A 121,896-nucleotide genomic window follows, 5' to 3' on the forward strand; every position below is an offset into this window, starting at 1 on the left:
AAATAAATTTAAATTAAAAAAAGAAAAGAATTTTCCACAGTTGTGATCCACACAGTCAAATGATTCAACATAGTCAATGAAGCAGAAGTAGTTGTTTTTCTGTAATTCTCTTGTTTTTTCTATAATCCAGCATATGTTGGCAACTTAAATCTCTTTTTCCTCTGCCTTTTCAAAACCTGCTTGTATATCTGGAAGTCCCTGGGTCACATACTGTTGAAGCCTAGCTTGAAGGATTTCGAGCATTACTTTGCTAGCATGTGAAATGCGTGCTGTGTGCCATTTTTAGAAAATGGCATGGAACAAATAGAGAACAATTAGCAACATGGTAGATTTAACTTAACTGTATCAGTACTTTACAAGTAAATACTCTAAACACAGTAGAGGACGGAGAGTGTAGATCAGACAAAACAAGAAACTTATTTTAAATATAAAAACATCCTAAAGGTACACCATTCAAATAGTAGTCAAAATATTTTTATTTTTAAACAAAGTTCAGCACCCTTTGGTGGTAAAATTATTTAATGTTTTGGGAATGTAGCCTGATTTATATATATTAAATTAAGAAGTAAAAAATATCCCTTAAACATGTAGCTTTCTTTCCAAAGTTATTGTTTAGAGATGCCCTTCACCTTTGTCTTCCTGATACAAGCTAGCACTTCAAAAGAGAGCCAAAGCTAATAATAACTTGGTAGTTTCCTAATGAAAATTGCTCCACATATAGCCCTGGACTCAATCAGTCGAGTTGTCACTTTTCCTTCATCAAAATAGGAATAAGTGACTATTCTTATATTAATGTTAATGCAAATGCTTATTTACAAGACTCCATGAAACTGAGTGTATTAGACACTTGATGTTAAGTTTCTCTGTGTTTCTTCTACTGGTACAGTTTTGCTCCTTGATTATACTGCTGTATGTTCTTATCATCAGCTACCTCTCACCTTTCTTGTAGAATTGAAACTTGCTAATGGGTAATCTGTTTGTTACTCTACAAGCGTTCTTTTTTTTTTTTTTAACTTGTATATATTTCGTATGCAGGGCTCAATAACATAAAGTCAATTTTTAAAACACTTTGATTCTGTCGTATCAAGAATTTCCTATAAAATAAAATTCATCTGAGGATCCTTTCTAAAACATGAAAAGCAAACTGCCTCTCCTTTTAGGAATCTCCAACCACACAAAAAAATGCCAATTTATTTTTGGCATTTTGGCAGTTATCTTCAGAGCTAAAAACTGTGAGTTAGAATGTTTAAAATTTAGATTTGAAGCCTGATAACATCTCAGGATAGGTAATTTAAGCAACAGAGAATAGATGGTGCCTCCAATTTATGTTTAATAACTTAAATTGTAACAAATTGAAATCTTTGTCTTTAGTAAAGTCCTTGACAATGGAAATCCTGGGTTTAGGGGGAAATATTACAAATCTAGTTAATCTCCTTATTTAATTGCTTTTTCTTAAAGTCATTACTGTTTTTTTATAAAGGCACACAAATATAAAGCAAACAGATTTGTCCTTTTTCATAATCTTAAAGCATAACAAATAACAATCAAAAAAGTGAAAGAAGATGAGATGAGTTAAGGACTGCTTACATAGTATAAAAATTATGTGAAGAGTGAACTTTAAAAAGCTACTCAGAAAACTAATTGATATCCTGAATTCATTAGTTGAAGTCTTTATGAGCATTTTCAACTGGAGTGGATTCTTTTGCTTATGGAAGGAAGCCTTGTCAGATGAAGAGCAGCTCAATGGAGAGGAAACCTGTAACAAGACATGGGACATTTTATTTTTGAGATTGATTTGTCTCATGAAGGCTAATAGTGACCGGACAGCTGCCATCTTATTATTGTGCAGTTGCTTATGGGAAATGGATCAGCATTGTTTAGTTTCTAATAGAAGTATTTTCCATACATCATAAATTGCTAACCCAGTTAATGCCCTTGTTACAATAACGTGTTGGTAAATTGAATGCATCTGAGACTTGTGTAGGAGGATGATCCCTTTAGGGCTGATCCATTTTAATGTTGCTGTTTTTTGTTATTTTTACAGAGATGGAATTTCATTCCCATTAATAAATAAGTTCATAGCAAGGCTTTTGTGTGCTACTGTTCTTTATCCTGCAGTATCATCAGTCAAATTCCTTTCTGAGGAAAAATTAGCCCTGATTATGCCTTAGTAAATGTTTTTTAGGGATGCTGTATAATCTGTACTATAAATTTGAAAGAGTGGCATAGATATTTATTTGTAAAAGTTATTAATTTAAATACCATGTTGTCTAAAAATTGATGGATAGATTGAATGATTAGTCTTTCAAAAATAAAAACTTCATAGCTTAATTAAACACTTACATACATTTGGTCCCAGTCTATCAGTGCAGATAAAGATGAAAAAGTGTCAACAATGGATAACTGAATCAATCAGTGGTATTTTCAGTCTTATTCATATCTGTCCTATCTATAGTCTTCTATACGAGAAAGGAATGATTTTAAAGAGACACTTTACCTTAAAAGCATCTATTTTATGTTTGGGAACTAATCTCACACAAAGGGGTAGACCTGTTGTTTCCAAATTACTTTGAGACATTAGATTTCACCCTAGTATCTTTATATTGGGTTCTTTTGGAAGCTTAAATCACCTAGAATTAACTAGAAGTTATTAATCATAATGTTTTATCTTGTGAGTGAAAGTCACTCAGTCATGTCTGACTCTTTGCAGCCCCATGGACTATACAGTCCATGGACTTCTCCAGGCCAGAATACTGGAGTGAGTAGCTGTCCCCTTCTCCAGGGGATCTTCCTGACCTTGGAATCGAACCAAGGTCTCCTGCATTGCATTCTCCTTAAAGTTGCTAATTAGTGTACGTCTTAGGCTATGTGACTTCCCTGGTGGCTCAGACATTAAGGAGTCTGCCTGCAATGCAGACCTGGGTTTGATCCCTGGGTTGGGACAATTCCTTGGAGAAGGAAATGGCAACCCACACCAGTATTCTTTCCTGGAAAATCCCATGGACTGAGGAGCTTGGCAGGCTATAGTCCATGGAGTTACAAAGAGTCAGACACAATTGAGTGGCTTCACTTTCACCTAAGCATCTTATGCAGTTAAAGTTAGCAAAATACCTTACAATTATGATAAACAGGTCCAAGTCAATAACGTGGCAAATAGTGTGGCTTCCCTGATAGCTCAGCTGGTAAAGAACCTCCCGGTTTGAATCCTGGGTCAGGAAGATCTGCTGGAGAAGGGATAGGCTACCCATTCCAGTATTCTTGGGCTTCCCTGGTGGCTCAGCTGGAAAAGAATCCACCGGCAATGCAAGAGACCTGGGTTTGATCCCTGGGTTGGGAAGATCCTCTGGAGAAGGGAAAGGCTACCCACTCCAGTATTCTGACCTGGAGAATTCTATGGACTGTATAGTCCATGAGGTCACAAAGAGTTGGTCACAACTGAGCAACTTTCACTTTTATATTATAGTATTAAATTAATCTTGAAATCTCAGGTTTAGACTTGATATTCACATGGCAGTCTCATCAACTTATTAGCTTCTTATCTTTTTGAAATCCAGTAGTTTTAGATACCAACTTATCACTGTAACCATTTTTCTGAGTTTTTCTGTTAACCTTTGATTTGTAGTTTTATGCAATTTTTTTCAATAAACTATATATTTTTTAGATTTTTGTGTATTCTTCTGCAGCTTGCTTTTTTGATTGAACATTTTCTTTTTAGGTTCATTCATAACAATTCATGTCACTGTAGTTCAGTTCTTTTCACTGCCATTTAGTAACATTTCATTGTATGAATATTCTCAATTTATCCATTCTGTTATTAAAGAATATTTGAGATGTTTCTAATTTTTGGTCCCTGGAAACAATTGCTACTGTGAATATTTCTATCTGTGTAAGAGTTTAAGGTTTAGAAGGGGAATTACTGGGAGGGTAATTGCTAGGAGGGGAATTGCTGATAATGTATATTGTTTTCTAAAGTGATTCATACCTCTCAACAGCAGTGGATGAAAATTGCTATTACCACCCACTTGCAGTGTTCCATGTGGATAGGTTTTTAAGTTTAATCAGTCTGATTTGTATAAAACTTTATCTTAGAGGTTTCTTGGCCATTTTCCTGATTTCTTATAAAATTGAACATATTTTCCTAAAAAAGATGTATTTAAAATGCTATGATCAAGTTATGTAATTAGTTATGGGGGGAGTATCTAACTGAAATATGGTGGAAGTCGGGGCATCTCGGGGCAGGCTGTTTGAATGAGATGTCAGTTTTTACCTGTATCTTGTATAAAGGAGTCAGCCAAGTAAAAGCAGATTTGGGAGAAAAGCAGAGGATGCTGGAGGGAGTAGTGTACGCAAAAGCAATGATGGCATAGAATATCAAGAATCACAGATGTCAGAAGTTCATTATGTTCGTGTTGAGGAAGTGACAGAGAAGTAGAGCAAGGCCAGATCATGGTGAAACCTCCATGTGGTGTCACGGACTTGGATTTTTCCTGAAAACAGTATGAAGCTTTTGAAGGACTTTGAGTAGAGATAAGACATAATAATCTTTGCGTTTTAAAACACATTGCCCTGTATTCAAAACTGAACATAAATTGGAGAAGAATAAGAAGGCAAACCCCAAATTGAAAGGACTGCAGTAAAGCAGGAAATTACACAATCCTAGAAAAGCAGTATCAGTAAGATGGAGAGAAAAGGTCAGGTTCAATATACTTAGAGGATAAACTGACAAATCTGGCAGATGATTGTAAGTGAAGTATGAAGGAAAAGGAAGAATTTCTAAGTAATTCTCAATTTCCTGAATAGTTGCCAGAAACAAATTGGCTGAGCATGTTTAGGACATTGAAATTTTTGGTGCAGTTATGAGATTCATTCACATATCAGCATCCAAAAGGAGATGTACAGAAAGATACACTCCTAATCAAGGGAGAGATTGAAATAGATATTTGGAAATTATGACCCCTGAAACTATAGGTCAGATTTTTATCTAGAACAGAGGTTTTTAAAGTGTAATCATGATACGTATACTTGACTCACATGATTTGCAACTTGTCTGTCCATATGAAAAGAAAAACGGAAGAAAACTCTATTCACATGCATCTCACAAAATGAAGTATAAGGTTAATTATATAAAATATTTGTTTATGATATTATCAGTATATATAGGAAACCCTAAAGACTCCTCCACAGAAAAACTATTAGAACTGGTAAATGAATTCAGCAAGAGAGGAGGATACAAGATTAACATATAGAAATCAGTTGTATTTCTTTACACTGACAATGAAAAATCAGGATGGGAATGTCAAAAACAATGCCTTTTAAAATTGAACCCCCCAAAATAGAATATTTAGGGATAAACCTGACCAAGGGGTGAAAGACTTATATGCTGAGAACTATAAAACATTAATCAAACTGAAGGTAATTCAAAGAAATGAAAAGATATCCTGTGCCCTTGGGTTAGAAGAAATAATACTGTCAAAATGGCCATACTACTCAAAGCAATCTACTGATTTAATGTGAACCCTATCCAATTATCTAGGATATTTTTCACAGAACTAGAACAAATAATCATAAAATTTATATGGAAACATAAAAGCCCAGAATTGCCAAATCAATCCTGAAGAAAAAGAATAAATATAACCCTTCCAGACCTCAGACAATACTGCGAATCTACAGTAATCAAAATGGCATGGTACTGGCATAAAGACAGACATACGGTCGATGAAACAGAATAAAGAGCCAAGAGATAAACCCACACATCTACAGTCAGTTAATCTTTGGCAAAATCGACAAGAATGTACTGTGGGAAAAAGACAATCTCTTCAGCAAGTGGTGTTGGGAAAGTTGAATAGCTGCATGAAGTCAGAACATACCTTCCCAACATACACAAAAACAAACTTAAAAACTTAAGCATAAAATATGACTCCTAAACATAAAACTCCTAAAAGAGATCATAGGCAAAACATTCTGTGATGTAAACTGTACCAATAGTTTCTTAAGTTAGTCTCCCAAGGTAATAGAAACAAAAATAAGACCCAGTCAAACTTACAGGCTTCTGCACAGCAAAGGAAACCACTGACAAAATGGAATGACAGTCTGTGAAATAACAGTAAATATTGGCAAATGATATGACCAATAAGGGTTTAACATATAACATATATAAAGAGCTGATAGAACTCAGCATCAAAAATAAATAAACAATGCAATGGGCAAAAAAAAAAAAAAAAAAGGCAAAAGTCCTGAATAGACAGTTTTTCAAATAATACATACAGATGGCCAAAAGACACATGTAAAGATGCTCAACATAGTTAATAATCAGAGAAACAGAAATCAAAACCACAGTGAGATATCTCCTCACATCTGTCATCAAAGAGGCTACAAATAATAAACATTGGTGAGGATGTGGAGAAAGGGGAACTTTTTAACCCTGTTCCGGGAATGGAAATTAGTGCAGCCACTATGGAAAACAGTATTGAGTTTCCTCAAAAAGCTAAAATACAAAAATTTGATCCAGCAATTCCATTCCTGGTTATTTCTTCAGATGAAAATGAAAACACAAATTTGAAAAGATACACATACCCTAATGTTCATAGCATCATTATTTGTATTTGCCAAGATATGGAAGTGACCTAAGTATGCTTCAACAGATGAATTTACAAAGAAGTGGTGTATATACATACACGCACACACAAATGGAATACTACTCAGCAATAAAAAATAGTTAAAATTTGACATTTGCAACAATACAGATGGACTTGGAGGTTATTAAGCTTACTGAAGTAATTCAGACAGAGAAAGGCAAATACTGTATGTTATCACTTATATATGGGATCTATTAAAAATAAACAAATGAATATAACAAAATAGTAACAGACTAACAGCATAAACTAGAGGTTACTGGTGAGGAGAGGGAAGGAGGAACAGGAAAGGGTAAGATGATGGTAGGGGATTAAGAGGTACAAACTATGTATATAAAATGATAAGCTACAAAGGTATGTTATATAACACAGAGCATATAGCCAATATTTTATAATAATGCTGAATGTAATAAAGTGTATGAAAGCTTAAATCACTATGTTGTAAAGCTGGAACTAATATAATATTATAAATTAACCAAACCTCCTTAAACAATTATGCTGTTAATGTTGGACAATATCCATAGTGTCATTTGGCACAGATTTTTGCCAAAATTTGTTTGTTGCTGAGCAAAATGTATATTATTAATTTTTATGACTAGTTTTACCAGCCTGTTAGCAACAGTATGACTTGTGCCTGTTTTTGCTGTGAAGTTTTCAATGTTGAAGAACATCTTGTTAGTTTTGGTTTAAGTAATATAAATTATCAACTTTATGTTGGAAAATATTATTCAGTTCTGGAAAAACAATTTAGTTTTAATTTAGGCTTAATTTTCAGCTTTTGAGGAAAACTGTACTTTTTTAGAAAATGAAGCAAAAGTATGGAGAAATTCATGTTATTTTTTGACAAAGCTTCATTAGAGAGGATGAGGTAAACGGACTGCCTGTACAGTAAAATGCAGCCTTCAGTTATCCATAATGGCATTTCCCATGTGCCCTTTTCCTTTTCAGTTCCTTATGTGAAACCAGTCCACTCTGTATTCATTTCCTCTGCCCAGAAAGACTCACATTTAGATTTCACTGAAAGGTTATGTCACTTACTTTTCTTTATTACTTTCTTCTGTGTTGTTGGGATTGTTGTTATTGCCATCTTACTTTCATGCTTCAGTGAGGCACTGCTGGATCATTTTTGAGACTTGGGGATAAAGCACCATAGCACAAAATAAAATGCAAAACGTGTGCTGTGCTATGCTAAGTCACTTCAGTCATGTCTGACTCTGTGATCCTATGGACTGAGGCCCGCCAGGCTCCGCTGTCCATGGGATTCTCTAGGCAGGAGTACTAGAGTGGGTTGCCACGCCTTCCTCCAAGGGATCTTCCCAATGCAGGGATCAAACCGTGATCTCCTGCATTGCAGGCAGGTTCTTGACCATCTGAGCCAGCAGAGAAACCCAAAAAATGCAAAATAATAGATATTAAAAAATAACATGAAAATATTTTCAGAGATATACTTACTAATACAGTTTTTATAAAATATGCAAAAGCAGCAATTATTAAACAGGTCATGGAATTTCTGTGAGAATAATGCTCAATCTTTAAAGAAATATTTTCTTTTTATTGAAGTATACTTAATTTACAATGTCGTGCTAATTTCTGCTGTATAGCAAAGTGATTCAGTTATACATATATACATATTTTTAAATTTTATTTTCCATTATTTATCATAGGGTACTGAATATATATATAGTAGGTCCTTGTTGTTTACCTGTTCTATACATAATAGCTTACATCTACTATCCCCAACCTCCCTCTCCATTCCTCCCCCAACCCCTCTCCTCCTTGACAACCATAAGCCTGTTCTCTATATCTGTGAGTCTGTTTCTCTTTCATAGATAGATTTATCTGTGTCATATGTTAGATTCCACATTTAGGTGATATCATATGGTATTTGTCTTTCTCTTTCTTACTTGCATCACTTAGTATGATAATCTCTAGTTGCACCCGTGTTTTTGTTCTTTATTATGACTGAGTAGTATTTCGTTGTATATGTTTAACACATCTTCTTTATCCATTCACCTGTCTGTGGACATTTAGGTAGCTTCTGTGTCTTGACTATTGTGAGTAGTGCTGCTATGAACATAGGACTACATATATCTTCTTTCTTTCTTTTTCTCTGAACTGACTCTCCGTTGCATTGGGCAGGCTTTCTCTAGTTGGGGCAAGTGGGAGCTACTCTTCCTTTGGCTTGCGGCCTTCTCATTGCAGCGGCTTCTCTTGTGGTGGAGCAGCAGCTCTAGACATACAGGTTGCAATAATTGCAGCCCACAGGCTTGTTAGTTGCGGCTCATGGGTCCTAGAGTGAACTCCGGGAGTTGGTGATGGACAGGGAGGCCTGGCGTGCTGCAATTCATGGGGTCGCAAAGAGTCGACATGACTGCGCGACTGAACTGAACTGAACTGCTGGGTCCTAGAGCTTGCAGACTTCAGTAGTTGTGGCATGTGGGCTTAGTAGTTGCAGCTCGTGGGCTCTAAGAGTGTCGGCTCAGTAGTTGCGCCACACCTGCTTAGCTGCTTCACAGCATGGGGAATCTTCCCAGCCCAGGGATCCAACCCTTGTCCCCTGCGTTGGCAGATGGATTCATATCCACTGTGCTGCCAGGAAAATCCCATGTATCTTTTTTAATTAGAGTTTTTGTTTGGATGTATGCCCAGGAGTGGGATTGCTGGATCATAAAATAATTCTAATTTTAGTTTTCAGAGGAACCTCCATACTGTTTTCCATAATGGCTGCACCATCTTATATTCCTACCAGTGGTATAGGAGGGTTCCTTTTCTCCACACCCTTTGCAGCGTTTGTTATTTGTAGACTTTCTAATGATGGCCATTCTAACAGGTGAGAGGTGATAGCTCATTATTTTAATTTGCATTTCTCTAATAATTAGTAATGTTGAGCATCTTTTCATGTGTCTGTTGGCTATCTGTATGTCTTCTTTGAAGAAATGTCTGTTTAAGTCTTCTGCCTGTTTTTCAATTGGGTTGTTCATTTTTTCCTTGTTGAGTTGTATGAGCTGTTTTTATTTTGGAAATTAAGCTCTTGTTTGTTGTATCATTTGCAAACATTTTCTCCCATTCTGTAGGCTGCCAGATCCCCTAGCTCACAATGCTAATAGAAAAGAGAGCTTTGTTTTGTTTTAATTATTTATTTGAAAACCATGATATGAATTGGAAAGTGTCATATGTACCCATGACATGTGGAACAAGAAAGGATGTCAGTACATAAATAAAAGGAAGTTCACCCCAAGTGCCAATAGTCCTCAGGCTGCTTTCTCAGTAAAGAAGAGCAGGAAGATAAAAATATGTCTCTAGATATTAATTCATAATTTAGAGAAGCTGGGAAAATTGTGAATGGGATCAAAGTATGCTGATCCTATTTTCAGCATGCTGAGCAAAGAGATGGATAGCAATTCAAGGTTCTGATTTTTCACATTTAAGTATACTGGCTTTTGAGAGGACATGAGAAATAAGATAATAACCTTTCCTCATCACTTGACAAAACAAGTATTAGGCTGGTGCAAACATAATTGTGGTTTTTGTGAATTTTAAATCATTATAACTAAGCTCGAACACATCTTCGTTAATCAAAATAGGAACCATTACAATCAACACATTTTTGCTAATGTGAAATAAGTTTTTATCCCTGTAGTGTAAAAATCCATGCTTCAGGATTTGACAAACTCTTACATATTATTTGCTGAATCCTGCTAGTTGTGGAAGCATTTTCCCTGCAACAAGTTGTCGAGATGCTTGAAGAAGTGGTAGTTGATTGGCAAGGGGTCAGGTGAATCTGGCATATGAGGCAAAACTTTGTAGCCAAGTTTGTTCAACTTTTGAAGCATTAATTGTGTGACCTATGGTTGGGCATTGTCACGAAGAAGAGAATTGCGCCCTTTCTGTTGACCAACGTTGGCTGCAGGCATTGTAGTTTTCAGTGTATCTCATCCATTTGCTGAACATACTTCTCAGATGTAATGGTCTCACCAGGATTCAGAAAGCTGTAGTTGATCAGCTGAACAGCAGACCACCAAACAGTGACCATGACCTTTGTTGAGTGCAAGTTTGGCTTAGGGAAGAGCTTTGGATCTTCTGCTTAGTCCAGCCACTGAGCTGGTTATTACCAGTTGTTGTATAAAATCTGCTTTCCACTGCCCGTCACCATCTAATAGCAAGCTGTTTCTTTTTGTTGCCTAGAATAAAAGAAGACACCACTTAAAAATGACTTTTTAAAAAAAATTTACAGTCAGCCAATGAGGCACACACTTACCGAACTTTTTCACCTTCGTAGAAGGGTCGATGTTGAGTTCTTCAGAAACTTCTCGTTTATTTGTAAGAGGATCATCTTCAAGGGTGGCTTTAAATTCATAGTTGTCAACTTCGATGGCCATCCACTGAGCTTCTTATCTTCAAGGCTGTCACTCACTTCCTTTGCAAAACTTTTGGGGCCACTGCTGCGCTGTATGTTCATTAGCAGTTTCTAACGTTGCGAGTTGTCTCCCTGCTTTACTACCCATTTTAAACTTAAATAAGAAAATTGCTCAAATTTGCTTTTGGTCTAATATCATTTCCATAATCTAAAATAAATATAAAATAAACATCAAGTAATAAGTCGTTAGCAAAAAAGCATAAAGCAAGAAACTCACATTAAAATGATGTTTAATATAACCATGGAGAAGGAAATGGCAACCCACTCCAGTATTTTTGCCTGGAGAATCCCATGGACAGAGGAGCCTAGCAGGCTACAGTCCATAGGGTCGCATGAGTTGGACACAACTTAGCGACTGAACAACCATAACATAATCACAGTTATTTAAGAATGTATTCCAATATCAAGAGTTATGGGCTTCCCTGGTAGCTCAGATGATAAAGAATCTACGTGCAATATGGGAGACCTGGGTTCAACCCCTGGCTTGGGAAGGTCCCCTGGAGAAGGGAATGCCAACCCCCTCCAGTATTCTTACCTGGAGAATTCCATGGACAGAGGAACCTGGTAGGGCTACAGTCTACAAGGCCACAAAGAATCAGACGCAACTAAGCAGCTAACACTTTCACCTTTCCAACATTAAAATGACAAATTTCAACAATGTGAAACCAAAATTACTTTTGCTCTAATCTAATAAAGCTAATTTCTGTGATGTTAAGTTTTTGTTCAAGTGATGGTTGTTCAGTCGCTCAGTCATTTTCAACTCTATGTGACTCAACGGACTGCAGCATGTCAGGCTTCCCTGCCCTTCACTATCTCCCAGAGTTTGCTCAAACTTCCATCCATTGAGTCAGTGATCCCATACAGTCATCTCATCCTCTGTCACCCCCTTCTCCTCCTGCCCTCAATCTTTTCCAGCATCAGGGTCTTTTCCAAGAGTTGGCTTCTTGCATCAGGTAGCCAAAGTGTTGGAGCTTCAGCTTCAGCATTAGTCCTTCCAACGAATATTCAGGACTGATTTCCTTCAAGATTGACTGGTTTTAGTGTCCAAGGGACTCTCTTAAGAGTCTTCTCCAACACCACAGTTCACAAACATCAATTCTTTGGCACTCAGCCTTCTTTAAGGTCCAGCTCTCACATTCATACATGACTATAGGAAAAACAATAGCTTTGACTAGACAGACTTTTGTTGACAAAGTGGTATCTCTGCTTTTTAATACACTGTCTAGGTTTGTCATAACTTTTCTTTGAAAGAGCAAGCATATTTTAATTTCATGGCTGCAGTTACTGTCTACAGTGATTTTGGAATCCAAGAAAATAAGGTCTGTAATTGTTTCCATTTTTTTCCCCATTTATTTGCCATGAAGTGATTGGACCAGATGCCATGATCTTAGTTTATTGAATGTTGAGTTTTAAGCCAGCTTTTTACTCTCTGTTTCCACCTTCCTCAAGAGGCTCTTTAGTTCCTCTTAACTTTCTGCCATTAGGGTAGTATCATCTGCACAACGGAGGTTTTTTCTATTTCTACCAGCAGTCTTGATTCCAGCTTGTGACTCATTCAGCCCTGCATTTCACATGATGTACTCTGCATATAAGTTAAATAAGCAGGGTGACAGTATACAGCTTTGATGTACTCCTTTCCCAATTTGGAACCAGTCTGTTGTTCCATGTCTGGTTCTAACTATTGCTTCTCAACCTATGTACAGGTTTCTCAGGAGGCAGGTAAGGTGGTCTGGTATTCCCATCTCTTTAAGAGTTTTCCACAGTTTGTTGTGATCCACACAGTCAAAGGCCTTTGCATAGTCAATGAAGCAGAAGTAGATGTTTTTCTGGAATTCTCTTGCTTTTTCTATGATCCAACCGATGTTGGCAATTTGATCTCTGGTTTCTCTGCCTTTTCTAAATCTAGCTTGAACATTTGGTAGTTCTCAGTTCACATACTGTTGAAGCCTAGCTTGCAGAATTTTAAGCATTACTTTGCTATCATGTAAAATGAGCACAATTTGAACATTCTTTGGCATTGCTCTTCTTTGGGATTAGAATGAAAACTGACCCTTTCCAGTCCTGGGGACAGTGCTGAGTTTTCCATGTTTGCTGGCATATTGAGTGCAGCACTTTAACAGCATCATCTTTTAGCATTTGAAATAGCTCAGTTAGAATTCTATCACCTCTACTATCAGCTGTGTTCATAGTAATGCTTCTTAAGGCCCTCTTGACTTCACATTCCAGGATGTCTGGTTTTAGATGAGTGATCACACCATCGTGATTATCTGAGTCATGAAGACCTTTTTTGTACAATTCTTCTTTGTATTCTTGCCATCTCTACTTATACTCTTCTGCTTCTGCCCTTACTATTTCTCTCCTTTATTATTCACCTCTTTGCATGAAATGTTCCCTTAGTGTCTGCAATGTTCTTGAAGAGATGTCTAGTGGTTCAAGTAGTATAACTCTGCAACTTGTTTTCCATTTTTTTCAACAATACTATTAATATAATTAATTTGAGAAAGCCATCATAGTAAAATATTAACAATTGGTTAATCTAGGTGAAGTAAAATGGTTATTGTCCTGTACTTGTGACTTTCACGTATCTTTTAAGTTTTTAATTTAAAAAGTTAAAAAATAACTCATGAGACCAAAACAATTAGTGTCTGTTAAACATCCCTAATTAAGGTTCTACAGTGCTTTATTCTTTGACTTAATTGTGTTTCCATTGAGGGAACTTTGTATATTAGAAATTGCTAATTTGGTGCACTTTGTGATTGGGATATACTATAGGATGGGGCAGGAACCACTTACTGTGTAACCTGATTACTTTTTAAGAATGGATCCTGGTTTTAATAGAAAATTATAATTGTACTTTTGTTAGTATAAAAACTATAGATTATTTTTGCCCTTTTTTTCAGAAAACACATAGTTTCAAGCACAGTGTACATAATTAGGTCAAATAAAGGATAGGCAGTTTTTATGAGGCTTGAGGCTTATCTAATTTGTGGAGAGGGGAGGGGCACTTTAAGAAAAGGTATGCAAATTTATATATGAATGTAAATATTTAGCATGAAAAACTAAACATTGCATTATAAATTACATTACAAATTTTATTATGCCAAGGAATAACACAAATATTTCTAAATCTTAAAATATTATAATGTTTTGGTCAAGTGCTGATCTTAGTTTGGCTGATCTTTATTAAAATACCACAGACTGGGTAGTTTATAAAAAGCAGAAATTATTTCTCACAGTTTCAGAGAAGTGGAAAGTCCATAATCAGGTGGGAAGTCCATGATCAAAATATCAGCATGGGGGACTCCTGGTGAGAGCCCTCTTACTGGTTCATAGCCAGCACTTCCTGCTTGTATCCTGCATACTAGACGGGGCTAGAGAACTTTGTAGGGTTTCTCTTTTTTTAAGGAATTTTAATCCACACATAGGGGCTCCACCCTCATGACATAATCACCACCCAAAGGTCTCACCTCTTAATACCATGACAGTGGACATTAGGATTTAAATATATGAATTTGGAGGAGATGCAAATATTCAGACTGTACCCAGTGTCTCACACATTTCTAACTTACATAGATACATACAGAAGTAATTGTCAACCTTATAAAAATATAAACAATGATACACACCAAATGTGTCCTCAACTTTTTCCCCAAAAATGCTCACAACCATTTGAAAAATACATGCTAAAGCAGGAAGTGTGAAGGAGGGGAGTACAGGTGGAAAGAGCCATATTTACCAATTATAATTAAAATAATTTCTAGATAGTTATGCAAATGGTTGTTGGGAGCAATTGAATGCCAATAGTTACATCAGTGATAATTCATCCCGTAAGGGAATTTTATAGTGAAAGTAGAATAGAAATAGGAGTTCATAGAAAATAAGAAACAATGTAAAATTTCTGGCTACTAAAGAAAATCTGTCCATGTATTTTAAATGGATAATGATGCTATCAAATCTGTGTGGCGTTTAAATGATCCATAAGTGTGCTTTTAAATATGGTGTTAAAGCTTTAATTTTAAAACGCCATAGATAAGTATGCTAAAATTATATCCTTTAAAAATTTTTTAAACTTGTCATAGAAATTCTTAGATACTAGTTTTTAAACGTTTAAAGGGCATATGATTTTTCCAAATTATTTTAGGAGAATAAAAATGTCTAAGGACCAGTACCCTAGTTTCTCTAAGGTTTTTACCTGTACAAAACAATTCACTGGTAATCTGTCAACCTGGATAAAACTAGTTCCCCCCCAAAATTTCACAGAGCCACAAGTCAACATTTTATGCAATTCATTAGTGGGATTAAGATTTTAGTGGAATAAAATTGTCCTCTCCTTAAGAAACACTTTTGAATGGCTTTTATTATGCCAGTCAAGATCTGATGGAATATATACCTCCCAAAGTACAAGGTAGAGAATGTTGTTCATCTTAATACAGAGGTATGACCCCATAGCACATCACAATTTTATTTTCCATTGGTTCTTCCCAAAGTACAGAGTCAAATTTAGCACTGAATTTATATAGTTTTCATTATACCGTATTTCCTAGCACCTAACTGTCTTGTTGGCCACCTCAGTTGTTACTTAAATTGCACCTGCTTTATTTATCTTAATGATTTTATGGTTTTATTGTACCTATGAGTGAATGGATTGTTTTCTTTCTTTGACCTTGAACTCACCCACTTGTTAAACACAAAGTACCTTGGATAAATTCAGTTTGAACTAAGCAAATCAGCAGAGAATCAAAATATTCAGTTTAGGTGGTGGTATTATGACAGCTAGAAATAGTCATAAGAGTACCAAATTAGCACTGTATTTATTAAATAGAAACTTAAATGACTAAAATCATTGCATTTTTCTTTTCCGATTGATAATTCAATTAATTATTCTTGTTTTGTGGCCCAAAATTAAGGGTTTAGGATTAAGGCAAATGGGAAAATTACCAATGTTATCAAAGGCAAACAGTAGCCACTAGACATATATTATGATTTTTAAATTAATAACAATAAGCCAAAATTATAGTTTGCAGCCCAGTCTTAGTAAATGCAAGAAAAAAAAATTACCCAGGAAGTAGCTATATCATAAAATAGCAGATGGTAATGGCAACCCACTCTAGTACTCTTGCCTGGCAAATTCCATGGATGGAGGAGCCTGGCAGGCTGCAGTCCATGGGGTCGCTAGAAGTCAGACATGACTGAGCGACTTCACTTTCGCTTTTCACTTTCATGCATTGGAGAAGGAAATGGCAACCCACTCCAGTGTTCTTGCCTGGAGAATCCCAGAGACGGGGGAGCCTGGTGAGCTGCCGTCTCTGGGGTCGCACAGAGTTGGACACGACTGAAGCGACTTAGCAGTAGCAGCCTAGCAGCTATATAATAAAATAGCAGATGGTATTAAGTTCTAAAATATTTTGCAGAGCTACTTAAAATAATTAAATATAATCAGTGTTATATTTACAAAACATTACAGAGGCTCCTTCGGTTTAGGAAGTGAATATAGTTTGTGATAAACTCTTCGAAGGTAATACTGCATATAATGAATTGATTCCTTTATTTAAATTATTCATTTAAATATGTATATGTGAGAGCAAAAGAATTCACACACTAAACTCTATTGAAAAATTTAATAAAGGAAGAAATTAAGTTGAGGGAATACCAGTGATGATTTCACATAGAAATTATCATCCCCATCTATAGTTTACTTGAGAATTTCAGTAAGGTCTTACTGATTCTTTACAATCACAATATAAATAACAATCAGACGCCACTTTAGTTACTCTTCTGTACCCTCACTGTGGCAACGTGTAAGTAAAAAATATTAAATTTTCTTCTAGAAGATCCAGTTTTATCAATGTCTTAAGTAACTCTCAGTCTAATATATAAGCTGTTTTGGGCTGATCAAGGCATTTCCTGACCTGCTGTAGGGAGTGTTTCTCCTCAGGAATCACACAGTATTTACAGAGAAGTTCCTATTCAGGAGTATAAATATTCCATTTGATCTTTTGTTTTTAATGAAGCATTCACCATGAAAATTTTTATGCCCTTATTTGCTCGCAAAAATAAAATGTTACTTGAAAGGAGAGCTCCTTGTAACTTATTTTAGCTCCCTGTGCTGTGCCGTGCTGTGCTCGGTCGCTCAGTTGTGTCCAACTCTCTGTGACCCCATGGACTGTAGCCCACCAGGCTCCTCTGTCCATGGGGATTCTCCAGGCAAGAATACTGGAGTGGGTTGCCATGCCCTCCTCCAAGGGATCTTCCCAACCCAGGGATCAAAACCAGGTATCCTGCATTGCAGGCAGATTCTTTACCATCTGAGCCACCAAGAAGCCCATATACTCAGCCATAATATAAGAAAAATTTTGCCATTTGTGACAACATGAATGAATCTGGAGGGTATTATGCTAAGTGAAATAAGTCAGACATAGGAAGACAAATAGTGTATGCTATCACCTACATGTGGAATCTTATTTAAAAATAAAATAAAGTAGTGAATATAACAAAAGAAACAGTCTTACAGATACAGGAATCAAACTGGTGGTTACCAGTCCAGGGAGGGGTAAGATAGGGATAGGGGATTAAAAGTACAAAATTATTATATATGACAGAAATAAGCTACAAAGATATACTCTACAGCACAGGGGAAATAGCTAATATTTGCTAATAACTACATGGAATATAAGCTTTAAAAATTCGTGAATCACTGTATTATACCCCTATACTTATATATATTATATATCGGCTCTATTTCAATTATTTAAAAAAAAGAATTCTGGAATGCTGAACATATGGAAGGTACTGGACAGGTGGTTTACTTGGATAGACCATAGGAGTTCCATGTCTTGCTAAAAAGAGAATCAGAGCTGGACAGTAAGTTAAAGCAGTAAAATAGATTTTATTCAAAAAACTATTGCATATGTATGTCTTTGTCAATCCCAGTCTCCCAATTTATCACACTACTATATATATATAAAATAGGTAACTAATAAGAACCTACAGGGCTTCCCTGGTGACTGAGATGGTAAAGAATCTGCCTGAAGTTCAGGAGACCCAGGTTTGATCCCTGGTTTGTGAAGATATCCTGGAGAAGGAAATGACAACCCACTCCAGTATTCTTGCCTAGAGGATTCCATGGACAGAGGAGCCTGGCAGGGTGTCCACAGGGTGTCAAAGAGTCAGACACCACTGAGTGACTAACACTACTACTGCTACTAAGAACCTACAGTATAGGACGGGGAACTCTACTCAATGCTCTTTTCCTATATGGGAAAATAATCTGAAAAAGAGTGGATATATGTATAGCTGATTCACTTGCTGTTCAGTAGAAACTAACACAATATTGTAAGTCAACTATACTCCAATAAAATTAATTTTAAATAAATAATAATACATTTAAAAAAATATTACAGTAGGGACAGAGAGATTACAGAATAGAGCTAGAATCAATTCCAAATACAACCAGAACAAGTATAGATTTATAACCAAGCAGTAAGTTTGGGTGGGACATCGGTAGATGGAAAATTACTACAAGGAGACAAGTCTGGGGAAGTCTGGCTGAAATGACTTAACAGGATTCTTGCTGAGGGCAGCCAGGCTGATCAGGGGGAGGTGGCAGAAATGAGAAGTTTGATGGGATACTAAAAGTGGGAATTCTTGCTAAACTGATTTAGCAGGATTCTTACTGAAACTGGATTCTGCAAGGAAATACAGGGATGGGCCTTGATGGAGAGTGTAGGGGAGCCTGACTGAAATTTGGCCCGGTAAAGCACCTTTTAAACCCTTCCCCTATACTCTGCCCTGTGCATCTCTTGCATCAGGATGTTCATCTGTAGCCTTTGAAGTATCTTTTGTTAAAATAAGCAATGGTAAGTAAACTGTTTCTCTGAGTTCTGTGGGCCATTCTAGGAAATAATTGAGCCTAAAGAGTAGGTCATGGAAACCTCAGAGTTATAGCCGGTCAGAAGGTCAGATGCCCAGATGACAACCTGGCTTTGTGTTTGATATCTAAAGTGGGGTTAGAAACGGTATTGTGGGACTAAAGCCATAATCTGTGGGATTTTATGGTAACTCCAGGTAGACAGTGTCAGTTTAATTGTGAGATGGTGTCTGGAGAACCAGAGAATTGCTTAGTATGGGAGAGAAATCCACACACATTTGGTGAATGGAAGAGTCAAAAGTAAACTATTCCATGATTAGAGCATTGAATTGAGAGTAGAGGAGATATACAGGAATTTTTTTCCTATAGAGTTGTTAACTTCAGGAGTAATGTAATTGGGACTTTTTAGTAATGATAGGAACCCAAATTAAACTAGCTAACTTAAAATAGAAATTTGTCAGCTCAAATAATTGAGAAAGACTAGGATATTTCTGGTTTTGGACATGACTTAATCCTTAAACATGTTATCAGGTTCTCTTCTCTTGGTTCTATTTCTCTTTGTATGTATCTCTTTGTATGTTCTCCATGTTCCAGAGATAATACTTTGATTTATACTTTTCCACACTGTGCATCCATATGCAAGATAAACTTTCCCCACAGATTTTTGCTTGAGGTGGTTCTAACAGCAACCCCAAAGCATAACCAAGGGAACTGCCCAAGTCTCACACACACACCTACCTCTGCTGGCAGACTAAAATAAAACCAACTATTGAACGAGGGCGAAAGAAGGACAACTTGCTAGTCACTCAGAATGTTAGTACAATAGGGAACAGAGGGCAAATTATAATCATCATCAAACTCACTGAAATGACTGTGAATTTAGGAGTGTGCATAGTAGACCTGTAACATGAAGAAGGCTTAATTGGGCAGGGGTGGGACACTAAAATTATTACATGGTCTGTTCTATTAGAGGAGAATAAGTCAAAGAAAACCAAGCACATAATTAGTTAGACTCCAGGAAAATCCTATGGTCTAGACTCAAGAGTCAGCAGGTCCTCCAAGGGCCTGAAGCTTTCCTAGACATTAAAAAGTGTTATCCCCACCCCAAATCATTGCTACCCTCAACCCCCCCACAGTTTTTCAAATGTTTACATCTTTATGTAGAAGTCCAAAAGATTTTTGAAATGTCTGTAGCTTCATGGGATCTCTAGGGAGCTCCAGTAAAGTTGATGGAATTTGGAAGACCCATGAAATTCCCTGGATTCTGACCAACTTAGAAATGTAGACCCTATATCCTTGATGCATATTAATTATGTACTGAAACAATATTTCTCAAAGCATGGACTCAACCAGCAGCATCAGCAACCTTTAGGCACTTTATAGAACTGGAGCTTCTTAGATCCCACCCCTTGATGACTGAAGCAGAAACTCTGGGGAGAGCCCCAGCATCTGTGTTTTAACAAACTATCCAAGTAATTCTCACACAACTGAAGTTTGAAAACTGCTAATCCAGAGATGACTAGAAATGAAGTTCACTAGCCAGACTCTTGAAATATCCTGTGTGATGGTTCATATTATTGATCTGTCAGAAGAAAATGTAATTGTTTCTCAGAGTAATTCCCAAAAGAACTCTCAACCAAGTTCATGAAGAATTACCATAGCTTTAGTGTAGATTACACTGTGGCTGGTCATTTATTCTGTGAATAGATTGTATAATTACATGGAAGCAAAGTGTTTTGGTGGATTTTTCCTTTTTCATCTATTCTGTATAAATAGTCTGTTGTTATTATCCATATTAATAGTTGTAATACATTGTGATTTATATAATGCAATGTAAAATTGCCATAATTACATTTTGTGAAAAACACAGCTTGTATGGTAATGCTAAAATGATCAATATAATATGACATCCTGCATAACACAAATATAGGAATGCACCCAAAAGCTAGATCTTAGAAAGTGTGAATCACAATTTTAGATAATGGAATGTACATTAAACAGTACAATTGTGATTATATAGTATTAGAAATAAATAAAGTGAAAGTCAATTATACCCTTGCTCTAATATAGAAGTGAAGGTAAAAACACAGAAATGTTTGAAGATGCAGGTGAGTAAACACTGAGAATCTCCGATCAGTGGTATCTAACATTTATAGAGCACTTATAGGTGCCAGACATTATGTTAGGAGCTTGGACAAACACTAATTGATTGGAGCCTAAAAATTTTCTTATGGCATAGATTGCTTTTACTAACTCATTCCGCTTTAGAGAAGAGGAAACAAGGCTTGAAAAAGTTGAATACAGTTTACCTAAGGTTAGACAACTGGTAAATGGGAACTCATGGCTCAAATCCAGTGCTTCAGTACTTTAAAGTAGGTGTTCCTAAGTACCAAAATATGATAGTAAAACAACTCATAAGAGAAGACAAGAGTAATCTTCATGACCTTGGATTAGATAGTGATTTTAAAAATATGACATGAAAAGCACAAGCAACCAAAAAAAAAATAGATAAATTGGACTTTATAGAAATTGAAAATTGTGCTTCAAAGAACATCATCAAGAAAGTGAAAAAACAAAGAAATAAATGGGAGAAAATATTTTAAAATCATATATCTGATAAAAGGGACATGTATCTTCCAAAGATGTACAGATGGCAAACAAATACATGAAAGATGTTCAATATCATTAATCATCTTAGAAATAAAAATCCCAATGAGGTGCCTCTTCATGTATACTTTTGTTGTTACTTAGTGGCTAAGTCATATCTGACTCTTTTGTGACCCCATGGACTGTAGCCGCCAGGCTCCTCTGTCCATGGGATTTTCCAGGCAAGAATACTGGAGTGGGTTCCATTTCATTCTCGAGGGGATCTTTCCGACGCAACGGTCAAACTCGCATCTCCTGCATTGGCAGGCAGATTCTTTACAACTGAACCACCTCATCTGCCAGGCTCCTCTGTCCCTGGGATTCTCCAGGCAAGAATACTGGAGAGGGTTGCCATGCCCTCCTCTGGGGGAATCTTCCTGACGCAGAGACTGAACCCTCGTCTCCCCCATTAGCAGGTGGCTTCTTTAGAACTAGTGCCACCTGGGAAGCCCACTCATATATACTAAGATGTCTAAAATCAAAAAGACAGGAAACAGGAGTTGGCAAAGATATAGAGAACTGGAACCCTCATATCCTATACTGTTGGTGAGAATTTAAGATGAGGCAATCACTTAGACAAATAGTCAGGCAGTTCCTCAAATGATTAAACATAGAGTTAACAAATAACCTTGAAATTCCACTTAGGTATATGCCCAAGAGAAATAAAACATATGTCCACACAAAAATTTATACACAAATGTTCATGGCAGCATTATTGACAATAGCCAAAAGTTAAAAACACCCAAATGTCTATCAGCTGATACATGGATTTAAAACTGTAGTATGTTCACACAGTGGAGCATTTTTCAGATATATATCTTCATAAAAAGGAATCAAGTTCTGATTCCTACTATGAAGTGGATGAATTTTGAAAACATTACACAAAGTGAGAGCCTGTCACAAAACCCACATATTATCTAGTTCCATTTATGTGTAATGTTCTGAACAGGCAAGTTTATAGAGATAGATCATTGGTTTTTTAGGACTGGAGTGCTAGTGAATAGGGTTTGTGTGGTGATGGTTCAAGGGTACAGTATTTCTTCTGGGAGTGAGAAAATGTTCTAAAATGGATTCTGGTGACAGTTGTACAACTTTGTGAATACATGTTTTTAATATTGAATTATATACTTTAAATGGGTGAATTGAATGGTTGTATCTCAATAAAGCTGTTGCTGAAAAAAAAGAGTGAGGGTGGAGAATGATTAGAGTCCTTGGGAAGGTGATGGTTTAGGATGGCTGTTGGAGTGAATATGGTAGGAACTGGCCAAAGATAACAAACCATTTCTGTCAAGTGGTGAAAAGCTGATTAAAATTGGATTGTGAGCATATACAGAAGTATCAAGCCTGCAGGAGCAGAAATCTTCGGCTCAAAGTCTGGAGTGGACAGGCTGGAGGACTGGCATGCAGGGGCTGAAGGCCAGGGTGTCGACCTTGGCCACCAGAGGTTCTTCCTGGGCTTCTTTGCTCTCTGACCATTCCCGCACTGTCTTCTTTCTTTCGCCACCCTTCTTCCACTGTCCGCCCATCCAGTGTCTAGGTCCTCAGGTGCTCCACGTGCCAGCCCTCTGCTCTTCTTGTGCTACATGCTGTCTCTTGGAGAGTGCACACTCTCTCATGTGTCAGCTGCCATGTATGTATATTCTGCTGAAACCGAAATACATGTTCACGGCTCAGTCCTTGCCTGAGCACCAACCCATTCTTCAGCTGCCCACTGGACATCTCTACATAACTGTCCCACACATGTCCCAAACTCAGCTGTCCAACACCACTCCTTCTCCATCCAGCTTATCATCCTCTACTCCCTATCTTGGAAAATGAAAAAAAAAAATCCTTTGATAGTTTAATTTTGCATACAGTAGAACAGTGATTTCCTGGAGCCCAATGAAATGAGAAGGTTTATGAATGCAAAAAGAACTGGGAAGTGGAAGAGACTCTTACAAATTACCCTCCTGACCAAGTCATACCTTTGGTTGACAACTTTCAATTATCTTTAGAGTGCAAAGATGAAAACCCAGATTCTACATGCCATTACTCATAATTCAGCTTTCTCTGTAAATTTAATTTAAAAGAATATATACTGAGAAATTGTGATATACACATAGACCTTGACCTCAAGTGGTTATGATCTAGCAAAGGGGGCTCATGAGTGAACCAGAAACTTCCAAACACGTGGTAAATGTAAATGAAGATTAAGCACAAGATACTCTGCTGGCACGTAGGGCAACTTCTTCAGTAATTTAGGGATAGGAGGTTGGAATGTGTTAGAAATGGCTTTCCTGAGGCCAGAAAAGTTTCTGAAACAAATAGGATGAGTACAAGTGTAGTGGAGAAAAGAGTATCCCACGTATGAGTTTGGCCTATCTGTGCCTCTGTAAGGTTGGCTACAGAGAGATGAGGATTAGAAAGGGAATCTGGTGAATGCAGAAAGAGATTTGAGGAAGGTGGGGCCACATTAAATGATGAGTGAAGAAGTGGACACGGAAAGAGATAGAACACTTTCCCCATAAACTTGGTTGTCAAGAGGGAGAGAAAGATAAGGCAAGACGCTGAAAGGGGATGTGTACTGGGGGAAGTGTGTAGGGTTGTTACATGTGTGTGTTTCCAAAATGAGAGAGATGTGAGCAAATTTAAACAGTGAAGGGAAGAAGCCAGAGCCAGGATTGGTTGGAAAGATGAGCTATGGAATTAGATGTCTAATATGGGAAAGACTGAGAAGGTGAACAAGGTGAAGGTTTTAGCTTCATTCTGTGGGATTAGAAGGAAGAAGCGAAGATGGGTGTGAAGGAGAGGTTGGCAGGAATTTGATGGTTTTCATTTTCAAAGTCAATGACAGGGCAAATAGGAGGATAGATGGTTTGCAGAGTATAAACAGTGTTAGAAATAGCCATAACGACTGTAGAAGGACTGAACAGCAAACAGACTGGTATTTTCCATGAATTTGAGACCAGCTCAACTAGGTATAAATAACAAAATTGTAAAGATAGGAAACTGAGATTTGAGCATAGAATGTGCTATTTTGTGATTTCAGAAGCAAATCAAGCCCAGGTGATGATAAGATTGAGACCTAGCCATGGGACTGAGCGACTAATTAGGAAAATGAAGTTATTTTTACCTTTGAATCAAGGGAATCAGTGAACTGAGAAGCCAGTGAATGAATGGAGCATCCACATGTACACTAAATTCCCCTAGTTGATGGTAAGTCTTATAGAGAAGACCATTCAGAAGAATGGAAGATTGCTCTGGAACCTATCTCCCTGATTCTGTTGTCTATTCTTCATATAATGGCTGGGTTAATTTTTTTTAATGTATTTTTTATTTTTGTTATTCTGTTCAAAACCCTCCCATGTCTTCCCACCTCCCTCTGATTAATTCCAGTATTTATACCCTGGTCTTCACTATCTGGCCTGCCTACCTTTCCTCTTTGAGTCCATTCCTTACCACTGAACTATTTGTTCCCAGCCACACCAGCTTCTTGACTGTCCTCAACATGACCTACTTGTCCCTACCTCTGGGGCTTTGCACTTGCCATTTGCTATGCCTGGAAAGGTCTTCCCCCCGTGGCCTCCCTCATCTTCTTCCAATCTCTGCTTAACCTTCCTCATCTTCTTCTGTGCCTTTTCCTATAGGAGTCCCTGTTCTCCACCTCTGCTTCATTTCTTAAATGGTATTCATCACCATCTAACTATACATATGTTTCCTTTTTTTCCCCTTAGAAATCCCCTCCCAAGAATAAAAGCTACCTGAAGGTACAATTTTTGGTGATTGCTCACTGCTAAATTCTATAGGAGGCATAGTTTAAAATAAATAAATAAATAAAAGTTTTGGGTTTTTTTTTTTTTTTTTTTTTTTGCATGAACACACTAGCAGTAGCATAGCAGTGGGTTTTGAGAAAGACCTTGACCATAACCATGTGGAGTTTGTGAGCAACTGCAGGGAAAGGGAGAGAGAGGGAAGAGTGTGTACATGTTGAGGAGCTGTTGGCAGGCAATGACATTCCAGTGGGCACTCAGAGGTATTGCGGGGACACTAGGCATAGGTCATTGGTAAGAAGCCCAAAATAGTCTGGAGACGTGATGACAGCAAGGGGATGACTGGAAGAAGTTACTTTTCAGGAAGTCTCCAAAGACAATGGCAGGGATGGGAGGTGCAGTAACATTTGCTGGCTTTAAAGTTTCCAAAAACTTAGAGCGGACATCCCTTGGATTGTACTTTTGGACTGATTATACTTCTCTTTCTTGCCTCCATACCTACACTCACACTGTTCCCTCTGTCTGGAATCTGGAATACCATTCCCTCCCCTAGAACTCTTCCTAGTTTGGGCATTCTTTAAGATCCAGCTGTATCCTCCACAAAGTTTTCCTCTACAGCCCCAGCCTGGAGGGGTTTTTCCTTGCTTTGAACTCCTATTGCAGTAATTGACTATAGATTCACACCCTGTTCAGTGACTGCACTGAACTCGTATACCTTCTGGGTTATATATAACATGTGTGTGATGGTGCCTTGCTATCTCTCTAGCTTCCCTGTAGGCTTCATGAAGGCAGGGACAGGCTTGGTTGTCTTTGGAGCTGCCACATTGCCTGACACAGACCCTTACCCAGAGAAGGTATTCACATAAATTGATACAGTTTAATTTGTTAATCATTAATATTCTATGCCGACATCCAGAGGATAGTTCTGTTTACCTTCTAATGATTATTTAATATAATGAAAGTGCTATAATATTGTGTACTTTCCCTTTTCTATTCACAGATTCTTCTAAGCACTGATATGTTGCGTTCTCTGTTGAATAATTCAATTTTACTTTTTCAGCAGAGGCCAGAGAGGTTGGTGGATGAAGGAACAGCTTCTGAAATCAGATGTCTGGGTTTGGATACAAGCTCTGCCACTTCCTAGAAGGGTGAGTCTGAGTAAGATCTGTAAAAATCTTCCACACTCGGTTTCTTTATCTGCAAAATGGGGATTGTAGTAACCTGCTTCTCACTGATTTGTTGTGGGGACTAAATAGATTATACCATGTGACATTCTTAGGTCAGCTTTGGGTGTATGATAAAGCCCTCAGCGTTCGCTCACTGCTATTTCTGAGTGACCAGAAGTTTCGAGACTTACAGTATGAGGTTCTCAGAATGCTTTTCACTCTACTCCAGTCACTGAGGAACAGAGAGCAAGCAGTGAGGTTATGGTGCTCTGCTATCTATGTCAGGAGACCAGGCTGCAGGCTAAACTCCACCACTTAGTTAATGTGTCATTTTAGGCAAGACGCTCGACTCTTTGAGGTGCTGTAAAGATCTGGGAGTAAACATCTGTGAAAGTACTTTGTAAACAGCATGCTTGTTTCACCCAAAGCAAGGAACTGTGGTTGAGAACAGGAAACAAATTTATTGACTTGGTTTTGAAAATCTTACCCTTAGAAAATTCACTTCAGGAAAAACTAACTCTTTGTCTTGCTTTGATTGGATTATCTATTTATCTTATGTGGCCTTCTTTTTTAAATTTTTAATTCCTAGTGCTATGGAAAGTCTTCTTGAGCCCAGGATATGCTTCCTTTTCTCACTTGTAAATCTGGTTGGTCTACTAAACAAGCAACCGCAGCCAGACATGATTTTGTGGTTTAAAGTCTGTTGCTGGGCTTTGACAAAGGAGCTCTGTAGGGAGTGGTAATGCGATTAGAAGGGTAACTGGCTGGGGGAGTGGGGACACCCAAGCCAGACACAAACCCCTCCCTACAGAGTTCTTGAAGAAATGTGTCAGAGGCAGGTTAAGAGCAAGGCCTCTGATGGGAGTGGCCTGGATACGAACCCCAGGTACTATTAGTATAATATACCTGCTATATATACCTGCTATAATACCTACTTTATAAGGCTACCTGGGGATTGAATGAGTTGATACATGTGAAATGCTTATACCAAGCGTTGTTGTTGTTGTTCAGTCTCCCAGTCATGTCCGGCTTTTTGTGACCCCATGGACTGCAGCACACCAGACCTCTCTGTCCCTCACCATCTCCCGAAGTTTGCCCAAGTTCATGTCCATTGCATCGGTGATGACATCCAGCCATCTCATCCTCTGACACCCTCTTTTCCTTCTGCCCTCAGTCTTTCCCAGCATCAGGGACTTTTCCAATGAGTCACCTGTTTGCATCAAATGACCAAAGTACTGGAGTTTCAGCTTCAGCATCAGTCCTTCCAATGAGTATTCAGGGTTGATTTCCCTTAAGGTTGACTGGGTTGATCTCCTTGCTTTCCAGGGGACTCTCAGGAGTCTTCTCCAGCACCACAGTTCAAATACATTAATTCTTTGATGCTCCGCCTTCTTTACAGTCCAGCTGTCACAACCATACATGACCACTGGCAAGACCATTGCCTTGACCATATGGACCTTTGTCAGCAGACTAATGTCTGCTTTTTAACACATTGTCTAGGTTTGTCATAGCTCTCCTGCCAAGAAGCAAATGTCTTCTGATTTCATGGCTGCAGTCACCATCCACAGTGATTTTAGACCCCAAGAGGAAATCTGTCACTACTTCCACCTTTCCCACCCCTCTATTTGCCATGAAGCAGTGGGGCCGGATGCCATGATCTTAGTTGTTAAAATATTTAGTCTTAAGCCGGCTCTTTGACTCTCCTCCTTCACCCTCATCAAGAGGCTCTTTAGTTCTTCACTTTCTGCCATTCACATATCTGAGGTCATTGATGTTTCTCCTGCCTATCTTGATTCCAGCTTGTTACTCATCCAGTCTGGCATTTCTCATGATGTGCTCAGCATATAGATAACGCAAACAAGGTAACAGCAGACAGCCCTGTCATACTCCTTTCTTAATCTTGAGCTAGTCAGTTGTTCCATACTGGGTTCTGACTGTTGCTTCTTGACCCGCATACAGGTTTCTCAGGAGACAGGTAAGATAGTCTGGTATCCTCATCTCTTCAAGAGCTTTTCACAGTTTGTTATAATCCACACAGTCAAAGGCTTTGGCCTAGTCGATGAAACAGAGGTAGATGTCTCTCTGGAATTCCCTAGCTTTCTCTGTGATCCAGCAAATGTTGGCAATTTGATCTCTGGTTCCTCTTTCTTGTCTAAATCCATCTTGGACATCTGGAGGTTCTTGGTTTGCATAATGCAGAAGCCTAGCATGCAAGATTTTAAGCATGACCTTACTAGCATGGGAGATGAGAGCAACTGTCTGATGGTTAGCACATTCTTTAGTACTACCCTTCTTGGGAATCAAGATGAGGATTGACCTTTTCCAGTCCTGTGGCCACTGCTGGGTCTTTCAGATTTGCTGATACAATGAATGCAACACCTTGATGGTATCATCCTTTAAACAGTGCTACTGGAATTCCGTTACATCCACGAGCTTTTTTTAACAGCAGTGTTTCCTAAGGCCCACTTGACTTCGCTCTCCAGAATGTCTGGCTCTGGGTGGCTGATGACACCATCATAACAATCTGGTCCATTTAGATCTTTGTTATACAGTTTTTCCCATGTATTCTTTCCATTTCTTCTTGATTTCTTCAGTGTCCACTAGGTCTCTACCATTTATATCCTTTATTTTGCCCATCTTTGGGAAAAGTGTTTCCTTGATATCTCAAATTTTCCTGATGAGATCTCCAGTCTTTGAGAGTACTAAATAATTACTTTCTATTAATATATGCATAGAGCCGTTGCCAGCAAAGCCATGTCATTAGGTACTAGATAAACCTTCCCGAAAGCCAGTGCACCTCTGGGATGGATGGAGGACTCATTTTGCCTAGGCTAGAGATTTAAAAGTAATATAAGCCTAATAGGTTTCTCCTCTACCCTTTTCTGTAAGGGCTTCCCTAGTGGCTCACATGGTAGAGAATCTGCCTGCCAATGCAGAAGATGTGGGTTTGATCCCTGGGTCAGGAAGATAAATGCCCTCGAGAAGGGAATTGCAACCTACCTTGGTAATCTTGCCTGGAGAATTCCACAGACAGTGGAGGTTGGTGGGCTGCAGTCCGTGGGGTCCCAAAGAGTCGGAAAGAGTCAGAAAGAGCTGGACATGACTGAGCAACTAAAACTTTCATTTTTTGAATCTTTCATTTTTTCCACTTCAATAGATTTCTCCTCCTCTTTACCCTTTTCTGTAAGGCCACAGTCAAGGCTAGGAAAGGTGGATTCCGAACACACCAATCAGATAGAAAAATTGCAAAGAGTGAGTCCCAGTGCTGGTTGGGCCTGGATCTTCCTAGTGCTAGAGGAGACATTCCTGTAGAATTTGCCCCTTGGTGTATTTGTACATCAAATAGAGAAGAGTGATGGGAAGACAAGGGCAGACAGGAGGAGAAGGGAAGGAGGAAGGAGAGAAGTTGTTTAGAGAGAACTCGGCCTCTCTCTGGAGTGCAGTACAACCCCTGGTCTCATCTTTTGTCTTCTACATCTTAGAAAGAGATGGGGCAGTTGGAGAAAGATGGCCAGACCTTTGGCCAGGTTTAACTTGCCTCAAATTTGAAGTATCCTCATGAGTTACATGACAAGAAAAAAAGCCAGAGAATGAAAGCTCAATGAGAATTAGGTGGACTGAGCCCTCTCTCAAGGAGTAGCAGACAGATCCCTCATTCTTTACCTTTCTCATAAAAGAAAATGCACCCCAAGAGCCCAGAGGAAGGAACCTCAACTGCAGGGCACCATGTGGGAAAGTGAGTTATGCTGTAATCTGATCAGCATTTCTCAAGCTTTGCTGTGCATCAAATGACCCAGTAATCTTGTTAAAATACAAGGGTAGGTCTGGGATTCTGCATTTCTAACAAGCTGTCTGGCTATCCCATTGCTGCTGGCTAGAACCTTACTTAGAGAAGCAAGAACCTTCTAGATGATTGGTGACTGTGAGCTGTGTGACGCACAGGAATTCTGCTAAGTTACTCCCCTCTTGACCATGTAGTCCATCTCCATACACTTAAACTTGGCCAGCCTGCTTCTTAGAAGTGGGGTGACAAGAAATGTCCTAGTCCTTGATTCTGACCGCAAACTCTGTGTAAGTGAAAAGGGGGCTAGGAGAATAAAGGTGTTTATCTTGGTCAGTTAGTTCTGTGAGAGACTTTTCCCATCTGTTCATAAGCAAGAATTGTTTGAAATAAACCTAATGTGAATATTGCAAACATTTCATGAACCTTGTTGCCTTATGCCTTACATTAGGGGTTGTGAAACAATGTCATTTATTATCTTCAGATAATGACAGATAATGCCATATGACATTTTAAAAACCTTTTCCTTTTGATTACTCAAATTTTATTAGTCCTTCAAATTAGCTGTCATTAAGTGTACAATTTCTGTATTCCAGTGCTTTATATACATTTTCATTTAGATCTTCCCTAACAATATAGAGATCATCACCTCCATTTTACAGATGAAGGAATTAGGACTCAAAGAAGTTAAGTAATTTGCCCAAGGTTACCCAGCTATGAAAACAGAGGCTAGCTAGGAACCCATGTGAATCTCATTTCACTTCTCTCTTTCTACTCCCTCCATGTTGTGCCATACATAACAGAATGACTATTTTTAAAATTTAAAAAATTATTCATTATTTAAAAACAAATTCATAAAAGTGTGGAAAAAAATAAAAAAATAAAACAAATTCAAATCTCACATTTATTTGATATCAACTGACTCCCTTGCCATGTATTTATGACACAGCTAATGAAGCCTAAGTTTTAGAGGATTTCTTATTTATAAACGTGCCTTCCAAAGGCGCTCCGATTTTTATTCATAATTTTGTATTCTTTGTTCTTAAAAGGAGCTCCCCAAATTTTAAAACTTTGGGCTTTGCAAAATCTCGATCTGCTTCTGTTGCTGTCAGGTGTGTAAACCCTTTTTTCCAATATTCCCAATGAGGAGTAGTTCAGCCTGCGCTTGAAAATCTCCACTTAAGAAGAGCTCACCACCCCACAGGGAGTTTGTTTCATGTCAGACAGTTCTAATTCTTCAGAAGTTCTTTTTAGACTGTGCCAAAATCTACCTCCTAACAACATGCACTTGTTGATTATAGTTCAGCCCTCTGAAACCACATAAAGTAAACCTAATCCCTCTTCCTCTAACAGGTCTGAAAGTATTTGAAGGCTGTTACAGGACCTTTTCCCAAATCATCACAATGCTTATATCCATCCCTCAGCTCTTCCATCCTGGATCACCTTCTCCACTAGTTGTGGATGTCCTTCTTAAATAGTATTCCGTGTTTGACTTGACTGACAGAGAGCAAAGCAAGTCATTTGCTCTATTTATTTGTCGAGGATTTTGCATTTATTTATTACTGTGGGAAATGATTGTTGCTATTATATTTAACTCACTGTTGCAGCTTGCCCAATCATGTTATGCTCATATTTTTCCTGCCCCAGACTTCAGTGTCCTGAGAGATGCTCTCTACTCTTCATGTGATGATGTCATGCACATCAAATGATCTGTTAGGAGGTGGATTTGTCGAGACTTAGCAAGAAGGCTTCCTACACATTGCAGACAAGTTCAGTAAGAAGACAGCTCATCTGCAGCTATCCTTATATACAACACACCACCATGTCTACATCCCTTGGCGGGCATTACTCCCTCCATGATCACGCTCTTAATCTAAGTTTTCTCAAGACACTTCACATTTGGAAAAAAAATCTTCATGGGAAGAGCTCATTGAACAGGATAATTATTATGTTTTTTCTTTGTTTCATCGCATTTGCTATTTATATTCTTTTCTACATGAATTTCCTCTCAATCCTTTTGCTTTGTCTTTGTTTTCCCTAGTATTCCCTTTGTCCTGTCTAAAAGCTCATCGCGTTCTCCAGCAACGTAGAGATAGAGAAGCATCCCAAAGCTCATGCCTCTGTTATGCTAAAGGAGCGTATCCCCTTTGGAAAGAAGCCAGACAGTGTTTTCCCTGCAGGTTTCAGCCTTGTTACTGTCTCTGCCCTGCCTCTCCCCATACTCATCTTCCACATTGCCTTGTATCTACCGAAGAGACCCTTACATCTCCATTATGTCCTTTCCCTGTTTTGGGCAAACCCCTCATTCAGTCTTGTAGGTAGTGTGGCGGGGTGGGTGGTGGGCGGGGGGAGGTGCATGCATGCTCATACACTCAGTCACTTCAGTTCAGTCGTTCAGTCGTGTCCAACTCTTTGTGACTCCATGGACTATAGCCCGCCAGGCTCCTCTGCTCATGGGGATACTCCAGGCAAGAATATTGAAGTGGATTATCATGCTCTCCTCCAGGGGAATCTTCTAATCCAGGGATCGAACCCAGGTCTCCTGCATTGCAAGCAGATTCCTCACCATGTGAGCCAACAGAGAAGCCCAAGAATACTGGAGTGGGTGGCCTATCCCTTCTCTAGGGGAACTTCCCAACCCAAGAATCAAACCAGGGTCTCCTGCATTGCAGGTGGATTCTTTACCAGCTGAGCTACCAGGGTTGCTATAGTTTCATACCAGAGAATGTTCGAGTTTCATTATATTACATGTAGCTGTCCATTTTTCCCAGCACCACTTACTGAAGAAAATGTCTTTTCTCCATTGTATATTCTTGTCTCCATTGTTGTAGATTAATTGACCATAAGTGCATGGGTTTATTTCTGGGCTCCCTATCCTGTTCCATTGACCTATGTGTCTGTTTTTGTGCCAGTTCCATAGTGTTTTGATGATGGTAACTTTGGATTATAGTATAGAACAGTCTGAAATCAGGGAATGTAATTCCTCCAGCTCAGTTCCTCTTTCTCAAGATTGTTTTGGCTATTGATGTCTTCTTTGTTTCCATACAAATTTTAAAGTTTTTGTTTCAGTTCTATAAAAAATGCCCTTGGTATTTTGATAGGGATTACATTGAATCTGTAGATTGCCTTGGACAGTATGGCCATTTTAACAATATTTATTCTCCCAATCCAAGAACTTGGTTTATACTGTATCTTTAAACTTTGAATTCACTCTTAGATAAACTGGCCACTTGTTCCTCTGAGTCCTGTTTGGCTGATAGACTCAGGATTTGGTGTTTCCACAAAAGAGAGTAGCACTAGCAGGTAATTGCTTCAATATTAGAAAGAAGGAAACTAAAATCTAAAAACTAAAACTTTGGCATTGACAGAAATTCTTAGATATCTGGTTTTGAGTTGATCATTTAGTTATCTTAAGGTTGTTAGCATGATTGTTTTAAATGTCCAAAGGACCCTTATTGACATTTTGGAACAATGAATTTTTGGAACAAACAGATTTTTGGAATTTCAGTTAACATTCAGTTAATTAAACTCACAACAATTTTTTTTTCCTCAAGCCTTCAAATCCACTTTTCAGATCTCCATGGTCAGTTTTTAATTCTCAAATTATTTGAATAAAATAAGAAAATTAATTTTCCTTGATCTTTTTTAATGCTCTATTAATCTCAAAATAAACATATTAACATTTTCTAAAAATCTCAGAGTAAATTAAATTCATTAAATATTTCAAACCATATTGTTAAACATAATATAACTATTTTTCCAAACACTGAAAATGCCTAAAATGGTGAATTATAGACCTAATATGCAAGTGGCATTTACAAAATAGCTTAAAAAAAAAAAAAAACCCAGAAAACAAAATAGCTGTTAGTTTTTGGAGCTAGCTAGAGTTTTGCTTTTCTGGAGAAACAGTCCTTTTTCAACTTTCTGAAAATGAGAACTATAGAACCAATCATGTTTATTCATTTACTCTTGCTCTAGGAACTTTGGAATCAAAATTAAACTTTAGATGAAACATAATCTGTTGACACTGTTGGTGGTCATATTTGTATTCACCATTTCATTTTTAAATTTAAATTTCACATTTTATTATATATGATTCAGGTCCTTGTGAAAATTGTTATCAATTAAAGTAAATAAGGAAATAGACCTGAATATTATTATTAGCTGCCTTCAGGTTCTTTGAGAGAATCTATAACAATTGTTGCTTCCCTGGTGACTCAGATAGTAAAGAGTCTGCCTGCCTACAGGAGACTTGAATAGAGTCCCTGGGTTGGGAAGATCCCCTGGAGAAGGAAATGACAACCCACTCCCAATATTCTGCCTGGAGAATTCCATGGGCAGAGGAGCCTCGTGGGCTATGTAGCCAAAATGGTTGCAAAGAGCTGGACAAGACTGAGCAACAAACACTTTCACTTTTCATAATCATCATTACAAATCAATTCCTGCATGTGCTAGGGAGAATAACTGCTTATAATATATGGGGTGCTCTCTTAGGTATACATGCCTCGACCCCCACTTCTGGTGAATTTGATAGTTTTTTTATTTCAAACTATTTGAAATATCTTCCAAATTTGATTTAAAAAATTATTCCAGAAATTTTGCTGTGATTTTTTTGTATTTTTGTATTTTTTTGTATTTGTATATTTGTATTTGTATTTTGTATTTGTATATTTGTATTTTGTATTTTTGTAATTTTATTTGTATAGATTATGTACTAAAACTTTCAATATATATTTTTTGACTCAATAAATATGTATTAAATGCTTCCAATGGTCCAAGCACACTTCCAGGCATTTAGGATTATGTATGTAAGGGACAGGGGAAGGGTGGGTTGTGGAGGAGTAGGGTTGGGTAAGGAGACAATAATTCTGTCCTAGTCTAGTGAAGAGAACAATTATACCTATATAATGCGAAAGGTACCTTATTCCTGTATGTAACCATATTTTAATGAACTATGAAAAGCAGTCATTTAGGTTGATATTATCCTTGACGAAATAGAGTTCAGAGTATATTATACAGAATACATGGAAAAATGCCAAAGAGAATAGGTTGAAAAAATATTGGCAATACAAGTGACAAAGAATTAACATTATCATGTACATTGAGCTCCTTCATTGATAAGTGAAAGACAGTACTATAGGAAATTAAAGGCAGGGGTAGTAGTAAGCAATTTGCTGCAGTAGAAATCACTTGCCACTAAGCAAATGCAAAAAGGCTCAAGCTAGCAGTCAGCTAAATACACTGCTCACCCATCAGATCTGCAATAATTTACAAGGTCAGGAACAATCACTGCTGGTGAAATTATAGGGAAATGAGCACTCATACTACCAGGAAAATATGTAAAATAAAATTACTTTTCTGTATAGTAATCTTACTGTATGTATTAAAATTTTTAAATATGCACACACTTAGTGTCAGCAATCCCACTGTTGGAAATCATTCTACTAAAATAAAAATACTAACATAAAAGAATATATTTGCAAGTACCAGTACAAATAAGTTTATTGCAAATTATTTATGGTAGGGTAAAAACAATGTGAGAGTTGGACTGTGAAGAAAGCTGAGCACTGAAGAATTGATGCTTTTGAACTGTGGTGTTGGAGAAGACTCTTGAGAATCCCTTGGACTGCAAGGAGATCCAACCAGTCCATTCTAAAGGAGATCAGCCCCTGGGTGTTCCTTGGAAGGAATGATGCTAAAGCTGAAACTCCAGTACTTTGGCCACCTCATGCGGAGAGTTGACTCATTGGAAAAGACTCCGATGCTGGGAGGGATTGGGGGCAGGAGGAAAAGGGGACGACAGAGGATGAGATGGCTGGATGGCATCACCGACTTGATGGACGTGAGTCTGAGTGAACTCCAGGAGATGGTGATGGACAGGGAAGCCTGGCGTGCTACGGATTCATGGGGTCGCAAAGAGTCGGACACGACTAAGCGACTGAACTGAACTGAACTGAAAAACAATACAAACTTGAGTGACTATAACAGGGGTATCTTTATTGAATAAAATATATTCATACCAAGTAGTAAATTCTATGAAAATAATGACTTTGATTTATATTTTTTGACCTGGAGACATGGTTATTATATGTTATGGTTTAAAAAAAGGCAAGTTTGCATATATATACATCTGTATGTTCGCGTATGTGTGTGTCCAAGTGTCTACAAAATTTTACCTTAACAAATTATACACACATATATAAATCTGTGTGAGTCAGATAAAAGTGAGAAAGGATTTGCCCATCGGTTATTATTAATAACTTTAATCTTTGGAATAGAGGTCAGTTAAAACAGTTTTTAGTCACTTATATATCTCTAGTTTGGCTTGTTGTAACTAGTGTATCTTAACAATAATATTAATAATAATAATAAAAACTATAGGTTGACAGATGAGAGTTTACCACATGCCAGAGACTGAAATGGTGATATTATCACCTTTGCTGTTTTATAGATGAAAGAATGAGGTTCACAGGGGATAAAGTCACTTGTAGAAGAATGCACTTTTAGTAACAGACAGAGGTTGCCTGCGTGGTTGCTTCAGTTGTGTCCAATTCTTTGCGACTACATGGACTGTAGCCTGCCAGGCTCCTCTGTCTGTGGAATTCTCCAAGCAAGAAATCTGCAGTGGTTGCCATACCCTCCTCCAGGGGATTTTCCCGACTGAGGGATAGAACCCATATCTCTTATGTCTCCTGAATTAGCAGGTGGGTTCTTTACCAGTAATGCCACCTGGGAAGCCCTACCTTGGTAATATCAACTTCTTAAATTATGTTAGAAATAATCGTGTTAGCAATTAATTGTTAGAAATCAATTGGTTTAAAGGAAAAACATTAAGTTAACCACAATATAGATTGTGTATAGCTTAACTTAGAAAGGTGGGGGTACGAATGAGTGTAATTTGGGAACTATGTTATCTAGCTAAACTATTATGTAGATAAAATGATGGTGCCTGAGAAGTGATTAATGTAGGTCACCTGCCCCTAGTTTCATCAACCAAGGAAGACTGACTTTTTAAAGAATTCTGACTGGGCTGGGTCTTGGTTGTGGTGCACAGGTGTTTTGCACAGTCTCTAGAGCATGAGGCCTCAGTAGTTAAGGCACATGTGCTTAGTTTTCGTATGTGAGATCTTGGTTCCCCAACAAGGAATCCAGTGGGGCCCCCTGATATGGGGGTGTGGAGTCTTCACCACCAGACCACCAGGAAAGTCCCCAAGACTGACTCTTAACGCAGGGACTAGAACCAAACCCAGACAACTTTGTCATAGACTATTTTGATATGAGCCCATTCATCTTTCCTAAACATTACTTATTCTCCCCTAAGAGGTCTACATTCCTTCTCCCTTTTCCCTGCTAAGATGACATTTAAGTTTGAATTCTTAAACACTGAGTAAGTATTCATTTTGCTGTTGGGTATCTCACATGTGTACTTGAGGCATACATGTTAATAATACTGTTTTTCTCTTGTTAATCTTTTACTTGGGGCGGGAGTTGTGTCTCAGCTAAGAAAACAAGGGTGGGGGGAAAATGATTTTTCTTCCCCTACACGATGTTTCATGAATTACCATTACCACTTATCTATTAGGCACAGAATATTTAGGACACTTTTTAGACCTATACTGAATGGATAAACAATTATTTAACTCATATTTAAAGCTAGTGACATTGCCCCTCTGAGGCAGGTTTTGCAAAGTAAGAAAAACTACAAGGAATGCCCTAATTCATAAGATTACAAAATGTCTTCCTTCATTCATCACGGTGAATTGGGGGAAAAAAGACTGAAGGATAGACGGTGTATCTGTAAATGCGAGAAGCACTTTTGAGCTTTCTAGATTGTATATGGTGGGGGAAAGGCAGGTGATTTAAGGATCTTAGGCTCATTTTTAGGAAGGGGTAGACAATACTATTTAATTTTTTACTCGAATTCTTTGTCTTGTTGCACTGCTTGGCTTTGTCATCAGCCAGTGTTGCAATAACTTTAACAAGCAAAGGAAATGCCAGTCAAGTGAAGCACCTGGGACCTCCTCATTCTTGTGACACGTCAGGCCTCAGGCAAGAGACAAAAATGCTCTAGGCTGTGTGTGAAGCCCAGGTAAAGAGGGAGTGGGTGACTGTGAGTCTAGGTATGTAAGGGCGCCTAGTCCCAAGGCCAGTGTTTATATTAGCGATTCACTTCCACCTTTGGTACATTTAATCAGGCATTATTACAATGCATGGCATCATCCTGACTTCAGGACTTTGGAGGAAAGCTGGGTCAGGAGGCTGTTCAAGTTAATTTAACAAGATGCTTTGTGCAGCCAGATACGAATTTCACCTGCCCAGAAGCTTATGCAGAACCGTGACCAGGGCTGACCCAAAGAACTGCGCTTTTCTTCCACTCGAGAATCTTTTGAGACTCACAGAGAAGTCCGACAACCACGCGGACTATTCGGCAAGACGCAACGCAACCTGAAAGGGCGGGTCATTGCTTTGCTCCAGCAACCAGCCAGAGACAACAAAATGGAAGATCTTTCTCCGAGGGAATGCAGGCCTCGGATCTGACTCGCGGGGCCTGAGTTAGGGAGGTGAGCAAAGAAAGGAAAGGCGAAGGCGCAGCTCCAAGAAGCCGGGTTCATTCAAACCCGGAGGACAGCAAACCCCGCCTCCCCACGCCGCCGCCCGCTCAATCGCCGAGCGCTCCGGGTGTGAGCTCGCCCCGCGGGGAGCGGCTTGGAGCTGAGGAGGCGGCGGCAGCGGTGGTTTGGGCAGCCCTGAGCGGCGGATAGGCCCAGGCAAACAACACCCCTTCCCCCTCCCCCTCGCTCAGTTCAACTCCCACTCGGCCCCGGCCACGCCCTGCTGCCACCGCCCCCTCGGGCAGCTTTCCGCTCCGCGGCCGGGCCTCAGTCGGGGGCGGGAAGGAAGGCGGTGTCTTGGAGGGGCCGTCGCGGCCACCGGAAACTACAAGGGCCGACAGCCTTTGCGGTAGTGCCCCGCCCCACTTCTCCCACCACTCAGCGCGCGTCACCCAGGCGCTCAACCAATGGGGACCGAGCCAGGGAAAAAGGGCGCCCGGGTCCGGATGCGCCTCAGGAAAGCCATGCTCCCTGCGCCGGGGCAGCGGGCAGTTCACCGGTTGTGCCTAGACTTCGGTGGCTCGCGCGCCCCACTGTCCGCTCTTCTCGCTTTTGTTGAATGAGAGCCTTACTTTTTTTCTTTAGTGACAATTCCGAAGGATGCTGGAGCCGGTTTTTGAGGGGAGGGCGCTGGGAAATGAGTAGGGGGCGGGATATCCTGAGACAACAAGTTTGGCTGTATGAAAGGCCTACCGGCAGTGCGCCTGAGCTAGAACGCCGACAGAACAAGCACCAGAAGAGCCGCGGGAGGAAAAGAAAAGCTGCTGAAAGAATAACCCCCAGAAAGGGGGTGGAGAGAAGGCGGCCCCAACGCCCCGGCCCCCGGCAGGTCGGCGGCCAATCCGCTGGGGGAAGGGGTGGAGAGTCGGCGGCTCTGGCAGAGAGAGGCCGAGGGGGGTGGGGAGTCGGCCCTGCTTGCGCCGCCCTGGCCCCGCCCCCGGCCCGCACCGCCGCCCGCGCCGCGCGCCGCCGCTGTCAATCAAGGGCGAGTCAGCAGGGCTCGGGCGGAGAGAGGAGCTGCTACGCCACAGCCCAGCGGCGGCCATTCGCGGAAAAAGAGGCAGAGCCTGTGCCAGCTACAGCCTCCTCCGAGCCACCGCGGGCGGGCGGGACCGGCCTCTCCTCCCGCCTCGCCCCCACCCCCACCCACCTCTATCCCAGTGTCTCCATCTGAGGGTTTGTCCTGTTAATGCGGGATGAGCGGTACGTATTCTCCACCCCCCTCGGTCTCCTTCACCACCTCCCTCCCTCCCTCCCTCCCTCCCCAGACCCTGCTCGGTTCTCCCCCCTCCCCCGGGGCCGCTGAGATGCTTTAAGGGGAGGAGGAGAGGGAGGGAGGGAATCAAGGGGAGGGAAGGAGGGTTGTGTTTTGTCTTAATGTCTGAGAGAGAACAACCTTCTGGGTGTTGCTCTGGAGCCGATGGGTCGGGTTTCAAACCACGTTTTGTGATATCCCCCTCCTCCCTTCCCTCCTTCTCCCCCACCCCCTGCCGGTGTGCGTGGATCGCGGGTTTATGGAGATTAATGTTCGGGGGGAGGGGGGGAGAGGGGAAGGGGAAGACGAATAATAATAATCCTAATAACCTGTTGTCGTGTACGGCGGGGTGGGGGGGGGTTTGTTGCAGATCAGAAGAAGGAGGAGGAGGAGGAGGCGGCACAGGCAGCGGCGATGGCTACAGAAGGAGGGAAAACCTCTGAGCCAGAGAATAACAATAAAAAACCCAAAACCTCAGGCTCCCAGGTAAAGGCAAACATTAAAAAAAAAAAAAAAAAGGCATCACGAAACGTAAGGGGAAAGAGGGAGTTATGCCCTTTAAATGCCCAGAAGTGAAGAACAGAACAAAAATGTTTATCCACTCAAAGCATCTTTCTGAGAGTGAGGAAGTTAAATCGTAAATTCATACGGATTTCACATGTTTGGGATATCGTGGTTAAAATTCCACCAGGAACTCAGACTCTAAGAGAAAGGTGTGTGTTTTCCCAAGGGCGTTTTGAGTTTAGTAAAATAACACTTCAAGAAAGTTTGTTAGAAATTTCTTATTATATATAGTTTATATTGTGGGACCTGCTTCCTTATTCCTGTATCTTATTGCTTTTGTTAATATTTATATTTCTTCCTTTTCCTGAGTAAGTTCTGAAATGTAGAGCTGTCAAAATAAATAAATAAACCCCTCCCAACTACTGGCCTTCACTAAATCCTCCCACTTTTTTTTCCCCTCTCCCTTTTACTATCCCATTTTGGGTAGGACTCTCAGCCCTCTCCTCTGGCTTTACTGGCAGCTACTTGCAGCAAAATAGGGACTCCTGGTGAAAATCAAGCAACTGGACAACAACAAATTATTATAGATCCAAGCCAAGGATTGGTGCAACTTCAAAATCAACCACAACAGCTAGAACTGGTAACAACACAACTTGCTGGGAATGCTTGGCAACTTGTTGCCTCCACTCCTCCTGCTTCAAAAGAAAATAACATTTCTCAACCAGCTTCTAGTTCATCTAGTTCTTCCACCAGTAATAATGGGAGTGCATCTCCCACAAAAACTAAATCAGGTAATTCTTCTTCCCCTGGTCAGTTTCAAGTCATACAAGTACAAAATCCAAGTGGTAGTGTACAGTACCAAGTGATTCCACAACTTCAAACAGTAGAAGGTCAACAAATTCAAATCAATCCAACTAGTAGTTCATCTCTACAGGATTTGCAGGGTCAAATTCAGCTTATTTCTGCAGGTAATAATCAAGCTATACTCACAGCTGCTAACAGGACAGCTTCTGGGAATATTCTTGCTCAAAACCTGGCAAATCAGACAGTTCCAGTCCAAATTAGACCTGGTGTTTCAATACCACTGCAGTTACAGACCCTTCCTGGTACTCAGGCTCAAGTTGTAACAACCCTACCAATCAACATTGGAGGAGTGACTTTAGCTTTGCCAGTGATAAACAATGTGGCTGCTGGAGGAGGAACTGCACAGGTTGGCCAGCCTGCTACTACTACTGATAGTGGGACTTCCAATGGGAGTCAGTTAGCTTCCACACCTACCACCACCACTGCTTCTGCCAGTATGCCGGAATCTCCCTCCTCCTCCACTACCTGTACAACCACTGCATCAACATCTCTGACCAGCAGTGACACGTTAGTGAGCTCAGCAGATACGGGCCAGTATGCAAGCACATCAGCCAGTAGTTCTGAACGCACCATTGAAGATTCTCAGACACCTGCTGCTACAGAGTCTGAAGCCCAGAGCTCCAGCCAGCTTCAGTCTAATGGAATACAGAATACACAGGATCAATCAAATTCTCTTCAGCAGGTGCAAATTGTAGGCCAGCCTATCTTGCAACAGATCCAGATCCAACAGCCTCAGCAACAGATAATTCAAGCTATTCCACCCCAGTCTTTTCAACTCCAGTCAGGGCAGACGATTCAGACCATCCAGCAGCAGCCTTTGCAGAATGTTCAGCTTCAAGCAGTAAATCCGACTCAGGTGCTTATCAGGGCTCCAACTTTAACACCTTCAGGGCAAATCAGCTGGCAAACTGTCCAGGTTCAGAATATTCAGAGTCTTTCAAATTTGCAAGTTCAGAATGCTGGGTTATCCCAGCAATTAACCATCACCCCAGTGTCTTCAAGTGGTGGCACAACCCTTGCTCAGATTGCTCCTGTGGCTGTTGCTGGTGCCCCAATAACTTTGAATACTGCCCAGCTTGCATCAGTGCCTAACCTTCAGACAGTGAGTGTTGCCAACCTGGGTGCTGCGGGCGTTCAAGTGCAAGGAGTTCCAGTTACAATCACCAGTGTGGCAGGTAAGTTACTTTACAGTCTTTCTCTTTAAAGATCCTCTTATACTGTTTTTAGTAACAAGTTACTGCTTTCGTTTGCTGACTCTTAGATTTGATGTAAACCTGTAAGTGAGCAGATGATCATAAAGAAGCTAAAGTACACAGGAATATTAGACTCGCTACCATAACTCCATATTCATCAATATGACCCATTTCTCTTTACAGTATTTAGCGTTAGGTTTTTATGTGTTAAGTTTTCTAAACTTTCTTTTCTGCAGAGCAGACTTTTGGATAAGAATTTTTTTTTTTTTTTTTGTAATTTAGAGATCAAATTTGTGTATACTTGAGCTTTTCTGAAAGAACCCTAGTCAAAGTGATGTTTATGTCTTATTTAAGGGAAAGTCGATTTAAAGCTGAAATAAGACAGTTACAGATCTGCTGCAGTTTGAATTCTGTTAACTCCTCACGCTTCTGCATCTTGTTGCCTGTGCTTGTGCATTTTATTATACAAAACTAGATGTTCATGCAGTTGAGAGATATGATTTTGAGTTGCAAATTGTTTCATTAACTTTTATGTCCACTTTTCTACTAAAACCAAGATTTGCTCAGGACTTTCAGTGAATAGTCCCCTATAAAATTACATTTAAAATCTATGGTGGTTAAATTATTTATAGGAGTTTTTAGTGTGAAATTAGTGGAAGGCAATTAAACTATAGACAGTAAAATGTCACTAATTTGAATTTGTTGTAAGGTCGTTTTAGAACCAGTTATATAGTTATTTGTTACATATGTGAACGTGAACGTGAAGTTGCTCAGTCGTGTCGGACTCTTTGTGACCCCATGGACTGTAGCCTACCAGGCTCCTCTGTCCATGGGATTTTCCAGGCAGTAGTACTGGAGTGGATTGCCATTTCCTTCGCCAAGGGATCTTCCCAACCCAGGGATCGAACCCGGGTCTCCCACATCGTAGACAGACGCTTTACCATCTGAGCCATGTGAACAGAAACTTTTGAAGTAGTTGGAAAACAAGTCTTATTAAGTGTTTTAATCTTTTGGGATCAGTCTTTTTGCATCTGATGCCTTTTGTTTTCTAGTAATTAAACACTTTTCATTTGATTATGAAAACCTAGTTGTGGTTTTGATGCCTGATACTTAAGACCTCTTTAGTTAAATTATTTCTGTTTTGAGAATCAGAAATGAATAAACATACCACTTTTGAATAACTTTTCTTGAATCAAGTTGCAGATAAATTATGCTAGGGTTCTTGTTTTACAGTCACTACCTAAAGTAGAGTTATATATTTAAAATTTAGAAGTTGTCAAATAGAGCTCTCTGATTCAGGAGAATGGAGGTTACATGTTTTATTTAGATACCCATTGACTCTAAGCCAGAGCTATCCCAAGAGAATTTTTTGTGACAAGGGAAATGTTCTATGTCTCTCCTATCCAGTATTTAGCCACTAGCCACATGTGGCTATTGAGTATTTACATTATGACTGATGAGGTAGAAGTATTTTTAATTTTACTTGATTTTATTTAATTTTAATTTAAATAGTAACACATGACTAGTGGCTTTTATATTGACAGAACAGTAACTAATCACAGAGTGTTTTGAGTGTGGTACGTTTTCCCCTAAAACTATTACAGCACAATTTCATGCCTGTTTCTATGAAGTACAGTCCTCAGCTTCCTTTGTTTCTACTCTTTTTCTGAACATTGACAATATGTTATTTCAGAAAAATGTTTTGGGTAGGTCAAAGCAAAGGTTGTTTCAGTTATATTTTATTCTTGCCTATTAAGCATATAGTTAATGAATTATGATTAAGAGAATTGAATAATTTTTAGTTTTGGCTAGAGATGTTCAGTTTTTCTGTTCCCTCATTGATACCAATTATGACCCAGAGTTTTTTCTTCGCCTCTTGTGAAGGTAAACCAGCATGACTGAGAGTAGGATCTTCTGACCGCCTCAGATTCGCTTGCTGTGCTGTGCTTAGTCACTCAGTCGTGTCGACTCTTTGCAACCCCATGGTCTGTAGCCTGCCAGGTTCCTCTATCCATGGGGATTCTCCAGGCAAGAATACTGAAGTGGGTTGCCATGCTCTCTTCCAGGGGATCGTTCCCAACCCAGGGATCGAATCCAGGTTTCCTGCATTGCAGGCAGATTCTTTACCATCTGAGCCACCAGGGAAGCCCACTTGAATGATACATTATTGTAAATGCAGAATCTGTTTTCTGAAACTGTAATTTTTAGGGAGTATGATCAAGGATTTGGTCAAGGATTTCAAACTTTCCAAGTGGTTGTAAATCTCATTAAAGTTTGAGAACCAGGGATCAAGTTGTCAGCCTTGAACTGATAAGGCAAAATATGGAGGAGATGGATTCTGAGCCTAGTTCATAAGTGGCTCAGAGAACAGATTTCTGTGGCAAGTACAATTCATAATTTTTATTCCACAAACATTGACTAGCTATGTGTTGAGCACTCTCAGTAGGTGTGTTAAATCTTGCATTTTCTGGGATAATTTTTTAATTTAAAGAGTTTATATGATTTGAGGGATACATGTGTATTAGAAAATTTGATCTTTATGTGGTTGGATTTTTCCTCCTAAAATCAAATATCTTAAATTTCGTTAATTTTTAATAGATATGCTGTGTTGTTCTAAGAAGATAGCCATGCTGTGAAGACCAGAAATGTATGCTGATTTCAACAAGTCCGTGCAGTTAATCTGAGTCTCGTTTGCAGATTTTGCTTTACTTCCTAGCATAATAGGTGTTTGACAGACGTTTGCTGAATTAAGTTATAAATGGTGATAGAGAAGATGGCAATTTAGAATTGGGAGTGGCACCCTGGAGTGGTTTCACTTTTTTTTTTTTCTATAATTTTATTTCTTTAGTTTTGACTGCTGGGTCTTCATCGCTGCACGCAGGCCTCTCTGGTTGGGAGTGGGGGGCTGCTCTCCAGTTAGAGTGCTCTGGCTTCTCGTTGCGGTAGCTTCTCTCATTGTGGAGCAGGGGCTCTGGGCTCGCAGACTTCGGTACTGGAGGCCCCTGGGCTCTAGACTGCGGGTGCAGTAGTTGTGCACCGGCTTAGCTGCTCTGTAGCATGTGGGATTCTCCCGGGCCAGGGATTGAACCCGTGTCTCCTACATCGCAGGTGGATTCTTTACTGCTGAACCACCAGGGAAGCCCTGGAGTGGTCTTAATGAAGCTAAGGAATTGGCTGTTTTCATTCATTTTGACTTTGAGCATTTAAGACATTAAGAGTGGTACAGCAGGTACTTTCCTGGCTCTGGAAGCGGGGAATGAGCAGCAAGGACCTGATCTTTCCCTTTTGTAAATGAGTCCTGAAAGTTCAGATTTTTACTTTGTGTTCTCATTTGCTTTTTAGTACTTTTTGATTGTTTCATGCCCCTCCCCGCCTCCAGTGGTGTTGTTTAATTTATGGGAAATTTTTGTTCTTAATATTCATAACAGCTATTACCAGGACTTGAAAAAATGATTTAGCTTTGACAGAATGTATTGGCTGGCTCAAGACAAAGGGCTAAGAGTTCTCCACCATCCATCCTGATGTTCTTCAGAAAGTATAGGAAAGGTTCTGGATGATATGTACAGAAAAATTAAAAAAAAAATTATTCAAGATAAATCAAATGAAACTAGTATTTGAAGCTGAGGAGCTTCATACTTGATTTTATGAAATAGCAATGTTAATGATATGCTACAGGAAGCCTCTTTCCTTGATAATTATTCAGATTGTGTTTCTGTGATTTGGTCTCAACTTGAATCCTGAGTTCCAGGTTGAGCATCTAGCTAGTTAGAATTGTAGTGGGAACTAAATACTTGCGCTCTTACTATGAACCGTATTGTTTGTTTCCTTGTTAGAGTTTGGAGTTTCAAGAAGATGAGAAATCCTCTTAAAAAGGTTAATAGCAAATATAATAACTAATCATGGGCTTCTCAGGCTCAGTGGTAAAGAATCTGCCTGCCAACGCAGGAGACGTGGGTTCAGTCCTTGGGTTGGGAATATCACCTGGAGAAGGAAATGGCAACCCACTCTAGTTTTTTTGCTTGGGGAATCCCATGCACATAGGAGTCTGGTGGGCTGCAGTCCATGGGATTGCAGAGTGGAACACAGCTTAGCAACTAAAACAACAGTAAGAACTAGTTATGCTGCTGGCTTAAGAATATCCTTTGTTTTAACTGAGGATAATGGATGATGTTTTCCTCGAAAAAGAACTACCTGCTTTTGCAGTGTGTTCTGGTAGCCAAAGTGTCCTAGATAAAATGAACTTTAGGAGTTATTTCTCTTTAAAGAATTTAGAACATGTAGGGACCATTGATTAATTAGTAATTAACTTGCACTGGCCAGCAATTTGATTTATTTTTGGCCCTGATCATATATGGTAATAGATCATGCTTTTGCTTGATAGATGGATATTTCTTTGTCAGTTTTAGTGGAAATTAACATTTCTGTGCAAATTCTTGCATAAAGGTAGTTCAGACATGAAATGTTGCTTGCACTTCAAGAACTCTATCTTCCTTAACTTCTTTGGAGATTTAAAATATAAAACCTTGGGATTAACAGAACCAGGAATGGAAGAGTCAGTTTTGGTGAAAATAGAGTCATTGTTGGTGAAAACAGAGGCCAAACAAAACCAATAGAATCAACTTCTTACACCAAACTTTTTTCCAGAGCTAGTAAAAGTAGAAAATTGACTGGATATTTAATACAAATATGGTTTTCCTCTGCCATATGTTGTATTAGTTTGGATTTCCATAGTAGGCATCTTAAATAATGTATACACATATGTTATATACATATACACATGTATGTATATGTACATATATAAACATACATGTATCTATTTGTATGCATATGTCTCCTATGTTATTTCCTTTTTCAGAGAAGTCATGTTTATTCCTGTAATTTTCTTTTTGTAAGATCTTCTAATACTCTTTGTTATAGATTGGCATTCATTAAGAAACTTACATCTTGTGTCCTGTACAAGTGATTTGGATTCTGAACTACCAAGTTAGTTTTACCCATTATAAGATGTATAGCATGACCTTTAAGATCTGTTGATGATGATGTAACAATATCGTTGCCTATTTTTAAGTTTTTCATGGAAGATAAAAAAGTACTCCTGTAGAGCCACATTAATTTTTTAAAAGGGCATCTTTGGGAGGGATTTCAAGATAATAGAGTGAGGGAAAATAGAGTGTTAATCATCTGCTTTTCAAATCTAAATCAGGGAATATATAATAAGTAATACTTAAATATTGGAGCTGGCATAAAAGCAAGTTGAAGAGAAAGAAAAGAAGCTTGATTAAGCAAGAAGATGGGGAAAAGTTGTACAAATAACACAGATTTGCAAATGATAAACTTTTAGCCTGAAATGGTCTTTGAGATTATTGCTTACCAGTTGGCCTTTTGTTATTGCTGTTAAAGTCTATTTATAAAGGAATTTTGTGATTTTACTGTTATAAGTGAAAGCAGAAACATGGGTCAGAGATTTTGCAGTGCTACGTTGCATACTTTTAGGGATGACGTAGTAAGGATTGATAGTAAAAGGGGCAACCTGGCCTGAAATCGGACCATATCCAGATGTCCATGTGGGCTCTCCTGTACTCTTCTAATCTAGGTATGAGTAAGATTGGATACTCCTTGTGTTTGTCATTTTGTTACCTAGTGAATGAGCAAGTTGTGGCAAAGGAAACCTGTTGCTAGTGTATGTGTGGTGAGATAAAGCCTTACTAAAGCTGTAGTTAAGGCAGGCAACCCAAAGTTAACTGAGCATTCTTCCTCTTCCCGCATCCCCTAGTGGTATTTTAGAACAAAAGAGCCTGAAGTTTAGAAAGCTTAAGTGACTTTCTTGTATTTTGTGGCAAAGTGAGGACTAGAATCTTGGCTTCTGCTTGAGTTGTCTTTCTCCGTATTTCTGCCTTTGTTAACTTTTGCTTGGTAATGAGTAAATGTAGCTGAGGTGTAGGGACCATAAAGGGAGAGAATCCAGCTTGCCTTGTCTTCTTCCCAGATAGAATGTGCTTATTATCCCTGATACTCAGTGTTAATATATTGAATACAGCATTGGTGAAAAACGCAATTTGCTGTCTCTTTGTCGTTGTTTTTAATGGTGAAACCTCAGTAGTAATTTTTTGTCCCTTGAAAGAGCAATTTCAGAACTAAAGAGATTAGTAAATGCTATATGTAGATAAGCAAGTTCTAACTTGAATTTTTTTTTTTTTTGAAATGAGATTTGAGGAGGGAAACAAACACTGTTTTCCTAGTATGTGATAGATGCTAGGTATTTATGTTATCTCAGTGTATCCCATAGTATCCTTGAGATTATTGTGCTTATTTTACAGATAATCTCACTGAGGTTTACTTATGTATGGAATCTAAAAGATGGTACAAATGATGTAGAAAAGAAACTTATGGTGACTAGAGGGTAAAGTGGGGGAAGGATAAATTGGGAGCTTGGAATTGACATATACATACTACTATATATGAAATAGTATATATAAAATAGATAACTGACGAGAACCTGCGGTGTAGCACACAGTCATTGCTTGACCAAACTGGTGTAATAAGGAGAGGCAGAGCTTCTGCATCCACCTGGCTTCTGTTAACCAGTGAGGAAAATGCACTTCCAGTGGAAATGACTAGAGCTATTAAGTCACTCTGAGATATTTATCCAACGTAAGTGAGGAGATAGGGGACGTTTAGTTTCTGTTTGGAAGTCAGTATGGTCCAGATGAATGCTATCCTAAGGTCAGAAAGAACTTTCAGGCTTCATCTCAGGCCATATCAACAACTTAAAAGTTACACCGCATGGAAAAATTGAGCATAAATAAGCGCCTCACTTTTTGAAAACACCCCACACAATAGACAGATGAGCTTGATAACTGCCCATAACAGAGTCCTTTAATGAATTATGGAATAGTTGCCTTCTGAATATTGAAAAGAATTCAGAAATCATTGGGAGCCAGTAGGAGTTTGCCAAAGAACTAGCTTCACAGATTCGTGCTTTAGAATTTCTGGATGAGTATTCAAAGGAAATAACATCAACACAATTCCTCAGTAAAGGTCTCTGGTATTGTGGCATAGGGTTCTATACTTGATACAGTCCTGTTGAACTTTTTTTTTTTTTTTTTCAAATTTCATACCTAAGGATTACATATTTACTGAATTCAGAGATGAGACAAACCTAGGGGGTATTGCTAATAGTTATGAAAGGACGTAGAATTGAGATGCCAAGTGGTCTTCAGTTCAGTTCAGTTGCTCAGTTGTGTCTGACTTTTTGCAACCCCATGGACTGCAGCACGCCAGGCTTCTCTGTCCATCACCAACTCCTGGCGTTTACTCAAACTCATGTCCATTGAGTCAGTGATGCTATACACTCATCTCATCCTCTGTTGTCCCCTTCTCCTCCTGCCCTCAATCTTTCCCAGCATCGGGGTCTTTCCAAATGAGTCAGTTCTTCACATCAGGTGGCCAAAGTATTGGAGTTTCAGCCTCAGTCCTTCCAGTGACTATTCAGGGCTGATTTCCTTTAATATGGTGATCTTACTAGACTAGAATGCTGAACCAGAACTAGCAATGTAAATGTAACAGTTAAGTTCAGTTCAGTTGCTCAGTCGTGTCCAGCTCTTTGTGACCCCATGAATCGCAGCACGGCAGGCCTCCCCGTCCATCACCAACTCCCAGAGTTTACCCAAACTCATGTCCATTGAGTCGGTGATGCCATCCAGCCATCTCATCCTCTGTCGTCCCCTTCTCCTCCTGCCCCCATTCCCTCCCAGCATCAGGGTCTTTTCCAATGAGAACTCTTGCCATGAGATGGCCAAAGTATTGGAGTTTCAGCTTCAGCATCAATCCTTCCAGTGAACACCCAGGACTGGTCTCCTTTAGAATGGACTGGTTGGATCTCCTTGCAGTCCAAGGGACTCTCAAGAGTCTTCTCCAACACCACAGTTCAAAAGCATCAATTCTCCGGCGCTCAGCTTTCTTCACAGTCCAATTCTCACATCCATACATGACCACTGGAAAAACCATAGCCTTGACTAGACAGACCTTTGTTGACAAAGTAATGTCTCTGCTTTTTAATATGCTATCTAGGTTGGTCATGACTTTCTTTCCAAGGAGTAAGCGTCTTTTAATTTCATGGCTGCAGTCACCATCTGCAGTGATTTTGGAGACCAAAAAAATAAAAGTCTGACACTGTTTCCCCATCTATTTCCCATGAAGTGATGGGACCAGATGCCATGATCTTCGTTTTCTCAATGTTGATTTTTAAGCTAACTTTTTCACTCTCCTCTTTCACTTTCATCAAGAGGCTTTGTAGTTCCTCTTCACTTTCTGCCATAAGGGTGGTGTCATCTGTATATCTGAGATTATTGATATTTCTCCCAGCAATCTTGATTCCAGCTTGTGCTTCTTCCAGCCCAGTGTTTCTCACGATGTACTCTGCATATGAGTTAAATAAGCAGGGTGACAGTATATAGCCTTGATGTACTCCTTTTCCTATTTGGAACCAGTCTGTTGTTCCATGTCCAGTTCTAACTGTTGCTTCCTGACCTGCATATATGTTTCTCAAGAAGCAGGTCAGGTGGTCTGGTATTCCCATCTCTTTCAGAATTTTCCACAGTTTATTGTGATCCACATAGTCAAAGGCTTTGGCATAGTCAAGAAAGCAGAAATAGGTGTTTATCTGGAACTCTTACTTTTTCGATGATCCAGCAGATGTTGTCAATTTGATCTCTGGTTCCTCTGCCTTTTCTAAAACCAGCTTGAACATCAGGAAGTTCCCAGTTCACGTATTGCTGAAGCCTGGCTTGGAGAATTTTGAGCATTGCTTTACTAGCGTGTGAGATGAGTGCAATTGTGCGGTAGTTAGAGCATTCTTTGGCATTGCCTTTTTATTGGGATTGGAATGAAAACTGACCTTTTCCAGTCCTGTGGCCACTGCTGAGTTTTCCTAATTTGCTGGCATATTGAGTGCAGCATCATCTTTCAAAGAATAGCAAGGAGAGATAAGAAAGCCTTCTTCAGCGATCAGTGCAAAGAAATAGAGAAAAACAACAGAATGGGAAAAATTAGATATCTCCTCAAGAAAATTAGAGATACCAAGGGAACATTTCATGCAAAGATGGGCTTGATAAAGGACAGAAATTGTATGGACCTAACAGAAGCACAAGATATTAAGAAGAGGTAATAAGAATACACAGAAGAACTGTACAAAAAAGATCTTCACGACCCAGATAATCACGATGGTGTGATCACTCACCTAGAGCCAGACATCCTGGAATGTGAAGTCAAGTGGGCCTTAGAAAGCATCCCTGTGAACAAAGCTAGTGGAGGTGATGGAATTCCAGTTGAGCTGTTTCAAATCCTGGAAGATGATCCTGTGAAAGTGCTGCAGTCAATATGCCAGCAAATTTGGAAATGTAACAGTTAGGATCCTCTGTTTAAAGTTGACCGTTCGGGGGGCATGATTTTATACCTACAAGGTGGAAAACATGGTGTGGCAGCAGGACGTGTGAAGATGATTGACTGGCTTAACACAAACTAAGCGTGAGTGAAGCTCGTGTATTCTGTACTTATCAGGCCATATGCGGTATTGTGTGCAGGACTGGGTGTGGCACATTGAATGGGACAGTGACGAAATGGCAAGCATATCAAGGAGTCCCAGGTTGAAAAGTGTGGAAAGCATTTCATACTAACAGTATTCAGAGAGAGGGGGGTTATTATCAAAAGAGAAAGTGTGACACCTTCTTTAACATGAAGAGCGTTTTTAATTGATGAAATTCTGTTATGTTTTGTCCCTGGGACACCAGTGGAATCAGTATATGTATATACACATGCCTGCCTGCAATGTGGGAGACCTGGGTTCCATCCCCTGGTTGGGAAGATCCCCTGGAGAAGGGAAATACCCACTCCAGTATTCCTGCCTGGAGAATTTCATGGACTGTATAGTCCATGGAGTTACAAAGAGTCAGACATGACTGAGTGACTTTCACACATACATACAGTCCTGTGTGGTAATGGAATAGTTGTTTCATGAAGTGGTGATCTTCCTAGTGTTAGACCCTGGGTGCCCATGTTATCAGAGACCCTAAAATATAGAAGAATTTCCTATATTGTAGAGAAGGTTTGACTAGGTAATCTGTGAGTTTTCTAATTCTAAAATTTAGGATTCTATGAATATTTGAGTACATAGTCTATTCTGGGTACTTTCATCCAGCATTTGGTGAGAGCTCTCTATAAGTCTTGTTAAGCTTACATGATTGATTAAGTAGGGATTTGGTTGGGGGAGGTTGGGGTTGAGAGTCACATTTACCATTTTTCTTAGTACAAAGGAGATGTGATTAAGATGATTTCTATTAAGTAATTAATGTAATGCTTTAGTTCATAAATTAATAGTTTTCTGTTCTTGATTATTTGTTAGACTTAGTGATTGTGCCCTTAGATGCCATTTTCCTGTTATTTGTACTTCTGTTAGGTGACTACCAAAGCATTCGTGTTTTAAACATACACTGAAGTGCCCAACATTGAATTTATAGTTAGGATATTTTATCTCAGTACTTTAACCATAGTCATATATCTGATAATGTCACTTTAGTGTGAACGATGGGATTACTTTTTCTTGAGTGGACTTGGAGAGCAGTTGGAAGATCCAGGATCCTGATGTAGTTCAAACTCTGGGAAGCACTTAGAACTTGCAGTCTGTTAATGTGCTCTGTGTAGTAAGCAAACCTAGTAGGTCCTTCTTTTTGGCTTAGAATATTAAGCTCAAATGCTTAAAAACCATTTGAGGCCCTAGCCCCTTTTGAATAGAAAAAGCAATAATTGAGGTAGATGAAGGTTCTCTTTGCCTTAGGTGTGGTAATCAAGTCAGATGTGTTGTTAGTCACTGAGTTGTGTCCGACTCTTTGTATCCTCGTGGACTGGAGCCTCTATCCATGGGACTTTCCAGGCAAGAATACTAGAGTGGGTAGCCATTCCCTTCTCCAGGGGAATCTTCCCAAACAAGGGCTAGAGCCCAGGTCTTCCTCACTGCAGGCGGTTTCTTCACCAGCTGAGCCACAAGGAAGGCCCAAGAACACTGGAGGGGTAGCCACTCCCTCTCCAGGGCATCTTCCCAACCAAGTCACGGAGCCCAAGTGACGTCCGCTGCAGGCAGACTCTGCTGTCTGTGCCACCATGGAAGCCCCAGTAAAGTAGAGGTGGAGACTGTCTGGGCTTGACCAGCAGTGTAGTTCAGGGAGTAGGCTTACTGTTACTGCAGATACATGCACTGGGAGGCTTCCTAGATCACAGGTCTGTTGTTCTTTTAGGTGATCATCAGTCATTTGCAGCCATGAGAGGCACAAGAGAGGCCCAGGAAAAAAGGTTATTATACACACAGGTCCTAGAGAAACAGTCAGTGTGCACTGAGAAAGAGTCACATGGGAGGTGATGTCAAGGAAGCTGGCTCAAACCAGGAGTTGGGGAACAGAGAGGACAAGAACCCATAGACAGATGCCTTTATTGGGGGATCAGGGTGTGAGGGGATTTCACTGGTGTGGTTAAATGTTGCTCAGTCACAGGGGAAGGTAGGGGGGAACCTCATGGCAAGTAGCCACCCTTATCACATTGGTACACCTGACTGCCTGGGTGCGGTGCTCACAGCCTGCTTGTGGAAATGTTCAGGCAGCAGTAGAAAATGATATTTTAAAACATATAATACAACAGAATTGGGAAGTAGAACTTTTTTATTGGTGGGCACTACTCTCTGTTAGCTGCTCCATCCAGGGCAAACATGTTATAATTGGAGCGTTAATCCTTTTTTTCATTTGTAAAATAGTGTAATTAATTCCTTCCCTTTTTACCTCATAGATTTGCAAAGATCAGATCAGATAAAACGTGTAAGAAGGGTTTGGATATTGTAAAGAAAACCGTGTATGTAAGTTGGTAACCTAGTCAAAAACCTGTACATAGCAACTCTCACCCACTAGAAGAGTGTGAGATAGTAAAGTTGGAGAATAAGTAGTTTTCAATATGGATATTAGCTTGAATTAAAGATCAGAAGTAGATAACCAGTGGGAATTTGCTGTATGACTCAGGGACTCAAACTGGAGCTCTGTAATAAACTAGAGGCGTGGGAATGGACGGGAGGTAGAAGGGAGATTCAAGAGGGAGGGGGCATACGTACACCTATGGCTAATTCATACTGATTTATGACAGAAATCAAACCAATATTATAAAGCAGTCTTCAATCAATTAAAAATAAATATTTTTAGAAGATCAGAATTAAAAGAGAGATGTGTATAAAAGGGGTATCTGAAGGCCATGGTGAAGTGCAGCTGAGGATATGGGGAAGGGTGTGTGTGCCGGTGGAAAAGAAGCAGTACGTTTCAGTGTAGTAAGAACTAAATGCGTGCTGCGTGCTGTCTCTGCAAGCTCTGAAAGTACTTGTCTTAAAGGGTACTTACGTTAGGGAGATAAAGCTTAGGTGCATGAAACAATTACATGACTGCTGCAATTGCATATGAGAGTTTACCCTTAACTGCTGGGTTTTGAGGTAAGGGGAATGACTGGGAGAGTTCAGAGACAAGTGAGATCAGAGGTTTGCAGTAAACAAGGAATGCGTTCTGTGGTGAGGATTGGTTTAGGAAGTAAGTATTTGAAACTTCGAGGGTAGAAAGGTGAAGAGAGAGGATGTGTTAAGCCAGCTGAACTTGGAATGAAAAGGGGAAAGTACTCACAGGGAAGCTTACAGCTAACAGAGAGAGTTGTGTTCTCTCATCTGTGTGCTTCATAGAGGCATAGTGGTCTCCCAGAACAGCTCAGGGCACACCCAGTGCACAGCCTGCCACCCCTGCTTCAGCCAGAGAAGTTCTGTGTCTTTTTGGATTGTGTACTTAACATTTTGTTTGAAGAAGAGATTCTGCCAAAGTAGTAATAATTTTGAAAAACATGAATCTAGTGGATAGAAGGGATTGAATGTTGCAAGTGATGCTGTTAGAACATTTCTCTATAGATAAAAGTGTGGAGAAGTTAGAAATTAGGAGCCTAGAAGAAAAGATGTTATTGGGGTAATTTAAGTGAATTCACAGTGGTGTTGATAAAGGCTATGGCAATGAAGTTGAAAAGACAGTTTGTTGAACCTGTCTTTAAGACACAGAATGGTAACATGAAATAAGTGTGAAGGGACTATGTAAAAACATCAGGTTTGCTGGTTTCTTGTCTCTACTTTGTAATAAGTATGGTAATAGACATTGAGACACCAAAGATGAAGTGAGAAATTTGCTTCCCTAACAGTATATTCCCTATTGTGGAACCTTCCGAATCACTTTGTTTCTAAGACATAATTTTTTTTAACAATTTAACATCTTGGAAATTGAAAATGCATCTTATAAAGGCATGTCATAGTTAAATTAACAAAATTGTTTTTCTTTCTTATCATTTACATCTCAGACTTAATGGAATATGATGAATATATAGTTTATTAAAGTACAACGTGGTTTGTAAAGGCTGTCAATGAGGTATTCCAGAAGGCCAGCGGAAGGAAAGACTTCTGATTGTAGAGTTCTGGGAGTGTTTTCATGGAGAGGGTTAACAACTGAGCAGGACCTTAAAAAGATGACTAAAAAGCTTGCAAGGTTGGGATGAGGACCATCATTTCAAGTTATGCTGGATTTTTCATGTTGGAAATGCAGTTAAAGAGTCTTCTATAAACAATGCAGAATTTAGGCTTAGATAAAGGAATATTATTATACATTAAAGTTGAATTGTAAACCTCCTGTAGACAGGAGCTGTGTCTTATGTGTATGATTTTTTTTCTTTTTCACACATCAGGGAACATTGGGGAAGGCGTGCAGGTGGAGGAAAGCTTTGATTTCACAGAAGAATGGGATGGATAGATCCTTGGGATAAGAGTCAGGATGCATACTTGAAAAGGAATGAGTTTATGATCATAAAAGAAAAAGTGCTTAGTAAAACGAACTAAGAGGAACTTGCATATCTAATTGTTTCAGTCATCTGATTGTTTTGGAGAGACAGTTGCAGATGAGAATCTTAGCAGTAAGGAGAGTTTTAAGGGGAAGTCAAAGATATTTAAAGTCTCAAGGTTGCTTCTGTCCCTCAGAAGTTATCATGTAGGTGCCTCATAATGTGGCCCGAGAGAGTTTAGTCCAGTTGTGTAAATGAGTCAAGTCACCACAGCTTTTTGTTCACAGAAGCGGAGCTGCTTTTGCACAGAAGTATAGGAACCAGATAGTGATCTGTGCTGTGGTAAGTGGGTGCCTCCTGTGCCTGGTGTGGGATTGGGCGGGAGGGTGGGCAATCCTTGTTATAGTTGAGGGTGTCTAGGCCAGGGACCTGAGGGAGAAGAAGAAAGGGGAAGAGATTAGATACATATGATGACGTGTACTAACAGAATTTATATAGGATAAACAATTACACTTAAAGTGGTATGTAAATCTTACCCATTTCCCCATATAGTTAAATCTGCATTTAAATTTGAAACTAACATTTGACAGATACTTGTCATAAATACTAGGAACTATGACAGTATGCTTACTGAAGGAAAAATTTATTTTATAAATAATCCTATTGATTACTTGTTTTATAGTTTTATAAAGTTAAAGTACATTGTGTTTTTATTTCTAGAATTTCACCTTTTGTCCGCATTGGTAGGATGTCAGTAGTTAACTTGATCTTAATGATAGGGCAGTAAATGGTTTTAGTGACCTCTTGATAGACTTTCATCCATTTCGTGGACTCCCTGCTGGCAGACTGCATCCATAAATTCAGTCAGCAAATATGTAACCAGTGTCCGTATTATGAGGCTTGATACCTTGCTTATGAGATTGAATGATATATGGGGCCGAACTTCCACTTTCATAATGTTCTAATAGGAAAATAAATAATTCTGTTTCCTTTCATGAATGAAACAAGAAGTAAAAGTGTTCTTTAACCCTTATTGTTTGTTTTATATTTAAGCTCACATTTCCTGCATGTTTAGAGTATCCCAGATACTGTATGCAGTGCACTTGACATATTAACTCATTTATTCTTTAGAACACCCTAAAAGTTAAGTATTGTCAGGTGTAAGAACTGAGGCCTAGAGTGGTAAATAATTTGCTCAAGGTCATCTGATCTCCATACACATTTTGTCTAGAACCCTGGCACTGTAACCATTACACTTGTCTCTCACCATAAACTCCCCATGTACTGTGCAGTGTATTTCCTGTAATCAGTTGTGGAAACAATTCATTGTCTCAAAGTGTCAGACATTGTGCTTAAGCATTATATGTATGTTAACTCATTTGATTTTGGCAGTCCTCTGAAGCAGATAATGATGGTGACCTCAGTTTTTAGCACAGGAAACCAAGGCTGTCAGAGGTTAGTGTCTTGGCCAAGGGCATACAGCCAGTATGTTAGGCAGCTAGTAAGTGAAATACTTCGTAAGACTATTCTAGGTGAACAGGACTGTCTTTACAGCTAAACAGTATGATTTTAAGTTATGTTACTATAATTGTTATAGTATGTTCAATACGCCACTGATACCTCTGTCTCTAGGTGAGCCCTCTACTGTTTATCAACCTTTGGGGCATAGGACATATGTACCACAGAGAAAATTATAATTTTAAAAAATGTATTGCTTTATGGTATTTGGTGTTGATAGGGAATTTGACACTAATAAGAACATTTCCTTTAGTAAATATGTACATACCGTAAACCAATTTTGAATGAATTTTGAAAAACAGATTCTAAGAATATAAGCTACAGAGGAGTCTTATTTCATTTTCATTAATATTTGTAAACTATTATTATTAGTGTTTAATATGTTAGTTTTGTAGTAAGCAATATTATTAAATACAGGTTAGGCCAAAATTCATTTGGTCTTTTTTATACAGTGTTATGGGAAAACTCAAATGAACTTTCTGACCAACCCAATATCAGCATATATTGATATTAATGTCTTATATTAATTTATACACACTGATATTTAATACAAAATTAATAACAGTTATCAAGCATACTGAAAGATATACCATAAGGCCTGTATTTCATGACTTGCTTCTTGATCAGGATGTGATGTGTCAGTATAGATACAAGTTTATCTACTTTCTGAAGTAAATATCATTAAAAAAATAACTTTTAAAAACCCAGAGATCATAGGAATTATGTGTATAGAATGTGTATTCTTCAGATAATTCTGGATGTCATTTTTATGTAGCATTAACTCATTTGACAAGAGTGATGCTATAAATTTATTATGGTGGTTTAGTAGATAAATAATAAGATATTTTGAATATCTGCCTCTGTGTACTGCATGTTGTTCTAGGTGCTGGGGAAACAGACATATTCTTCTCTATTCATGGAACCTATACTTTGTGCTGCATGAGGTTTGTTTTATATCAATCGTGTGCTGTAGCTTTTTTTATAGAGATGAGAAAAATTAAGGCTTAGAAATGGTAAAGAACTTGCCCAGTGTTATAGAATTAACATGGAAATTTTGGGGAAAGAATTCAGATTCCACCTAGACTCAAAATTATTGTTTGATTGTTAATCATGTTTAAATTCTTAGGGACAAGGGAGTTGTTACCATGAAAAAGTTTTAAAAGTGCCCCCCCCCCCTCAGTTTTAAAGAAACAAAGTACCAAAGAGAATTAAATGCTAATTTACATTTTATAAGAGTTTGATACACCAGAGTAAATTTACAGTGTATGAGAATGGAGTAAATTTAGTGTGTATTTTCAAAAGATGTGATTGAGTTCATTTTGTCTGTCTGTGAGTTTGTGTATGTACAATTTATATATATACATTTACATAAGGGGATTATATTCTATGCCTGTGGACCTGTTCATCACCTTCCTTATTTCCCTAACTCTACCCTGTAATTAAGGATACCAGCCCATTTGGGGGTAATCCTAAAAAATTAGCAGGCCTCCTCATACTCCACCCTCAAACCAAGTCACAAAGAAAACTTAATTGTTGAAATGAAAATATTCAGACAGCTCTCAGTGCTTTTTAAAAGGATTCTTTGGCAGCTGTCTGAGCTGGCAGTGATAACTGTGTATAATTTTCAAACTTGAAGGCAAACATGTTTCATCCCATAAGCAGTTTGTGATGAGTAGAGGTAACTATGATATATTTAAGAAGTCTTTTTTTTCCTTTTGTCACAATGAAATACATGTATATGTATGTATTTTGTAAAATTAAATATTTGAGGTATTTTTGTTTATTATTAAAATTCTGTCATTTTAAACACAAATGTATGGAAACAAATTTGGACTTAAATTTTATTTCAGTGAACCAAGAGGAAAATTCAGGAAAAATATCATTTAACAATATTTCTAGTTTTTAAATCAAATCAATTACTTTTTAAAGTAAAACTCTGAATATGTCAGTATTTCAAAAAAAAGTCAGAGTTTGTTCTTGTTTTGGCAAATCTTTGAAATCAAATCTAATATTGAATCTACACTATTGCCCTTTAAAGAAGGTCATTTATCTAAGTTTGAGTCATTACTAAGGATTTGCCGATTTTTTTTAGAAAATGATTCGCTGCCGTCTTTTTAAACTAGACACATGCCTAGCCATCAGCAACAGCAGAGATGAGGGCCAGGCCCCTAAACCCTGGGGCATTCATATTGCCATCTGGGACCTCCTGTGACTACTCAGAATGCCCTTGCCAGTGGATACAGACATTGAAGATGCCTGGTCAGAGACCAGCTGCCCTTTAAGACAGGAAGTGTGCTTGCTTGGACTTGAGCTTCTCAATAGCTGACAAGCAGCATAGATAGCCTTGTGAGAATAAATACTGCTGAGAACCCTCTTAGGTGGTGTTACCTCCTAACCTTTCAAAAGCTAGTTCCTGATACTCAGGCCAGAGATTTTACTGTCGTTTTTGCTCCCTTCCTGCTTTCTAACTTTACGGTAACCATCCCGACAGACCTGACCATTTTATTACCTTAGCACCTCATGCCTTAGGTTTCTAGTCAGCCTGTCTCATGGAAAATAGTGTAAAATCTACAAATTTAGAAGTAGAAGAATTAGGTGGATCTTTTTTGTCTCAGTTTCAAAGGAGAAAATGTCTTACTTCTTATGCTAGAAGGTGAAGAATATGACATCTGATTTTTAGTCCAAAGAGATCTCACAGGAGCACTTGTATTTTCATCTGCTTGAACGTTAAGACTTTTCTGCTTGGGGTATTAAAGTAGGAAGAACTCCATTTTCAGCCTCACAACTATTGGCAAGTGAGTGAAGTTGCTCAGTCATGTCCAACTCTTTGCGACCCCATGAACTGTAGCATACCACACTCCTCTGTCCATGGGATTTTCCAGGCAAGCGTACTGGAGAGGGTTGCCATTTCCTTCTCCAGAGGATCTTCCTGACCCAGGGATTGAACCTGGGTCCTCCTGCATTTTAGGCAGATACTTCACCGTCTGAGCCACCAGGGTACTAAAGGGGAGTTTAATTTAGACTCCAGCTGCTACCTTGGGAGGAAAGTGCTTCTTTAAATGGTGGGTTGTGCTGATGTCAAGATGCATTTGTAGAATGACTTCTATGAGGGATTTTTAAAAAATAATATATAACAAGACAGGATTTTTAAAACAAATGCATTTCAAAAGCAATTTTAATATAATATTTGCTTGGATTTCATTTGGTAAAAAGTTAATTTGAATTTGTAGAAACACTTTTAAAAGTTTATATTCCCCATGATTACTGAGAAACGAAAGAGTTGTTTTGGTAATCAATAATCAAGTCTTTTAAAAGGTTGCGGAAAGTCTGGCACTCAGCAATTATACCGAGGTTAAAAAATAAAAATTGTGCCTTTAGATATGACTTAAAAGCACCACTAGTAAAATATTTATTTATTTATTTTATGTTCTTAAGAATCCTGCATGCTTTTCAGTATGTTAGCCCAGTTGTTATAGTAAAGGCCATTGAGCAGTCAATCCTCATTGTTTAGGCATAGTTAACTATTCCTTTCTGCATAAGAATACTGTTTGAATCGGTTCTGATGAGATGGATGAAACTGGAGCCAATTATACAGAGTGAAGTAAGCCAGAAAGAAAAACACCAATACAGTATACTAACACATATATATGGAATTTAGGAAGATGGCAATGACGACCCTGTATGCAACACAGGAAAAAAGACACAGATGTGTATAACGGACTTTTGGACTCAGAGGGAGAGGGAGAGGGTGGGATGATTTGGGAGAATGGCATTCTGACATGTATAGTATCATGTAAGAATTGAGTTGCCAGTCTATGTCTGATGCAGGGTGCAGCATGCTTGGGGCTGGTGCATGGGGATGACCCAGAGAGATGTTGTGGGGAGGGAGGTGGGAGGGGGGTTCATGTTTGGGAATGCATGTAAGAATTAAAGATTTTAAAATTTAAAAAATAAAAAACTATATAAAAAAATAAAAAAAATAAAACAATAAATAAATAAATAAATAAAAATTAAAAAAATAAAAAAAAGAATACTGTAGGTTTAACTTAAAATGAAGCAGATGTGCTGGTGAAACAGACAGGAGTCAAGACCTGCCCTCAGTGCCCTGGTCTGCCAGGTACTGTCTGTGACATGACAATGTTAAAGGACTCCCTTTAGCGTTCTTGAGCCATAGTTGTAATCACCTGTAAAATGAAGATAACAAAGTGCTTACTACACTGGGTTTTCCTGAGAATTAAATGCAGTAGCATGTAAAAATGTTTGGTAAATACCAAAACATTTGTATTTGTCACAAAATATTTGGTAAATACCAAAAATTTAGGTGTGAATTATTATTATTATAAATTTATCCTTAATGCTTTTCTTCTAAAATCAATATGTGTGTGTTTAGCATTTTGCAGTCTCATTTTCTATTACATGTTCATTTTTGTTTCTGCAACATAAACTACAGTTCTGGTAATATAGTAAGTATTCAATAAATACCCCGTAGAAAGAAGTGACGGAGAAGGCAACGGCACCCCACTCCAGTACTCTTGCCTGGAAAATCCCATGGACAGAGGAGCCTGGTAGGCTGTAGTCCATGGGTTGCAAAGAGTCAGACACAACTGAGCAACTTCACTTTGACTTTTCACTTTCATGCATTGGAGAAGGAAATGGCAACCCACTCCAGTGTTCTTGCCTGGAAAATCCCAGGGATGGGGGAGCCTGGTGGGCTGCCGTCTCTGGGGTCGCACAGTTGGACACGACTGAAGCGACTTAGCAGCAGCCAGAAAGAAATGCGATATAAACTGTGGGTTTCATTTTCTGTTTTTTGATGCTTTGACATCTGGGGCCTCACTGATCTTGAAGGAACTGCCCTTTCCAGGGTTAAGAAGTTCCTGGAGATAGTAAGCAACTCCACCTTGAGTGTGCTTTTCAAATACAAACCACTGCAGAGCCCATTCCCAACCAGCCACAATCTTTGTGGCCCTCAGGCTAGGCTACTGTCTACCTACTCAAGTCACAATGCCAGGTACCAGACAAAAAGGACGGCCCTTATGCCCCAGAGCCATTTGAAAGTATTCAGACTGGCCAATCCCAAGTCTGTTTCCCCTGCCTCTGTTTCTCCTGGCTCACACCTTTTCCTGTTTGTGGAAACCACAGTGAAGGCCCCCGTCCACATTTCCTCCCTGTCCCTCTGCCTCCTTACCCGCTCCGGGCTTCCCTGTGTGGCCTTCTGGGGCATGGTGTGCCCCTTCTCTTGGTAACTGACTAACTGTCTTTTCAATGACGGTCTTCTCATCTTACTATACCTTGAATTTTCTATTAATGATATTTGAAAATAGATCTAAAATAGTAGACCGATGATTTATTTTTTTAAATTCTTAGTGCTACGAGTCTGATTACCAAGAAATAGTATTTAATACAAAGTTTTAAAGTTTTCTTTAGAACTAACTAAAACAGAGATTTGGACTGGTATCAAGATACGTATGTGTGCAGGTGAATATATACATATGTTCATGTGTATAAAAAAATTTTTTAACCATATTGGAAGATTACAGAAATTCTGATATGTAAGTGACCTTTACAGATCATCTTTTTGTTTATAAGAGAAAAAACTAAGACCCAAAGGGATATGTAAATTTACCCAAATCACATCTTTAGTTATTGGCAAAGTCAGGATAACCCATGTCTAACTCCCTGAGGCTTAAATAGACTAATGCAGGTGTCATAAGCATTTTTATTAGGAAGAAAATTGTTGGCAAGTTTTTCTTGCTTCTTCCCTTTCTCAAAGGAATAAGGTCTTAAAGTTAATTTTATTTTCTCATGTCCCAAGAGGCAGTGGTTTGGTTGCTAAGTAATACTTCCAATTGTTACAATTTTTTCATTTAGCAGAACTAAAATTGAATATAGTTATGAAGCAATTTTACTTCATAAAGTTTTAAATTCTAGAATCCAGATATTTGTGTCCAAAATTCACTCATTTTCTATCTGAGTTCCTCTTCTCTTGTCTGACTTTTGTTAAGATTGTCAGACTTAGAAACTTGAAACAGCTGTTGTGCTCGATACGTTGTTGTAAACATTTTTCTAAAGTGTTTATACTTTTATGACAAATTTGACTGGGCCAAATAATCATTTCATGAACTGAGATAATATGAGGAGAAATTATGAGATCAGTGAATTTATAATGGACAAAAAGTGAGTGAGGAGTTTCGGTGAGTTTTCTAAGCCCCCCTCCTCCCCCTACCTTGGCTAACGAGGTAAGAGGTAAACATACACGGTGTGGGGTGAAAGAGCTTTCTGCAGTGTCCTGTTCTGCTGGGTCTTGATGTAAATATTGAGTCAAGTTTGGCTTTTTCACATTTGAAATAGAAAGGAGAGGTGGGTTTTTTTTTTAATTTAGTTTTTACTTTATATTAAGAGCATGCTTCATCCACAATGTTGTGTTAGTTTTAGGTGTACAGCAAAGTTATTAGGTTATATATACATATATATCCATTGTTTTTCAGATTATTTTCCCATGTAGTTTAGTATGGAATATTGAATAGAGTTCCCTATGTTATAGAGTAGGTTCTTGTTATCTATTTTATATATAGTGGTGTGTATATGTTAATGTGAAAGAGAAAAGTATTAGTCACTCAGTTCTGTCTGACACTTTGCAATTCCATGGACAGTAGTTGCCAGGCTCCTCCATCCATGGGATTCTCCAGGCAAGAATACTGGAGTGGGTTGCCATTTCCTTCTCCAGGGGATCTTCCCTACCCAGGGATTGAACCTGGGTCTTCTGCATTGTAGGCATGTTCTTTACCTTCTGAGCCACTAGGGAAGCCTATATATATTAATACCAAACTCCCAATTTATTCCTTCCCCTACCTTTCCCCTTTGGTAATAAGGTTGTTTTCGAAGTCTATGAGTCTCTTTCTGTTTTGTAAATAAACACGTAAATGATATAAATTTTTTTTTACTTTGCCTAGTATGATAATTTCCAGGTCCAGCCATGTTGCTGCAAATGACAAAATTTCATTAATTTTTATGACTAATATTCCATTGTGTGTGTGTTGTGTGATGTTTGTAACCACATCTTTCTTATCCGTTCCTCTGTTGATGGACATGTAGGTTTCTTCCATGTTTTGGTTATTGTAACATATACAGTGCTGTGGTGAATATTGAGGTGCATATATCTTTTCAAATTGTGATCTGCAAATATATGCCCGAGAGTGGAATTACTGGGTAGTTTTATGTTTAGCTTTTTAAGGAACCACCTCCATAACTGTTTTCCATAGTGATTGTACCAGTTTAGATTCTCACCAACAGTGTAGGATGGTTCCCTTTTCTCTGTGCCCTCTACAGCATTTACTATTTGTAGACTCTTTAATGATGGGCATTCTGACTGGTGCGAGGTGATAACCTCCTTGTAGTTTTGGTTTGAATTTCTCTAATAATTAGCATGTTGAGCATCTTTTCATGTGCCTTTTGGTCATCTATATGTCTTTTTTGGAAAAATGTCTGTTTAGATCTTCTGCCCATTTATTTATTGATTAGGCTGTTTGTTTTGTTTTGATATTGAGGTACATGAGCTCTTCGTATATTTTGGAGATTAATCACTTGTTGGTTATTTCATTTGCAAATATTTTCTCCCATTCTTTGGATTGTCTTTTCATTTTGCTTATGGTTTACTTTGCTGTTGAAAAGCTTTGAAGTTTAGTTAGGGTCCATTTGCTTATTTTTGTGTTTATTTTCTTTAGGAAGTGAATCCCAGAAGATATTGCTGCAATTTATATCAAAAAGTGTCCTGCCTATGTTTCCCTCTAAGAGTTTTATAATATCTAATCTTTAATCCATGTTTAGTTTATTTTTGTGTATGGTGTTAATAGAATGTTCTAGTTCCATTCTTTTGCTTGTAGCTGTCCAGTTTTCCCAGCACCACTTACAGAACAGACTGTCTTTTCTCCCTTTTATAGTCTTGCCTCCTTTGTTGCAGATTAATTGACCGTTAGTGAATGGGTTTATTTCTGGGCACTCTATCCTGTTCCATTGATCTCTGTGTGTTTGGTGAAAATATCATACTGTTTTGATGACTATAGTTTTGGAATATAGTTTGAAGTCCTCCAGCTCTGTTGTTCTTTCTCAGGACTGCTTTAGCTGTTTGGAGGCTTTTGTGTTTCCATACAAATTTAAAAATTTTTTGTTCCAGTTCTGTGAAAAATGCCGTTTGATTTGATAGGGATTGCATTGAATCTATAGATTGCCTTGGGTAGTACAGTTGTGACATTTTGACAATACTGATTCTTCCAATCCAAGAACATGGTATGTCATTATCTGTTTGTGGTATCTTCGATTTCTTTCATTGGTGTCTTACAGATTTCAGAGTACAGGTCTTTTGCCTCTTTAGGTAAGTTTATTCCTATGATTTTATTCTTTTTGATGCAGTGTTAAGTGGGGGTGGTTTCCTTAATCTCTTTTTTGATCTTTCATTGTTAGTGTGTAGAAATGCAAGCGATTTCTGTGTATTAATTTTATATCCTGCAACCTTACCGGATTAATCGATGAGCTCTGGTAGTTCTCTGGTAGTGCCTTTAGGATTAGAAAGGAGAGGCGGCTTTAAGTTGGTCCTCCATACAAACAGTAGTGATAGTTCTCCATTTCCTCAGTAAACGGAACTAAATGTGATAGAATTAGATTGAAAGGAAAAGATTAGCTTTAAAGAAATGCATTTGTAATAATGTAAATAACTAAATAGGGCACAGCCTATTGAGGGAGGATTTAAACCTCTGCCCTTCAGAATTTTTTATGTATTAACTACCTGTCAGATTGGAGAAGGAAATGGCAACCATTCCAGTATTCTTGCTGGGAGAATCCCATGGACTGAGAAGCCTGGTGGGCTATAGTTCATGGGGTTGTGAAGAATCAGATATGACTGAAGTGACTTAGCATGCACACACCTGTCAGATTGTTCTAGAATTGCATGTCAGCGGCTCCCCAGGGATCCTGTTATTTTCCAAAGTAAGAAATATTAAATTTTTTGATCATAGAATAAAGCACTTCAGTTCAGTTCAGTCGCTCAGGCGTGTCCGACTCTTTGCGACCCCATGAACTGCAGCACGCCAGGCCCCCGTGTTCATCACCATCTCCCGGAGTTCACTCAGACTCACGTCCATTGAGTCCGTGATGCCATCCAGCCATCTCATCCTTGGTCGTCCTCTTCTCCTCCTGCCCCCAATCCCTCCCAGCATCAGAGTTTTTTCCAGTGAGTCAACTCTTCTCATGAGGTGGCCAAAGTACTGGAGCTTCAGCTGTAGCATCATTCCTTCCAAAGAAATCCCAGGGCTGATCTCCTTCAGAATGGACTGGTTGGATCTCTTTGCAGTCCAAGGGACTTGCAAGAGTCTTCTCCAACACCACAGTTCAAAAGCATCAATTCTTCGGCGCTCAGCCTTCTTCACAGTCCAACTCTCACATCCATACATGACCACAGGAAAAACCATAGCCTTGACTAGACGGACCTTAGTCAGAAAAGTAATGTCTCTGTTTTTGAATGTCTAGGTTGGTCATAACTTTTCTTCCAAGGAGAAAGTGTCTTTTAATTTCATGGCTGCAGTCACCATCTGCAGTGATTCTGGAGCCCAGAAAATAAAGTCTGACCCTGTTTCCACTTTTTCCCCATGAAGTGATGGGACCAGATGCCATGATCTTCATTTTCTGAATGTTGAGCTTTAGGCCAACTTTTTCACTCTCCTCTTTCACTTTCATCAAGAGGCTTTTTAGTTCCTCTTCACTTTCTGCCATAAGGGTGGTGTCATCTGTATATCTGAGGTTATTGATATTTCTCCCGGCAATCTTGATTCCAGCTTGTGTTTCTTCCAGTCCAGCGTTTCTCATGATGTACTCTGCATATAAGTTAAATAAGCAGGGTGACAATGTACAGCCTTGATGTACTCCTTTTCCTATGTGGAACCAGTCTGTTGTTCCATGTCCAGTTATAACTGTTGCTTCCTGACCTGCATACAGATGTCTCAAGAGGCAGGTCAGGTGGTCTGGTATTCCCATCTCTCTCAGAATTTTCCACAGTTTCTTGTGATCCACAAAGTCAAAGGCTTTGGCATAGTCAATAAAGCAGAAGTAGATGTTTATCTGGAACTCTTGCTTTTTCCATGATCCAGCGGATGTTGGCAATTTGATCTCTGGTTCCTCTGCCTTTTCTAAAACCAGCTTGAATGTCAGGGAGTTCACGATTCACGTATTGCTGAAGCCTGGCTTGGAGAATTTTGAGCATGACTTTACTAGCATGTGAGATGAATGCAATTGTGTGGTAGTTAGAGCATTCTTTGGCCTTGCCTTTCTTTGGAATTGGAATGAAAACTGACCTTTTCCAGTCCTGTGGCCACTACTGAGTTTTCCAAATTTGCTGGCATATTGAGTACAGCACTTTCACAGCATCATCTTTCAGGATTTGAAATAGCTCCCCTGGAATTCCATCACCTCCACTAGCTTTGTTCATAGTGATGCTTTCTAAGGCCCACTTGACTTCACATTCCAAGATGTCTGGTTCTAGATTGGTGATTGCATCATCATGACTGTCTGGGTCGTGAAGATCTTTTTTGTACAGTTCTTCTGTGTATTCTTGCCACCTCTTCTTAATATCTTCTGCTTCTGTTAGGTCCATATCATTTCTGTCCTTTATCAAGCCCATCTTTGCATGAAATGTTCCCTTTGTATCTCTAATTTTCTTGAAGAGATCTCTAGTCTTTCCCATTTTGTTGTTTTCCTCTATTTCTTTGCATTGATCACTGAAGAAGGCTTTCTTATCTCTTCTTGGTATTCTTTGGAACTCTGCATTCAGATGCCTATATTTTTCCTTTTCTCCTTGGCTTTTCGCCTCTCTTCTCTTCACAGCTACTTGTAAGGCCTCCCCAGACAGCCATTTCGCTTTTTTGCATTTCTTTTCCATGGGGATGGTCTTGATCCCTGTCTCCTGTACAATGTCACGAACCTTATTCCATAGTTCATCAGGCACTCTATCTATCAGATCTAGTCCCTTAAATCTATTTCTCACTTCCACTGTATAATCATAAGGGATTTGATTTAGGTCATACCTGAATGGGCTAGCGGTTTTCCCTACTTTCTTCAATTTAAGTGTAAATTTGGTAATAAGGAGTTCATGATCTGAGCCACAGTCAGCTCCTGGTCTTGTTTTTGTTGACTGTATAGCGCTTCTCCATCTTTGGCTGCATTGAATATAATCAGTCTGATCTCAGTGTTAACCATCTGGTGATGTCCATGTGTAGAGTCTTCTCGTGTTGTTGGAAGAGGGTGTTTGCTATGACCGGTGCATTTTCTTGGCAAAACTCTTTGCCCTGCTTCATTCCACATTCCAAGGCCAAATTTGCCTGTTACTCCAGGTTTTCTTGACTTCCTGCTTTTGCATTCCAGTCTCCTATAATGAAAAGGACATCTTTTTGGGGTGTTAGTTCTAAAAGGTCTTGTACATCTTCATAAAACCGTTCAACTTCAGCTTCTTCAGCATTACTGGTTGGGGCATAGACTTGGATAACTGCGATATTGAATGGTTTGCCTTGGAGACGAACAGAGATCATTCTGTCATTTTGAGAGAAAGCGCTTAGCAACGTCTATATACTGCAACCTTAAATCATGGAGGAATGATATTGAATAATAACCTGATACATTTGGGGAACTCGTGGACTTAAATTTCTTTCCCACTTCCTACCAGATTTCCCGTCTCCTTTTTTCTTGCCAGCTCTGGCACCTGATCTGCTAGAAGCTCTGAAATGCTGTTATTGCCTAGCATTCAGCTTTTGTAATTGAAAATGTGGCTGTAAGTTGGAGCTAAGTAATGGTTGTCTATAGTGCTTCTAATAGTAACCTGATTATCTTTGCATCCTCCTCTGTGCATAGACAGTGCCTTGCATATAGTTACAGCCTGAGATGTCTACTTGTTAGTTGCTCTGTAGTGTCCGACTGACTTTGCAGCTCCCAAGAACTGTAGCCTGTCAGGGTTCTCTGTCCATGTGATTTTCCAGGCAAGAATATTGGAGTAGGTAGCCATTTCCTTCTCTAGGGGATCTTCCTGACCCAAGGATCAAACCCAGATCTGCTTTGCAGACAGATTCTTTACCATTGAGCCACCAAGCAAGCCCCTGCTGATAGTTGGTGCTTAATAAATATTTGACTCAGTAGATGCAGGTCTGTTTTTTTTTAAATTGTATTTAAAATACTTGATTTTGTTTTTTATATAGTACGTGGTCATTTTTCAAAATTTGTCAACTGTTTCAAGGACTGATATTCATTTTAACTGTAATAAAAATAAGCATAGAGAAACTTTGGATTTCACCTGTTAGAATGCTTTGCCTTTTTTGTTAACTGAATAAAATACTTTATTATGTCATGTAGTGTGAAAATCTCAATATTCTGTATTGCTGTAAAATCTTTTGATTTTATTTAATGACATTCTATTATTGAGTTTTTGTATTCATTGTAATTGCTAATATAAGTTACCTTAAACAGTTTTTCCTTGTGTTTTAGCATTATAGTTCCTTTTGGTACTAAAATGTTAGATAAACGTTGGACAGCCATAGTCCAGATAAGATAAATCTGGCCAAATTTTACACTTTGTTGTTTAGGATATTAAAATCACTTATAATTCTTTGTTTATTAATTAAAAATTTTAAGCAATACAAAACTACTAGTGGCCTTTGGAAGAATATAACTAAATGTAGTTTTATTTCCAAGCTGTCTTTGTTTTTAGAGGATTTACTAGGTCTAGAAATAAGAACACTTGCATGTTCCTTTCCTTTTCAAAATCAGAGGTAAGCAGGCAGGAGTATCCCTTAGTAATGAATAGATCATTGTCTGCCCAAGCTGATAATGTATATTGAATTTTTCCAAGGGACAGCAAAGTAGAAATAGAAAATAATAATTAAACTCCCTAATGTGACAAAGGGGATAGGAATATGAATGTGAGCCACTGGGTTTTTTTAAATTAGTTCTTTCTTTAACTTTATATAATTTATTTCATAGTTATTCCTGTATATCATGGTTAAGTGTAGAAATAATCTTGATGCACCTTAGCTGTGAATATTTAAATGAAATACAGGTATCTTGTAAATTCATGCATGGCCTTTTGGAGCTTTATTGTGGTGAAGAAATTAAAGGACAATATAAACTTAATTCTTAGAACTATTTTGAAGAGGAAACAGAGATCATTTGTTAAGAATTAGGCTTTGATTATAATTTTGCAGTGGAGCTCATTCATTTCCTTTTCTGCACACATCTTTAAATTATTAAGTTAGTCTCTTCCATCAAATGAGCAAACAGTTCTGTCTTTTAAGGTTTATTTCTATAAATGAGTTTTTAAGTTAATCATACTCTGAATTTTTGTAAGCGAACAGAACCTTTTCTTTGCCTGTGTTCTAATTCCCCCACAAATATGCCAAATGTTATTTCAGTTCAAGAAAGTCAATATAGTTTTAAAAATTCTCCCCCTACTCCTCCGAAGGTGTGCTCATATTTGTCTCATCTTAATTGGAAGTGAAAAGAGGTAACTAGTACAGAATTGCCCTCAACTGAAGATGGGGCTGGATTACATTTCAGAGGATGTAGGATGGTTGTTACTTGGTTAGAATGATATGCTCTGTGGTTCTAGAGAAGCTGTGGCAGGTTTATATACACTTGTAAGTAGAAAGCTGGTCTTTCCTGGTTGCTCAGTTTCCTATTAGAGATGAGTCTTAGAATAGCTGTCTATATGGGATTAGGCTGATTCATGACAGTCTAACAGTGTTGGCCTAGCCTCTTTTGGCCCTGAACTGCGCAACTATTTTAAGCCATGAGCCTAAGAACTGACAGAGCATACTGTACCCTGCTAGCGCTGAGTGCCACTTCTGTATTTCCCAGCCTGGACAGATCAACTGTAAACTTCAGTGCATTTAAGGCTCTCATTCAAGGGACTTTCCTAGTAGTCCAGTGGCTAAGAGTCCATGCTCCCCTTACAGGGGCCTCAGGTTCAATTCATGGTCCAAGAACTGGGTCTCACTTGCCACAACTAAGACCCAGTGCAGCCAAATAAAGAAAAAAAAAATTTTTTTTAAAGACTTGCCATTCTAAAGTTTTAGGAATCCACACCAACCTACACAGGCTAGTTTGCTTTGACATACCATGCTTTATTAAAATAAATATCATTGGTGGGGGAAGATAATTAAAATCTAAACCCTGTATTTTATTAATACCTGTTTATTGTTTGTTTGGGTGAACTGCGTGTAAAACAGAAAAATTCCATACTTTGTTGATCATTGTTAGAAAATTTTGCTCTTTTCAGATGCCAGTGCACTAACGCCTGCTTTTGTGATTGCCTTTGCACGTTTTCTCCACTCTCAGATTACTTTTTTCTCCTATTTCCTATCACTGAGTTGTTAGCATTCTTGGTTGCTGATTTCTCTTTTTCTTATTATTATCTCTCAACTACATATCTTCTGTGTGATTAGTCCTTAACTTCCTACTAAGTGTAGGCACAGGGCTAATTTCCTAGAACATCAAAGGTGGTATAAGACATAGTCCCTGCCTTCAAAAAAACCTTCTGTTCTATGAGGAGACAGAATATTTATTAAAATTATAGATGGTGCATAGGAATAATAAATAGTGGCACATAGTAAAATTAAGCTAAATGATAAGAGGTAGTTACATTGAAATTAAAAGTTGGAGGATGTCACTGAGAGACAAGATGGAAATAAAGGCTTTTCAAGGGAATTTTTCATGCAAAGATGGGCACAATAAAGGACAGAAATGGTATGGACCTAACAGAAGCAGCAGATATTAAGAGGTGGCAAGAATACATAGAAGAACTGTACAAAAAGATCTTCATGACCCAGATAATCTCGATGGTGTGATCACTCACTCACCTAGAGCCAGACATCTGGAATGTGAAGTCAAGTGGGCCTTATTAAGCATCACTATGAACAAAGCTAGTGGAGGTGATGAAATTCCAGTTGAGCTATTTCAAATCCTGAAAGATGATGCTGTGAAAGTGCTACACTCAATATGCCAGCAAATTTGGAAAACTCAGTAGTGGCCACAGGACTGGAAAAGGTCAGTTTTCATTCCAATCCCAAAGAAAGGCAATGCCAAAGAATGCTCAAACTACGGCACAATTGCACTCATCTCACATGCTAGTAAAGCAATGCTCAAAATTCTCCAAGCCAGGTTTCAGCAATACATGAACCGGGAACTTCAGATGTTCAAGCTGGTTTAGAAAAGGCAGAGGAACCAGAGATCAAATTGCCAACATCCGCTGGATCATCTAAAAAGCAAGATAGTTCCAGAAGAACATCTATTTCTGCTTTCTTGACTATGCCAAAGCCTTTGACTGTGTGGATCACCACAAACTGTGGAAAATTCTGAAAGAGATGGGAATACCAGACCACCTGATCTGCCTCTTGAGAAATCTGTATGCAGGCCAGGAAGCAACAGTTAGAACTGGACATGGAACAACAGACTGGTTCCAGATAGGAAAATGAGTACATCAAGGCTGTATATTGTCACCCTGCTTATTTAACTTATATGCAGAGAAACGCTGGGCTGGATGAAGCACAAGCTGGAATCAAGGTTGCCAGGAGAAATATCAATAACCTCAGGTATGCAGATGACACCACCCTTATGGCAGAAAGTGAAGAGGAACTAAAAAGCCGCTTGATGAAAGTGAAAGAGGAGAGTGAAAAAGTTGGCTTAAAGCTCAACATTCAGAAAACCAGGATCGTGGCATCTGGTTCCATCATTTCATGGGAAATAGATGGGGAAACAGTGGCAAACTTTGTTTTTGGACTCCAAAATCACTGTGGATGGTGACTGTAGCCATGAAATTAAAAGACACTTTCTCCTTGGAAGAAAAGCTATGACCAATCTAGACAGCGTATTAAAAGCAGAGACATTACTTTGCCAACAAAGATCTGTCTAGTCAAAGCTATGGCTTTTCCAGTGGTCATGTATCAATGTGAGAGTTGGACTATAAAGAAAGCTGAGCACCAGAGAATTGATGCTTTCAACCTGTGGTGTTGGAGAAGACTCTTGAGAGTCCCTTGGACTGCAAGGAGATCCAACCAGTCCATCCTAAAGGAAATCATTGCTGAATGTTCATTGGAAGGACTGATGTTGAAGTGAAACTCCAGTACTTTGGCCACCTGATGCAAAGAGCTGACTGATTGGAAAAGACCCTGATGCTGGGAAAGACTGAAGACAGGAGGAGAAGGGGACAACAGAGGATGAGATGATTGGATGGCATCACCAACTTAATGGGTATGAGTTTGGGTAAACTCCGGAAGTTGATGAAGACAGGGAGGCCTGGTGTATTGCAGTCCATGGCACGACTGAGCGACTGAACTGAACTGAAGCCTAGGAAGCTTGAAATGTTTTTTGAAGGAAGGGAAAGTTCTCCCTAAAGTGTGAAGTAAGAAGGAATGCATTATGGGCCAAAGAAACAGCCGGGGCAGAAGAGAAGAAGTGGAAATGTGATTTACCTACTTAAGAAAGAATTGGTAAAGATTCTTAGTGAAGGTTTTGAGGAAAATGGTAGAAGGTGCACTTGGCAAGGTTGGTAGAAGTTTGGTTATAGACTGAGAATGTCAGACCAAAGATTGGACAAGTCACTGAAACAGTGTGTGAATGTGTTAATTTTTGGAGGGATAGAGGAAGTTTCATTTATGAAGTTATTTTAGTTTTATTATCTAGCAGACATTGGAAAAACTGGAAAGCCAATTTTGGGACCATATAGGTAGTTCTGATATCAGTGATGGGAAATCTGAACTTGGGTGTAAAATGTGGTTCAGGAGACTTGAAGAGAACAATTGACAGGATGTAATGCATGAATATAGAGAATAAATAATAAGTTTAAGGTAATTCTTGAGAATTTGAGCCCAGTTGACCATGAAAATGATTACACCATTGAAAGAAAGTGACATTGAGAAAAACAAAGTGATGAACTTGAGTTTTGTTGTTAAGATTGTTAAAAGTACAGTATTCCATTGGAGATGTCGAGTTTATATTTGGAGATTGGATCTGAGAAGAGGGATCATAGTTGTCATTCTGGATTTGGGGAGAGTATTCTACATAGAGATGGTAGTTGAAGTTATGGCAATATGTGAAATTGATGAGGGAAACAGTTTTGAGTTTGAAGTGCAGTAGAATGAGAACTAGCCTTACGTTTACACTCAGTCTTCTGGGGACAAAGAAGAAAGTTGAGTCGAGAAGTGAGATCAGTCAGGGAGATAGGAAGAGGACAAGATTGTATGGCAGCAACTAAGAGGAATCTCAGAATGTCGAATATTGAAAAGGTGACTTGGAGAGGGAGTGTTGATATAAGTTCATTGGATTTCGTGCTTGAAACTTTTTTTTAACTTTTTAATTTGGGCTGTGCTGGGTCTTCATTGCTGCTCATGCTTTTAATTGCGGTGAGCAGGGGCTACTCTTCGTTGCAGTGCTTGGGCTCCTCCTTGCAGTATCTGTTCTTACTGTGGAGCATCCCCTGCAGATAATGTACTGTATAATCCAGTGAGAGAATTGGCAAGAAATGTTTCTCAAGGAAGTGGTATAGGATGACAAGAAAGTGGCCAGGTTGGCAAAGAAAGGCTATTCCAGGCAAAAGGTCAGAGTCATGTAATAGCATGATGTGACCAGGAAACCCAGGTGGTTTTTTATGTGTTCGTACCAAGAGTTTATGTGCACTGGTCATGGTGGCAAATTCCAGGACATGGAGATTCTTCCCTTGTCATGATACAGCACTTAAAAGCTTGGAGGAGCTTTCAGGGGACCTTAAGAAGAATACCGTGGTCAAATACACATTTTAGGTTGCACACTATGGGCTTGGATGGGAGGAGACTAATCTGATTTCAAGGAGATTGGTTCACTAGGAATATACAACTAGTGGAGAGGAAAAGCCTGGAGAGAGAGAAGAGAGATGATTTCTGAGGCAGTAGAAAACACCAGATTGTTTTCAGAGGTATTTCTGACGGGAATAACCAACGGACATGACAAGTTCGAAGAGGCAAGAGATAATTGGCAAAGGATGCCAAATGAAGCCAGAAAAGGTTGCTGAATTTTCCAGTGTTTTTTCCAGTCAGATTACTAGAAAACAAGGTGAGGATGAGGTTGAAGTTCACAATTTGGGGAGTGAAAATGGCAGGTTAATCAATGAGAGAAGAAGCATATGGAACTTGACTTGGACATAGAGCAGTTCTAATTGATCACAGAGTTGGAGCTGAGGTTCTGCTTGTAGGAGATGCCTTGAGCATAGAACTGATTTTCCTTTCCTGGCCTGCTTCCCTTCTTAATTCCTTTATCTCAGTTGATGGGCTCATTCTCTTCCTTGTGACCCAGACCAGGATTCTTAAGGACCGACTTAATCTTAGCCAGAGTTTGTAGTGATGTAGTGTGGCTAAAATCACTAAGGTTTGTAGCTTTATGCCTGAACTTTAGAATTAGACAGACATTGATTCACATTTTGGTTTTACCACCTAGATGCCAATCAAGTGTTTTTCTGGATAAGATGTCCACATCTGTAAAATGGTAATAATCATGTTACTTTAATGAGATAATAAATATAAAGTGGTTTGCACAGTGCTTAGAGAGAGCACAGTCCTTAGGCTTCCCTGGTGGCTCAGTTGGTAAAGAGTCTGCCTGCAGTGTGGGAGACCTGGGTTCGATCCCTGGGTTGGGAAGATCCCCTGGAGAAGGAAATGGCAACCCACTCCAATACTCTTGCCTGGAAAATGCCATGGTTGGAGGAGTCTGGCAGGCTACATACAGTCCATGGGGTTGCAAAGAGTTGGACACAACTGAGCGACTAACACTTTAGAGCACAGGAGAGTTTTCACTAAGTGATAGCAACCATTTTTTGTTACTATTTTTTAAATATTTTATATTTTTAATATTTTGTATATCTATATATTTTTATATGTTTTATATTTTATAATTATTTTTCTTATATTGAGTTCTTTCTGTGTTCATCATCTAGAAGGTAAATAGGTTCTTCTTAACTGGCTTGTCTGCCTCTAGCTTCTCTGTCACATACTTGACATTCCAGCGTTTTCCCGAGACTCAGATTTGATTGTGCACTCTTTTTCCTGTCCTCAGGTTTCCAGTTGCAGATTTTTCAGGTTATTAAGACTAATATGTTTTGTTTTCAGGAGGTGAGAGCCTAATGTGGGATAAAGTTTGTGATAGAGATCCTATCAGTTCAGGCCTACCTGTAGTGATTCTGTTACCTCGGAAGGACTGAAAAAAGTTTTACATCTTTAAAAACTATTAACATTCCATATAGAAGTAGTCCAGTTTTCCTTTGACTTTTTCCACCACCCTCTTACATTAGTATGTTTCAATAAAGAATGAGTGGAATGAGGGAAAATGAGAATTTTTCTTAAAGAAATAGATTCTGTTTAAAGAAAATACTCCATTCCTTCTGGGGTCAGTTGCTTGCTTACTGGGAAGGGTTTCTACAGCATAAACTTTTCCTTATATAGACAAGGAGTTGAAAGAGTGGCCCTGTTAGTCTAGATAAGGGACAGGGTACATAGAAATAACTAACATTTAAAGAGAAATGTACTTATTATTAATGAATTACTGAAGTATGTATATACACTTATTTAAGATGGTGTAGTAATTTTCCTCTTCTAGGGTAGGGCTTCCTAAAGTGTTCTTTGATAGAAAAATAGATCTATGACTTAGCTTATAGCTTTGCAATTTCAGGAGGGTTTTCAGGTTCTGATTCTAGAGAAATTGATGCGTAAACTTAGGATTCACAGGACTGACTTATAAACTCAAATACTGTTTTGTTTTGTTTTAAGTATACGCTAAGAGAGAAATCTTTCCAGTTACTAGAATACTCTTAATCTTCTTTTCCTGGTGTCAATTCAGTTCAGTTGCTCATGTGTCCAACTCTTTGTGACCCCATGAACCCCAATATGCCAGGCCTCCCTGTCCATCACCAACTCCCAGAGTTTACCCAAACCCATGTCCATTGAGTCGGTGATGCCATCCAACCATCTCACCCTCTGTCATCCCCTTCTCCTCCTGCCCTCAATCTTTCCCAACATCAGGGTCTTTTCAAATGAGTCAGCTCTTTGCATCAGGTGGTCAAAAGTACTGGAGTTTCAGATTCAACATCAGTTCTTCCAGTGAACATTCAGGACTGATCTCCTTTAGGATGGACTGGTTGGACCTCCTTGCAGTCCAAGGAGCTCTCAAGAGTCTTCTCCAATACCACAGTTCAAAAGCATCAATTCTTCGGCGCTCAGCTTTCTTTATAGTCCAACTCTCACATCTATACATGACCACTGGAAAAACCATAGCCTTGAAAAAACAGACCTTTGTTGACAAAGTAATGTCTCTGCTTTTTAATATGCTCTATAGGTTGGTCATAACTTTTTTTGCTCTTGGCAAAACTGTTAGCCTTTGCCCTGCTTCATTTTGTACTCCAAGGTCAAACATGCCTATTACTCCAGTTATCTCTTGACTTCCTACTTTTGCATTCCAGTCCCCTGTGATGAAAAAGGACATCGTTTTTTGGTGTTAGTTCTATCAGGTCTTGGAGGTCATCATAGAACCCTTCACCCACTTCAGCCTCTTTGGCATTAGTGGTTGGGGCATAGACTTGGATTACTGTGATACTATTGGAAACCAACAGAGATTGTTCTGTTATTTTTGAGATTGTACCCAATTACTGCATTTCGAACTCTTATTGACTGTGAGGACTACTCCATTTATTCTAAGGGATCCTTGCCCACAGTAGTAGATATAATGGTCATCTGAGTTAAATTCGCCTGTTCCAATCCATTTTAGTTTACTGATTACTAGAATGTCGATGTTCTCTCTTGCCATCTCCTGTTTGACCACTTCCAATTTACCTTGATTCATGGATGTAACACTCCAGGTTCCTAAGCAATATTGTTCTTTACTGCACTGGAATTAACTTCCATCACCAATCACATCCACAACTGGGTGGTGTTTTCACTTTGGCTCCGTCTCTTCATTCTTTCTGGAATTATTTCTCCACTCTTCTCCAGTAGCATATTGGGCACCTTCCAACCTTCATCTTTCAGTGGCATATCTTTGCCTTTTCATACTGTTCATGGGATTTGCAAGGCAAGAATACTCAAGTGGTTTGCCATTCCCTTTTCCAGTGGACCACGTTTTGTCAGAACTCTCCACCATGACCCATCTGTCTTGGATGGCCCTATATGGCATGGCTTATAGTTTTATTGAGTTAGACAAGGCTGTGATCAGTTTAGTTAGTTTTCTGTGATTGTGGTTTTCATTCTGCCCTTTGATGGATGAGAGGCATGTGGAAGCTTCCTGATGGGAGAGATATCTAAAAATATCTTTTGACGTTACCAAATATCCCCTGTAAGATAAAAATACTGCCAAGTGAGAATCAACTAGTTTAAACAGACTTAAAACCAACAATAGTAGAATTTTTAATTTTTAACAGCTTTATTGATGTTTGATTCATATATCGTATAGTACAGGCATCTAAAGTTTACATTCAGTGGCTTTTAGAGTATGTATTCAAAGAACTGCATCCATCACCGTGATATAATTTTAGACATTTTCATAACCTCAGAGAAACCCGTGACACATTAGCAGTCACTTCCCATTTCTTTTCTCCATCTCTACCCCACCTCCTCAACCATAGACATACCTGGTTATCTTTTTATGTTTAGGAATGCACAGCCTTCTTGTCTGTTTTATTATAATAAACCCTGTTTCAGAGTGTAGCTGCTGAAAATTATTTGCATCAATGTAAGGAGACATACCTCCTTTCCTTCAGAGGCTTTTGTTTAGACGGACTGTAAGTTTAATTTGTAGAGAAAATAAGCAAAAATAGGCTGATTTAAGAAACCTTTTGAAGTTATTCAGAACAGTAAGCAGTCCATCTAGCCCTCCACAGCAAGTTTTATAGTACAGAAGTCAACAATTTTTATTTTTCCTGATCAATTCTAGTAGATAATCTTACATCCTAGACTATGTGTAAAAACATAGTTATGAGACACATGTACTTAAAATGGTATTTTGAACCTGCTTCTTCATTATTATTAAATTATTATTGATTGCTATTAAATAGATCATTTTCAATGTATTGGTAGTTGGATTAATTTTTTTTACAGATAAGATAATTGGGACTTCTTTTATTTTTCAAAAGTATAGGTCTATTTTACCTACACAGTAATGTTACCTATCACTCACTGTAAAAAAAAAAAAAAAACACAAAAGTTGACAAATTATTTTTCCCCTAAGAAGAAATAAGGACCAATTAGATTATATTCTCATTTATAAAACAAAAATATTTTCTGTCCTCTTTCCCTCAAAGGGATGGTATGAAATACTAAAAGAATCAAATCAGTACAGTCCAAAGAAATGGGCAGTAAGGTTGTACCTCATCTTTTACCATTTCTACTTTCCCCCATGTGCTCCTATTGTGTTTAACTGTTGTGAAGGCATCAGTGTTTTTTAAAATGTCATTTATAGCTGACTTCACAAGGCTTGACCAAGCCTTATGTCCTTTGTTTTTAATGTGTGTGGTTAAAATTTATACATCATAGAAAATATTTTAAGCAAAACAAAGAGGCTCCTTTATTAAGAAGCTACACAAAAGGAAAAAAGCCATAGTAGATAAACGGCAAAGGATAGGAACACACAATTCAGAAAGGATATTCAAATGGCCAATATGTATTTGAAAAACATGTTCAGTTCTATTGGGAATCAAATAAATGCAGATGAAGGCAATAATGAAGTTCCAGATTGGGTCTGTTAATTACTAGCAGGATTTTTCCTTTAAAATTAGTTTTTAATATGTTAGTAATATATGGAAACATTTTCTTTGTTTAAAAAAAAGTGCATCTAGTTTAAGTAAGACCAACACTCCTGCTAACTACACTCCAATCTCAGATGCCCTTTTAGAAGAAAGCACTCTTAATCAATTTGTTATATATCGTTTCAGACTTTTTCCAATTTATTTGTGAGTGTAAAAATCAGTGTAGGAAATAAAGAGTCGGACACAACTGAGCAACTGAACTGAACTGAATGTAAAAATCAAGTAACTTCCTTTAATTCAGCTATATATTTTTAGAGGTTTATTTGGGTTAGTACATAAAGATTTTCATTCTTTTTGACTATTACAGAGTACTCCTATTACAGTGAATGGTTCTGGAAACTGTGTTAAGATGCACTTATAGAGAACAGTGGTGATCAGGAGAGCAGTTAGGAAGCTGTTGTGATAGTCAAGCAAGAGAAAATGGTAGATTGGACCACCATTTTTGTGGGATAACCTGTCTCATTCCTAGAAGGACTGCCTGTGAGAAATCTGGGTGGAAATGTTCCTTGGCAGACAACAAGATTATGATACTCATGAGAGGTATTTGAGCATAAATGTACAGTTTTAGGAGACATCAGCTTATAGATAGTAGTAAAAATTATGAAAGTGGGTGAGTAACCAGAGGAGCAAGTTAGAATGAGAAGTTGGAATTATGTGGGAATTGTTAGAGAAGTCAGAGGAACGCCAGTGGTGAGTAGAATCAGAGAAGCACGAGGAGAGCATTTCAAGAAGAGGGTGGGATTAGCAGCTGCAGGTGCTCCAGTGGTGAAATAAGAACAAAGGGAAGAGTATTTGGGGTCTACCGTCAGAGAAATTGTTCGTTCCATCATCATTTTAGCAGAGCGATGGGTCAGACACCTAATTTCAGTAGTTTAAGAAGAGAATGGGCAGTGAGGAATAAAGGAGTGTAGGTAAATCTGTTAAGAATGTGATGTCAGCTTAGGTTTAAGTGCTGCTAGGGAGAGCTAACAGAGGACAAGCTTCTGAAGGTGTAGGGACCTAGCTCCAACAGCCAAGTTTTAAGGATGACGTGGTCAGTGGTGTAACATGCAGCAGTGCAGTCTTACTTATATGCATTGAGACAGTGCACTTTGGATTTGGCCATTAGGAAGAAATTAGTGAGTTAGGAGCCAAGTCCCTGTGGTAGAGTCCTTTGAATGGCAGACTGGTCAGTGGGGAATAAATGAGAGTTTTATTGAGCATGGAAGTGGTATGATCAGAATGGCATTAAAATGTTTTCTTCTTTTAAAATGTTCTTCGTTAAGCTTATGTTATTGAGTGGCTTATGTTAAATTGACCAGTATTTTGTTCATCTGATGCAAATAGCTGACTTACTGGAAAAGTCCCTGATGCTGGGAAAGATTGAGGGCAGTAGAAGGGGACGACAGAGGATGAGATGGCTGGAATGGCATCACGGCTGGAATGGGCAGGAACCTGGGCAAACTCGAGGAGATGGTCAGAGACAGAGAGGCCTGGCATGCTGCAGTCCATGGGGTCGCAAAGAGTCAGACACAACTCAGGAATTGAACAACAGTTTAGTGGCTGCTGTGTGTTGGGCTCTGTCCTACATCTGAGGATACATAACATATGTTATGTGAACATATTTTATGTGAACATAACAGGCAGGATTTCTGTTCCCGTCACCTGTAACATCCAGGAGTGAGGTGAAGACAGAAAAAATAATAAAAGACATGATAATTTAAATAAGACAAAACTTGATGATGAAACAGAAACAGACTGAGGGGAAGCTATTTTAGATGTTGTGGTCAGGAATGGCATTTTCTAAAGAGGAGAGATTTGAACTATGATCAGACTGTTACTAAGGAGTCAGTTGTGCAAAGATCTGGGTGCAGAGGCATCTTGGCCCAGACTGGAGAGTGTGTGCAAAGGCCCTAAGAAGGGAATGAGCTCAATTTGTTTGAGCACCAGAGAAAAATCTGTGGTTTTAGTGATAGAATCTAATAATCATGCATGGTTTTGCATTTAGTTAATAACTACTTAATAAAAAGACTCATCAATAAAAAGACTCATCAATAAAGAGTTGTTTGCTTAAGGTATTTAGGAATGAGAAATGTCCATAAAACTAAATCCTTTGTTCAGTTACTTTTTACTCTTGTGATTTCATGGAGTGAATGAGGTATGTTGCTGACTGTGAAAATGGTAATAATAATACTTTCTATTTATGTAACATCTTTCATCCAAGGATCTTGCATCACATAGATCCTCACAACAATTCTGTGAGGTAGGTAAGTTGCGAGGATTATTAGTCTTCATTTTGTAGATGGAGAAATTAAGCCCCAAGAGGATTTAATGACTTACGTATGGTCCCATCAACCAGATATAGAGGCAGCCTGAGCTGCTAAGGTTATAATATTAAATTTTAGGGGGATTGACATAGTATAAATCATTAACACTTTTGCTTTTGTACTTTACACAGATTATCTGTTAAAATAAATATCATAGTTTTTAAGTGTCCATATGGAAATCTTTTTAATCCTTTTTTTAGGAATATAAAACATTGTAATACTCTTTTCCCCCCTCTCATTTTTAGGTCAGCAGCAAGGACAAGATGGAGTGAAAGTCCAACAAGCTACCATAGCTCCTGTAACTGTAGCAGTTGGAGGAATTGCTAATGCAACGATAGGTGCTGTTAGTCCTGACCAACTCACACAAGTGCATTTGCAGCAAGGCCAGCAGGCTTCTGATCAAGAAGTGCAGCCTGGCAAGAGACTTCGAAGAGTTGCCTGTTCCTGTCCTAATTGTAGGGAAGGAGAAGGAAGGTAAATGCTCTGTTGCCACCACCCAACTCCGTGGAGACTAGTATAATAATAACTAAGATGTAATGAACAGTTACATGTAATGAAGGCACGTAGGATGTTAGTTAAAACCAAGCCATTGACTGAGTGCTTTGACTGTTGGAACATCACTAGCTTTCTGACCCAAGAGTTGAGATATAATATTGTTATGAAAGGAATTGAATAGAACCATTCTAGGAATGGGATTTCAGTGGTTCTTTACCATGTGTCTTATACTTTGTCTTAATGGTTTTCTTTTTTCATTTATTTTGTAAAATTTTATAACAACTATATTGCTGTAAAACTTACATACCATATGATTCACTCATTTAAGCTATACATTTCAATGGTTTTTAATGTATTCACAGAGTTGTACATCCATCACCACAATTTTAGAACAATTTTATTCCCCTGACAACAAATTCTCTATTTTTTAGCCATCACTCCCTCATCCCTCCCAGCTTGAGGCAACAACTGAACTAATTTCTGTCTACAGTTTTGCCTATTCTAGACATTCATGTAAAGGGAAGCACATAATCTGTGGTTTTTGTGACTGATTTCATCCACTTTGTATGTTTTCAAAGTTTATCTGTGCTATTGCATATGTCAGTATTTCATTCTTTTTACTGAACAGAATATTCCATTTTATAGATAAAACAGGATTTTGCTTACCCATTCATCAGTTGGTGGACTGGAATTTCTCCATCTGTTGGCTGTTATGCTACTATAAATATTCTTATCTGTGTTATGTATGGGCTTCCTCAGTGGCTCAGCAGCTGTAAAGAGTCTGCCTGCAGTACAGGAGACACAGGTGTGATCCTTGGGTCAGGAAGATCCCCTGGATTTATGGAATGGCATCCCACTCCAGTGTTCTTGCCTGGAAAATCCCCTGGACAGAGAATCCTGGCTGGCTACAGTCCATGGGGCCACAACGAATCAGACACAACTTAGCAACTAAGCAGGCACGCACGCAAATACTTACACAAGTTTTTGTTTTTGATTTGCATTTCCATGATGACAAATAGTGTAGAGTATGCTTCTGTGTGTGTACTATTGGGCATTTGTGTGTCGTCTTCAGAGAATTCTCTATTAAGATCTCATGTTCATTTTAATTATTTGTTTTTATTATTGAATTATAGTATGAGTAGTTCTTTATATATTCTTGATACAGGTTCCTTATCAGTGATATGATTTGAAATAAATTTTTTTTTCAGTCTGTGAGTTGTCTTTTCACTTTCTTTTTTTAGTATCCTTTGAAGCAGAAAAGTGTTTAATTGTGAAGTCCAGTCTTATTTTTGGATACTTCTGCTTTTGGTGTCATATCTAAGAATCCATTGCCATATCTGATGTCTCAAATCTGATGTTTTCCTATAAGAGGTTTATAGTTTTTGTTGTTACATTTAGGTCTTTTGTCCATTTGGGGGTTAATTTTTGTAAATGATGTGAAGTAAGGGTTCATCTAACACCATTTGTTAAAAAACTATTCCTTCCTCATTCATTGAATAGTTTTGGCACCCTTGTCAAAAATCAGTTGATCACAGACATATAGATTTATTTCTAGACTCAGTTCTATTTCAGTGATCTATATGTCTGTCTCTATACCAATACCACACTGTGTTGATGACTTTGGCTTTGTGGTAACTTTTAACATTTGGGCGTATGAGTCTTCCAGCTCACCCAGTATGAAAGCATGTTTGATGGTGTCGGATGCTTTTCTTCATCTGTTGAGATGATCATGTAGTTTTGTTTTTTTATTATATCAGTATATTATATTACATTAACTGATTGTCAGATGTTAAAGTACTTTTGCATTTACAGGATAAATACAACTTGGTCATGCTATGTAATTCTGTTTATATATTCCTGGATTTGTTTTTTCACTATTTTGTTGGGCATTTTTACATCCATGTCCATGAGTGATATCAGTTTGTGGTTTTCTTATAATTTCTTTGGTTTTGGCAAGGGTATTATTGGCTTCTTGGAATGAGTTGGGAAGTTTTCTTGTCCAGAACATTTTTTGAAAGAGTTTGTGGTGGTGTTCAGTCACTAAGTCATGTCTGACTCTGCAACCCTGTGAACTGCAGCATGCCAGACTCCTCTGTCCTTCACTATCTCCTGGAGTTTGCTCAAATTCATGTCCATTGAACTAGTGATAGTATCTCAACAGAGATCGTCCTCTGCTGCCGCCTTCTCCTTTTGCCTTCAGTCTTTCCCAGCATCAGGGTCTTTTCAAAAGTCAGCTCTTTGCATCAGATGGCCAAAGTTTTGGAGCTTCAGCTTCAGCATCAGTACTTCCATTGAATATTCAGAGTTGATTTACTTGGGGATTGACATGAAGTCAACCCCAGATATTTATTGGAAGGATGTTCATTGGGAAGAATATTCATTGGGAAGTCTTCTCTCCAGTTTGATTTTTTTTGAAAGAGTGTGAAGAACTGGTATTAATTTTTAAAAGTGTTTGTGAACCTGTGAAGCTCACTGATCCTGGGCTTTTCTTGTGAATACTTTTTTGACTGCTAATTCATCCTGTTTACTTGTTTTGAATTGTATCTTGTTCTTGAGTCAGCTTGGTACTTTGTATATTTCTAAGAATTTGTTCATCTGCTAGTTTTTAAGTAATTGGCATACAGTTGTTCTTGGTATTCCCATATAATCGTTTTTATTTCTGTGAGGTTGGTAGTGATGTTCCCTTTTTCATTTCTGATTCTAGTAATTTGAGTCTTCTCTCTCTCTCTCCTTTTTCTTTGTTAGTCCCTCTAACAGCTGTAAGTTTAGTTGACCTTTTCAAAGAATTAGCTTTTGGTTCCATTCATTTTTTTCTTTGCTTACTGTTTTTGTATTCTCTAATTCATTAGTTTCTGCTCTTTTCTTTATTATTTTCTTTCTTCTGCTTACTTTATTTCAGATTTAATTTGCTGTTTTCATTGTCTTAAGATGAAAAGTTAGGTTATTTATGATCTTTTCTCCTTCCAGTTTTGCTGAGATATAATTGACATACAGCACTGTATAAATGTAAAGTGTACAGCATAATAATATGGCTTAATATGTCATGAAAAGGTTATCATAATAAGTTGAGTGAACATCATCTTATATAGCTGTAAAATTAAATAGGAAAAAAATTTCCTTGCAATGAGGATTCTTAGGATTTACTGTCAACAATTTTCATATATAACATGTAGCAGTGTTAATTATATTTATCATGTATTACATCCTAGTACTTAGTTATCTTAGAACTGGAAGTTTATACCTTCTGACTGCTTTGATCCATTTCCCCATCCTCTGGTAACCACAAATTTGATCTCTTTTTTTCTGTGAGTTTGTTTGCTTTTGAGGTATAATTGACCTACAACACTATATGTTAGTTCCTGTTTTACAATATAGTGAATCAAGGTCTGTATAGTCAAAGCTATGGTTTTTCCTGTAGTCATGTTTGGATATGAGAGTTGGACCATAAAGAAGTCTGAGTGCGGAAGAATTGATGTTTTCTAACTGTGGTTGTGCCTTGGACTGCAAGGAGATTAGACCATTCAATCCTAAAGTTAATCAACCCTGAATATTCATTGAAAGGATTGATGCTGGTGCACCAATACTTCGGCCACCTGATGTGGAGAGCTGACTCCCTGGAAAAGACCCTGGTGCTGGGAAAAATTGAGGGTAGGAAGAGAAGAGGGCGACAGAGGAGGAGATGGTTGGATGACATCACTAATTCAGTGGACATGAGTTTGAGTAAATTCCTGGTAATGGTGAAGGACAGGGAAGCCTGGTGTGCACAGTCCATAGGGTTGCAGAGAGCCAGATGAGGCTAAGTGACTGAACAGTTTCTGTACATTTCACAATAATCACAATTCTATGATATATCACTGTACAAAATTATTGCATAGCTATTGACCATATTCCTCACATTGAATATTCCATCCCCTTGACCCATTTACTTTTTTAACTGGAAGCTTGTGCCTCTCAGTCTCCCTTGCCTCATTTTCCCCTCTCCCACTCTGGCAGCCACCCCTTTGTTCTCTTTATCTATAACTATGTTTCTATTTTGTTATGTTTGTTAATTTTTTTACTTTTTTTGATTCCTCATATAAGTAAAAGCATTCAGTATTTGTCTTTTTCTGACTTGTTTCATTTAGCGTGGTACCACCGAGGTCCATCTGGATTGTCACAAATGGCAAGATTCCTTTCCTTTTGATGACTGAGTAATATTATATTTGTGTGTGTATACACATATTCATATATATATATATAGATTTGATCCACTCATCTATTGATGGGCATTGTGGTGGCTTCTGTATCTTGGCTGTTGTGAATAATGATACAGTTAACATAAGGTGTTTGTGTCTTTTCTAATTAGTGTTTCATTCTCTTTGGTTAAATACCTAGGAGTGGCATTCCAGGGCTTAGGGTCATTCTATTTTTAAGTTTTTGAGGAGTATCCATACTGTTTTCCATCGCAGCTATACAAATTTACATTCCCAACAACAGTGCATGAAGGCTCCCTTTTCTCCACATTTGTTATTTGTTATTGTCTTTTGGATGATAGCCATTCTGACATGCTTGAGGTAAGATCTTTTTAAATATAGGTATTTACAGCTTTAAGTTTTCCTCTGAGCATCAGTTTATGTGTATGGCCCAAGTTTTGGTATGTTGTGTTTTTGTTTTCCTTCATCTCAGTGTCTTTTGATTTTTTCCTTGACCTACTGATTCTTTAGGAGTATGTTGTTTAATTTCCAGGTATTTATGAATTTCCCAGTTTACTCCTATAAGTGATTTCTTGTTTCAGTTCATTGTGATCAGAAAGTTTTGTTATTTCTGTTTTGTTTAATTTATTGAAATTTGTTTCACATCGTAGGATATGATCTATCATGAAGAGTATTCCATGTGCACTTGAGAAGAGTGCTTCTGTTGGATGAAGTGTTCTGTGGATGTCTGTTAGATCTAATTCATTTATAGTGTTATTCAGGTCTTTTACTTCCTTACTGATTTTCTTCCTAGTTGTTTTGTGGAAATAATTGAAGTTAATTGAAACTTGGAATTATTAGCATTGGATTATCTGTTTCTCCTTTCATTTTCTGTCCATTTTTACTTCTCTTTTGGCCCTCTCTTGTTTCTGTTGTTTAAGTGAATGTATGTTTATAATTATTATACCTTCCTAATGGATTGACTCATTTATCCTTAAGAAATTTCTCTATTTCTAATAGCGTCTTTTGTTTTAAAGCTAATTTTGTCTAATATTAGTATAGTCACTCCAGCTTTCTTGTGGTGGTTGTTTGCATGAGACCTTTTCCACCTTTTAACTTTCAATTTCTTTGTATTTTTGTATCTTTAAGTGTAAAGTGTGTCAGCTAGAGACATTGCATAATGGCTCTTGTATTGTTTTAAATGTAATCTGACAGAACCTACCTTTTGATGAATATATATATAATCCATTCACATTTTATATTATTATTGACATAATAAATTTATGCCTGCCATTTTATATTTTGTTTTCTGTCTCATGTCCTTTATCCCTCCTTTACTGCTTTCTTTTGAATTAAATTAATAATATATCATCTTAATTTGTAATACAGCATTTTAATTTCATTAACGATTTTTCTCATTGTACTTACATATTTCGTTAATGGTTGCTGTAGGCTTTACCATGTATAGCCTAATTTATCATAGTCAGTTTAAGATTGATAGTAACCTAATTCCAGTGAGTTATAGAAATTTTCCCCCTATGTAGATCTCTGCTTCTCTTTGTGGTATTTTTATTATACATAGATATTGCAAGTGTTACATACCCCATAATACATTGTTATAATTATTGCTTTCTATAAATTTATCTCTTAAAGAAGTGGAGAAAAATGAGCATGTATATATTGCTTTTGCTGTGTTAACTTTATCATTTCTGGTTCTCTATTTATTCCCCTGAATTTGAGGTCATTTCCTTATAGTTCAATGTGGCTTTGCTCCCACCCACCTCCTCTGTGCTGTGCTTGGCAACTATGTTGCATATGTATGTTGCATACGTTGTGTTTCTCTATAGGCTTGACAATACATTTTATACACGCTGTTTTATAAAATTGCTTTTTAAATCAAGTGAGAAGAAATACATACTTAAACTATCCTTTATAATTACATAATTTCCTTTGCTAGAGCACTTTTGTTTCTTTATATATATTTGAATTACTTCCTGGTTTCACTTGCTTTCAGCTTAAGGAATTTCTTTTAATATTTCTTGCAAAGTAAGTCTGTTGGCAACAAATTCTCTTAGTTTTTGGTGTATCTGGGAATATCTTTATTTCACCTTCATTTTTGAAAGATAACTGCTGGATATAGAATTCTCATTTGAGGCTTTCTGGTTTTATGTGTGTGTTTGTTTTTTGTACTTTGACTGTTTTCTCACTGCCTTCTGACTTCCATTGTTTCTGCCAAGAAGCCAGCATTTAATCTTTCTTGCTGTTCAAGATTTTGCCCTTGTCTTCAGGTTTCAATGCTTTTACTGTACAATATTTGTAGATCTCTACCTTCATCCTACCTGCAATTTGTTGAGCTTCCTAAAAGTATAGATTAATGTTTTTCATAAGTTTTCAGCAGTTATTTCTTTGAATATTTTTTCTGCTTCATCACCTGTTCCCCTTTTTCCTCTTCTCTCCTCCTGGTATTCTCATTGATATGTTGGTGTCCCTCATTTCTCTGACATTGTTTTTTCTTTGTTCTGTCTCTTGTCTGCTTTTCGAATTGATGACATAATTCCTGTGAACTGCCTTCAGTTTCACTATTTCTTCCTTCTTTTGAGTCCCTCTTGTGAATTTTTCATTTCAGTTTTACCTTTTATCTCAAGAATTTCTCCTTGGTTCTTTAAAAAATAATTTCTAGCTCTTTATTGATATTCTCTGTTTGATGTGAAATTGTCATTATACCTTGCTTTTCTGCTTTAATCGTAATATCCTTTACTTCTTTGAACATATTCATAATGGCTACTTTGAAGTCTTATTAAATTTGGTGTCTCTCACAGGCACTTTTCTTGCCTGTTTTTTTGCTCACGTACAGGTCATGTTTTCCTTCTTTGTGACTTTTGGAGTCTCATAATTTTTGTTGGAAACTTAGTGTTAAAATAATATATTGTAGCAACTTTTAGTATTGCCCTCTGTCCTCCTCCTGCCCCTGGCTTGTTACTGTTGTTTGATTGTTTCTTTAGTGACTAGCTGAATTATTCTTGTGAAACCTGCCCCCCAAATATGAATCTTCTTGTTCCTTAGTTACCCTGGAATGACAGCGGTTTGGGTATGGGTCTTTTGGGGTGTCTCCTTCTCTGACCACACACAGCTGTTCAGCTCTACTGATTGTTGTTTTTAATAATGCCCTGAAGCATATATTGCTACACACACTGATCAGTCATAGTTTAAAAGGGCAAACATTAGGTCTCTATCTGAAATTTATTTTGACCCTGTAGGGCTCCTACCAGCTACCTCTATCCCTCAGTTGTTTCTGGCAGCATAACAGTCTGCAGTTTAGCTTACTTCACCAACATATCTATTAGTTTCCTCCCTGTCTATTCTGTTTTTAAGAGCATCTTTAGACCTTTCCACACTTAGTTGCAAATGAAATCAGTTTTTTAGGAAGAGATTTGGATCCTGATGTTTTATGGTATGCTTTCCTTCTGGCCAAAATCTGTGTCATGGTGGATGAACTGCGATAGTGGGACAATGGCACATTTCTCCCTATGCATTCCATGCCCCAGGAGATGAGCACTTGGGAACAAGGAGATCAGTAGTAGCCTTAGATTTTATATCTTGCCAGGCTTGGAACCTCTGATTTATGAACTACATATGAGCTGGGTCTAGTGTAATCTGAACTTCAGTGTTTAGGTCCAGCCTGTGTCTCAGGAATTGAAATTGGGTGGAAGAAGGTTGTTCCTCATCTGTCAGCCACACTCACCTGAAACTTAGCCTCAGCAGCAGGTAGATAGAGAAATACTGATGACCTGCCCGTGTTGAGGTGATAACCCACCAACTGGAAGGTGGGAGCAGAGGGAACAGTGTTGTTGATTGCACCAGTCTGTAGTGTTTCTGTATCCAGGGAGGTGGAAGGAGGAAGGAGAGACAGCGTGAGTACTGGTTCAAATACAACAGACTCTCACTCTTTGTACCAAATTCTATTTGGTTTTCGTGAATCAATGTTTCTTTATTTGTTGTATACTCAAATAGGGCCATTTTCCAGACATTGTAAATAGTATTTGCTTTGTTTGTTATCATTTTCACTAGTTTCACTGGGGAATAGGTCCATAGAGGTCTTCACGCTGTTTTTGTTGGAAGTGAAACTCTGAACCTATACTTTTAAATGAGGATTACCATATTTTGCTGTTTTAGAGAAGAATGTTCACATGTCTTGAAAAGCTTAAAGATTTTTTACCAGGGGAGGAAGCTGCTAGGAAATGAACAGGAATTCTGTGGCAGAACATAGAATTTTCTAAAATTAACGTGTTTTCATTGCACTTTTGAGTTTATTCCACAGCGCTGTTTTCATTAATTGAAATTTTTCTGATTTTTAACAGTAGTTGTGACATCATGATTTTAAAAACCCATTTAGAAAGCATCATTTAATTACCTTAATTCCCTTTTATTTTTCCTTAATTATAAGCATGACATTTGGAAGTGTAATTAATGTTTGGTTTTTTTTTTTGATAGAGGCAGTAATGAACCAGGAAAAAAGAAACAGCATATCTGTCATATTGAAGGATGTGGAAAAGTTTATGGCAAAACATCTCACCTACGAGCACATCTTCGCTGGCATACTGGAGAAAGACCTTTTATATGCAACTGGATGTTTTGTGGCAAAAGATTTACAAGGAGTGATGAGCTTCAGAGACATAGAAGAACTCATACAGGTTAGTTGGTTTATTTTAAGTCTTGTTACTTCTTTTCTCAATGCTTAGATGAAACTTTTAGTGATAGTGAGCTATGAAATTGAAAATAAAAAAATTAGAGATTATTCACTTAAGCGATTAAATGAAAGATTTTTAAGATCAAAACTTTTTACCTTATTTCTGAGATATATTTTTTTCTATTTTTTGTAAGGTTTATCAGCATAATTTAAAGGACTTGGAATTTATTCCATTTATTCCATTTGGAATTTTATTCCATTTATTCCTTTTCTTCTTAGTGTGTTGAACTGACATATATTACTTTTTGTCAGTTTAAATTAAAAGAGTTGAATTACCATCTTATTGGTGATCTTAATTAGTTTTTTTATAATCCAGATAATTGAGTGAAGTATCAAGAACCATGACAAATACCTACCTAAACTCTTTTCCAAAACTGACAGCTATTAACATGTTATTTTTTAACAAAACAAGTCATATAAAATTAACATCATCTTTGTCCTTCTACCTCCCAAAGACAACAGCTGCCATGAATTTACTCTTACGTATTTTGTTCATGGTATATATGTATGTATATATATATATATATATATATATATATGAAATACTGTTCTGTGTGTTCTGTAAAACTTCATGTAAATGATATATTACTGTATCATAATTTCACTTACGTTTTGTAATCTGTCCATGTTCATATCAAACACACATACATGCGTGTGTCTGAATACATGTCTGCTTCTTTGAACTGCTGTGTGGCATTGTATCACAACTTCACTACACTGTGTAATCCAGTCCCCACACTCTTTAGATGACTTCCAGTTTGTTTTTTGCTGTCACAGACTTTACTGCTTTGAACATACAGTGAACATGTACAAGAAGTAGAATTACTGGATCTTAGAGAATGTGTATGTTTGATTTTGCTAGATGAACACTGGCGCCTCCAAAGTGGCTGTCACCATCTCTGTTACTCTAGGGATTGATCAGGAATTTCCACTGTGCTGTGTGTTCACCAGTACTCAGTAGCTTCAGGCTTTGAAACTTTTTGTTAGTCTAAAATGGTTTCTGAGTTTTTAAATTAGCATTCTTCCTGCTTATAGTGAGATGAAGCATCTTTTCATATGTTTATTGGTCGTTTATCTTTTGGTTTCTGCTCTTTTTTATTGTTTTCCTTTTTCTTACTGATTTATATTTTGCAAAAGGTTTTCACATACTGCTAGTGATTATCTTGGTGCCATCTTTTGTCATATGGAAGTTTTACATTTTTATTTAGTCAAATATAACAATATGTAAATATATCCCTTTTACTTTATGAGATTTTCTTATATCCCAAGATCATAAAGTTTTTAAAAACATGTTTTTCTTGCTGGCTTTAAGGTTTTCTTTCCATAAGTTTGATCTTTTAGTAGCCCAGAGTGTTTTTGATGATTTCCTAAAAAGGAAATATAATTCTATTTTTATTCCATGTGGAAAGCCATTTTTTGAATAGTTCGTTCTTCATTGATTTGTAATGGAATGTCTCTCATATATTGATGTTCCATTTAAGAATGGCTCAATTTCTGGTTTCTCTGTTTTATCTATTTGTCTCTTCCTATAGCGATACTGTACTGTTTTAATAGAAGCTTGTATTAAGTCGTGATATCATGTTGGGCAGTTTTCCCTTTTGGGGGGCATGTAACAGTGATATGCTGTATTTAGAACATGTATAGTTTATATTTTGGGGACTCTATTTAATTATTTATAAAAGCAGTGATTTCGGTCGTTTTTTTTCGGTTAGACGTTAACAGTTAACTTGAATCAAGGTACATAAAGGATGAAAGGGGAACTGGAACTGACATTTATTGATCAGCTACTGAATATCAGGTGTTTCAAAAAAATCATCTCATTTGATTCTAACAAAAGCATTGTAAGCCGGAAGTTGGCTCTATTTTATATTTTTTTTTCTTTTTTTTTTCTTTTACTTTACAATACTGTATTAGTTTTGCCATACATCAACATGAATCCGCCATGGGTGTACACGTGTTCCCAATTCTGAACCTCCCTCCCACCTCCCTCCCCATACCATTAGAATATAATCTCAGAGAAGAAATAATGATTGTTAGATCTCTTTGAAGTGATAAATAAAAATTACTTAGTTTGATATGCACACAAGTTAGTAACACAGATGAATCTTAGTGTAATGGCTCAATCACTGAGTTGGCATTATATTAAAAATAAGACTTTTAATTAAAGTTTTAAAAGCTTTCTGTAGTATATTGCACTGGGGTTTGTAATACCACCTCACCTTTCATATTGACAAATGTATTGTGATTAAAAATTAAACCCATAGCAATATTGATATCTGTATAGAAAAATACTCTGCCAGAGTTACTGGATGCAGTATTTCCACTTTGGCTTAGCAATGAGACAGATTAGGGAAGCTGAGAAAATTTGGAACCTCTCACGTTGTGATTTCATCATTTTTGAGAAACAGTGATTTTCTCAAGTTCCTTTCTATTGTATATCCATACTCATACAGATTACATAAGATTAATTTATTGAAGAATTTATTTAAACATTTACTTCAAAAGATTTAATGATTTGGAGGCATAATTTATTTCTTTTTTTTTTCCTACTTCTTTGGAGGCATAATTTCTTTTTTTAAATGGTCCCCATCATTATCATCTTCTAATAACTTGAATAATTCAGAATTTAATGTACTTAAAGTTTATTTTCAGTATTTCAAACATCTTGAATACATCATTCATGAAACTTTTTATTTAAACATGTTATTTTGAAAAATGTTTGACTTAGCATCAGATACTTATTATTTTTAAGGACATAATATCAGTAGTTTTCCCTCTGTTTATTAAAGTTGTTGAAAATAATATGAAACAATCTTTTGAAATAAATTAGTATTGATTAAGTATTTAATGTGTTAAGCTAAAAGCCTTGGTTTTTCATGGCAAGAACAGTGTTTAATACCCAACCAGTGCACTAAGTAGAAACTCAGTCATCACCTTACTGTAAATGAAATAAGGTGGTGAAGATTTTTTTTCTTTTTGCTTTCTGTAAAATAAATTTAAAAATTTTCCAAATGATTCATACATATGGTATTTTAAAAATCAGCTCGTTGGGGGAGAATGGATACGTGTGTATGTATGGCTGAGTCCCTTTGCTGTTCACCTGAAACTATCAGAACATTGTTATTTGGCTATGTCAACACAAAAAAAAACCTTGAAAAAAAATGAAATCATGTGGAAGAGCTTCAGCTGTTAATCCAAGTCTCTCCTCCCCACGCTGTTCTGCTCCCTGGAGTAAATCATGTGTTTTAACTGTTTCTGCATTCTTTTTTATTAGTCCTGTGATGGCTCAACGTATCTATAAAATATGCTTATACTGTTATCTATTGATATCAATATTAAACACTACTGACTTTGTGCAGTGAGAGTTAAGAATTTACCTCACAGATGGCCAGTAGGCACATAAAAAACTGCTCAACGTTGCTGATCATCAGGGAAATGCAAATCAAAACCACCTCACTGTGACAGTGGCTATCATTAAAAGAACACAAGTGAAAACATGTTGGTGAGGATGTGGAGAAAAGGGAACCCTTTTGTATACTCTTGGTGGCAGTGTAAATTGGTACAGCCACTCTGGAAAATAGTATGGAGGTTTCAAAAAACTAGAAATAGAATTGCCATGTGATTCAGCACTTCCACTCCTGGGTATATGTTCTGGGAAAAAGAATTGAAAAGATACATGCACCCCAGTGTTCATATCAGCATGATTTACACTTACCTAGAAATGAAAGCAGCCTAACTGTCCATCAATACGTGACATGAAATAAAGATCAATACTGTATGATATCACTTATAAGTGGAATATAAAATATACAACAAACTAGTGAATATTTTTTTAAAAAAGAAACGGACTCAGGTATAGAGAACAAACTAGTGGTTAAGAATAGGGAAAGGGAAGGGGGTAGATACAGTTTAGGGGTGGGAGATTAAGAGGTACAAACTATTAGGTATAAAATAACTTACAGGAATATACTGTACAACACAAGAAGTATCACCAATATTTTGTAATAACTATAAATGAAGTATAACCTTAACAATAGTGAATCACTATATTATGCTCCTATATAACTTATATAATATTGTACATCAATATACTTCTGTCTTAAAAAAGGGACACCAAGTTACAAACTGTCAGAACTCAACACTCCTCCCAAAATAATTTACCTCACCTCACACCAGCAACGACTCTGAATCTTTTCTTTGATTGCGTGTAGGCCACATGTTGTATCACGGCACACCACTCTGTAACAGCGTGTCGCCATGTCTGTCCTTCAGCTTCCATCTCTTCCGCCTTTTAACTTCTCTCACCTAGACTTTTACTCTCTCGTCTTTCTCTTGATGTTAAAATGCTTACATTTTCTTTAATAACCACTGCCTGTTTTATATCGGAGAAGGCAGTGGCACCCCAATCCAGTACTCTTGCCTGGAAAATCCCATGGATGGAGGATCCTGGAAGGCTGCAGTCCATGGAGTCACTGAGGGTCGACATGACTGAGCGACTTCACTTTCACTTTTCACTTTCATGCGTTGGAGAAGGAAATGGCAACCCACTCCAGCATTCTTGCCTGGAGAATCCCAGGGACGGGGGAGCCTGGTGGGCTGCTGTCTATGGGGTCGCACAGGGTCGGACACGACTGAAGTGACTTAGCAGCAGCCTGTTTTATATAACTTAGTTCTTAACACTGAAAATTAATAAATAATTGTGGTTATGTAATAGACTATGATTATGTGGGTTGCATGTTGTTTCCTGTATATTTTTTTTTCACCCGAAGATTCACATTGCCTTCTTCCCCCTTGCATTGGTTAACTTTATCACCTCCTCTTGTTATTTTAACTTTTCAAGAGAAGTATCAACTCCATCCAGTTTCTCCTTATTCCTGGAGGTCTCCAGCTTTCTGATCAAACACTGACTGATTGCTCTCTAGGACTGCTGCACAGCTATAATCCTGAAACCTTTCATCCCTGCTCTGTTGGTTTGGATCCAGTTCTCAAGATCTTACATCCTCAGTTTTCTCAGTTTATTCCCTTTGTTTCTGGAAAACATTCTGAAATGCTTCCTACAAAAAGGCATAGGGAAGTAAATGTGTTTGAAAATGCCTTTACTTTTGCTTTTCAACTTAACTGATAGTTTGGCTAACACAGAATTCTAGGCTGAAAACTATTTTCTTGAAGCATTAATGGCACTGCTCTATTGTCTTCTTGCAACTGTTTTACTAATGATAAGTTACTGTTACTCTTATTTTTTGGTAGGTGACCTAATTTTTCCCCACTAGCTTTTAAGAGCTTATTTTAACTTTTTATTTTGAAGTAATTCTATATTTACAGAGGAGTTGCAAAAATAGTAGAGAGAGTTCACAAATACCCTTCATCTCAGTTCAGTTGCTCAGTCATGACCGACTTTTGTGACCCCATGAGTCACAGCATGCCAGGCCTCCCTGTCCATCACCACCTCCTGGAGTTCACTCAAAATCATGTCCATCGAGTTGGTGATGCCATCCAGCCGTCTCATCCTCTGTCGTCCCCCTTTCCTCCTGTCCTCAATCCCTCCCAGCATCAGGGTCTTTTCAGTGAGTCAACTCTTCGCATGAGGTGGCCAGAGTATTGGAGTTTCAGCTTCAGCATCATCTAGCTTCCGTTATTGCTAATGCCTACGATAATACAGTGTTAAGAAATTAACATTGGTACAGGTCTATCAATGAAACTACAGGCTTCCCCACAAATATACTTTTTCTCTTGCAGGATTCAGTCCAGAGTACCACATTACATTTATTTGTCATAGACCTTTACTCCTGAAGTCTGTGAAATTTCATTTTTTTTCCCCTGATCTTTTTCTTACCTTGACACTTTAAAGTAAGATGAGGTATCTTGTAGAATATCCCTCATTTTGTGTTTGCCTGATATTTTCTCATGATTAGACTGAAGTTATGAATTGTCTGTGTTTAATTGCATCATATCAGGGAGTACATGATGTCAGTATGTCTTATTATTGGTGATGTTAATATTAATGAGTTAGTTAAGATAGTACTTGCTAGGTATATCCACTGTAAAGTTTTTCTTTTTTCCTTTCCGTGTTTTATTTATTGGAAGCAAGTGACTAAGTCCATTCAGTGTTCAAGGGGAAAATTTATTAAGCTCCATAGCCTAGAGGGAAGTGCATCAAAGAATTTGTGGACTTAACCATAGTAGTTAGTAAATATGTTGGAGGCTATTCTTTGAGTCTACACAAATGTCCTGTTTTTTCTTTAAAAAAAATACTATTTTCACTTTTAGCATTCCTCATTGTATCTTGCCTGAAGATACAATGTAATGTTCTGTGTGATGTTACTGTGATGTGCTAAAGACTATTTACTATTCCCCTCACTGTTGGTATAATTTTTAGTTGTGCCTCTTGTGTAATGAAGATTTATACGTTTTTCCCCAATGATTTGTTTATTCCATCATTTATTTTCACCTCTATGGTATGGGTGGAAGTTTGTGACATTGTACAGGAGACAGGGAGCAAGACCATCCCCAAGAAAAAGAAATGCAAACAAGCAAAATGGCTGGCTAGGGAGGCCTTTCAAAATATGTGAAAAGAAGAGAAGCAAAAAGCAAAGGAGAAAAGGAAAGATATATCCATTTGAATGCAGAGTTCCAAAGAATAGCAAGGAGAGATAAGAAAGCCATCCTCAGTAATCAGTGCAAATGTTTGGGAACACATGTAAGAATTAAAGATTTTAAAATTTAAAAAATAAAAAAACTAAAAAAAAATAAATAAAAATAAAAACTAAAAAAAAAAAGAGGAAAAAAAAAAGAAATAGAGGAAAACAATAGAATGGCAAAGACTAGAGATCTCTTCAAGAAAATTAGAGATACCAAGGGAACATTTCATGCACAGATGGGCTCAGTAAAGGACAGAAATGGTATGGACCTAACAGAAGCAGAGGATATTAAGAAGAGGTGGGAAGGATAAACAGAAGAACTGTACAAAAAAGATCTTCACAACCCAGATAATCACGATGGTGTGATCACTCACCTAAAGCCAGAGATCCTGGAATGTGAAGTCTAATGGGCCTCAGGAACCACCACTGTGAACAAAGCAAGTGGAGGTGATGGAATTCCAGGTAAGCTATTTCAAATCCTTAAAGGTGATGCTGTGAAAGTGCTTCACTCAATATGCCAGCAAATTTGGAAAACTCAGCAGTGGCCACAGGACTGGAAAAGGTCAGTTTTCATTCCAATCCCAAAGAAAGGCAATGCCAAAGAATGCTGTAACTACCGCACAATTGCACTCATCTCACATGCTAGTAAAGTAATGCTCAAAATTCTCCATCCAGGCTTCAACAGTACATGAACCATGAACTTCCAGATGTTCAAGCTGGTTTTAGAAAAGGCAGAGGAACCAGAGATCAAATGGCCAACATCCGCTGTATCATCAAAAAAGCAAGAGCGTTCCAGAAAGACATCTATTTCTGCTGTATTGACTATCCCAAAGCCTTTAACTGTGTGGGTCACCACAAACTGTGGAAGATTCTCAAAGAGATGGAACTACCAGGCCACCTGACCTGCCTCTTGAGAAACCTATATGGAGGTCAGGAAGCAGCAGTTAGAATTGGACATTGAACAGACTGGTTCCAAATAGGAAAAGGAGTACATCAAGGCTGTATATTGTCACTCTGCTTATTTAACTTACATGCAGACTACATCATGAGAAACATTGGGCTGGATGAAGCACAAGCTGGAATCAAGATTGCCGGGAGAAATACCAATAAGCTCAGATATGCAGATGACACGACCCTTATGGCAGAAAGTGAAGAACTAAAGAGCCTCTTGATGAAAGTGAAAGTTGAGAGTGAAAAACTTGGCTTAAAGCTCAACATTCAGAAAACGGAGATCATGACATTCGGTCCCATCACTTCATGGCAAATAGATGGAGAAACAGTGGAAACAGTGGCAAACTTTATTTTGGGGGGCTCCAAAATCACTGCAGATGTTGATTGCAGCCATGAAATTAAAAGACGCTTACTCCTTGGAAGGAAAGTTATGACCAAACTAGACAGCATATTCAAAAGCAGAGACATTACTTTGCCAACAAAGGTCTGTCTAATCGAAGCTTTGGTTTTTCCAGTAGTCATGTATGGGTGTGAGAGTTGGACTATAAAGAAAGCTGAGCGTCAAAGAACTGATACTTTTGAACTGTGGTGTTGGAGAAGACTCTTGAGAACTCCTTGGACTGCAAGGAGATCCAACCAGTCCATCCTGAAGGAAATCAGTCCTGTGTGTTCATTGGAAGGACTGATGTTGAAGCTGAAACTCCAGTCCTTTGGCCACCTGATGCAGAGAGCTGACTCATTTGAAAAGACCCTGATGCTGGGAAAGATTGAGGGCAGGAGGAGAAGGGGATGACAGAGAATGAGATGTTTGGATGGCATCACCGACTCAGTGGACATGGATTTGGGTAGACTCCGGGAGTTGGTGATGGACAGGGAAGCCTGGCGTGCTACGGTTCATGGGGTTGCAAAGAGTCGGACACGACTGATCGACTGAACTAAACTGATGAAAGAGGAGAGTGAAAAAATTGGCTTAAAGCTCCACTTTCAGAAAACTTAAGATCATGGCATCCGGTCCCATAACTTCATGGCAAATAGATGGAGAAACAATGAGATACCTTATTTTCTTGGGCTCCAAAATTGCTCTTGATAGTGACTGCAGCCATGAAATTAAAAGACGCATACTCCTTGAAAGAAAAGTTATGACCAACCTAGACAGCATATTAAAATGTGATGTTACTTTGCCAAGTAAGGTCTGTCTCATCAAGACTATGGTTTTTTCCAGTAGTCGTGTATGGATGTTAGACTATAAGGAAAGCTGAGCGCCAGAGATGATGCTTTTGAACTATGGTGTTGGTGAAGACTCTTGAGAGTCCCTTGGACTGCAAGGTGATCCAACCAGTCCATCCTAAAGGAAATCAGTCCTGAATATTCATTGGAAGGACTGATGTTGAAACTGAAATCCCACACTTGGCCACCTGATGTGCAGAACTGACTCATTTGAAAAGACCCTGATGCTGAGAAAGATTGAAGGCTGGAAGAGAAGGGGACAACAGAGGATGAGCATCACCAACTCAATGGACATGAGTTTGAGTAAATTCCAGGAGTTGGTGATGGACAGGGAGGCCTGGCATGCGCCAGTCCATGGCGACCCAAAGAGTCAGACACAAGTGGGCAACTGAATTGAACTGATGATATTTGTTCATGAATATTTGGTTTTTGAGTTATCATCCAATTTCATCGTTACAAGCACATCTCAGAGATAGTCCCAGTTTGGTTCCAGACGACCTCAGTGAAGAGTGAAGACCTCAGTGAAGAGTGAATATCTCAGTAAAGCCAGTCACACTAATTTTTTGGTCTCGCAGTGCATGTGAAAGTTATGTTTATATAATACTGTAGTCTATTTAAGCATACAGAAGTGTTACATCTTGGAGAAGGAAATGGCAATGCACTTCAGTATTCTTGCCTGGGAAATTATGAACAGAGAAGCGTGGTGGGCTATAGTCCCTGTAGTTGCAAAAGGAGTCAGACACAGCTTAGTGACTGACAACAGCAGCATTCTAAAAAACAATGTACATACCTTAATTTTAAAATGCTTTATTACTGAAAAAGAATAAGTCAAGTGTCATCTGAGCCTTCAGTGAGTTGTGACATCAAAGATCAGTGATCACATATCAGCCTAACAAATATAAAGTAATGCAAAAATGTGAAATATTGCAGTTACCAAAATGTTACTCAAAGATATGAAGTGAGCAGATGCTGTTGGAAAAATGGTGCTGATAGACTTGCTGGATACAGGTTACCACTAACATTCAATTTTTAAAGAACAGTTATTTGCAAAGCACAGTAAAGCAAAGCTTTATAAAACCAGCTATTTCTGTGTTCATTATCTTCCTCACTTTGTTCTATTTTTGGCCATTGAAAGTTGTTTCAGATTGGCTCCTCCATCCTTTTGATATGCCCTCATCCTAAGCTTTCTTATAATCTTTAGTATTCTGTTAATTTCATGGGAAGTAGACAGGGAAACAGTGGAAACAGTGTCAGACTTTATTTTGGGGGGCTCCAAAATCACTGCAGATGGTGACTGCAGCCATGAAATTAAAAGACACTTACTCCTTGGAGGAAAAGTTATGACCAACCTAGACAGTATATTCAAAAGCAGAGACATTACTTTTCTGACTAAGGTCCGTCTAGTCAAGGCTATGGTTTTTCCTGTGGTCATGTATGGATGTGAGAGTTGGACTGTGAAGAAGGCTGAGCGCCGAAGAATTGATGCTTCTGAAGTGTGGTGTTGGAGAAGACTCTTGAGAGTCCCTTGGACTGCAAGGAGATCCAACCAGTCCATTCTGAAGGAGATCAGCCCTGGGATTTCTTTGGAAGGAATGATGCTACAGCTGCAGCTCCAGTACTTTGGCCACCTCATGCGAAGAGTTGACTCATTGGAAAAGACTCTGATGCTGGGAGGGATTGGGGGCAGGAGGAGAAGGGGACGACAGAGGATGAGATGGCTGGATGGCATCACGGACTTGATGGACATGAGTCTGAGTGAACTCCGGGAGTTGGTGATGGACAGGGAGGCCTGGCGTGCTACAATTCATGTGGTTGCAAAGAGTCAGACACGACTGAGTGACTGAACTGAACCAAATTTCATAAAATGTATGTAAGCGTAGGTTTTCATTTATGATACAATTCTGGATGGAATTTTCAACTCTGGGTCCTCCCCCACCACCCTACATCCACTCATTCACCCTTTTTTATGTTTTGCTCATTTTGGACTCCTTCTAGATGTATGTTGGACTCCCTATATTGATTTTTTTTTTGCACCTTTTCTTTTACTTGTCTTTTTACCTTTTCTTATATTTTCAATGAAATTCCGTAACTTTAGCTTCAGGTATTTTTGTTGAAGTGTTTTTTAATTTCCAAGAGTGATTTTTGTTGCATCTTGTTCTTATTGTATGAATACAGGAGCTTACTGGAAGTCTCATGTTTCCTCCAGGGTCATATTTTTTTGTCTGTATTTCGCTTTTTCCGAGGTATGCTTACGTGCATTGTCCAGTGATCCCAGGCTTTTGTTTAAACAGATGGTGATGATGATGATCATGACGATGATGAAGGTGACTGACAAATATGTTTAAGTGAAAGAATGTGAAATCATTGTTAACTGGTGGCCTTCTTTTTAGGAAATTGAGTAGGGGCACAGTGTGTTATATTGAAAGGGACCTAATTATCAACATGTAGTACTACAGTATGGGACCATATTTCTTTAGATAGAAATTCTCAAATATTTTGCCCCAGTTTTGTAACAGTAGGGCTAATATTCCATGTATAGGCTTCAGTTTACTGTTTTATACTCCGTATCTCCCTCTCATTATTTTAGTTCCATACTTCTACAGAGTTCTGCAAGAGACAAATTGGCTCTTTTCTAGAACATATCCTCTTCCTTGATAATCTCTATTCTTATTTGCAGAAATGTGATCCAGTTAAACTTACATAACAATGCATAATAGAAGTGAGTTTCACAGGACTTTTTTTCCTTTTGTTCTACCAACTTTGACCCTGTGGGCCCTGATTAGCAGGTACAAACAGCAAATACTTTAGGAGGAACCATGTATATCTGGCAAGAGAACTGAGAATAGGGGCGCTTGACTCCCAAGGCCAGCCTGTTTGTGGGTTGCACTGTAGTAGTGTCTGCATAAGCTGCTAAAATATTGAGAAAATACCTTTATGTTTGGTTAGAGGAATCAGGAAATATTGGGCCCTCAGTGAATATGAGGGGAATTACTTTTTTTTTTTCTTTCTTTGTCATTTCACTCTGAAGGTAATGCCAACCATGATGCATGTGCAGGACAGTGAAGGAACCCCCCCCCCCCCCCGAATACTGGCTTTCTGCCCAGAGAAACCAGAAAGAAAGGACACTTGGGGATTGGAGAGTATGAGGATAAGTTTGTAGAGATCTATAAAAGGTGATCCCCTATTTTCTGTACAGAATAAAGTAAGTTCTGGACTCAACTCTGTACTGCACATGCACAGAACAATCCCCAAGAACCATAGCAGAGGCCTCAAAGACTGAAATAAACCACCGCCTAATCTCTGACATGTGCTAGGCATACTCAAAGAGCATAATGAAGTCTTTAAAAATAAATTAATATTGAAATTACTGATCAAAGAAGGCAAGCTGTCGCTTTTAGTATGAACCTGAAGGGATTGTTTTGCTAAAATAGAACTGTTCTCTAGAGGATTTGTGATAGAACCCAGAGTCACCATGAAATAGTATAAAAAATGTCCAGGAGGCAATCCAGAATTACTCAGCGTACTATGTATCCACCCTGTCAAGATGATCCACATGTTAGAATTATTAGATGAAGACTTGTTAAGAATTGTCAGAGGATCTAGACACTTCACTAAAGAGAATATACATGTGACAGATAAGCACATGAAAAGATGCTCAGCGTCATCTTTTATTTGGGGGAATGCAAATTAATACTGCCACAAGATACCTGTGACTTATTAGAATGGCTAAAACAAAAAGTAAGAACATAAAACTCCTGACAATTAGAATTACTGACAGAATTACAGAGCTGGAACTTCATTGCTGGTGGGAATGCAGAATGACACAGCACTTTTGAAAAACATTTTGGAATTTTCTTATAAAAGTTAAACAGATACCTAACCATATCCACTGCCAAGTATTCATCCTAGCTTTGAATATACATGACAGATTTATGTGTAATCACCCAAACTGTATACAACCCTAATATTCTTCAGCTGGTAGATGGATGAAATGTTGTGGTATACCCATATGTTGGAGTACTGCTCCACAGAGTAGAGGAATGAATTATTACTACACAAAACCACATGGATGAAATTTACATGCATATGCTAAGTGAAAGCATCCAGCTTCAAAAGGCTACCAATTGAATGATTCCATTTACATGATGGAATAAAAAAATCAAAACTGTACAAATGGAGAACAGATCAGTGTTTCCTAATGTGTGATGGAGGAGAGTTTGACTGTGAAAAACCATCAAGAAGAAATTTTATTAAGTGAAAGCAGTTCTTCTATATTGGAATTTTGGTGATAGCTACGTGACTTAATGTGTTTATCAAAACTCATAGAACTATGTAGAACTGTATGCAAATTGAAACATTTTCAAAAGCGTGAGACAATACTTACCTTTGAGAAATTGCAGTCTAAAAATTGAGGGAGATTTTCTAGTTAATTTTTATTTTAACAGTTCCAATGAATTTCTTGCTCAGCTTCACACATATGCCTCATGCAATGTGTCTAGAGCCAGAGCGACTCGTGAAAAGAGTTTTGTGTAGTTCCACCATTTTATAAATAAGGACTAAACGTAAGTCTTAAGAGGTTGATTGACTTCTTTATCAAGCCTTGAAACTTAGTTCCTTGAGCCAAGTTGAGTTACATAGTGATGAGTTAGAAAGAGCCATGGAAGCAATAAGTTCAGACAAGCAGTGACAGTCAGCAGTAGTTAACATAACTGATCTCCTTCAGTGTGCTGGGTTTCTGAATGCTTTTTAAAATACACCTTCTCATTTCATCCTTGGAACAGTAACATAAAATAGGTATTTCTGCTATTCCCAGTTAAAAATGAAGAAACTGAGAATTGGAGCGAGAAGTTGCCAGGAATTACATGATTGGTCAGTGCAGCAGAGTCAGAGTTTTTATCTTGAACTAGAAGCCACTTATACAAGAAGATATGATGTCAGGATATACAAGCAGTTCAGTGTTTGGGAACCATGATGTTTGTGACAATAAATTTAAAAAGGTAGGCGGAGATCAATAGGATGTTACATATATTTGATTTTTTTTCTGCAGTTATAGGAAATGAGGAACCATTGGAAATTTTCAATAATCAGATGGTCACTTTTTCATTTTCAACCATTTGATATTTGTATGGAAGACAGATTTCTAGGGAATAATTTTGAGACCAATTAGTAAAGACAGTAGGAACTTTTGGTAAGATTCTAATAAAACAGAATTTGTAAGGTGTACTTGGGACCAGTTTAAGAGATGTCTGTGTAATAAAATTAACAGTAGTTGGTGACTGATTAAATGTGAGAAGAGAGATGAGAGATATCAATGATGACTACTGCAGTTGAAATGGAGAATTCAGGAAAAGGATTGGTATAGTGTGGAATGTCTGTCTCCCTTCGCTTCTGTTGATTTTGCTTCTTGTGGTTTGGAGCTCTTTTGGTGTAGGTACTTACATGTTTCTAAGTGTTACAGCTTCTTGGTGGAGTGATACTTTTATTATTATAAAGTACCCTTATCTCTAGTAGTAATTTTTATCTTTAATAAGTAATTTTTAGTATAGCTATTCAAACTCTGTTTGCACAGTATATCTGTTTTCCATCCTTTTAGCCTCCTCATGTCTTTGAATTTAAAGGTAGTTTCTCTTAGATGGCATAAAGGTGTGTCATTTTTTAAAATCCATCCTGTCAATTTCTGCCTTTTGGAGAGTTTAATTCATATTTAAGGCAATTACTGATAAAGACTTCTGCCATTTTAGTATTTGTTTTCTATTTGTCTTCATGTCTTCTTTTTTGTTCCTGAGTTTCTCCATTGTTGACATTTTGTGTTAAATACTGCTCATGTGTTATTTTAATTACTTTGTATCTTTTTTTGATACATGTAGGTATAGGTATGTATATAGGTATGTGTATATATTAATATATATACATGTTTTATATCTATATGTAGTTTTCTTAGTGGTTCCTGCTTTGAGTATTACAGTTCACATCTTTTAACAGTCTAATTTGGATTAATACCAGCTTTATTTCAGTAGCATGCAAAAACTTTCTCCTACATAGTTCTGCCTCTGCTTATGCTGTTATTTTCACTAATTGCATCTTTGTATATGGTGTACCCCTCAACACAGATTTATAAGCCTTATGCAGTCTTGTTTGAAACTAGATGGGGGGAAATGAGTAAGCAGCGTATTTATGCTGTCTTTTGTGTTTGTCTGTATAGTTACTTCACGTGGCATTCTTTATTTGCTCATGTGTATTCTAGTTGTCGTTTAGTATTTTTCATTTCAGCCTGAAGGACCACCCCCCCCTCCCTTAACATTTCTTATAGGTGTGACAGATTCCTTCAGTTTTTTATCAATCTGGAAACATCTTAGTTTCTCCCTAGTTTTGAAAGATGTTTTTGCAGTATATAAAATTCTTGGTTGATAGGTTTTTTCCTTTCACCTCATTGAATATATCATCCCATTGCTTTCAGACCTCTATGATCTCTGATGAAAAACAAATCAGCTGATTTTCTTTATGATGATCCTTTGTAGATGATAAGTCACTTCTCTCTTGCTGCTTTCTAGATTCTTTTTTTTTTTTAACTTCAAACAGTTCGATTATTATGTGTCTCAGTGTGAATTTCTTTTCATTTAACCTGCTTAAAGTTAGTTGTGGTTCTTCCATGTGTATATGAATGTTTTTCATCAAATTTGGGAAATTTTCAGACCAATTAATCTCTCCCTCTTTTCTGAGAGGCTTTGTGTGCATGTTGGGGGACCCTCAGCTCTCAGCCAGACAATGCTTGTTCTCTTCCTTCTCTTACGGAGCCTCAAAGGATAGGTAGGCCTTAAAAGTGAGAGTTTGGTTCTTTCCAACCCTTCTCCTGAGTATGTTCACAGCCCTAAGCATGTACGTGGCTTCTACATTCCAAGGAGTATGTCAGAACTTTTTAGAGCCCCTATGGCTATCTCATACCTCTGAGCTTTTTAAGTTTTTTGTTTATCTGTATATTATTTGGCCCAAGTATTAGTCATTGTTTCAGGTATCCATGAAGTTAAAATACTTGTCTATAATTGTTTTAGACAAATACATGCTCTTCTCTATTCCTGGAGGAAGACTTTTTGCATTGGAGCACTTCCAAGGAATGTTGACTGCAACAATATTTTAAGTCTTCCAAAGAAGCAATGATGATTGTTTGGGAAAGAAGTTTTGAAAGGGCTCTCACTTTGTTCTGCTCCCTCTGGTGGCTACCAGGCTGCTGGGAACACCACAAAACTTGCTGTTCTTACCAAGAATTAGCCATTTTCCTTATAAAACACTCCCTGAGTTACAGGAACCCTTGATTAATTTACAGAGTCCAAATGAGTTGATTTGATTGTTTATTTTTCCCCCAGTTTTCTGAGTCTTTTCACAGAGGAGTTAAGGTTTGGTCACTGTCTTTACTAATATTGTCTCTTTCATATTTTGGAGAGGAATTCCCCTTTTATTTCTGAGAATTATAAGGATAGGAAAGTTAATGAGTTCTTTTTGTGACATGTTGAATGATGCATTCTATGGCATATCTGGGAGATCAAATTCCTATTTTAGGACTCTGTATCTTGATGTAGCCATCAATTTATAAATGATAGTTAAAACCATTAGAGTAGATAAGATTGCCTTTTAAACAAGTATTAATAAGAAAATGACCAAAAGGGCTTCTCTGTTTGAGCAGATAATTGCTGAAGGAGGAAATGAAAAAATTCTCATGATGTAGATTGATGTCTACAAATTTCATGGTCTCAAATCTCAGCCAGTCTCTCAGAACATCTTATCAATCTTACTCTTTTCTTCAGCTTTCACATTGCCTTAGTAATTATCTAAACCTTCTCAAGTCTTTTTTTTTTTTAGCACATTATTTAACAGTTTTATTTTAAAAATAAAATCATTATATTCAGCATCAATAATAATGATAACAGCCATGTGACTCATAGGTTTCTTAATATTTTCACTCTCATACTTTAGCACCCTCAAGTCTTATTTCTCGTTACTCCCACTTAACTTTCCTTTATCTGTCTTCTACTTTAAGAAAACTTAAGCCACATAACTTCTCTCAAATTATCATTTCTCCCTCTATTAATTTACTTTTATCCCCAGGTAATGATAGGGGAGAATTAAGGGTACTCATGAAGAGGTGTCCAGGGGGGACTGATAGGACTATCCAATAGGCATTGGAGGGATCCAGGGACTACAGGTTTCTCAGTTTGAATAATTAGGTTTTTAAGAACAAATCAATATATAATTTCTGTAAAGTGAATTATATATAAAAATCTGGAAAGAAATTGTATAAATGCTACAAATGGATGTTTGATTGAAGTTATCCATTGAGCAAAGGGTATGTTTTTTGCTTTGCTATAACAAATGCCATACATTTAAAAATGTCCCTGTAGTGGGTTGAATTGTGTCTCCCAGAGAGACAGTTTCTACTCCATAGAATTTGTGAATGTGACCTTATTGGGAGATAGTTCTTTGCAGATGAGATGCATTAAGAGGAAGTTATAACTATTCCTAGTGCCTAGCATTTAGGACCTAGTGGACGTTAAATCCAAGGACAGACATCCGTATCATAAAGAGATGATACACAGGGACAAGGCCATGTGAAGGCAGAGGGAAACACTGGAGAGCTACACCTACAAGCCAACCAGTACCAAGGATCGCCAGAAGTCACCCACAGCTGGGAAGAGGCAAGGAAGGATTCTTCTCTAGAGCCTTTGATGGGAGAATTGTGCTACTGACACCTTGATTTTTGGCATCTAGTTCCATAACTGTGAGTCTGTTGTCTCTAAGCCACACAGTTGGTGGTTTTTGTTTTTGTTTTGTTTTTTATAGTAGCCCTTGGAAACTAATAAAATCTCTTAGGTCACTCTTGAAATTATTTTAGTTGATAAATATGCAGATATGTTATCAAATGGCAGGCTTTGAAAAATATTCATAAATGTGTTTTTTACATTGTATTAGCTTAGGTTTAAGTGTAACATGAAAATGAAATTATAGGTAGGACTCTGACAGCTAAATGATTGGCTCTTGATGGAGTACCTCAAATAAATAAAAATTAAAAGATGTTTTATTCCATTCATCCCTTCAAATCTATGATTCCATTTGAAAATCTCAGCTAATTTTTTTTTTCTGAGAGAAACGCTGTTATATCATGCTGGAAATAATCTGTATAATTTCTAAGTTTGCATCTTCTACTTACATCCTTTTTATATGTATAAATATATATAGTATATATAAATACTACTATATTTGAATAATCATGTCATACAGCATGGCATTTTATTAATAATCTAGATAAGATATGCAGTTTTTTAATATTCAGTTTATTAAACCAAAGTCAGTTTGGTTACATCCTTTAGATTTTCTTAGAGAAAAAAAAATTGAAATTTCTTCTTGACATGCTTTTGAAACTTGAAGATATTTTATAGATCTTGATCCATATTATAGATCACCTATAATTTACTTTTTGAATTATGCTTTATCTTTTCAAGGTGTTATCTTTATTAGTTTGCTACTGCTCCCAAGACAAGCTATCCCAAATTTAGCAGCTTAAAACACACTTTTTTATATAGCTGTTTAAGTCCGAAGTCTTAGTAGGCTCAGCCTGAGTCCTCTGCTTAACATCTCATAAGTTGAAATCAGGGTGTTGACTGGGTCATGTTCCCAACTGAAGTCTCTGGGGAAGCATCTGCTTCCAGACATATTCACTGACAGTCGAATTCAGTGTTCGCGGTTGTAGGATGGTGGTCCTTGTTTCCTCGCTGTCTGTCAGTGGGGGCTGATGTTTGCTCCTGGAGGTGACCCACATTCCTTCTCATACTTTCCACGTGGAAACTGCCCCCACTGCCAGCCAGCAGCAACAGGTCAAGTTCTTCTCACACTTCTAGTTTCTCCTGCTGCATTTTTCTGACTCCAGCTGAAGAAAGCTGTCTGCTTTCAAGAGCTCATGTGATTAGATTGGGCCCACTCGATAATTAAGAGCAGTCTCTCTATAGTAACCTTTTTAAACTCAGTCACATCCCTTTTGGCATGTGATAAAATGTATACACAATTCCAGGGATTGGAATTCCAGGCATCTTTGTAGGGGATTCAAGAGGGAGAGGACATATGTATACCTATGGCTGATTCATGTTGAGGTTTGACAGAAAACAACAAAATTCTGTAAAGCAATTATCCTTAAATTAAAAAAAAAAAAGAAACGTACACACAATTCCAGGGGTTGGGACACGGGCATCTTTTTAGGGAGTTGGGGCATTTTGCCCACTGTAAGTATTAATAACTAATATCGACAGTTTTGATAACTAGTTGCATTAAGTATAAAAAGTGTTAACCCTACTAAAATAATTATTGAAATAATTCTAAATATAAATACAAAAAAAGATACTGTAGGATATATAGTAAGTATAAGAACTCTCTGCCTCCTTATATTTTATAAAGTATAATGATAGTGTTTGCCAAAGAGGTAGGAAATTGTCTTCTTACACCACAGAAGACACACTTCTCTGTGGAAAAAGGATAATGAACTAAAATGTCATTCCCCTAATGATAGTTTAATTGTACAACATAATTTACTTATTTTGCGATTCTAGCCAACTTTTATTGCTTGAAATTAACTGGATAGCCACACCACTTGGGAGTAGACTAGAAAGTCCACACAAAAGCCATGTTCCCATCATTTCTCATTTATCTTAAAGTTTGGTACTGAGTAGCTGGGGACTTGAATTCCTTTCTCTTTTCGTACCAATAGTTTCATGTGGTTAACAGATGACTCTCTCAAGATAATGGATGCTTAAAGTCGGAGACTCTGACTTGTTCATTTTTGTATCACCTGTCATACTGCAGTTGTTCCAAATATTGTGTTGGAGCAACACAAATATTAGGTTGGTACAAACATATTTGTGGTTTCAGACTATGAATTTTAAATCATTATAACTAGGCTCAAACACATCTTTTTTATACAGAATTGGAACTATTACAGTCAACACATTATTGCCAATGAGAAGTAAGTTTGTTTATTCCTGTAGCTTAAAAATCCATGCTTCGGGATTTGGCAAACTCTTGGAAAGTATTGTGCCTCCTGCTAGTTGTGGATGCGTTATCCCTGCAAAAAGTTGTTGAGGTGCTTGAAGAAACATCAGTTGGTGAGCACTCAGGTGAACATGGCAGATGCGGCGGAACTTTGTAGCCCAGTTTGCTCAAGTTCTGAAGCATTGTTTGTGCCACATGCAGTCAGGCATTGTCTTGGAGAAGAACTGGGCCCATTCTGTTGACCAGTTCTGGCTGCACGCATTGCAGTGTTCAGTGCATCTGATAGATTTGCTGAGCATATTTCTCAGATGTAATGGTTCTGCCGGGATTCAGAAAGCTGTAGTGACTGGTCAGACTAACAGCAGACCACCAAACAGTAACCGTGGCCTTTTGTGGGTGCAGATTTGGCTTTAGGAGGTACTTTTGGAGCATCTCAGTCCAGCCACTAAGCTGGTCGTCACCAGTTGTCTAAAATCCATTTTTTGTTGCATGTCACAATCCTATCAAGAAATGGTTCCTTGTTGTTTTGTAAAATAAGAAAAGTGAAGTGAAAGTTACACAGTCCATGGAATTCTCCAGGGCAGAATACTGGAGTGGGTAGCTGTTCCCTTCTCCAGGGGACCTTCCCAACCCAGGAATGGAACCCAGGTCTCCCCCATTGCGAGCAGATTCTTTACCAGCTGAGCCACCAGGGAAGCCCAACAATACTGGAGTGGGTAGCCTACCCTTCTCCAGGGGATCTGCTTCACCCAGGAATCAAACCAGGGTCACCTGCGTTTTTTTCATTTCCGGTCAGCTTATGAAGCACCCACCCACTTACCGAGCTTTTTCCTTTTTCCTTTCCAGTTTGTTTCAAACGTCGACATTGAGTCCTTCAGCAACTTCTCATGTAGTTGTAAGAGCTTGATGATTACTCTTTATTGGTCATTGTCAATTTCGAATGGCCGGCCACTGCACCCCTCATCTTCAAGGCTCTCTTCTGCTTTACAAAACTTGGAACCACCAGTGTACTATGTATTCATTAGCAGTTCCTGGGCCAGACATGTTGTTAATGTTATGAGTTGTCTCTGATGCTTTACTACCCATTTAAACTAGAATAAGAAAATCGCTCAAATTTGCTTTTTGTCAAACATCATTTGTCTGGTCTAAAATATAAACATTAAGTACTAAGACATTAGCAAAAAGAAAACAAATAAAGCGAGACCTGCACATTAAAATGATGTATAATGCAACTACGTTTATTTAAGAATGTATTCTAGTATCAAATGGCAAAGTTCAGCAGTGCAAAACCACGATTACTTTTGCACCAGTCTAATACTTATTGAAAAATAACTGAGTTCGTGAATAAATACCACAGCTAACGCATGTTTATTAAACAGCCAGTGTGTACAAGTTGGTCACCCATTGATTCAGTGTTTACTGAATAAAGCTCATGCCTTCAAGCCATCACTACCTGATATCTTTCTGATTATTCTTGGTTATCATTGCTATAAAAGAATAGAGATCTCTACTACAGGTGATTTAATACATAATACCTGAATTAGAAATCAGATGTCTTGAATTCTGCTCTTTTATTAATTAATTGGATGACTAATTGGGGGATTCCCAAGCAAATTAATTTTTGAGGCTCAACTTACCTATAAAATGAAAATGTAAAATAAGATCCTTTAAATTTCTTCCAGCTTTTAAATTTGTACACTTTGAATTTTTCTTTTGAAATAAAATGGGACGCCTGAAAGATAAAGGAGCTCAAGATTGATCCTAAACATAAACCCTCATTTAATTGTTCTTTTTGGTCCTTGCTTCAGTGCTAGCATTCATAAAATGCAAGTCATTTAGCCTTAAAACTTAACTGGCTTTATTTATACCTTAAGGATTTTATCCATTCATTTAATTTTTCTTTGAAAAGAGAAAGGAAATTTCAGTGAATCACATGCAATTCTTTTTTAAATAAAAGCAAACACATAAAGAAGAGGGGATAATATCTGACACTTGAACCTATAGATTTTTCTATTGGTCAGTCCAAAGGAGGGCCAGGTAGAAGAATTAAGCCAAATTGGATTTTCTTATTTTCTTAAGTTCTATTATTATTATGGGATAATAGTTTTATTATTATGGGAAAATAGTGCTTCTTTCCTCTAAATAATAATTTTAAGGAGAGAAATAAAGCTAATCATTTATCCATTATAAATGTGATGATATATCAATTAACTGAATTTTTATGTGCCCCTGACTATTATACATAAAAACAAAATCATTTTTTTCTAAAATACAGAAGTAGTTACTTCCAATAGAACTGTCTTATAACTTTTAAAGAGAGAATATTTAAGGATCACTCTGTCTACCAGAACCTAACAGTCTAATTCTGCAAGATCTAAAAACTGTATTAAATTTGAAATGTAGTGTTTGCCCCACTCTCATTTTTTACCTTGTAAAGAAACTCAGTACACTGTAAAATTATTAACTGATTTTATTTGAAGTAGTTTCAAGGTATTTCCTGCCTCTGGTCATTATGTCCAAAACTTTGACAATAGTTTTTAAGAAAGAGTGGATATGAGCTTTGATATTATGCAGTTATAGCTAGAGGAGACTTTTGAGATCATGTGTTAGAAACCTTCTTATTTTGTAGATAGGGAAGCTGAGGAAACAGTTTTATTTTCAGTTCTTAGCAGAATCAGGACTTTAGCACAGTTCTTTTATTCCCAGTCACCTGGTCTTTGTCCTATACTGCACTGTGTGTTTATTGGCATTTTGAAATAGAAACAAAGTATTTTGCAGCTGTTGAAAAAGAAGAGAAATTATTTTAAATGATAATTTCATTTAGATAAAGTGAATTGCTTTTTATTTACTATTTTTCTGTTTAGGTGAAAAGAGATTTGAATGTCCAGAATGTTCTAAAAGATTTATGCGGAGTGATCATCTCTCCAAACATGTCAAAACGCACCAGAATAAAAAAGGTGGTGGGACAGCTCTTGCCATTGTTACCTCCGGAGAACTGGACTCATCTGTTACAGAGGTGCTTGGCTCCCCAAGAATTGTCACAGTTGCAGCCATTTCTCAAGATTCAAACCCAGCAACTCCCAATGTTTCAACCAACATGGAAGAATTCTGAAGTTATTTATAATAGAGACCTCTAGTGCTGCACTTAAGTTTACACACCTTTGAAAATCTGGAAATGGGCTGGTCAAGTGGATTACAGAGTAGGAAATCATGTTTTCATTCTTGGCTTCTTTAAGTATTCCAAGATTTTGGGTCAGCACATGAAGTGTTGAATTTTTAAAAATACAAAAGCAAACTGATATACTGGAAACAGATAGAAAAGTATTTCCTCCATATTATGTACGTTGTAGTTATTTGGAGATATATCACATAATCTTTAAACTGAATCTTCCCCTCTCTTAACATCATGTGTTAACATGTTTAAAAAGACAGACCTCAGTAGTTTGCAGACTGGACCTTAATTGGACTTGTTTTCTTTGAAAGTACTTTGTTATAAATTCAGTCAGTAATATTTATGTGGATTTTTTCCCCCAAAATCACAGAAAACAGTTAACTGATGATAGAGATAATGCTTTATTTCCTTAGCTTGATTTTTGGAAAATCAATTGAAAATAGGTTTGGCCGTCTTTTCTAAATATTAGAAATTCTTCAACAGTTAAATTAGGTAAGTTCCAAAAACATAATCTGAGAGGCATCTCAGATCTTTATTACCACTACATTGTAGTAGTGCGTATGCAGACAATCAGTGAAATCCAATTACTTTCTCCATTTGGAGACACAAGAGGAACTTAGAGCTAAACCTTAGGTTAAATTTTAGATTGAAACTGTAGGAAAATACTGGGGGGAAAATGGTTAAAACAAAACTCATAATAGCTTCAGAAAAATAAAATGAGGCAACTTAACAGGTATGGTTTTGAAGTTAGGATTGATTATATTCCTAACACTAGGTTGAACCACAAAGTTCATTTTAAATGTTTATATTGGAAATATTTGCATAGAGTTTAAATTGTCCTGTAGTTTCATAGTCTGTAAATATGAGTTACGTTGACAATGTGCAAAATTCTTTATGCTTTGACATGGTAGCCAAAGAAAGAATTATCACACTTTTTTTAAGGCCAGCAGAAAATTATCTTTTACCTACATTATAATTTCTGTTTTCCTCTTTGCTGAAAATTAGCCAATCCCATTTTATTTCTAGCACTGTTTTAGAGGCTGATTAAGGATTTATAACACAGTAATGACTTTATGTTATACCAGTAACTGAATTTTCCTTAAGAAGACATCCTAACAAATGTATAACAGATGTGATGCTATGAAACAAAAAGTATTTTTTAAAAATATCAGTCAGTTATAAGTGATTAAAGAAATAAATGTATTTCATTGTTTGTACAAGGATCTTAATAGGAAAGATGGCCAAAAGTTTCCTATAAAAAAATTTGGACTATGCCAGTAGCTTAAATATTAGTAAGATATTTCATATTTAAAAATGTATTTACAGTGAATTATAATGCAGTTGGAATTCACCATTTGAAAACTGAAGTTTTTAAATACTTGGTTAATTAACACCATTAGTTTGGGGACTGTTTGAGTATAGGTGTATGTTATTTTCTTGTACATTCTCTTATTTCAGAAAAAGTACTACTCATGCGAATTCTCTTCTGAAATTGTGATGTTTCTTGTATTTTTGATGAAGGAGAAATACTGTAATGATCACTGTTTACACTATGTACACTTTAGGCCAGCCCTTTGTAGCGTTATATAAAACTGAAGGTCTTTTGTGCTTTCAGTTTGTATAAAAAAGCTTTGAGATTAAAGGAAAAAAAATTTTTACACTGTGGTTATAAATTTCAAGTTTCTTAAAGCTTTTGTAGACTTGTAACAAAGTCTTTAAATTTTAGTTGGATTTTGTAAATTGTTTTGTATATTTTATTTAATGTACTCTTAACAACTGATGTATCTGGCTTTAAAACATCAGAATCAGTTTGTTGTTTTGTTTGGTACAGAGGAGCATTTGGTAGTGTTAATTTTAATTTTATTATATAGGAGCTGAAACATCAAATATATATTTTATCTATCATTATGCTACACAATCAGTGCTATAAATTTTTTTATGCAAAGAAACTTTCCTAATGTTTGAATCATGTTTCCTCAGAGTGACACTTTTTGTTGTTGTTAATACTGAGTGTGAGCTCTCTGCACCATTATTCTATGAACCATTTTTAATGCATACCTATGTATGCGCCTCAGAAGTGGAAGTTATTTTTTAATCAACAATGAGGCCTATTATAAATTTAAGAAACTGAATCTGGATAGCTTTATAGCATATAAAGTATATTAATTTGTGTTAGCAGGTGCACATTTCACCACTGAAATTAGAAATATTTTGACAGTCTGTTCTGCAAACCATTCTGAATCCACTCTTCTGTCTTATAAGAATCGTAAATTTCAATGTCCTTTATTTGACTCAGTGGGATATAGCTGTTATAAGTAATAGGGCACAGATGTGCAGTAGAGTCTTGTTTAATGACATTTCACTGTTCATTCCCTTTGCCACTGTTATAAAACTTTTCTTTATTGTAATTATCAGTGCAAAGCTATGTATTTATCATGGTAGAACTCCAGTGTTAGAATAGTTTTTTCTTACAGTATACTTTCTTTGGTTAGGTTTGTGTATGTGTTGCTGATTACATTAGAACTTGATGTTAAGTCATTATTTATCACACTCTCATGAGAGCAGTAATAAAAGTGTGTAATCTAGGAGAAAAAGTTAATTTGTCAAACTTAGATAAGCATGATGTTTAGGTCCTATTTTTCAATTTTATAACTGTTTTATTGCAACAATATTTGTATTTAAGTCTTCATTTTAATGCCTTGTGGTGTTTTTTTATGCATGTCACTAAGTTGTCATCCCACATAAATTGATGTGCAGCATAGGGTATTAAATCTACATAATGATTTTAAAACAGAAATAGTTGATGGTAAAATGTAAATGTTTTGCAAAAATTCCTTATAAAAAGTTTTGTAGTAACATTTCACTTGTAAATTTTTTTTTTGTAAAAAAAAAAAAGAAAGAAAAAAAAAAAGATGAATCCAGAAAAGAACTTGTTTCCCATATCCTAGAATTTAGACAATTATTCTGCCAGCAAAGCCTCTGGGGCTGTAATTGACATTTTTACAGTGCTGATTTGTATAAAATTTGTTTTTTGTGGATTTGGAAATAAAATCATGTACAAGTTGTTGCCTGCAATAACAATTGCAAGTAACCTATTAAAAATTCTCTTGAGTTTAACATGTTTCTTCATTTAATTATGTATACTATAAAGCAGCAATAAATTGTTTGAACTATCAACCTTCTTATAACGATGAACACTGGAAAGTAATGTTCTCACTAGAAAATGTATTGGCAACTCTTCATAATTCCTAGTATTAAGATATGGTCACCATTTCTCTGAACATATCACCAAAGAACACCAATTCAAATTTCATGTTAATTTGTAGCCATTGCTCTAGACGTTTGTGGAAATTAAAATTTGATTTAGGTACATTTTTTACTTAGATATTTTTAAGCAGTAAATGTTAGGAAATTGTAGGAAGAGCTGCAAATGAAAACATAATTAAAATATTATTTAAGCTTACAGAAGCAGTAAGAAGCAATGCATGCCATGTAGATGACACAGTCTAAAAGCAAAAGCTATTTGCTTTTCCTCTTGGGAGACCTCTGCAAATCTCATACAGAACCTTAACTGACATAATAAATGTACTGCTATAACTTTAGTTACCAGATTTCCAAACCCAGGCTATATTACATATCATCATGTGAGGAGCAGAGAATTTTAGGCAGCAGGTAAGTATTAATACTTTGGTCCACAGGATGCCAAAAATTCTTTTTACATCTGTATTACAGGGCCTACATTGTGTTTGGGTAGATGCCTTCTATAGTAAAACTGTAAGGTAAAGTCATGGCTAGTGTATAATATATGTTCATTAACAGCTCCTGAATCAAAAAACAGGTAAATTTTATTCTGCCAAATGACCAGTAAAGAGGTCTTACTAAATTTTTCAAAATATTTGTATCAAACTAGAAATGTATTTCAGTTATTTGAAAAATTCACATTTGGAAGCATCAGGATGATAGTGTACTAAAGGGATAATGCAAGTGGTAAACTTCTTATGTGGTAGTATGAGTTTGATTCTTGGACTTCTAGGAGCTTCAGTCTCAACCAGGAACCAGGAACCTAGACTGAATCAAAGAAAACCCCAAAAAAGTAATGCTTTTTATCTTATCCTACATAAAACTGATGATATAATAAGTTAGGTAAGTTGAAGCAGTTCTAACACTGTATAATTTGGTATAGTTTATAATGCTATTCATGATAACTTCAAAATATAAAGAAAAGATTGTATAGCTTGCTTTTTTTAATTTAAAACTTCAGATGCTTAAAAGAGTGCAGAGACTTCAGATACGTGCAAAACATATGAAATACTTTATTATTTAGTACATCTGACTTTCGTTACTGTATTTATTGCCCAAATGCTAATGTCCAGTTCACACACAACGAACTTGCAATTATGTAGCAGGGGTTTTTAGACACAGTATTCAATGCTTCTTAAAGTTGGTAATTAGTGCTATATTCTTCTTCCTTGAAGGTCACAATGAATTTATTTTTGGATGCCTGAAGCTGATCTCAAGTGCAAATAGGAAGGAAGGAAGGAAGAAAGAAAGATCGTACAAATCTTTATTTTTGTCTAAAGTAACAGTTTGGCAAATGCTAGGACAATTTCTCCTGGAGGAAAATGTTCCAACTAATAGAGTTTCTGGATTTCCGAATTTTAGTAACCAAGTTTTCCTGTATAAAAAGAAAGGAATCAATATGCTATTTATAGTACTTTAGCCCAGAAAAGCAGTTTATGTGTGTAGATATATATAACAGCTTTTACAATAAGCATTTGATTTAGCAAATGAGTTAGCAAATTACATATATTGTATTGGACTTTACTGACATAAAATCTATTTTTTTTAACTAGGAAAGGTTATTTTCATGATAAATCATGCATCACTATGCTGCCCACAGCTAGGTACAAATGCTCAAGCCTTAAGTACATTGTACATTCTTTTGTGAATTCAACCAGGAAAATTTGGTGACAGTTAAGCAAAATTTTCACATGAGCTTGCAGTGTTTGAAACATTTCATTAAAAAATATTGTATCACAGTGAAACAGGAGATGCATTTCCAATTAACAATAATCCCTTTGCATAATTATGGCATTGTTTAAAATTTTTGTTCAGTGAAAACATAATCCATGGGATTTTTGTTTCCTGTATGCATTTTAATAAAATTAGGAGCACATATGCAGAGAAAATACAATTTTAGATATATACTAATATATAACATTTGGGTTGGGTTAGGAAGTTCAAACTTCCACATAAAACTATTTTGTCTTTAAAGTTGGTGAAAGACTGCAAGAAATACAGACAGGCATAAATATGCACACATTTCCTAAAATTCTGTGTAAAAGATTTGTACCAACAGACTGGTTCCAAATTGGGGAAAGATTACATCAAAGCTATATATTGTCACCCTGCTTATTTAACTTATATGCAGAAATGCCAGGTTGGATGAAGCACAAGCTGGAAGTAAGGTTGACAGGAGAAATAATAGCTTCACATATGCAGATGACACCACCCTTATGGCAGAAAGTCAAGAAGACCTAAAGAGCCTCTTGATAAAAGTGAAAGAGGAGAGTGAAAAAAGTTGGCTTAAAACTCAACATTAAGATCATGGCATCTGGTCCCATCACTTCATGGCAGATAGATGGAGAAACAGTGGCAACAGTGAGAGACTATTTTGGGGGGCTTCCAAGTCTCTGCAGATGGTGACTGCAGCCACGAAATTAAAAGACGCTTGCTCCTTGGAAGAAAAGCTATGACCAACCTAAACAGCATATTAAAAAGCAGAGACGTTACTTTTCCGACAAAGGTCCGTCTAGTCAAAGCTATGATTTTTCCAGTAGTTGTGTATGGATGTGAGAGTTGGACTATGAAGAAGGCTGAGCACCAAAGAATTGATGCTTTTGAACTGTGGTGTTGGAGAAGACTCTTGAGAGTCCCTTGGACTGCAAGGAGATCCAACCAGTCCATCCTAAAGGAAATCAGTCCTGAATATTGGAAGGACTGATGCTGAAACTGAAGCTCCAGTACTTTGGCCACCTAATGCAAAAAACTTACACTGGGAAAGACCCTGATGCTGGGAAAGATTGAGGGCGGGAGGAGAATGGGACAACAGAGGATAAGATGGTTAGATGGCATCACCGACTCAATGGACATGAGTTTGAGCACACTCCGGGAGGTGGTGATGGACAGGGAAACCTGGCATGCTGCAGTCCGTGGGGTCGCAAAG

At 37.8% G+C, this 121,896-nt stretch overlaps 1 protein-coding gene across 1 annotated transcript; it reads left to right on the forward strand.

Annotated features, from left to right (window-relative positions):
* Positions 1-39,897: 39,897 nt before the first annotated feature.
* Positions 39,898-118,787, forward strand: SP4 (Sp4 transcription factor). The gene is made up of 6 exons (XM_015095217.4): positions 39,898-40,073; positions 40,496-40,611; positions 41,117-42,668; positions 83,486-83,714; positions 92,399-92,598; positions 115,363-118,787. The coding sequence occupies exons 1-6, from the start codon at positions 40,067-40,069 to the stop codon at positions 115,608-115,610; spliced, it is 2,352 nt and encodes a 783-aa protein (XP_014950703.2). The 5' UTR covers positions 39,898-40,066; the 3' UTR covers positions 115,611-118,787.
* Positions 118,788-121,896: the final 3,109 nt, after the last annotated feature.

The sequence above is a fragment of the Ovis aries genome, chromosome 4 (genome assembly GCF_016772045.2).
Source record: "Ovis aries strain OAR_USU_Benz2616 breed Rambouillet chromosome 4, ARS-UI_Ramb_v3.0, whole genome shotgun sequence".
Classification (NCBI taxonomy): domain Eukaryota; kingdom Metazoa; phylum Chordata; class Mammalia; order Artiodactyla; family Bovidae; genus Ovis; species Ovis aries.

Coding starts and splice junctions, on each gene's coding strand:
- SP4 (XM_015095217.4), top strand. Junction 83,715..92,398: donor TGTAGGGAAGGAGAAGGAAG/GTAAATGCTCTG, acceptor TTTTTTTGATAG/AGGCAGTAATGAACCAGGAA. Junction 92,599..115,362: donor ACATAGAAGAACTCATACAG/GTTAGTTGGTTT, acceptor TTTTCTGTTTAG/GTGAAAAGAGATTTGAATGT.